We start from the raw sequence: 144,179 nt of genomic DNA on the forward strand, positions 1-144,179 counted from the left end.
ACTAACAGGCTAGTGACCAATTTTACCAATTTACATTGGCATACTGGAACACCCTTATAATTCCCTAGTATATGGTACTGAGGTACCCAGGGTATTGGGGTTCCAGGAGACCCCTATGGGCTGCAGCATTTCTTTTGCCACCCATAGGGAGCTCTGACAATTCTTACACAGGCCTGCCACTGCAGCCTGAGTGAAATAAACGTCCACGTTATTTCACAGCCATTTACCACTGCACTTAAGTAACTTATAAGTCACCTATATGTCTAACCTTTACCTGGTAAAGGTTGGGTGCGAAGTTACTTAGTGTGTGGGCACCCTGGCACTAGCCAAGGTGCCCCCACATTGTTCAGGGCAAATTCCCCGGACTTTGTGAGTGCGGGGACACCACTGCACGCGTGCACTACACAAAGGTCACTACCTATGTGTAGCTTCACAATGGTAACTCCGAACATGGCCATGTAACATGTCTAAGATCATGGAATTGCCCCCCCAATGCCATCCTGGTATTGGGGGGGACAATCCCATGATTCCCCGGGTGTCTAGCACAGACCCAGGTACTGCCAAACTGCCTTTCCTGGGGTTTCACTGCAGCAGCTGCTGCTGCCAACCCCTCAGACAGGTTTCTGCCCTCCTGGGGTCCAGCCAGGCTTGGCCCAGGAGGGCAGAACAAAGGACTTCCTCAGAGAGAGGGTGTTACACCCTCTCCCTTTGGAAAAAGGTGTTAAGGCAGGGGAGGAGTAGCCTCCCCCAGCCTCTGGAAATACTTTAATGGGCACAGATGGTGCCCATTTCTGCATAAGCCAGTCTACACCGGTTCAGGGATCCCTCAGCCCTGCTCTGGCGTGAAACTGGACAAAGGAAAGGGGAGTGACCACTCCCCTGACCTGCACCTCCCCCGGGAGGTGCCCAGAGCTCCTCCAGTGTGCTCCAGACCTCTGCCATCTTGGAAACAGAGGTGCTGCTGGCACACTGGACTGCTCTGAGTGGCCAGGGCCAGCAGGTGACATCAGGGACTCCTTCTGATAGGCTCCTCCAGGTGTTGCTTGCCTATCCTCTCTCCTAGGTAGCCAAACCTCCTTTTCTGGCTATTTAGGGCCTCTGCTTTGGGGAATTCTTTAGATAACGAATGCAAGAGCTCATCAGAGTTCCTCTGCATCTCTCTCTTCACCTTCTGCCAAGGAATCGACTGCTGACCGTGCTGGAAGCCTGCAAAACTGCAACAAAGTAGCAAAGACGACTACTGCAACCTTGTAACGCTGATCCTGCCGCCTTCTCGACTGTTTTCCTGGTGGTGCATGCTGTGGGGTAGTCTGCCTCCTCTCTGCACTAGAAGCTCAGAAGAAATCTCCTGTGGGTCGACGGAATCTTCCCCTGCAACCGCAGGCACCAAAGAACTGCTTCACCGGTCCTCTGGGTCTCCTCTCAGCACGACGAGCGAGGTCCCTTGAAATCAGCAACTCTGTCCAAGTGACTCCCACAGTCCAGTGACTCTTCAGTCCAAGTTTGATGGAGGTAAGTCCTTGCCTCCCCACGCTAGACTGCATTGCTGGGAACCGTGTGATTTGCAGCTGCTCCGGCTCCTGTGCACTCTTCCAGGATTTCCTTTGTGCACAGCCAAGCCTGGGTCCCCGGCACTCTATCCTGCAGTGCACGACCTCCTGAGTTGTCCTCCGGCGTCGTGGGACCCTCCTTTGTGACTTCGGGTGAGCTCCGGTTCACTCCACTTCGTAGTGCCTGTTCCGGCACTTCTGCGGGTGCTGCTTGCTTCTGAGTGGGCTCTTTCCCTTGCTGGACGCCCCCTCTGTCTCCTCACGCAATTGGCGACATCCTGGTCCCTCCTGGGCCACAGCAGCATTCAAAAACCCTAACCGTGACCCTTGCAGCTAGCAAGGCTTGTTTGCGGTCTTTCTGCACGAAAACACCTCTGCAAGCTTCTTCACGACGTGGGACATCCATCCTCCAAAGGGGAAGTTTCTAGCCCTCTTCGTTCTTGCAGAATCCTCAGCTTCTACCATCTGGTGGCAGCTTCTTTGCACCCCCATCTGGCATTTCCTGGGCATCTGCCCACTCCCGACTTGATCGTGACTCTTGGACTTGGTCCCCTTGTTCCACAGGTACTGTCGTCTGGAAATCCATCGTTGTTGCATTGCTGGTGTTGGTCTTTCTTGCAGAATTCCCCTATCACGACTTCTGTGCTTTCTGGGGAACTTAGGTGCACTTTGCACCCACTTTTCAGGGTCTTGGGGTGGGCTATTTTTCTAACCCTCACTGTTTTCTTACAGCCCCAGCGACCCTCTACAAGGTCACATAGGTTTGGGGTCCATTCATGGTTCGCATTCCACTTCTAGAGTATATGGTTTGTGTTGCCCCTATCCCTATGTGCTCCCATTTCATTCTATTGTGACTATACATTGTTTGCACTGTTTTCTATTGCTATTACTGCATATTTTGGTATTGTGTACATATATCTTGTGTACATTTGCTATCCTCATACTGAGGGTACTCACTGAGATACTTTGGCATATTGTCATAAAAATAAAGTACCTTTATTTTTAGTATATCTGTGTATTGTGTTTTCTTATGATATTGTGCATATGACACTAGTGGTACTGTAGGAGCTTCACTCGTCTCCTAGTTCAGCCTAAGCTGCTCTGCTAAGCTACCATTTTCTATCAGTCTAAGCTGCTAGACACCCCTCTACACTAATAAGGGCTACCTGGACCTGGTGCAAGGTGTAAGTACCCCTTGGTACTCACTACAAACCAGGCCAGCCTTCTACAAGGAGTCCCCCCCCACCCCCTCCCCCCCCTTGCCTGCATCGCTGAAGAGACCACTTGGTCTCCCATTGAAACCTATTGCGAACCCGATGCCTGTTTGTGCACAGCACCCGGCCGCCCCCGTGCCGCTGAGGGTGTACTTTTTGTGCTGACTTGTGTCCCCCCCCCGGTGCCCTACGTGTACTTACCTGTTGGCAGACTGGAACCGGGGCACCCCCTTCTCCATTGAAGCCTATGCGTTTTGGGCACCACTTTGACCTCTGCACCTGACCGGCCCTGAGCTGCTGGTGTGGTAACTTTGGGGTTGCCCTGAACCCCCAACGGTGGGCTACCTTGGACCCAACTTTGAACCCTGTAGGTGGTTTACTTACCTGCACATCTAACACTTATCGCCCCCAGGAACTGTTGAACATTGCACTAAGTGTCTAGTTTTAAAATAGCTATTTGCCATTTGTGTAAAAACTGTATATGCTATTTTGCTAATTCAAAGTTCCTAAGTGAAGTACCTTTCATTTAAAGTATTGTTTGTAAATCTTGAATCTGTGGTTCTTAAAATAAACTAAGAAAATATATTTTTCTATACAAAAACCTATTGGCCTGGAATTGTCTCTGAGTGTGTGTTCCTCATTTATTGCCTGTGTGTGTACAACAAATGCTTAACACTACCCTCTGATAAACCTACTGCTCGACCACACTACCACAAAATAGAGCATTAGAATTATCTCTTTTTGCCACTATCTTACCTCTAACGGGAACCCCTTGGACTGTGTGCACGCTATTTCTTACTTTGAAATAGTACATACAGAGCGAACTTCCTACATTGGTGGATCAGCGGTGGGGTACAAGACTTTGCATTTGCTGGACTACTCAGCCAATACCTGATCACACGACTAAATTCCAAAACATTTCATTAGAAACTGATTTTTGAAATTTGAGCTATTTTAAAAAAAAATTAAAAGTCCTGCTAGGGCCTTGTGTTAGTCCCTGTTAGCATTTCTTTTAGAGTTTAAAAGTTTTGTAAAGTTTGAATTAAGTTCTAGAGATAGTTTTAGATTCTTAAAAAGTATTCCAACTTTTAGAAACAATGTCTAATGCAGAAGAGAATGTGATGGAACTCGACGTCACCCCTTACCTGCATCTTAGGATGTCAGAGCTAAGGTCTCTCTGCAAAACAAAAAATATTAGAACTGGTTCAAACCCTACCAAAATACAGCTCCAGGAGCTTTTGGCAGAGTTTGCCAAGAACAACCCCTCTGAGGATCACCTCTCAGAGGGGGAAGCTAGTGAAGTGGAGGAATTCCCACCTCCAGTCCTAGTTAGGGAGAACAGGGTCTCTCAAGCCCGACTCCAAATGTGATAGTCAGAGATGCTGCTTTTCTCATAGGAGAGTCCAGCAACTCTGGAAGCATTGAGGACAGCCTCAGTGAAGATGACCTACTGTTAGCCAGGATGGTCAAAATATTGGCTTTAGAGAGACAGCTCCTAGCCATAGAAAGGGAAAGACAAGCAATGGGTTTTGGTCCCATCCATGGTGGCAGCAACATAAATAGGGTCAGAGATTCTCCTGACATGTTGAAAATCCCAAAAGGGATTGTAACTAAATATGAAGATGGTGGGGACATCACCAAATGGTTCACAGCTTTTGAGAGGGCTTGTGCAACCAGAAAAGTAAACAGATCTCACTGGGGTGCTCTCCTTTGGGAAATGTTCACTGGAAAGTGTAGGGATAGACTCCACACACTCTCTGGAAAAGATGCAGAATCCTATGACCTCATGAAGGCCACCCTGATTGAGGGCTTTGGATTATCCACTGAGGAGTATAGAATTAGGTTCAGGGGGGCTCAAAAATCCTCAAGCCAGACCTGGGTTGATTTTGTTGACTACTCAGTGAAAACACGGGATGGTTGGCGTTAAGGCAGTGGTGTAAATGATTATGATGGGCTGTACAATTTATTTGTGAAAGAATACCTGTTAAGTAATTGTTTCAGTGATAAACTGCATCAGCATCTGGTAGACCTAGGACCAATTTCTCCTCAAGAATTGGGAAAGAAGGTGGACAATTGGGTCAGGACTAGGGTTACCAAGACTACCACAGGGGGTGACCAAAAGAAAGGGGTCACAAAGACTCCCCAGGGGAAGAGTGTTGAGACATCCAAGGGAAAAAGTAAAGAGTGTTCTATAGGGCCCCAAAAACCTGCTCAGGAGGGAGGGCCCAGAGCCTCTTCACAATCCAATTTTGGGTACAAGGGAAAAAACTTTGATCCCAAAAAGGCCTGGTGTCGTAGCTATAATCAGCCAGGACAGCAAACTGGAGACAAGGCCTGTCCCAAGAAAGATTCCACTTCTAACTCTACTCCAGCTAACACTGGAATGGCCAGTCTACAAGTGGGATCAACAGTGTGCCCAGAGCAAATCAGGGTTCACACTGAAGCTACATTAGTCTCTGAGGGTGGGGTGGATTTAGCCACACTGGCTGCCTGGCCCCCTAATATGCAAAAATACAGGCAGCAGCTCTTAATTAATGGGACAAGTGTAGAAGGCCTGAGGGATACAGGTGCCAGTGTCACCATGGTGACAGAGAAACTGTTTTCCCCTGGTCAATACCTGGCTGGACAAACTTATCCAGTCACCAACGCTGACAATCAGACTAAAGGACATCCCATGGCTATGGTAACTTTAGAGTGGGGAGGGGTCAATGGCCTGAAACAGGTGGTGGTCTCCTCAAATATCCCTGTAGACTGTTTGCTTGGAAATGACCTGGAGTCCTCAGCATGGGCTGAGGTAGAACTAAAGACCCATGCAGCCATGCTGGGTATCCCTGAACTGGTGTGTGTCAAGACAAGGGCCCAGTGCAAGGCTCAGGGTGAAAAAGTGGCGTTGGAGCCTGGAAAAAGGGCCCAACCCTCCAAGAGGAAAGGAAAGAAAACTGGGGAACCAGTTTCAACACAACAAGAAAAAGAGAGCCTCTCTTCCCAGGAAGAGAGGTTCTGCCCTCTGAGGGAACTGAGCCCCTGGAGTTAGAACCTTATCAGGTTGAGCTCCTAGGCCCAGGGGGACCCTCAAGGGAACAGTTGTGTAAGGGGCAAGAAACCTGTCCCTCTCTTGAAGGCCTTAGGCAGCAAGCTGCTGAAGAGTCCAATGGCAAAATAACAGGAACACATAGAGTCTATTGGGAAGATGGACTCCTTTACACTGAGGCAAGAGGTCCCACACCTGGTGCCACTAGGAGAGTGGTAGTGCCTCAGGAGTTTAGGGAGTTAATTCTGACCTTAGCTCATGATATTTCTCTTGCTGGGCGTTTGGGACAGACCAAGACGTGGGAGAGATTAGTCAACCACTTCTATTGGCCCAACATGTCCCAGAAGGTCAAGGAGTTCTGTGTCTCCTGTCAAGCAAGTGGTCAGACGGTGGGCACCCAAAGGCCCCCCTCATTCCACTTCCAGTGGTGGGGGTCCCCTTTGAAAGAGTGGGTGTGGACATAGTGGGTCCACTTGAACCTCCCACAGCCTCAGGGAACCAATACATACTAGTAGTAGTGGCTCATGCTACTAGATACCCTGAAGCAATTCCCCTTAGGTCGACTACTGCCCCTGGAGTAGCCAAGGCACTCATTGGTATTTTTACCAGAGTGGGATTTCCTAAGGAGGTGGTGTCTGACAGAGGTACCAACTTTATGTCCGCATACCTCAAACACATGTGGAACAAGTGTGGGGAAACTTACAAATTCACCACACCATACCATCCACAAACCAATGGTCTTGTTGAAAGATTTAACAAGACATTGAAAGGCATGATCATGGGGCTCCCTGAAAAACTCAAAAGGAGATGGGATGTCCTCTTGCCATGTCTGCTTTTCGCCTACAGAGAGGTGCCCCAGAAGGGAGTAGGGTTTTACCCCTTTGAACTTCTGTTTGGCCATCCTGTGAGGGGACCACTAGCTCTTGTAAAAGAAGGCTGGGAGAGACCTCTTCATGAGCTTAACAAGATATAGTGGACTATGTACTAGGCCTACGTTCAAGGATGGCAAAGTATATGGAAAAGGCAAGCAAAAACCTCGAGGCCAGCCAACAACTCCAGAAGTTTTGGTATGACCAAAAGGCTGCTATGGTTGAGTTTCAGCCAGGGCAGAAAGTCTGGGTTCTGGAGCCTGTGGCTCCCAGGGCAGTCCAGGACAGATGGAGTGGCCCTTACCCAGTGCTAGAGAAGAAGAGTCAGGTCACCTACCTGGTAGACCTAGGCACTAGCAGGACCCCCAAAAGGGTGATCCATGTGAACCGCCTCAAACTCTTCCATGACAGGGCAGATGTGAATCTGTTGATGGTAACAGACGAGGACCAGGAAGCTGAGAGTGAACCTCCCTGATCTCCTCTCCACAGACCCAAAAGATGGTTCAGTAGATGGAGTGATCTATTCAGACAAACTCTCTGGCCAACAGCAATCTGACTGTAGGAAGGTCCTACAACAGTTTGCTGAGCTCTTTTCCCTAACCCCTGGTCAGACACACCTGTGTACCCATGATGTGGACACAGGAGACAGCATGCCTGTCAAAAACCAAATTTTCAGACAGTCTGACCAAGTTAAGGAAAGCATCAAAGTGGAAGTCCACAAGATGCTGGAATTGGGAGTCATTGAGCACTCTGACAGTCCCTGGGCTAGTCCAGTGGTCTTAGTCCCCAAACCTCACACAAAAGATGGTAAGAGAGAGATGAGGTTTTGTGTGGACTACAGAGGACTTAATTCTGTCACCAAGACAGATGCCCATCCCATTCCAAGGGCAGATGAATTGATAGACAAACTAGGTGCTGCCAAATACTTAAGTACCTTTGACTTGACAGCAGGGTACTGGCAAATCAAAATGGCACCAGAAGCAAAAGAAAAGACAGCATTCTCCACACCTGATGGGCATTATCAGTTTACTGTTATGCCCTTTGGTTTAAAGAATGCCCCTGCCACCTTCCAAAGGTTGGTGAATCAAGTCCTTGCTGGATTGGAGTCCTTTAGTGCAGCTTATCTTGACGATATTGCTGTCTTTAGCTCCAGCTGGCAGGATCACCTGGTCCACCTGAAGAAGGTTTTGAAGGCTCTGCAAGCAGCAGGCCTCTCTATCAAGACATCCAAATGTCAGATAGGGCAGGGAACTGTGGTTTACTTGGGACACCTTGTAGGTGGAGGCCAAGTTCAGCCACTCCAGCCTAAGATCCAGACTATTCTGGACTGGGCAGCTCCAAAAACCCAGACTCAAGTCAGGGCATTCCTTGGCTTGACTGGGTACTACAAGAGGGTTGTGAAGGGAAAAGGATCTATAGTGACACCCCTCACAGAACTTACCTCCAAGAAAATGCCCAAGAAGGTAAACTGGACTGTAGAATGCCAACAGTCCTTTAACACCCTGAAACAAGAAATATGCACAGCAGCAGTTCTCAAAGCTCCAGATTACTCCAAGCAGTTCATTGTGCAGACTGATGCCTCTGAACATGGGATAGGGGCAGTTTTGTCCCAAACAAATGATGATGGCCTTGACCAGCCTGTTGCTTTCATTAGCAGGAGGTTACTCCCCAGGGAGCAGCATTGGAGTGCCATTGAGAGGGAGGCCTTTGCTGTGGTTTGGTCCCTGAAGAAGCTGGGACCATACCTCTTTGGTACTCACTTTGTAGTTCAAACTGACCACAGACCTCTCAGATGGCTAATGCAAATGAAAGGTGAAAATCCAAAACTGTTGAGGTGGTCCATCTCCCTACAGGGAATGGACTTTATAGTGGAACACAGACCTGGGACTGCCCATGCCAATGCAGATGGGCTTTCCAGGTTCTTCCACTTAGAAAATGAAGACCCTTTTGGGAAAGGTTAGTCTCATCCTCTTTCGTTTGGGGGGGTTGTGTAAGGAAATGCCTCCTTGGCATGGTTACCCCCTGACTTTTTGCCTTTGCTGATGCCAAGTTATGATTTGAAAGTGTGCCGAGGCCTGCTAACCAGGCCCCAGCACCAGTGTTCTTTCCCTAACCTGTACTTTTGTTTCACAATTGGCACACCCTGGCATCCAGGTAAGTCCCTTGTAACTGGTACCCCTGGTACCAAGGGCCCTGATGCCAGGGAAGGTCTCGAAGGGCTGCAGCATGTCTTATGCCATCCTGGGGACCCCTCACTCAGCACAGACACACTGCTTGCCAGCTTGTGTGCGCTAGTGGGGATAAAACGACTAAGTCGACATGGCACTCCCCTCAGGGTGCCATGCCAACCTCACACTGCCTATAGGTATAGATAAGTCACCCCTCTAGCAGGCCTTACAGCCCAAAGGCAGGGTGCACCATACCATAGGTGAGGGCATAAGTGCATGAGCACTATGCCCCTACAGTGTCTAAGCAAAACCTTAGACATTGTAAGTGCAGGGTAGCCATAAGAGTATATGGTCTGGGAGTCTGTCATACACGAACTCCACAGCACCATAATGGCTACACTGAAAACCGTGAAGTTTGGTATCAAACTTCTCGGCACAATAAATGCACACTGTTACAATAAAATGTACACTGGCATCATACACCCCAGAGGGCACCTTAGAGGTGCCCCCTGAACCCTTAACCGACTACCAGTGTAGGCTAACTAGTTTTAGCAGCCTGCCACACACCAGACATGTTGCTGGCCACATGGGGAGAGTGCCTTTGGCACTCTGTGGCTAGTAACAAAGCCTGTACTGGGTGGAGGTGCTTCTCACCTCCCCCTGCAGGAACTGTAACACCTGGCGGTGAGCCTCAAAGGCTCACCCCCCCTTTGTTACAGCACCCCAGGGCACACTAGCTAGTGGAGTTGCCCGCCCCCTCAGGCCACGGCCCCACTTTTGGCGGCAAGGCCGGAGGAGATAATGGGAAAAACAAGGAGGATTCACTGGCCAGTCAGGACAGCCCCTAAGGTGTCATGAGCTGAGCTGACTGACTTTTAGAAATCCTCCATCTTGCAGATGGAGGATTCCCCCAATAGGATTAGGGATGTGCCCCCTCCCCTCAGGGAGGAGGCACAAAGAGGGTGTAGCCACCCTCAGGGCTAGTAGCCATTGGCTACTAAACCCCCCCAGACCTAAACACACCCCTAAATTGAGTATTTAGGGGCTTCCAGAAGACAGCAAGATAGATTCCTGCAACCTAAGACGAAGAAGGACTGCTGAGCTGAAAAACCTGCAGAGAAGACGGAGACACCAACTGCTTTGGCCCAAGCTCTACCGGCCTGTCTCCCCACTTCTAAAGACACTGCTCCAGTGACGCATTCCAAAGGGTCCAGCGACCTCTGAAGCCTCAGAGGACTACCCTGCATCTAGAAGGACCAAGAACTCCTGAGGACAGTGGCTCTGTTCCCCAAAGACTGCAACTTTGCAACAAAGAAGCAACTTTGAAACAACACACGTTTCCCACCGGAAGCGAGAGACTTTGCACTCTGCACCAGACGCCCCTGGCTCGACTTGTGGAGAACAAACACCACAGGGAGGACTCCCCGGCGACTGCGAGACCGTGAGTAGCCAGAGTTGACCCCCCTGAGCCCCCACAGCGACGCCTGCAGAGGGAATCCCGAGGCTCCCCCTGACCGCGACTGCCTGCTTCAAAGACCTGACGCCTGGTAAAGACACTGCACCGCAGCCCCCAGGACCTGAAGGATCCGACCTCCAGTGCAGGAGCGACCCCCAGGTGGCCCTCTCCCTTGCCCAGGTGGTGGCTACCCCGAGGAGCCCCCCCGCCCTTGCCTGCATCGCTGAAGAGACCCCTTGGCCTCCCATTGAAACCTATTGCGAACCAGACGCCTGTTTGTGCACTGCACCCGGCCGCCCCCGTGCCGCTGAGAGTGTACTTTTTGTGCTGACTTGTGTCCCCCCAGGTGCCCTACAAAACCCCCCTGGTCTGCCCTCCGAAGACGCGGGTACTTACCTGCTGGCAGACTGGAACCGGGGCACCCACTTCTCCATTGAACCCTATGCGTTTTGGGCACCACTTTGACCTCTGCACCTGACCGGCCCTGAGCTGCTGGTGTGGTAACTTTGGGGTTGCCCTTAACCCCCAACGGTGGGCTACCTTGGACCCAACTTTGAACCCTGTAGGTGGTTTACTTACCTGCAAATTTAACAAACACTTACCTCCCCCAGGAACTGTTGAAAATTGCACTGTGTCCAGTTTTAAAATAGCTTATTGCCATTTGTGTGAAAACTGTATATGCTATTTTGCTAATTCAAAGTTCCTAAAGTTCCTAAGTGAAGTACCTTTCATTTAAAGTATTGTTTGTAAATCTTGAATCTGTGGTTCTTAAAATAAACTAAGAAAATATATTTTTCTATACAAAAACCTATTGGCCTGGAATTGTCTGAGTGTGTGTTCCTCATTTAATGCCTGTGTGTGTACAACAAATGCTTAACACTACCCTCTGATAAGCCTACTGCTCGACCACACTACCACAAAATAGAGCATTAGAATAATCTCTTTTTGCCACTATCTCACCTCTAAGGGGAACCCTTGGACTCTGTGTATGCTATTTCTTACTTTGAAATAGTACATACAGAGCCAACTTCTTACAACGTGCATGTGATTTCTCCTTATATGAGCTGCTACTACAGCTAGGCATTTTGTAAATACCCTGGGGGCCGTTGTTATTCTGAATGGCAACACTTTGAATTGGTAATATTTGCCTTGTATTACAAACCTGAGGTATTTCCTGTGAGATGGATGGATGGGTATGTGAAAATACGCATCCTTTAGATCCAGTGTTTTCATGTACTCCCCTTGTTTTAGTAAAGGGACTACATCCGGTAGTGTTACCATGTGGAAATGATCTGATTTGATGAAGAGATTCAGTTTTCTGAGATCTAAAGTAGGCCTTAACGTTTTGTCTTTCTTTGGGATGAGGAAATACCTCTCTGGTGATAAGGTACCAGTTCTATGGCTTCTTTTGCTAGTAGTGCTTGGACTTCTATTTTTAATAGGTCTAAGTGTTGTATTGACATTCTGTGTGTTCTTGGGGGAACATCTGGAGGGAATCTTGTGAACTCTATGCAGTAACCATGCTGGATAATTGATAGAACCCACGTGTCTGTGGTAATGTGTTTCCAATTGTGGTGGTATTTTGTTAATCTCCCCCCACTGGTGACATGTGGTGGGGAAGTGTGACATTGAAGTCACTGCTTGCTACCAGGGACCTGCTTGGCAGGCTGGAATTTCCCTCTTCCTCTTGGGAACTGTCCCCTGTAGGAACCACAAAACCCCCCTCTCTGGTACTGAGATTGGTAAGTGGGTTTTGTTTGAGAGGTGGATGGTTCTGAGGGTTGCTGTCTAAACCCTCCCCTAAATTGTTGTTTCATAAATGTTCCCCGGTATTGAGAGGAGTAGAGCACGCCCATGGCTTTGGCCGTGTCCTTTTTCATTTTTTCTACTGCGGTATCCACTTCCGGACCGAATAGTTGATGTTGATTAAACGGCATATTCAATACCGCTTGCTGTATCTCTGGTTTACACCCAGAACTTCGCAGCATGCATGCCTTCTAATTGTTACTGCTGTATTTACAGTTCGTGCCGCTGTATCAGCAGAGTCTATTACAGAGCGGATCTGGTTGTTCGATATGGCCTGTCCCTCTTCAACCACTTGTTGGGCACGTTTTTGATGCTCTTTGGGGAGGTGCTGGATGATGTCTTGCATCTCGTCCCAGTGTGCTCGGTCGTAGCGGGCAAGGAGGGCTTGCGAGTTGGCAATTCACCACGGATTGGCTGCTTGCGATGCCACTATTTTCCCAGCCGCGTCGAATTTACGACTTTCCTTATCAGGGGGTGGCGCATCCCCTGATGACTGAATTAGCCCGTTTTCTTGCAGCCCCCACAACCACTGAGTCCGGAGGGAGCTGTTGTGTAAAACACACGGTCTGACGGGCGGTTTATATTTCTTCTCGATCCTTGGCGTGATTGCTCTCCCTTTCACTGGTTCTTGGAAAACCTGTTGTGCATGTTTAAGCATGCCCGGTAACATTGGCAGGCTTTGATACGATGCATGCATGGATGCCAGAGTGTTAAACAGGAAGCCGTCTTCCACTGGTTCTGAGTGCATTGTTACATTGTGAAATGTTGCTGCTCTGGTCAGTACCTGCATGTAGGACGTACTGTCCTCTGGCGGTGAAGGTTTTGTCGGATAACACTCTGGACTATTGTCCGAAACTGGTGGGTCTTATAGATCCCAGGGGTCCGCATCGTCTTGGATCATCCCAGTATGTGTGGGTGACAGTGCCATTGGTGTACCCACTGGTGACAACTGTGGTGATTGAAGTGGGGACGTTTGTGGTGAGAATTGTGGGGGTGGTGACCTTTCTCTAACCACTTTGGCTGCATCTCAGTCTCATGAAAAGTCAGTTTTCTTTTGGACTTGAGCGGAGGGATAGTTTGTATCTTCCCTGTATGTTTCTAGATGTCTAGCCTTTGCTGAGTTTGATCATACTCTTCTAAATCCAGTTCCTGCTCAAATCTGCTTTTCTTTGAGCTTTAGAGAGCCCCTGCTCTTCCATGTAGGATGCCTTTTTCGGCTCCGAAGCTGTTTTTTTCGGTATGGAAACCCCGATGGATATTGCCGGTTTCGGCTCTGAGTGGCTTTTTCGAGGTTTACTCGTCTCGATTATTCAATGGGGACTCTTTTCGGTGCCGGTTTCTTGACCGGAGTCGGAAGTTTTCGGCACTGATTTGGCCTTTTTTGGTGCCGATGTTACTTGGTCACCGTCTTTTCTGTGGGTTGAGCCATGGCCTTCCGGCAGTGGCGTCCCTGAGGCCTTTAGTTTCTTGACCTGACCTTGGGTGTGGGAAGGGGCAGGTGTACTCACTTTGTGCCGCAGTCGGTGGTCGATCCCCGTCGGATTCATCAGAGTTCGAACCCTGGATTGATATCCGCATCTCTTCTTCCTCGGCGTCGAGATGTTGTGACTGTTTCAACGCCATCTGTAACCGTCTTGCGTGTCGATCTCTTAAGGTCTTCTTGGATCGAAACGCTCTGCAGGCCTCACAAGTATCCTCTCTGTGTTCGGGCGATAAACACAGGTTACAGACCCGATGCTGGTCTGTGTAAGGATACTTGGTGTGGCACTTCGGACATAAACGGAAAGGGGTCCGGTCCATTAGTTCTTTGTCGATGGGTGTGGTCGGGCCGACCAGGCCTTGATTAAGTGCGGAAGCCCCGAAGGGCCGCCAAAGCAGTCTTGTTGTCGGTGATGATACTAAACCGGTCCCGAACGCAAACAATACCGACGAATTTCGATGATTTTCTAATTTTCCCCAATTCGAATTACGGAGCGAAGAGGAACACGTCCGAACCCGATGGCGGAAAGAAAACAATCTAAGATGGAGTCGACGCCCAAGCGCAATGGAGCCGAATGGGAGGAGTCACTCAGTCCCTTGACTCTAAAAGACTTCTTCGAAGAAAAACAACTTGTAACACTCCGAGCCCAACACTAGATGGCAGGATAATGCCCAGCATGTGTATCTGCAGCTACACATGCCATCGAACATATATTATATATATATATATATATATATATATATGGAAAATGTCACTTTCCCAGTGTACATCTGTTAGTGGCATGTTCCGCTGCAGATTCACATGCTATGCGCAGGTCTTGCCATTTAGTGTTGGTCTCGGAGTGTTACAAGTTGTTTTTCTTCGAAGTCTTTTCGAGTCACAGGACCGAGTAACTCCTCCTTTTCAGCTCCATTGCGCATGGGCATCGACTCCATCTTAGATTGTTTTCCTGCAGAGGAGTGATAGAGTGTAAATAGAGAGATGCCCACGCAATGGAATAGATATGCATCTACAAAGTTTAAATAAAGGAATGTTTATATACATATGTACAAATTTTAAATATGACTTAAACAGCTACAGGCTCCTGGGGAGGAGGGTGGGCGCATGTGAATATGCAGCGGAACATGCCATGAACAGATGTACACTGGGTAAGTGACATGTGTAGTTGCAGATACACATGCTATGCATAGACTACAAAGCAGTAATCCTCCCTTAAGCGGTGGTCAGCCTGTAGAGTTGAAGTCGTCTGAAATGTTCTTAGTACAGCCTGTCCTACTGTGGCTTGTTGTGTTGCTAACACATCTACACAGTAATGCTTGGTGAAAGTATGAGGTGTAGACCAAGTGGCTGCCTTACAAATTTCTGTCATTGGTATGTTTCCCCGAAAGGCCATTGTTGCTACCTTCTTCTTAGTGGTGTGTGCATTTGGCGTAATTATCAGCTGTCTTTTAGCTTTAATGTAACATGTTTGGATACATTTCACTATCCATCTGGCTATGCCTTGTTTGGAAAAAGGGTTACCAGTATGGGGTTTTTGTAATACAACGAACTGTTTAGTTTTACGAAATGATTTTGTTGTGTCGATGTAATACATTAGAGCTCTTTTAATATCTAAAGTATGCAGTGCTCTTTCTGCCACTGAGTCTGGCTGTGGGAAGAAGACTGGAAGTTCCACTGTTTGGTTTAAATGAAACGGTGAGATGACTTTTGGTAGAAATGTAGGGTTTGTGCGGAGTACAACTAGGTTTGTGTACTTGTATAAAGGGTTCTTCAATAGTGAATGCCTGTATTTCACTAACCCTTCGTAATGAAGTGATTGCCACTAGAAACGCTACTTTCCAAGTTAAGAATTGGATTTGACAAGAGTGCATGGGTTCAAATGGTGGAGCCATGAGTCGTGTAAGTACAATGTTAAAATTCCACAAGAGTACTGGTGGCGTTCTTGGTGGTATGATTTGTTTTAGGCCCTCCATGAAGGCTTTAATGACGGTTATCCTAAATAGGGATTTTTTCTGTTTATTTTGCAAATAAGCAGAAATTGCTGTGAGATGTATTTTGATGGATGTAAAAGCTAAATTTGCTTTTTGTAGGTGGAGTAAATAACCGACGATGTCTTGTATGGATGCATCTAAAAGGTGTTATATGTTTTGCTTGGCAATAGAAAACGAATCTTTTCCATTTGTTAGCATAACTCTGCCTGTTTAATGACTTCCATACACTCTGGTAGAAGATTCAGATAGCCATACTCTAAGATTTCAGGAGCCAGATTGCTAGATTGAGCATCGCTGGATTGGGGTGTCTGATCTGCTGTTTGTATTGCGTCAGCAGATCTGGCCTGTTTGGGAGTTTGACGTGTGGTACTATTGGCAGGTCCAACAGTGTGGTGTACCATGGTTGGCGTGCCCACGTTGGTGCTATAAGTATTAGTTTGAGTTTGTTTTGACATAGTTTGTTGACCAAAAACAGAATGAGTGGGAGAGGGGGAAAAGCGTAAGCAAATATCCCTGACCAGTTGATCCATGGAGCATTGCCCTTGGACTGAGGGTGTGGGTACCTGGATGTGAAGTTTTGGCATTTTGCGTTGTGGTTTGTGGCGAACAGATCTATGTCTGTCGTCCCCCGCTGACAAAAGTATTTGTGGAGTATCTGGGGGTGAATTTCCCACTCGTGAGTTTGCTGGTTATCTCAACTGAGGTTGTCTGCCACCTGATTGTGAATCCCTGGAATGTATTGAGCTATCAGTTGGATGTTGTTATGAATTGCCCAATGCCACATGTTTTGTGCTAGGAGGCAAAGTTGTGATGAGTGGGTTCCCCCCTGTTTAAGTAGTACACTGTTGTCATATTGTCTGTTCAGAAAAGAATGTGCTTGTGAGCCAGAACAGGTTGAAAGGCTCTTAGTGCTAGAGAGACTGCCAGCAGTTCTAAGTGATTTATGTATAGCTGTTTCTGCTTGCTGTCCCATTGTCCCTAAATATTGTGATTGTTGAGGTGAGCTCCCCACCCGATCATCGATGCATCTGTTGTGAGACTGGCGTGAGGCACAGGGTCTTGAAAAGGGCGCCCTTTGTCTAAATTTGTGGGATTCCACCACTGAAGCGAATAGTGTGTTTGGCGGTCTATCAACACTAAATCTTGGAGATGATGCTGTGCCTGCGACCATTGTTTTGCAAGGCACTGTTGTAAGGGCCGCATGTGTAACCGTGCGTTTGGGACGATCGCGATGCATGATGCCATCATGCCTAGGAGTTTCATGACAAAACGTACAGTATAGTGCTGATTTGGCTGTACTTTTGGCAACATGGTGTGGAACGATTGCACTCTTTGTGGGCTTGGACTTGCAAGCGCCTTTTGAGTGTTGAGCGTAGCTCCAAAGTATTGCTGAATTTGCAGTAGTTGCAGGTGTGATTTGTGATAATTTATCAAAAACCCTAGTGTGTGTAGGGTGTTTATTACATAACGTGTGTGATGTTGACACTGTTTTTGAGTGTTGGCTTTTATTAGCCAATCGTCGAGATATGTGAATACATGCATGTGTTGTCTCCTTATGTAAGCTGCTACTACGGCAAGGCATTTTGTAAAGACTCTGGGGGCTGCTGTTATCCCGAAGGGTAATACGTTGAACTGGTAATGTTTTCCTTGAATAACAAACCTGAGGTATTTTCTGTGAACTGGATGGATGGGTATGTGAAAATACGCGTCTTAAATCCAGTGTTGACATGTATTCCCCCTGTTGCAGCAATGGGACTACACCTTGTAGTGTCACCATGTGGAAGTGTTCTGATCGAATGTGGATGTTGAGTCGTGAGATCTAATACTGGCCTTAGTGTTTTGTCTTTCTTGGGAATAAGGAAGTTTAGGGAGTAAACCCCGGTTCCTTTTTGATGAGGCACTATTTCTATGGCTTGTTTGATCAATAGTGCCTGCACATCTGTTTGTAGCATTGCAAGATGTTGCAATGAAAGTTTATGCCCTTTTGGGGGAAGGTCTGGAGGAAATTGTGTGAATTCTATGCAGTAACCATGTTGGATAATGGATAGTACCCATGTGTCTGTTGTGATGTTTAACCATTGCTCGTGGAACATTTTCAGTCTTCCTCCCACAGGGGAAGAGTGTTGAGGGAAGGTGATGGCAAAGTCACTGTTTGTTGTTTGTGTCTTGCTTTGAGGATTGGGATTTCCCCCTAGATTTTGGAAATTGTCCTCTGTAGGATCCCCGAAATCCCCCTCTTTGATATGGTGTTTGGTAAGAGGGCTTGGATTGTGAGGTGGATGGCTCGGCGGGCTGTGGCCTGAAGCCTCCCCTATATTGAGGCTTCCGAAATGTGCCTCTGTATTGGGATGAATAAAGCGCTCCCATCGCTTTAGCAGTGTCGGCATCTTTTTTCATTTTATCTATGGCTGTGTCCACCTGTGTGCCAAATATTTGTTGTTCGTTAAAGGGCATGTTGAGGACAGCCTGTTGGATCTCAGGTTTAAAACCGGATGACCCGAGCCATGCATGCCGCCTAATGGGGACTGCTGTATTTATTGTCCTTCGGCTGTATCAGCTGAGTCTAACGCAGATCTTATCTGATTGTTTGTTATCGCCTGTCCCTCCTCTACTACCTGCTGAGCTCTCTTTTGGTGTTCCTTGGGGAGATGTTGGATAATGTCCTTCATCTCATCCCAATGAGCCCTATCATATCTAGTGAGGAGGGCCTGCGAGTTAGCTATGCGCCACTGATAAGGTGGCGTCACAAGCAGCCATTTTCCTGCTGAATCAACTTTACTTTCCTTATCTGGAGGGGGTGCATCTCCAGAGGACTGTGAGTTAGCTCTTTCTTGCTGCGCTGACCACTACTGAATCTGGGGGCAGTTGTTGCGTGATATACACCGGGTCGGAGGGTGGTGGTTTGTACTTTCTCTACCCTTGGGGTTATAGCTCTTCCCTTAACCGGCTCCTGGAATATCTGTTGGGCATGTTTGAGCATACCGGGGAGCATGGGTAGGCGTTGGTACGTGGCGTGTGTTGAGGACAAAGCATTGAATAGAAAGTCGACCTCTAGTGGTTCCGTGTGCATGCTAACATTGTGGAAAGCTGCTGCCCTAGCCAAAACTTGTTGGTAGGAAGTGCTATCTTCAGGTGGAGAGAGTTTAGATGGATAACACTCTGGGCTGTTGTCTGACACAGGGTCATCATAAAGATCCCATGGATCTGTGTCTTGTTGTGACTGCATAGTTTGTGTAGGAGACTGCAGTGGGTGTAGCAAGTGGAGAGACAGTTTGTTGAGGAGAGTGAGGAGGAGACTGGTGAGGAGAAAACTGGCGAGGCGGAGATTGACACTTTAGCCGTTGGCTGATCAGTGTCCAAACGTCCAAGGAAGGCCAGTTTCCTTTTAATTTTGAGAGGAGGTGCTGTGAGGATCTTGCCAGTGTCCTTGTGGATCTGTATCCTGGCTTGCCTGTCATCGAATTCCTCCATTTGCTGTAGCTCTTCCTCAAATCAATGGCTTTCTTTAAGCTGTTTCGAAAGTCCATGCACCTCTGTGTAGGACTGTCTTTTCGGCTCCGAAGCTGGTTTCTTCGGTACCGAAAGGCCCGGGGTGGTAGTTGGCCTTGGTTCCGAAAATTACTTTCGGGGTCTCGACTTGATTGGTCGGTGCCGTATGGTTTCGGAGCCTGTGTTTCGAGTCCGAAGACTTCGAAGCGGGTGTGGCCTTTTTCGGTGCCAAAGGTGTTACTTGGCCACTGGTTGATTTTTTATGGGTGGAGCCATGGCCTTCCAGCAGTGGTGTCCCCGAGGACTTTTGTTTGGTCTGGGTCGGGGCAAGCGTACTCACATGCTGGCCCGCTGTCTGTGGTCGCTCGACGTCGTATTCCTCCAAATCGGAACCTTGAACGGAGATGGCAGTGTGGATCATCTCCTTTTCTTCTGCGTCGAAGCGTTCGGTGCTCTTCGACGCCACCTGTAGCCTTCTCGCCCTTCGGTCTCGCAAGGTCTTTTTGGAATGGAAGGATCTGCAGGCCTCACAAGTATCCTCTCAGTGATCTGGAGAAAAACAGATTACAGACCCAATGTTGATCTGTGTACGGATGCTTGGCGTGGCACAGAGGGCAGAATCTGAACAGGGTCCGGTCCATGAGGCTTCAACGCTTCTTGTGGTCAGGCTGACCAGGCCCAAGTTGGGTGTGGGTGCCCCGAAGGGCAACCGAAGATGTGTGTCCGCCGGTACCGAGGTGTTGATGCAAGATGGTGCGCGATCGAGAAAAATAGTGACGAATTTCGATGAATTATACGATTTTCCGACTCGAACAACCGAAGTGAAGAGTAACACGTCTGAACCCGATGGCGGAAAGAAAACAACCTAAGATGGAGTCAATGCCCATGCGCAATGGAGCCGAAAAGGAGGAGTCACTCGGTCCAGTGACTCAACAAGACTTCTTTGAAGAAAAACAACTTGTAACACTCCGAGCCCAACACTAGATGGCAGGACCTGTTCATAGCATGTGTATCTGCAGCTACACATGCCACCGAACATATATATACATACACACATATACATACACAATAATGTGCTATACAAAAAAGAAATGGGCAACTGCAATTTTTTTTACTTTTCAAGGGAGGAGTTATCTTTCTCACCAATCAGCTTCTTGCCATAAAAATAAACGCCCTTTTTGACAGCCAGGACATCACCTAAAAACCTGTGCCACACATTCAGGTGTGCCGGTAGAAAGTGATCACTTAAACATGGATCAGGCCTTAACATCAGGTGACCCCAAGCTACATTCAAGGATCTGTTTGAAGACATCCACTCTGTCACTCACTAATTTCGAGAAATGTTCTTCAAGTGGTCAAGTAAGGCTCACTCCTGCCATGCTCATCAATTCCTATAAGCCGTGGACACACCTTTCCAGGCGACACATAGCGTAAGCAGTGTGCAGGCCTAAACTGCCCAGAGCAAATTCATTATGGCCTATGGAGTCAATTTGTTTAAGCTCATTGTCCAGAGAGGATAGCACTCTGGTTAAGCTTTGCAGATTATGTTTGAACCGTCAAGCTATCCTGAGAAGGACAAGTTAATACGCCTATTCACTATAGACTATGGCATCAAGCAAGAGGTCTGTGAAACATCACTCCCGAAAAGGCTTTCTCCACGGCAGCCAGTACAGACAAAGCCTCAGATAATGGCTTAAAAGGTTCCGAGGACACTAAAGTATCCAGCCTTCAAATGATCTGACTCTGTGCACTCAAAGTCCAGGTCAGCTATGTCTACAGCACAAAGGTTCAAAACAAAGTAGTTTAATTTACTAAAGTATCTGGGTTCTAAGGAGAGGATCTCAAGAAGCGTTTCCTCTAAGGAAGCAGTGACCTTTTCTATGGCAACCAAAACTATTTCTGCTGGTGCCTTCATATGCAAGTACTTACTATGTAACAATACTGAAGCCAAAGCCTATGGAAGCGCAGAGTCAGATGGCTCCGTGGCCAGGACTGTCAAGACCACAGATATGGGCATACCCTTGAGAAACGGCCCAGTCTGAGAAGGGAGCACAGCCCTGCTGAAAGGTCTGACCAGTAACTAGTAGGCAGATGGAGTGAGAAAGTTTGTTTGCATGGTTCAGAAGAAATTTTGGCAACAGGAACTTGTGCAGCTGAATATCAGAATGTTGATAGGGAAGAGGCAATTCCCTCAAGGCAGAAGAGGGCTTATTCTTAAGTGTTTAAGGAAGGAACATTTGGGGACTGCTCTCTTTCCAGTGACTTGCATGAAATAAGTCTAGTGTGGTTAGTTTTACGTATTCATTGCACTTTAGCTTCAGGCTTTAGGCCTTTGTGCACTTTGCCCTGAATATATTTTATTCATTTGCTGACAGCTTAGAGCCTCTGTGCACTTTGCTCTACATGCTTTTTATTAGGCTTCGTACTGTTATTTTTCAAATAGCCAGTTCTGCAGTGTTGTTTTTTATTCATAATTACACTGTTTTGCCTACTTCAGCACTGGAGTTCTCCATAACATATTTACTCTGTGCTTCAGTCAAGGATACAGTCTGGTACATTGCCGATAGACGTGGTAGGAGTTTAGACTTGGCACTCCTGCATAGGGACATTTTGTGATCCCGATGACATGTTAGTTATAAAATCACTTCCTTGTCCCAATACACGCAAGAGGGAGATTCCGACCAGGGAACCACAACTAGACGCTGACTGCCTCGTTGCAGATGCTGAACCAAGATCACAGGTCTTTGCTCAGGTATGAGGGCTGATGTCTCCACAGTGATTCTAATAGGCAAGCTAGAAGCTTAACATGCTGTGCTCTAAATAGAACAAGCAGAGGGAGAGTAGAAACTGTTAGACAATATGATAGCTTTGTTCTTATGTTTTACTCTCCTGGTGACTATTTCAATCCTACTGTGTTGTATCGTTCTGGTTATTGCGGCTCACGCCTTAATATCTAAAATACAGTTGTTTTATTAAAACATTATATAAAACTTATACTGTCTTTGTCATTTGTATATGAGATCATATTGGAAATAAGAGTTGGTTTGGATCTGAGTAACCACGACTTCCCTGAGAAGTTCCAAAGATGTCATGCGCTCGGCTGCCGAATCATTCCTTCCACATGGGAGAAATGAGGCACTGCTAGTTAGCCGGAGCAAAAACCGGATTTAGGGTGACAGAGTTCTTTACACGTGGGTCAGACTCAGTCCCCCACACCGTTATCGATCCTGCTGCCTAGAAATCCAGTAGTCTCATTTAGAATAATGAGAGCCCACGCGACATGGCGCCAACGTTTGGTCTGGCTCTAATGATTAGGTCCGACTGACTCTCTTGGTCTCATATATATTTTGACTCCTCGGTTCCGTATACGGAGACGTCCGTGGGGCTGAGGGTTTCCGCCGCCACGGGATAGGTGATTCCTATTGCTTAGTGGTTGGTTGTTCAAGCTTGAACTTTGAAAGGAAAACCCCGATATTGGTGTGCCTTCTCTGACCTGGAGCTATTTTTTTATAAATGGCGAATCCCAATGTAGTGAATATAGCAATCAATATGCGACACCCGCTCACAGGACATCTGTTGGCACATGGGCTGACGGTCCAGGGGGGTCCAGTCACTTTTGTGGTGGACGCCCATGCAGCCTATAGAACTGAACTTTTTTATTCTTGGGTCGGATTTCCAGAAGTGGATGGGGGTACAAATACTTTTCAAGAATACACTGTTGCGAATGTCCCTGGACAATAAAGGGCTTACGCTTACTTAGAAATACCTCTATCTTATCAAGAACACCATAATTGGCTTGATGGCGCCCTCCCACACACAGTTGCACAAGTTAGGTTAGGTCCGCTGAGTAATGATGGTCCTACCTGGCCTTTATTAGCTACATACACACCACATCCTGCGGTTGCTCAATTGACAGTGGTTGAAGTTCGTCGTTTATATACAGACTTAACGGCTACATATAGACGATTAGTTCAGTTTGTCATGCAGACACTAAATACTAACGCAGCGCGTGCTGCTCCGGCGCACCCACAGGCAGTGGTTCCGGGTATTAATCCGGCCACTGTACACTCAGTTATGGGTAAAGTACCGGCTAAACGAGAGGAGACTCCATTTTGGCTGGCGCAAAAAAATTAATACGCTGGAAGCAGTATTTCCCCATACGGGACCTCAGGATAAACATAGAATTTTGACGATGTGTTTGCCGTATGGGATGGTTCCTCCGGTGGACCTTTGTAATACCTGGGGCACGGTGTTTGCCGCGCTCTACACAACGGCACACCGACATTAGCTAATTTACCGGACGTGCTTAAACAAATTCAAGATGAATATGGGGCTGCCCCTGCCTTAGATTTGGGCATGCAGCTGCTGGGCAATTTTGCCACAGTTTCTTCTATTATTTTGAGTAATCTCAAAGGAGAGGCAGTAGCACTGGCAGTGCGAATGTGTCTTCGGGATGTTCCGCTGCTTAATCAGGAGCGGGAGCTTCCGAGAATAATAGCGGAAACATATTCTAGTATTGGTCGTGATAGCCTAGGGGCTAGACCACAAAACCCCAGTTACAGGGTAAAAATAATAAAGATAATACTGAACAGCAACAACCTGAGGGTTCGAAAAAGCGCTGGGAAAAGAAAGAAGCAAACACCTAAAAAAGATGGTGGGCAGTCTCCGCAACCGGAGACCCCACAGAATAAGTATAATCTCAGGAATAGGGATACTTTGAAGACGCCTGATAGATATCAATATACTGATACACGCCAATCTCGTTCCTTTCAGAACTCCTCGGAAAAGAGAAGTGAGAGAGGTGGGCGGTCAGAGCGGAGGACGGAGTACGTGAAACTGAGACAGGATTCACAACGCTCGGCGGAGGTTTCTATTAAAGAAGAGAAACCGCTGCAACAAAAACAGCAATTTAAAAAGAAGAAAGTGGCAGCAGTCTCAGTTAGACATGCCGCTCAAGAAGAGAGTTCTCTTGATGAACAAGACATTGGCGTTAGCACTGTTAGACAGCGCGGCCGAGGTCACAATAGTTCGCCGGAGTCTTCTAGAGCATCTGGAGGTGAAAGCAACTGATGACTTCATACAAGTCGAGACGGCGGATATGCGAGTCTCTGATCCTGATAGAGTATATCAAGTGACTCTGCGATTAGAAGGGGACATTGACCGTATTGTAAACGCCATTTTTTGGGACCATGTGGTAAAATCATATGATGTTCTGCTGGCCGAACAGGATTGGCCACCTGACTTTGTCCGCGACTGTCCGTTTGGGGAGGAGGTTATTACACCTTCCTTCTCACCACTTGTTCCGAGAGAACTAGCGGAGTCCTATAGTAAATCATGGGCTCTAGCACAGGCTCCTGCCCTGTATAGAAATAACGTGGGGTGGGATAGACAATCACCTTATCATGTAATTCCGATAAAGGGCGAACCTCAGCCACAACGCAGTATCCTATCAAATTTGAAGCAAGGGCATCGGTTAGGAAAATTCTTACACAATTGGAGTACCAGGGTGTAATTGAGCCCTGTGTCTCGCCGATGAATAATCCCTTATTTCCGGTTGCTAAACCGGACCATTCATATAGGATAGTGGTGGATTACAGACATTTGAATAGTCAATACAGAATTCACATAGCGCAGCGCTTATGAATAATATCGTACGTAAGAAGTACAAAACAACATTAGATATCTCGAATGGATTTTTCTGCCAAAATATAGCACCGGAAAGTAGGGACTATACCAGTTTCAGTGCGTTTGGCTCTCAGAAAAAGTTTTGTTGTTTGCCTCAGGGGTATAAGAATAGCCCAGGACTGTTTTCGGCTCGTGTAGCTGAAATGCTGCATGAGTTCGACCCTGAAGCGTTATCATATGTTGATGCCATATATCTGACAGATGTTGAGATTCTGCAACATCTAAGGCGTGTATCGTGCATTGTTGTGGGGTTTGCTGATATTGGCTATAAGTTTAATTTTAAGAAATCAAAGATTGCCTTCCTCAGCGTCATTTTCCTGGGATATGAGTTGTCGAGTGAGGGCAAGAGCTCAGCGCCACATTTTTTGGAGAAATGTGCTTTATTGCAGCCTCCTAATACGGTTCGGAAGCTCCAGTCATTGTTGGGGTTTCTGAATTTTGGCAGAACTTACATTCCTGATTATGCGACGCGTATAAAACCCTTATACGAGTTGATTTGCACGAATTTTTCGAGTAGATTTTGGACGATTGAACATACACACATACTACGAGAGTTACAGAGTGATCTCTTGGCAGTTAAAAACATGGGACAATAAGACACATTTAGTCATCAGGGTGATACCTGGGGCTGTTGGGTTTACTTATGTCACCTTTAATGAGGGGGAGACAGTCCCGATTGCATACAAGTCTCACTTGTATTCTGCTGCAGAACAACAATTTGCACAGACTGAGAAAATTCTCACTGCAGAACAGATGGCTGTTATTAAAGAAAGACCGCTAGCCCAGGGCCAATGCATCATTGTCGTTTCCCCAATTCCGGCCTTAGAGGCAGTTACAAAAGCGAGTGTTCCAAATTCTAAAGCTTTGCACCTGCGATGGATACAATGGGCTACGTCTTTGACAGCCACTGATGTAGATTAAGTATTTGACCCTAAACTGCAGACTCAAGAATTTCTTCAATATGAAATGGAATACCCTGTTCCTGCTGGTACGTTGCCTATTGACCAATATCAAGTGGTCATGTATACCGATGGCTCAGCGCAACCAGCGGTTGGGACTAAACAACAGTATTCTGCTGCATGTGCGGTGGTGAGCGGCACTATGGAGGGGGAAGTGTTCTGCCCCCGACATACTTATACTAAAACCTTGGGAGATTGCACGGCACAGCTGGCTGAGCTCAAAGCTCTATTGTTAGCATTGGAGCACGCGGATCCGGCGAATTTAACCTTGCTGGTCTGTGACTCCTACTACTGTGTTCAGTCTTTCAATGAATATCTACACTATTGGAAGATGAATGGGTTCAGAGATTCTAAAGGCAACACCATTAAACATAAAATGTTGTGGGGTAAGGTTGCGGATCTGAAGGAAACGCTTCCTAACGTCCATGTTGTGCATACACTTGGACACCAGCGCGTTGGAATACACGTTGCTGGGAATACTTTGGCTGATGAAGCCGCGAAATCGGCAGTGGCTGTCGCCACTGTGGCCGCAGTGACTCGTTCGAGTTCCAAACCAGACACAGAAATTTCAGCTGCCATAAGGGCTACGGTTGATGGCACGCCCTATCCTAAAGGATTTCCTTCTAAATATAGTTACTGCTTGAATAGTGCGCTGAATGCTGCTGTTACAATTCCAGGCATTGGTGTACGTGAAATTCCCAATAAAATTGAGAGACCTCGATTAATTTCGGCAGCACATGAGGGGGTGGCGTCTGCACATGCTGGTGTGGCTGCCACGATTTCACTTTTACAGGCTCGTTACTGGTGGCCTGGTCTCTATAAAGAGAGAAAGCAATATGTCCTTTGTTGTGACGTTTGTCAACAAATTAAAGCATCGTCGGCTAGACGCCCGCAGCAGACGCCCCTTCTGATTTCAAATAAACCATTACAGTGTGTGTACTTGGATCATTGTGGTCCGCTGACTCCAGATAGTGCATACAAATATATATTGGTTGCTGTAGATTCGTGCTCCAGATTTGTGTGGGTATGGCCACAACGCTCGGCTGACGCTCGAACTGTTATTAAAGATTTGCACATCTTTGTCGATACATTTGCAGTTGCGGCTTTTCATTCGGACCAGGGCCCTGCTTTTGCCTCCAAGGCATTCAGGGACACCATGGCTTCGTTGGGGGTCCAACTCCAATTCTCGTCTCCATTTCATCCTGAGGGAAATTCTGTCGTGGAGCGTTTAAATCGTGATTTAAAGCAATCCTTAACGGCCAGGGTTATAGGTAAGGGTCGTGGTTGGCTAGCCCACCTATATGGAGTACAGAGAGCACTTAATAACTTGCCTAGAAGGTCACTGGGGGGTCTTACTTCATAGGAGTGCCTGTTTGGAACACAAATGTATGTTCCTGATCTAGATGGTCCTGGTGTGGAGGCGGCAGATACGCCCTTTGACATAAATGATCGTGTCACTGTTTTGCAGGATTTACAACAATTCAGTGAAGATAACTCTTCTGCCAGTGCTGCCTCCTCAGGAATTAAGGATGAGCCAGTAACACCTACTGGTTGGATACCCAGGATTGGGGAGCTAGTGCGTGAAAAGGTCGCAGTTAAGAAAGAATTTGGTCCTTCTTATCGAGCACCTGTCCCTGTGTTGGGGGTGAGCGGCACGAGAACTGTGATTTTACCGCCGCTGCGAGGGGCCAAAGGAAATCGCTTTGTTTCCATTGATAATGTCAAGTTACAACATGTGGCCGATTCTGCACAGCAGACCAAGAGGGACACCCACTAAAGTATCTACCCTTCAAATGATCTGACTCTGTGCACTCAAAGTCCAGGTCAGCTATGTCTACAGCACAAAGGCTCAAAACAAAGTAGTTTCATTTACTAAAGTATCTGGGTTCTAAGGAGAGGATCTCAAGAAGCGTTTCCTCTAAGGAAGCAGTGACCTTTTCTATGGCAACCAAAACTATTTCTGCTGGTGCCTTCATATGCAAGTACTTACTATGTAACAATACTGAAGCCAAAGCCTATGGAAGCGCAGAGTCAGACGGCTCCGTGGCCAGGACTGTCAAGACCACAGATATGGGCATACCCTTGAGAAAAGGCCCAGTCTGAGAAGGGAGCACAGCCCTGCTGAAAGGCCTGACCAGTAACTAGTAGGCAAATGGAGTGAGAAAGTTTGTTTGCATGGTTCAGAAGAAATTCTGGCAACAGGAACTTGTGCAGCTGAATATCAGAATGTTGATAGGGAAGAGGCAATTCCCTCAAGGCAGAAGAGGGCTTATTCTTAAGTGTTTAAGGAAGGAACATTTGGGGACTGCTCTCTTTCCAGTGACTTACATGAAATAAGCCTTCCCACTCCTTCACTGCCAGAGTCCATGTATGACAGGAGTCACAGAGTGAAGGTTCAGGTTTTGACCTCAAACACCACAACTGGATGTTGTGCACATCCAACAAAGGCATCTTCTTTTCACCCCAAAAGAATATGAACTCTGAAACGTTAGGAGGTATCATCTGACCTAGTCACAGTCTAGGAATTTGCAAGGAATTGCAGTAAAAATAGAAAAGCTCTGGACTAGTATTGGTAAGGTGCAGAAAACAAGAACCAACAGCACTAGGTGGCACCCTATACAGGCCAATGTAATCACATACTGGGCAAAAGTAATAGTAATTGGAATCACAGGAGACCCTCTAGCAGCTCAGAAAAACATATTCTCTACAATACTCATTCATTAGCGTTGGGACGGTGTATAAACATTAAATAGCAGGCACTTTGTTTTGTTTTTAAAAATGTTTATTTAGAAATTCATTATGTAAACAAGTGTACCACTTTTCGAACTTATGCCCTACCCAACCCCAAAAAAATACAACTACAGAGGAAGTTGGCAAGCCATGTGCGTATCTTCTGAACACAAAGTCAATGCATAACACAAGAGCCCATCAACATTTTAACAGTGGTTTCAGGTCCTCTAACCCGGATCCTTTAAGACACTCCATGAATTAATCTGTTGTACACCTGCCCCATACAGTTATACCTGAAGCCTTCATCAGTAACTAAAAGATATACTGGAAATAGTACAAAAAAAAACAAGGACGGAGTCCTCGATGTGGCTAAATTAGAAGGCTATGGAGGGACATTAAACGGAAATACATAAGTAACTTTGGAAAACACTTATCACCGCTTTTAAGTGGAACTAGTTGGTTATGTTTCAACATATTCAAGCAGGCACAGATTATCAAGTAGTTTCAAAGTCCATGTTGCCAATAAACTAAAGTATCAGAAAATTAGCAAACATAAGAGCGGTGATAAATGGGATGCCTTTTACTTAAATATAGTCAACCAAAAAATCTAATTTATTCCCTTCAAACATATTTCAAATGTAATGGTCCCACCTAGCATGGCTGTGGACAGTATTTTGGAATGTTCATCATTTTAATATTCAAGCACTAGGAGAGCAACACTTACATAGCACAAATGAACAAAATGATGAACTAAAACTGGGTTTCTGAAGATCTCAGTTTTTACAAAGTATTTAAGATTCATGGGGGCTTAACAATTAAAGAATCTTGCAAGGCCCTATACCATAATTCAAACATGTTCATATTTAAGTCAATGAGATTTTGTGTGCAAAGTAATTAAAAAGAAAAATAATCTCAAGTTGTACCCCTGGTCACTAGCAACACCATCTGTAAAACCCCACATTTTGTTTTCACAACGTCCATTCTCTAACCGTTTCACATGATCAAGGAAAATATACAAAAGATTTGGTGGGACCAGGAGGATTCAGGGTTTTTTTCTCCATATTTTCTTTCTTTTTTTTTTTACAGCTCATCTCTGGCATGACGCATTATAAAGCTGTGTAACGTTTCCAAGTCTCTAGCACCGTTGTGCTCTTCCACTTTTTCTCCTGCACGGAATAGCAATAGTGACGGGTATCCACGGACCTAAAACGTAGAATGAAGAAAAGCAAGGTTTAGTAATGGTATCTGACAAACACCTCAGTAAATCAACAAAAAATATCTACTTCATCAATAGAGGCACATTTAATGCTCGGTGACTTGATGCAAATTAGTGTGCGGTGAAACCTACATGCATTCACTGATGCTCACATTAATTTCCATAGGCATCATTCTTTAAAAAAAGAAGCCCGTGGACGTTTTACAAAGATATACTTTTTAATTTCAGTAAATAAGGTAGTGAGTAGAAGAGCAATTTGGCAGTCTGAAGGAGTAGAACTGGCTGCCCGGATTTGAACATATTGCGTCAGCTCACACAAGATTTAAGGAGTGAGCACTCAAGTCACAGCCATCTTCTTGGCTTAGTTCTTTAAGATGCAAGAGGTAACCAGGTCTTCACAGCAGCACCATGAGTTGCTACAAACCATGGAAAAACCACAATATTACACCACTTGATTTTCTCTTTTTTGCTCCGTTTTAATCTTCCATCAACTGTCATTTAGAGAGCACATCAGGAACTAAATCACACTTCCATGTCCCTTAGACAATGGCTCCAATGCAACTGGTTAGCATGTCCGTTGGTGCCAGATACTAACAAGCACTAGAATAGTCAATATGTCTTTTATAATGAGTGTCAAGCTATTGGTTTTGTCAATGTTAGTTTGTAAAGCACCGTAATAAAAAAAAAAGTTATAAATGAAACAGTTCAATGAAAAGCAAACAAATTTTATCACATCTTGATACTGTACAATTGAACGCAATATATTCAATGTTTACAAACAGGGCAGTTTTATTTATTAAATACTTTTCAAGCAGAAAACTGACGAAAGTTTGCAAAGACTACAAAAGTGTCGAAATGTAAAGTAAAATGTTTTCCAAGTCCTAAATTAATTTCTTTAGGACTCAGAACTGAAACCGTGCTAGAGATATTTGGTGCTCACCAGCAGCCTGTGGAACAGATTTATGGCCCTCCAGGACAAAATACATCTTTCCAGTCACTTAGAGTACAACGTCTGCTTCAAATGCCAGCTAAATGCAAGGAGCAGCAGCCCACCAATCTCCTTAGTGGGCCAAGGCCTGGGCTTTAATGCCACATATGGATTTCAGGAGATAAAACAAAGCTAATTCAATAAAGACTGGTCTTCAGCCAAACCCTGGAAAAACTATACCTATTGCTTCCCTTTTACAGGAAAGTAGGGAGGTGTGTGGAGCTACACAGAGCACACAGGGGTGGGGGGAGAGGAATGTGATGTGGGATCCGCACGTGGAAAAAGAGTGAGAAAACAATGTACTTCCTTTGGAATGTTGAAAGGCAAGAGAATAAAGTAACTAATATATTCCAATGGAAGATATACCTCATCCACTCAAAAAGATCACAAAGAAGCTATGCTCCAAAGGAGGTTTTAAAGACAGGAAAGCTGTTGAATAAAAAAAAACAAGTAAATGTGACGGACAAGAATGACAACCAATAATAAGGATTGGACTGACCCAAAAAACAATGGCAGTATTGGTTACTGCACAAAACAAGCAAAACATAAAAATAGAGCATTATACGCAACACTATAGATCAATTCCCGGTGAATGAATCCACATTTCATGTGTCAACTGACTAGCAGCAGTTCCTCCATTTGGGCAGAGAAGCATCCAACCCTCATCCCCTTCCCGCACTCCCACAAAGGAGAAAAATAAAGTACTAATAAAATGAATTTATTACCATTTTATTTTTCCCTTCTCCCAGCCAGAGCTGTGAGAGTATGGGGTGGGGCCACTGCTGCTAAAAGGCAGCAGGGGCGGAGTGGTGCTCAGTTTAGAGGGTGCATGTCACTTTGGCTAGCTGTCTTGCGATGGCCAGCCTGACATTTTACACTTCTCAAACCCAAACATCTTCGACAATTAGGTGGCAATCAGGCACAGGCCCCAAGTGCCCGAGAAAGTGTTGAGCCAGCCCGCTCCAACCAATCCTGGCACTTCTCTCATGCTGCTTAACATTATCAGCAGCACCCAGATTGTTAGAGGGGAATTGGCTGAGGATCCAGGACTCTCATTCGAACTGCAGAAGAGAACACCAGGGACAAGGATGCATACGTAAGTAAACATTTTATCTATTTTATTTCCGTTTTGACCCACTGACAAGCACTGAGAGAAACTTCCATTGCCTTCAGCTTCAACTCGGGAGCACTCAATCATTGCCAGTTAAAAACAAAACACTGTTAACAAGCCATGATTGACAGCTTTTGCATCAAGCATAAGGGAATTGCTGGTTTATCCCAGTGCCTGTCACTCGGTTAAATTTCACTTTGCTCATCAACGCCCCTCCATTATTAAGTATCACCACCAGCTGCTGCAATTGGCTGTCCTAGTAAAATCATGGATGCGACACGGGGCACTAGTTTGGTCCCTTTAACTTTAATCACTACACAAACGACAGTAGGCAGTGGGGCATGTATTGAAAACTATGAGCGCAACAAGAAAAAAAAAAAATTATGACAAAAAGCAGACTGGAGGGGAGCCGCAGCGGTCTCTCTGCTGCACGTCAAACTAAGACCCAACCCATTCTTCACAATGAGGATCACTTTCCTCCTCACAATATGCATACAATTCCTTATTCTAATGGAAAAAACAGTGACAAGAGCATTTATCTTTTGAGAATTAAATCTCCTTTATAATGGGAAAACTGAAAGAGTACAGTCTCACATGAGAGCATTTTGACACCAAATATGGTGCAAAATAACATCTCCTGTCCCAGAAAGCAAACCAGTGTCAATACAGATGATTCCTCCACCCCGTTGCCCCCAAAGGTCAAAGTTATCCTAATTACTTATTTACACCAAAGCTGCTTTAAAAAAAATATATATATATATAACAGTTCCTTGGTTACATCTTCTTTACCATTCACAAATATTTGAATAGAGTAGTAAGTTTATCTCCACTATCAGGAGGGTAAACCAGAAATTCTGGTAAACAAGAAATCAGTTAAGTAAAGTTGCAAAGATAAGCTGACCTACCAGGGTTCCATTCTTGGAATCAGAAGCAATAATGCTAGGCAAATGTGTGAAATGATCTCCAAATTGCAGTTCTGAAAATCTAACTAATTTCAATAAACCCTTCATAAAAGCAGCAAATGGTGCACTATTTATGATTCTATGTTCTCCAGACTCAACAGTACATCTAGATTATATATATATATATATATATATATATATATATATATATATACACATATACAGAAAATGTCACTTACCCAGTGTACATCTGTTCGTGGCATGGGACGCTGCAGATTCACATGCTGTGCATTATCCTGCCATCTAGTGTTGGGCTCTGAGTGTTACAAGTTGTTTTTCTTCAAAGAAGTCTTTTCGAGTCACGAAACCGAGGGACTCCTCCCTTTCGGCTCCATTGTGCATGGGCGTCGACTCCATCTTAGATTGTTTTCCCCGCAGCGGGTCAGGTAGGAGTTGTGAATATAGTAAATGTGCCCATGCAATGGAGTTAGTATGTATGTACATAATGTGTATAAAAATAGTATTTTACAAATTTACAATTTTTATTCAACTAAAAACGGCTACAGGCTCCCGGGGAGGTGGGAGGGCGCATGTGAATCTGCAGCGTCCCATGCCACGAACAGATGTACACTGGGTAAGTGACATTTTCCGTTCGATGGCATGTGTAGCTGCAGATACACATGCTGTACATAGACTAGTAAGCAGTAATCTCCCCAAAAGCGGTGGCTTAGCCTGTAGGAGTTGAAGTTGTCTGAAATAATGTTTGTAATACAGCCTGTCCTACTGTGGCTTGTTGTGTTGTTAACACATCTACACAGTAATGTTTTGTGAATGTATGAGGCGTAGACCATGTGGCTGCCTTACAAATTTCTGTCATAGGTATATTCCCTAAAAAAAAGCCACTGTGGCGCCTTTTTTCCTAGTGGAATGCGCCTTTGGTGTAATAGGTAGATCCCTTTTTGCTTTAATATAGCAAGTTTGAATACATTTCACTATCCATCTGGCAATGCCTTGCTTGGATATAGGATTCCCTGCATGAGGCTTTTGGAAGGCTACAAATAATTGTTTTTTTTGGCGCAACTGTTTTGTTCTGTCAATGTAATACATTAGTGCTCTTTTGATGTCTAACGTATGTAAGGATCTTTCGGTTACTGAGTGTGGTTGTGGAAAAAAGACTGGGAGTTCCACTGTTTGGTTTAGGTGGAATGGTGATATAACTTTTGGTAAGAATTTGGGATTTGTACGGAGAACCACTTTATGTTTATGTATTTGTATAAAGGGTTCTTGTATAGTAAATGCTTGTATTTCACTTACATTAAGAGATGTGATAGCTATCAGGAAGGCTACCTTCCAAGTTAAGTATTGTATTTCACAAGAGTGCATGGGTTCAAATGGTGGTCCCATGAGTCGTGTTAATACAATATTGAGGTTCCACGAAGGGACTGGTGGTGTTCTCGGGGGTATGATTCTTTTTAATCCTTCCATAAATGCTTTGATGACTGGGATTCTAAAAAGCGATGTTGAATGTCTAATTTGCAGATAGGCAGATATTGCTGTGAGATGTATTTTAATAGAAGAGAATGCTGGTTTAGATTTTTGTAAGTATAATAAGTAACTCACAATGTTTTTTGCGGAAGCATGTAGTGGTTGAATTTGATTAATGTGGCAGTAGTAAACAAATCTTTTCCATTTGTTTGCATAACAATGTCTTGTAGTAGGTTTCCTAGCTTGTTTAATGACCTCCATACATTCTTGTGTACGGTCTAAGTGTCCAAATTCTAAGACTTCAGGAGCCAGATTGCTAGATTGAGCGATGCTGGATTCGGGTGTCTGATCTGTTGTTTGTGTTGAGTTAACAGATCTGGTCTGTTTGGTAATTTGACATGAGGTACCACTGATAGGTCCAGCAGTGTTGTGTACCACGGTTGGCAAGCCCAGGTTGGTGCTATGAGTATTAGTTTGAGTTTGTTCTGACTCAGTTTGTTTACCAGATAAGGAATGAGTGGGAGAGGGGGAAAAGCGTAAGCAAATATCCCTGACCAACTCACCCATAACGCATTGCCCTTGGACAGAGCGTGTGGGTACCTGGACGCGAAGTTTTGGCATTTTGCGTTTTTTTTGTTGCGAATAGGTCTATTTTTGGTGTTCCCCAGCGTAGAAAGTAATCTTGTAGGATCTGGGGATGAATTTCCCATTCGTGTGTTTGTTGGTGATCGACAGATTGTCGGCTAACTGGTTTTGAATCCCTGGGATGTATTGTGCAATTAGGCAAATGTGATTGTGAATTGCCCAATGCCAAATTTTCTGTGCTAAGAGACACAGTTGTGACGAGTGTGTCCCTCCTTGCTTCTTGAGGTAATACATTGTCGTCATGTTGTCTGTTTTGACAAGAATGTGTTTGTGGGCTATCAGTGGTTGAAATGCTTTCAATGCTAGGAACACTGCCAACAGTTCAAAATGATTTATGTGCAGTTGTTTTTGTTGAATGTTCCATTGTCCCTGTATACTGTGCTGGTTGAGGTGTGCTCCCCACCCCACCATGGAAGCATCTGTTGTGATCACGTATTGAGGCACTGGGTCTTGGAATGGCCGCCCCTTGGTTTAAATTTATAGGGTTCCACCATTGAAGCGAGAAGTGTGTCTGGCGGTCTAACACTAGATCTTGGAGTTGACCCTGTGCTTGTGTCCATTGTCTTGCTGGGCACTTTTGTAAGGGCCGCATGTGTAGTCTTGCGTTTGGGACAATGGCTATGCATGAAGACATCATGCCTAGAAGTTTCATTACAAACCTCATCTGGTAGTGTTGGTTTGGCTGCATGTTTAATAATATATTCTTGAACGCTTGTACCCTTTGTGGACTTGGAGTGGCAATCACTTTTTGTGTGTCGGGTGTTGCTCCCACGTATTGTTGTATTTGGGATGGATGTAGATGTAATTTTTGGTAATTTATAGAGAACCCTAGTTTGTGTAGAGTTTCTATAACGAATTGTGTGTGTTGAAGACACTGTTGCTGAGTGCTGGTTTTTATTAACCAATCGTCTAAGTATGGGAATACGTGCATGTGCTGCCTCCTTATATGAGCGGCTACTACTGCAAGGCATTTTGTGAATACCCTTGGGGCTGTTGTTATCCCGAATGGTAACACCTTGAATTTGTAATGCACGCCCTGAATTACAAACCTTAAGTATTTCCTGTGAGAAGGATGTATGGGTATGTGGAAATATACATCCTTCGGATCCAACGTTAACATGTAGTCCTGTTTTTTGAGCAAGGGAATCACGTCTTGAAGTGTTACCATGTGGAAGTGATCTGATTTGATGTAGAGATTCAGTGGTCTGAGGTCTAATATGGGCCTCAACGTTTTGTCTTTCTTTGGAATTAGGAAATACAGGGAGTAGACACCTGTTCCTTTTTGATGGTTGGGTACTAGTTCTATTGCTTGTTTTTGTAACAATGCTTGGACTTCTAGCTGTAACAGGTCTAAGTGTTGTTTGGACATATTGTGTGCTCTTGGGGGCACATCTGGTGGGAAATGTATGAATTCTATGCAATAACCATGTTGGATAATGGCTAGGACCCATGCGTCCGTAGTTATGTTTGTCAAGTTTTGGTAGTATGCGGTAAGTTCCACCCTGCCCCCCACTGGTGTTGGGGGTTTGTGACATTGAAGTCACTGTTTGGCTTGAGGTGCTTTAGGGCTTTGGAATTTTCCCCTTGTTTTGGGGAATTGTCCACCCATGTATGATCCTCGAAACCCTCCTCTCTGGTACTGCCCCGGATAGGTGGGTTTGGCTTGTGAGGTGGAAGGGTCTGCGGTTTGGGAACGAAACCCCCCTCTAAACTGTGGTCTTCTAAAAGTGCCTCTGCTTTGTGGGGAGTAGAGCGCGGCCATGGATTTGGCAGTGTGTGTCCTTTTTTAGTTTTTCGATTGCCGTGTCCACCTCCGGCCCAAACAATTGTTCCTGGTTAAACGGCATATTGAGCACAGCTTGCTGGATTTCCGGTTTAAAACCTGAGCTCCGTAAACATGCATGCCTGCGAATGGTTACCGCAGTGTTCACTGTCCGTGCTGCTGTGTCTGCTGAGTCCTGTGCAGACCTTATCTGGTTGTTGGAAATCGCTTGTCCTTCCTCAACAACCTGTTGGGCACGTTTCTGGTGTTCCTTGGGCAAGTGCTGCATTATATGTTGCATCTCGTCCCAGTGTGCCCTGTCGTAGCGAGCCAGTAGAGCCTGTGAATTGGCAATCTGTCATTGATTGGCTGCCTGTGCTGCCACCCGTTTGCCCGCAGCATCGAACTTCCGACTTTCCTTGTCAGGCGGTGGTGCGTCTCCTGAGGGATAGGGAGTTTGCCCTCTTTCTGGCCGCTCCCACGACTACCGAATCTGGTGTCAGTTGCTGTGTTATAAACACAGGGTCCGTTGGGGGAGGTTTATATTTCTTCTCCACACTAAGCGTGATAGCTCTGATATTTCACTGGGTCCTGAAACACCTGTTTGGCGTGCTTTAGCATGCCTGGGAGCATTGGCAAACTTTGAAAAGAGCCGAGTGGATGCTAAGGTGTTAAATAAGAAGTCATCTTCTATTGGCTCCGCATGCATTGCCACATTGTGGAAAGTAGCTGCCCTTGATAACACCTGCATATATGCAGTGCTGTCCTCTGGTGGTGACGGCCTTGCCGGGTAACAATCGGGACTGTTGTCGGAGACCGGTGCATCATATAAGCCCCATGCATCCGGGTCATCCTGTGTCATCCCCGTGTGTGTTGGTGACTGCATTGGGGGTGTTGCTACCGGGGACAGCAGTGGTGAGTGCAGTGGAGAAGGCTGTGGCGAAAACCTTGGTGGTGGTGTTTTGTCTCTTGCCACCTCTGCCTGTGGCTGCATTTCCGACTCCTGAAATGCTAGCTTTCTTTTTATTTTTATTGGAGGAAGTTTGAATTTTACCAGTCTCTTTCTGGATGTGCAGCCTCCTTTGAGTATGGTCTGGCTCTCCCATACTTAATTCCTGCTCAAATCTGTGCTCTTGCATTTGAGTGGAAAGTCCGTGCTCTTCTGTGTAGGAGCCTATTTTCGGCTCCAAGGCTGCCTTTTTCGACACAGAAGGTTTCGGAACAGTCTTTTTCGGCTCAGAGGAAACCTTTTTCACTTTGGGTGTGTCGAACTCTTGGTGCAGAGATGGTTCGGAGCCGGTATCTCGACCGGAGTCTGATGTCTTCGGCTGTTGGGAGGCCTTTTTCGGCACCGATGGTTGGTCACCGTGTTTTCAAGTTAAGCCATGGCCTGTTGGCGGGGGCATCCCCTTGGCCTTTATGATTTTGGAGTGAGTCTTGGCCGGGGCAGTTTTACTCACAGTTTTTTGCTGTGCCGTCGGTAGCTCACTTTCGGAGTCGTCCGAGTCCGATTCTTGTTTGGAGATTCTCTCCTCCTCCTCGACGTCGATCTGTTCAGTCGGTGTCTACGCCATCTGAAGTCTTCTAGCTCTTCAATCGTTTAGGGTCTTTTTCGATCAAAATGCCCGGCAGGCCTCGCAGGTATCCTCCCTGTGTTCCGGTGATAGACACAGGTTACAGACCAAGTGTTGGTCCGTATAAGGATACTTGGCGTGGCAATTCGGGCAGAACCGGAAGGGGGTCCGGTCCATGAGTTTCAACGGACGCGGTCCGGCCGACCAGGCCCCGCTGAAGAGTGGAAGCCCCGAAGGGCCGCCGGAGCGCTTCTTCTATCGGTGTCAATGTCCTAACACTAAACCGGTACCGAGCGCAAACAATACCGTCAATTTTTCGATGATTAGCTAACTTTCCCGATTCGAAATATGGAGCGAAGAGGAACACGTCCGAACCCGATGGCGGAAAGAAAACAATCTAAGATGGAGTCGACACCCATGCGCAATGGAGCCGAAAGGGAGGATATACAAGTAACTTATTTTGTGTATGTCTTCTGTTACCGAGCTAAAACCTAAGAGTACTCTATAGAACCAACCTATGGAGAGAGTTCCCCACTGACAAGAAAAGTTGGGTAGTAAGGGGGCAATAGTTTTATTTAGGTAAAAATCCGAAATGAAAGAAGAAACAGTGTACCTAAACTTCTGTGCAGCTGTATACTGAACAGCATTCATATGAGAAAAAAAAGGTTTGGATCAGAGTTCTTTATTGAAACGGCTTCCATGACATCCTTATTCCAAAGAGAACGGAATGTCAGACTTCAACTAGGTATCACATTTGTAGCCCTTTCATTTTGAAAGGAATAAGAAGATTTCTTTAGGAGAATTGTAGGCTCCAACTAAGGTTTGTGGTAGCCAAGGTTGACCCCAAGCTTTAATCTTTAGACCGTAACTACTCCTGTGCAATATTTACCACACAGTTGTCTTGGTTGGTGGAAAGAGATTCAAGATGTTTCCACTTTATCATTACCAGGTGGTGGGGAATAGGAAGGATTTCAGGGTTTCTTAGTTGGCTGTTTTTCAACTACTAAATGAAGATGTTATCACATCTGCCTGTAGTTGTTGCCTTTGTTAGTGTTGGTATTGACAGTTTGATAGCTGAACGCTGCTGCTGTTCGATGTACTCTTCCCCGAGCTGCTTCTGTACAACGGCTTGCAACTTCTTTCTTGGGTGCTACTGCCTGTGCTTTCATTCTGCAGACTTCATTCCTCTTTGTCAAGTCGTATCAAAGTGGTCTTTTTGCTTTCTAGCAGATTTCTATTTTATTTGCAACGTTTGCATTAAGAATGTTTGGCATATTCCTTTATTCCTTACAGGAGCATGGCAGGTTTTATTTCAAACTGAAGTGATGTGTTCCCATTCAAAATGCCTTAAAAGATAGCTGCTCCTGGTTGCAGCTACGCAAGTAACTCTTATGAGGACCCTGGAGGGACATTCGCTCCATCTCTGAACGGAGGGGATTTGACCAAAGGCCCATCAACCTCTTTGTGACATTTGGCATCAGAAGCCAATGCTACAAACTGTGGCTAAGAAGTTGGTTCTCTGGCACCTTTCTTAACAGATCCAGTGTAAAAGGTACAACTGGTACTGCACCACAAGAGACCAAGTTTAAGGAATTAATGCTTTCAATCTAAGGAACTAGCAAGGGTGTGCACCCGGGGGATGCTCTTCCTAAGCGGACGGTGGATCAATTCCTTCATAGAGACATGGGCAAAAAGACAAACTTCGGTCATGTAGCGATATGAATTGCTTTTTCAGTGACCTTGCCCAAAGTCTAATACTTTTACCTAAATGCACCAGGCATTCTTCTAGTACATGCCTCCTCTGAGATATTTAATTAAGACGGACACAAAAAGAGAAATTTCAGTAGATTAGTGGCAAAAATAAATAAATAAGCAACAGGCACGCCCCCAAGGGGGAAGGAACTCTGAATCTTCGTCCCTCGAAGACAGGCTTCTAGACAAACACATGCCCAAGAAGGCGATCTTCCTCACCTTTCGTAAGTTGATCAATAATTACACCTTCACACTCATTCACTTGAGGTAACAATTGGGGGGGGATGGTGGAGGGGATGATGATGTCGACAATGACTATGAATGACTACTGACAGGAGGCATGGATTCCCCCCTGGTAGTGGCTATTCATTCTCGGTTCCGTCTAACCCAAATGAAAATCCCACACAGGAGTTCTGCCTGTACAACCCAGGTCAGAAAGGGTAAAGCTGCCTCCCTGTTCTGTTGGAGAATAAGCGGCCTAGAAGGAACATTCTTTTCACACAATAGGTTTCTGCCCCATTATCTAGAAGTATTGGGAGGTGGTGGTCGCATGCATGAATGGGGTGTCTGGTGGCCTCAGCAAAGTGGTTTCTCCTAAATGTATGGGACACATCCGATCTTGCCAGGATGGACCAACTATGGGTGACCCGGAGGTTAATCATTGCTAAGCATATTATTGTACGGATGTTGAGGGCTGAAATGGCGCTCCACAAGAGTGGAAAAAGGATTTTGACTGGGCCGGCCTCACAAGTGGTCTAAGATTTGGGGGAAGTGGACCGAGAGGAGAGGCGTGCTTTGTGCTACCCTGCCCCGGTGGGGCAATATCGTCCCACTTGCAAAGTTGAGCAACTGCACTTTGGTACGCTTCCACCTGGAAAAACCTACCAGACCCAGACACTTCTGAAAACTAAACATCTGGTGGAGTCCAGGGTGGTGTGTTTCACATGCACCCAACATCATTTTCTTACCCATAATGCCCTGCAAGCCTTCAACTTTTCCTGAAATCACACATTTTCCCCACATTTCTGTGATGGAAACTTCTGAAATTTTCATGAATCCACAAACTTCCTACCACCTAGTATTCCCCCACCTGTACCAATAAAAATTCAGCTCCATTTGTGTGGGCGCCCAAAGCAGAGTCACCCTAAAAAGTATGAAAAAACCTGCCTTTTTGGACCCGCTTTGGTTACCCCTCAATTTCTACACATTCCCTATTTTAGGCACTTGGCCCAACTACATAAGTGAGTATATCTGAGTATATTTTATCAGGAGACCGTGGGAGGAACGCTGGGGGGTAGGACATTTATGCCAGCGCGATGATCCTACACTGAAATGTGTTTTTTTTTTTTTTTAGGTTTGCAGGGTATTCTGGGTAACAAAACTTTGGAGGATCCATGCAGACCACACCTCTGGACTCCCTCGGGTGTCTAGTTTTGAGAAATGTCTGAGGTTTTCCTAGATGGTTGCCAAGCCCGTACCAAAAACACAGGTGTCAGACTTGCAAAAAGGTCATTCTGTGAAGTATTGTGGAGACATAAAAAATATCTGTCGCAGGCAGAGAAATAATTATTTTTTAAAATTATTTTTATTAAAAAGAAAAAACAAAAAACAAAAAAAAAAACAAAAAAAAAAAAATCGGGAGACCTGGAGTAACACTGGGTGTTAGAAAATGTGTGGCTCCCCTCAGATTCCAGAACTTTCCATCAAGCATGTGAAGAAAATGTGTCTTTTTGGACATTTTGAGGTGTGCAATGGATTGTGGGTTACAGAACCAGTGAAAGCCACAAAAGTCACCTGTAAAGAAAAGGCTCCCTGTTGCAGTTACCCCCCACTTTTTGCCTGATACTGATGCTGACTTGACTGAGAAGTGTACTGGGACCCTGCTAACCAGGCCCCAGCACCAGTGTTCTTTCACCTAAAATGTACCATTGATTCCACAATTGGCACACCCTGGCATCCAGATAAGTCCCTTGTAACTGGTACTTCTAGTACCAAGGGCCCTGATGCCAAGGAAGGTCTCTAAGGGCTGCAGCATGTCTTATGCCACCCTGGAGACCTCTCACTCAGCACAGACACACTGCTTGCCAGCTTGTGTGTGCTAGTGAGAACAAAACGAGTAAGTCGACATGGCACTCCCCTCAGGGTGCCATGCCAGCCTCTCACTGCCTATGCAAGTATAGGTCAGCCACCCCTCTAGCAGGCCTTACAGCCCTAAGACAGGGTGCACTATACCATAGGTGAGGGTACCAGTGCATGAGCATGGTACCCATACAGTGTCTAAACAAAACCTTAGACATTGTAAGTGCAGGGTAGCCATAAGAGTATATGGTCTGGGAGTCTGTCAAACACGAACTCCACAGCACCATAATGGCTACACTGAAAACTGGGAAGTTTGGTATCAAACTTCTCAGCACAATAAATGCACACTGATGCCAGTGTACATTTTATTGTAAAATACACCACAGAGGGCACCTTAGAGGTGCCCCCTGAAACTTAACCGACTATCTGTGTAGGCTGACTGGTTCCAGCAGCCTGCCACACTAGAGACATGTTGCTGGCCCCATGGGGAGAGTGCCTTTGTCACTCTGAGGCCAGTAACAAAGCCTGCACTGGGTGGAGATGCCAACACCTCCCCCAGGCAGGAGCTGTAACACCTGGCGGTGAGCCTCAAAGGCTTACCCCTTTGTCACAGCCCAGCAGGGCACCCCAGCTTAGTGGAGTTGCCCGCCCCCTCCGGCCACGGCCCCCACTTTTGGCGGCAAGGCTGGAGGGAACAAAGAAAGCAACAAGGAGGAGTCACTGGCCAGTCAGGACAGCCCCTAAGGTGTCCTGAGCTGAGGTGACTAACTTTTAGAAATCCTCCATCTTGCAGATGGAGGATTCCCCCAATAGGGTTAGGATTGTGACCCCCTCCCCTGGGGAGGAGGCACAAAGAGGGTGTACCCACCCTCAGGGCTAGTAGCCATTGGCTACTAACCCCCCAGACCTAAACACGCCCTTAAATTTAGTATTTAAGGGCTACCCTGAACCCTAGAAAATTAGATTCCTGCAACAACAAGAAGAAGGACTGCCTAGCTGAAAACCCCTGCAGAGGAAGACCAGAAGACAACAACTGCCTTGGCTCCAGAAACTCACCGGCCTGTCTCCTGCCTTCCAAAGAACTCTGCTCCAGCGACGCCTTCCAAAGGGACCAGCGACCTCTGAATCCTCTGAGGACTGCCCTGCTTCGAAAAAGACAAGAAACTCCCGAGGACAGCGGACCTGCTCCAAAAAGACTGCAACTTTGTTTCAAGAAGCAGCTTTAAAGAACCCTGCAACTCCCCGCAAGAAGCGTGAGACTTGCAACACTGCACCCGGCGACCCCGACTCGGCTGGTGGAGAACCAACACCTCAGGGAGGACCCCCGGACTACTCTCCGACTGTGAGTACCAAAACCTGTCCCCCCTGAGCCCCCACAGCGCCGCCTGCAGAGGGAATCCCGAGGCTTCCCCTGACCGCGACTCTCTGAAACCTAAGTCCCGACGCCTGGAAAAGACCCTGCACCCGCAGCCCCCAGGACCTGAAGGACCGGACTTTCACTGCAGAAGTGACCCCCAGGAGTCCCTCTCCCTTGCCCAAGTGGAGGTTTCCCCGAGGAAGCCCCCCCTTGCCTGCCTGCAGCGCTGAAGAGATCCCTTGATCTCTCATTGACTAACATTGCGAACCCGACGCTTGTTCTAACACTGCACCCGGTCGCCCCCGCGCCGCTGAGGGTGAAATTTCTGTGTGGGCTTGTGTCCCCCCCGGTGCCCTACAAAACCCCCCTGGTCTGCCCTCCGAAGACGCGGGTACTTACCTGCTGGCAGACTGGAACCAGGGCACCCCCTTCTCTCCATTGCAGCCTATGCGTTTTGGGCACCACTTTGAACTCTGCACCTGACCGGCCCTGAGCTGCTGGTGTGGTGACTTTGGGGTTGCTCTGAACCCCCAACGGTGGGCTACCTTGGACCAAGAACTGAACTTGGTCCAAGGTAGTGTCGTACTTACCTGGTAAAACTAACAAAAACTTACCTCCCCCAGGAACTGTGAAAATTGCACTAAGTGTCCACTTTTGAAATAGCTATTTGTGAATAACTTGAAAAGTATACATGCAATTGAAATGATTCAAAGTTCCTAATGTACTTACCTGCAAGACCTTTCAAACAAGATATTACATGTTAAATTTGAACCTGTGGTTCTTAAAATAAACTAAGAAAAGGTATTTTTCTATAACAAAACCTATTGGCTGGATTTGTCTCTGAGTGTGTGTACCTCATTTATTGTCTATGTGTGTGTACAACAAATGCTTAACACTACTCCTTGGATAAGCCTACTGCTCGACCACACTACCACAAAATAGAGCATTAGTATTATCTATTTTTACCACTATTTTACCTCTAAGGGGAACCCTTGGACTCTGTGCATGCTATTCCTTACTTTGAAATAGCACATACAGAGCCAACTTCCTACATCACCCCACCCTGGATTACCCTAAGTGGCTAGTTTTCAAACAGGTACGGTAGGTTTCCCTAGGTGCCAACTGAGCTAGGCACACTGCAAAAAAGGGTCATTTTTGGGTAGAAAAATGTGATGTGTCCACACTGCACTTTTAGGCAGTTTCCTGTCACACGCACTAGGCCTACCGACACGAGTGAGGTATCATTTTTATCGGGAGACTTGAGGGAATGCTGGATGGAAAGAAGTTTGTGGCTCCTCTGAGATGCCAGAACTTTCCATCACAGAAATGTGGGGAAAATGTTTTGTTAGGCAAATTTTGAGGTTTGCAATGGATTTGGGGCAACAGAACCTAGTGAGAGCCATACAAGTAACCCTATTCCAGACTCCTATAAGTGTCTAGTTTAAGAAAAAAAGGTACATACAGGTTTACTAGGTTTCCCTAGGTGCCAGCTAAGCTAGGGTACAAACTTCACAGCTAGGCACATTGCAAATAAATGGTCAGTCCACAATGCATTTTGGGCTGTTTCCTGTCACGGGCACTAGGCCAACCCATGCAAGCGAGATCACATTTTTAATCAGGAGATTTAGGTGATCACAGAACAGTAGAACAAGTGTTATTACCAATTGCCTTTCTCTGCATTTGTATCTCCCAAATGCTAAGACAGTAATTTTGAGAAATGCCCTCTAATTCACAGTCTAGTATGGGTGCCCTCAGACTCAGCCTTGTACAAATAACCACTGCTTCTAAACTCCATATATTATGCCCATTTCGTAAATACCTAGGTCTCCTTGAAACCCATTTCTGACTCTTTGTATTTTACCAAATGAGTTACTGTCTACCCTGCACACAATCAAGAAAACATTGCAAAGTGCAGCTCAGTTATTGGCTTTGGGTACCTTGGGTTCTTGCTGAACCTTCAAGCTCTATATATCCTTATAACCAGAAGGGTCCAGCAGATGTAACAGTATATTGCTTTTGAAAATCTGCCACAGTTCGAAGAAATTACAGATGAAAACCTAGATACAAATGGCTGTTTTTTCTACTCAATTTCAATATTTTAGTTCAACTGTTACTTTCTATAGGAAGACCTTGAAGGATCTACACAAATAACCACTTGTTGAATTCAGAATTGTGTCCAGTTTTCAGAAATGTGTAGCTTTCCAGGCTCCACCTTGGGTTTCACACTCGTTTCCATCACAAACTGGAAGGACGTTGAAAGCACACAAAAAATAAAAGAAGTCAAAATTGTGTTAACACAAATGTGGTTTTCTTTATCAAGTTTGCCTGTTCCTCAAAGCTGGGAAGAGTGCAATTTTAGCACTGCAAATCTTTTGATGATGCCATATGCAGGAAAAAAAACGCTTTCTTCTGCAGCACTTTTTTCGCCATAAAAAACAAAATTTAGCTATATTTGGTTTCATTTCTTGGTCCCCTCCACGGGAATTCAAACACCCTGGGTACATTTAGAATCCCCAGGTATGTGGGAAAAAGGGCACAAATTTTGCTTGGATAGGTTATGTGGACAAACATTTATGGAGGCTGAACCAAAAACTACTGCAAATAGCCAAAAATAAGTATTGGTTTGGCGGTTAGGGTCAGGAAGGCCTAGCAACGAAGCAACAAAAGGGGTATGCGCTTTTGAGTCAGAAGGCATTTTGTTAAGATGAATGATGGAAGAGCAGGAACATGTTGCAAATGTTCCAGGGCAATGCCTGTGTCAGCTTGGGGTTAGTGGTGTCTTGTTATGGGTCTTATTTGATTTACAGGACCTTCAACATTTAGCTCCTTTCAATCATGTGCCTCGCCACTGAAGCCTGCCACTGGGCAAGATGTGTTAATAACTAGCATTACAATTATATGGCCCTCAGGAAGACAAAAACGCAATGGCACTGTTTCGCTCAAGAAGCCATGTGGTTGACGAAATAGGTAGCAGATCGACACAAGATAATAGAGAACATGACCTGATTGGGGCACTTTGCACTTAAGGGAATCAGGAATGCTTGATAAAAACACCTATTGTGCTGTGAATACATAATATAGTGTTAATGTTAAAGATCTCATGATAGAAAGTTTGGGCTCCGATGTATCAATTGCTCGAATCTAGGCTGCATGCAGCAGATTAATACCCTCATACTCCCTGTTACAGGACAAATGTGCCAAAGTGGTGTAATAGAAAGACTCTCCCCTGGAAAGAGGAGCCATGGTGGGTGAGGCGCGCACACACACACACTGGTCTATCATTCGAAAAACAAGCATCAATACATCTTTCAGTCCTCGAAGGATTGGGTTAAAAGTCAATAGCGATTTACACAAAGTTATATGCTCCTAATCCACACCGTGATGGGGATCACCCTGGAGGTTCCCTATTTCAAGGAAGAGGTTTATACAGGCACCAATACGTAGCACTAGGCAAACATGTCACAAAAAAGTTAAAGAAAGAATATAAATGCTCTGAGAAGATGTAACACAACAGGAGTTACCACCAGGCTTATTGTTATCAAAAGGTAATGTATGCATACATTTCTGTCCTCTTTAAACCCGATTTTCAAATAATATCTGAAAAAACCCATTGACATCAGTGCTCACTACGGACTTCTTCCATGTTCACATCTCTCTCTTTGGACTACAATTATAGCACTGAAACAGCTCCCCGGGCACAGGTCGCATGTTTAAGATGGAAATAGAAACAAAAGGCACATACCCAATCTAATCCAAAACAGATATGATTTTTTGACCGTTTCCACATTTTGAAAGTCCTGGAAGGACATGAGGGACGTCTACTCAATTAAGTCAAGGCAAGGCGTTCAGAACAAAATAGATAAACAAATATTAACAAATTATTTTGTCCAATAAACATTTGATGCCAATAAGCAAGGTACTTTGTTCCCTCGCTAGGAGAAATTAATTTACTATCATCTTTCTCCTTGAACAATGGATCTGAAATCCTCACAGTGTCGATGATTTCATTCTCAGGAAAATGTATGGTTCAACACAGCAAAAGATTTCCAAAATTCCAGCTGTCGACTTGGTCATGCATGCCATTTCCAAACATGTATAAAAAAAAAAAGAAAAAAAAAATTGCCAATTAAGCGAATGGGGTATCTTTCACTATCTATCAATGACAGACTTACAGAAAATTTGTTGCACAGATTGCGCTCTGCAGTGCAGTCCACTTTTCCAATCTTAACATCAGCTAAGCCAGGGAATGTTTTCTTGGAAAGATCCTCCCACGTAGGTGCTAGATGCTTGCAGTGACCACACCTGGGGACAAATAGAGAAAGGTTTGATTTTGCACAGGCATGTCCTCATTTCATATGATCATCTCAATTGCAGAACTGGCTAGTCTTCTAAAACATGCCTTCATTGTAGTTGGTACTCATCTAGGCGTGAACTAACATTTGAATATTTTACCTTGCACATTCTTTTAGGTTAATTGTATCTTGTTTAAAACCCCTAAGATCTTTGGGTTTATGAGTCAATGCCTTTTCACGTGGACCACTGTGCAATTGGTTCTTGTGTTGCACTATGAAGGGTGTCCATTGGGTTTAGAGAAGTGAATATGGTTGACCATTTGATAACGACAACGTTACCAAGGGTGGTTGTGAGAATGTGTGTTATAGATGCTTCCAAGACATGTTATGCTTGATGCCAACTTTACTGGAGCATTAATTAATGTTCGAGGATAAGTATGCGTATCGCCTACTTGCCAACAGACCTCTTCACGGTGCAAACCTAGCCAGCAGGCCCAGGTTGCACTGTACATAAACTGTTTGTAGATAAACCTTAAAAACTAAAACGAGTATGCTTACAAAAAAAAAAAACAAAAAAAAAAAAATGAAAATATTTCGATCAAAAAGAGGCTGAATGTATCAATTTGTATTGGAAACACCTAGTAGTACATTATCTGAGGAAACCCATAGACATGAAAGAGGTTGTCTGCACTACAGCTGCAGAAGAGAGCGCCACTGATACTAAAAAGACATATGCAACTTCCACAGGGATGCAAGCAGTAAAATAAAAATGACAACTTGACAAGCGGCACGCTTTGGTTACTTCAAACCCTTCTGGACAAAGGTCAATGAACAAACAAATTTGAAACATAATTTTACAGTGCCTGCAGTGGAGCATTATGGGTTATAAACCTAAGAGACTAAAAATGAATTTCCTACTCCTCGTCTAGATGATTGTAGTGTATATTCGTATCACTAATTGCACCTCAGGAGAGGCATTATTGGTGGTAGTACTAGAGCTGGAGGTCTGAAAATATTCCTTAGACATTCAATTGGCCAGCGAAGAAGTGGGTGACTTTATGAACTGAGAGAGCTTAATTATCATCAAGTTTATATGAGTGTGTGGCAATGCCCCGCAAACCACCTTAACAACCAATACCAGAGACCAGACCAACAAAGAAAATGCACATCGTCTAGCAACCACAGGACCAACTGTAACTAAATTTGGATTCATAAGTATTATGTCTGGAAACATTTCCCCAAGACCGACTCAGCCTTATGCTTTAAAGCAGAGGTAAAATCATCTCTCTGCTGAACTGGATGGAACTATGTCTGGTTTGACTAGCCTTTCTGTTACTGAATAAACAGCATGATAAACATGCAGCTTTGCCATGGAACCTCTGTTGCTACAGTAAGGTTTTCACAAACGGTGGTGCCAATGTTAGCTGCATTACATAGCCCTGTGAACAATATCACCTCAAACCAACATCTGCTGCAGGAAACACCAAAATGAACACCCAACTCTTATTGGACAGATGTTTAAGCCAATTGGGTGCAGACTGACTAAACAAAAGGTCCATTGTTTTAAGTACATGTACCGTGATCAATCTGATTATTAAAATAACTTTTTGAAAATGAATGGTACACAACCTAAACTGCCAGCTATCAAGGTAAAAGCAAATGCTTGTTTAAATGTTTGTGCATACTTGTTAAGCAAAATTCCGGAAATGCTCTTTGTAGAAACTTACCACGATTGCGGGAACAGAAAGCGGTCTGTGTTTCTATATAAAATGGCTTCTTTTAGCAAAAACTGATGTGAGGACACATTTTGTGCTAAAATATAGTATGTAATAAAGGATTTGCATTTCGAGTAACGTTGCCATAATTTCACATGATTGGGGGGAATCCCCCCCTCCCAGTGTTCTGTCCAAGGAGTTAATTTTTACCTCAGCTCTTTTTTCCAGCAGTCATTTATGCAGTCAAATTTGAATGAGGCATGTGGGTTATAAATAACAGGACACCCTCAATGGAACAGTAAGTGGGTCTGTTGTTCCACTTTTAGAGTCGAAGCAGACATGAAGCGTGTATTCCCGGTCTGCACTTTGAGAATCCATTTGGGATGGTTCTCCTTCAAAGTAACTTTTCCAGGCAGCTCTCCAGACAGAGCCTTTGATGCTCCTCACAGCGGGGTAGTCTCCAGCCAGGAGTACCCACAACAGAGGCGCAAATTGGTGTGGACTTTCTGCATGTGGCTATCATAAGCAACAGTGACCAGTGATAATAGTAAGTGCATAGGCTGGACACACCTAAAGGGTCCCTTCTCACCTTAAACAAGAGTTTGCAGTCTCCGAATTCACCCCCACCATCTACCAAATGGCAGTGCTTCAGAAAGACTAATTAGCAGATTCTCTTAGGAAAAGGCTTAATCAAATTATTCCATGACTCCCACTTCAGTGCCTAGATCTCCTCCCTCCAGCTTCAGAAATGCCAGCAGTGTTCCTCCCCTAAATACCCCCCCACCCACCCACGTCTGTAAAAAAAACAAAAACAATTCACCTCCATCTTGTGCACAGGACCAGACCAGGGGTATTCAAATAGATCTCCCGGGTCCCCATTACTTTGGCACACTCAGACACAATGCATATACCATACATGCCACAGACAATCAAGCACAACATACACCTGCAATGTTTACTTTAGGATCTGGGTTATGGCATAGAAGCAGAACTTTACATGAGGGGGGCCAGTAGGCCTCCACTCCACTGACAGATGGAAATGTCTGGCCAGAATTATTGATTTAAAAAAAAAAAAAAAAAAAAAAAAAAGTTTACATTCCCACTTTGCTTTACATGATAAACCCATGGCAGGAACAATAGTACAGAGTCAGCAAACAAACTGAAAGCAAACCTGGGTGCACCCCTCCAGTCAGGGCACATTTAGGGGCTAACTGATGTCAAGGGACATGACTAAGATTCTGACCACACACAAGATTAGGGAGTCTAGGGCCAAAATCAAAAGCCATGCACCCAGGGCAGGGGAAAATAACTGTACACCCTGCAAGAGACATTACAATCTCAACAGGAAGTGTTTTGGAGAGTGTTAGAAATTGTTCTATGTTTAGAACTGGGGAGGGATCACTTGCTAAAGAAACCATTTCCATGGATTCACCCATTTTGACAAGAAAAGGTTTACTTATCAAGTCAAATTGAAGATGTAGCTAGCTCTAGCTGTTATTCTCTGTTCTCATTTTGGCTTTCCCAGGCCTACTGCAATTTGTTATGTCACACGGAAGAGACTGTAATTTTCCCTTTACACCTCTGTCTGCTGCTGTTTTACTTCCTGCCTTTTTCTGAAAAGACAAAACTCCCCTAAACCATAACCAGTCTGCATTGTGCCCTGCTAGCATCTACCCCCTTAATTACTTCTCAATGGGTACATTCTCGGACCAACGAAGAGTGCCTTATATGTCTTTTCCACATTGAGTTCGCCTACCAGCTGTCTGTCTATCATTTGTCCAAGCCATTAAGCAATATCCAAAAGTTACCTTTGGCCAACTCCCTTCACACAATAGTGTTAAAATAAATATTTATGGATGGATTTAAGGCTGCTAAACCTGTGGCAAAAGAGCCTTCTATACCAGTTGAATTCACATATATAAATTTGTCTTTCCACCACAATACTCCAGGGCTCTTAGTACCTATGGAATGGAACAAAAGAAAAAGTGTAGCTCTTAATGACACTTTAGAGCAGGGATACTCAAAGTACGGCCCGCAGGCCTCATGCGGCCCCTCTGACCTTTACATGTGGCCCCTGGGGCAACAGGAGCACTGGGCAGCTGTTTGCTCGACTCCGCACTAACGAAAATATTAAATACCCACACAATCATTTATTTCAAACTTAATTGGTTTTAAAGAAAGAAAGTAACTAGGGACTCCTGCACTTAACTTTAGAAACGCCTTCATTTTTAAAGACATCTTGCAGCATAAGTGTAAACTAAAACAGGCTCTTCAAAATTAATTAAGTGTATTTAGTTAACATGCAGAACCTTTTCGCCTTAGTACAATTTATTTTATCAGTGCATTGGGATGTATTCATTTTAAAGTGATAGTTTTCAAACAAATTTGGAAACATTAATTATTTCCCTTACCCTGAGAACACCACCAATAGTAAATTAAAGAGGCAAAGTCACTTGGTATGTGCACTTTATGGGTGGCCTGGGTTCCTATCATACATAAACAACATTATAGTTTATTAATGCAAACATAAAAGCAGGTTTTGTGCAGCACACACCATGAATCATGTATTTTGAGGTCATCTTAAATGTGATAATGCAGAAAAAGGCAGGAAAGTGACACTAAACAATTGCCTAGGATCAGAAAATTTGGAAAAGTGGGTAAGCCGGGATTAATTCCAGGTTTTCTGGTTTCCCATTGTTTATTTCACCCACTAGATGTATATCCTTTGCTTCCCCTACACCTACCTTGCCACCAATCCCTCTAGTCACCCCACTCGACCCCCACCGCCCTGGCATCAATGCGGCCCCCAGGCAAGTCACAGACCAAACTTTTTGGCCCCTGGGAAAATGTTTGCGAGTACCCATGCTTTAGAGGAACATTGTGTACAGCTCATGGGAAACATCTATTTTGAATCACACTCACCTACAGAATACTGTAGCCACTCCAAAATCTGTTACAAATTTGACATGTGCTTCCGATTTATGCATGTACGTACCTCTTTGGTATTTCCACTGCACAAACCTGGATGAGGGGTGCCAGTGTGGAGTCTGGGAGGCCATGGAGTAGAACATTACTTCCATTCCGGTGCAAGAGTACAAGGACTTATACAGCAGTTCTCAAGTACCTTTTTGGAAGAAAGGTTTTGACTTTATTTAGGAGACAGCGCTGGTACCAGGCCCTCTGTTTTTCTTTTTTGCAATGTGTTCCTTGAGGAAGAGGTTGGTGTCCAGAGTGAATCCAAGTGATTGTCAGTTGGGGAAGGTTGGGGCTAAAAAAACTGTCAAGATTCATGTCCTTGAACCAGGTCTGTATTGTACCTTATGCACTGGTTTGCCTGATGGGGCTTCAAACATTCTAACACAACAATATTTAATATTAGGCTTCCAGACGGGATTGAAGATTTTCCTAAGGCCCGGGAAGAAATGTAAATCAATGGGACGTAAAATAAAGATGCCAGAAAGACATTTGAAATAAACAGTATTAAGAGACAAAAATGCACTTGTATAGCTAGATGTTACCAAATTTAACTTTTACCTTCTTGACATGTCCTTAGATCAATCTGCTTTTCTAGAAAAAGAAAGCAGAATTGCTTTTAATTGAGAGCGCAGAATGCTTTCAAGGAACGACACTCTGCATCCTTCAGTATTTTTCTGAAGCCAGAAGGGAGATTTAAATATCCGCTCAGGGACAGAAGGCTCTGGGGAAGGACCTTGCCTGACACAGGATAGAAGATGGAAAAAGAAGAATGCTGGAATACCATCACAGACATGGCCAATTACGAGCACTGAAGATCATCCGTAATGTGCCTTTCTTTAACCTGATTACTACAGATGTACACCTTGCAGAAAAGCATACAGATATAAGTCCCTGACCACAGAGACCTAGAAGCACAATCATAGCATTAATTTGTTAGTGTTCCTCACTAGAAATTAATGGCTAATTAATCTGTATTTCACCACATACTCATGAGGTCTGGAGAGGTGCCTGCTTCGCATGTGTGGTTTGATGCTTTACAGCCCTTGTAGGCAAACTGCCCTTATCTGGAGATTTTCCAGCACTACCCACTGCCAAATGTCAATAGTCCTGGATTTTCTTCCCTCTAAGTTTAATACATTTCAGTAGTTTTGTAGGTCTGTACCAAAATGGTGCCCAGTCTTAGAGGGCAGGGTGGCATGTAAGCTAGATGGACCACTCTAAGTTCCAGCATATTTCCATAGTACAACTGATCCATGGTGGACCATTTTCCTTGCACTGTACATTGTCTCATGTGAAAATCCTAACCAGCATCAAAGCTTCCATCAGAACCCGTTGCGGACAGCAGGACTCCGACAATGGAATGTTACTCTTGATCAAAAGTACCACATTCCCTTATTCCTGGACATTTGAGCACATTTGCTCTATCAAAAGCTTAACTTCTCTACAACTTGAGTCATTCTGCACATTATCACCCATTTACCTTTTGTTATGCTGAGCTGAAAGATTAATGGAATGCAATTCTTTCCATTGGGTGCTGAGCAGTCAAGTCAAAGCGGCTGTTGGCTCCTTTCTCACCGATGGTTTCAGATATCCTTAGCTCTTAGTAGACTGTTTCTGCTTTTGGTGAAAGAAGGCCAGCAATAAGTGCTGCTGATGAAATTGTTGGTGGAAGACACTCCTCCTGTAGGTCTTATGCAGGACTGTTGGAAACTTTCTCCTGCTCTGCAACCCAAACCACTTTAGTTGGTCTGGTTTCCTTTTTATCTTCTCATTTACGTGAGCGCCATAGAATGTGCTTCTTGAGGCATGGACATTGTTTTTTTCCTGCCGTGCTTTAGGAATATATTAAGTGAGAGACAACCCACCATGAAGGTGAAAAGATCACACTATGGAAACAAGAGAGTGCAGCAACCCTGTCTAGTCTTTAGCAAGAACAGATCACTTCAGGTTACCATCCCTTATTAAAGATTTCTTGCAAACCCTCTTAGCAAGCATTACTATTAATAAGGTCCATAAACAGCGCCATAGAATTTCAGAAGGCATCACGATGGTCGCTAAAAAGGGCATGCTACCCGCGTCTTATGTTACATCACTGCCATTTGGTGCACGTTATTGCTTGAAGAGTCCGTATGGCTGCTTTCTTAGGCAGGAGATGCCAGTGTTCAGGAGGGGAAAAAAGACATTTTAACAACAGAAACAAATGGGGTACCCATATGGACATTTTCATTTAACAGGAGATGTTGGTCTGGGGATTTGAATTTTTCAACACACCTATTCTTCACAGTTCACCAAGAAATATTTCATGGGTGAAATCTTGTGTAATACCTTTGTAAGGTTCGCTTAATTACTGATGTCCATATTTGCAGGACATTTCAATATTTAGTTTTCTCATCACTCCATGCTGAGATCTCACTAACTGCAGAACATAATCAATTGGAGAGATTCTTGACAAGTCAGACTCTTGAACCTAAAAAACTTTGCTGTCTGTACTAATACCCAAGTAGCATTATCATGGCGCCATACAGGATGCCTGACTCAATGGAACAAGCTATATCTATAGAAGCCAATGCCTCCATTGTCTTTTGTCCTTGTGAGGTTCAGCCTCTGCATAAGAAGGAATTGATTGTAGAGGCAATCAACTGATGGTCACTGCACCACATTCGTCTAAGACTGTGGCTGCTCAGAACACAAGACTGTTCTCTTCAAAGAAGAGGCCAATCAACTGCAGTCTCTGTAGTAGGTTTCACATGCCCAGATAATGGAGATACCATCTTCTTCACACACTCTGAATTCAAGACATTGTTGTACTAGATGCCTAGGCTGTTCTCAAACTTGAGTGATGGCTTGATGGCAAAGGGCTCATCAATGTGAATAATTCTATGGCACAGTCCAAGTTGACAAAATCTCAAGTTTGAGAGAGGCCTTGAAGGCACAAGGTATCTTGACATGCAGTAGGGCAACGTTACTCAAAGTACGGCCCGCGGGACGCCAGCGGCCCCACGGACCTAGCTTGGCGGCCCGCGAGACGCACAACAAACGCCATATGATAATGGCCGCAGTATGTAAACATAGAAGAGGGCCGCATGCTCCCGCGGCCCTCCTCTATGTTTACGTACGGCGGCCATTGTTTATGGCGTTACCCTGACTTGTCCCCACTGAAAACCTAGAATCTGCAGCGCTTCTCTGGGCGGTGGCATAGAGTATTGTAACCCACTGTCTACACTGCCATAACAGTACCTAGATCTAGGAGGATCAAGGTACAGACGTGGTCGTGGAATTAGGAGTTAGAACTTGGTCTGTAGAATGGTGGTTTTGGTGTCACACAATGGAGAAAAAAAATGATCAGGAAATATCCATAAAATGGCAGAAATCACTAACATCGACACTGTGTATGAGGTACATTGTGGGCTGTCACCAAAGCTGTTAGCCTCTCTACAGCAATAGAGACACCCATGAAATTATGTGCTAGGAACCCACATATTTCATTTGATATCTTTACCACTGGTGTAATGATGGCTTGCTTTAGATCCCTGACAAGCTGTCAGGACAAGAGAAATCCTGTGATTGGAGTAGCTAAGAGCTCGAGCTATGCCCTTGCAGTTTTCAATAATTGCAGTGAACAGCGTGATACCTTCATGATTTTTTTTTTTTACCAGGGTACGGGGACAATGCACTTAGGTGATGCTACCTAGCATAGTAGGAATTTGACCAGGATATGGTCCATAAATGCGTTGCAGAGGAAGGTGTGCTTAAAGCAGCCAAAAGTTCCTGATAAATTGAGAATAATATTTGGGAATAATTGGCTGAATTTCACGATAAACCCTCAAACATTTCTTTTGGTATTAGAGTGCTTGTCTTTTTTCACAATCATAGACAAGGCAGACTATTCAATTCTCTATGAAGGTCGCAGTTTCTTTCACATATAAATGGCCCTGCTCCTATATTTAGAAAGCCTGAGCTCATCATCAGCCCTCTATAAAGCATTGTACTTGTATATTTGGCTTTTGTGTGCAATCAAATTGCTACAATTATGTGTAGAGTAAACGAGATGTACTTTCCCAGGACTCAAGCAACAGAGACACTGACTGAAGAGGAAGATGCAACATTTTCGATACCTGATGAGCCGGATGATGAGGACATCGTACAGTGAACCAATCAATGAACTGAGAACGGCGAAATACTAGAATTCATAGATTTGTAGAATTGAATGTATTGGGTAGCGTTTCATATGGTGATTAATTAACCAATTAGGAATTAGGGGGATGGATTGAAAAACTCTAATAAAAAGTCATGACAAGGGGCTAAAACTTCAGAATTGGGGGAGATGCGAGATGTGAGGGGTGAGAAGCTGATGATGTCAGGAGACGCGATTCGAGATTCTGTCATTGGGCTCATGCGCTGGGAGCCTGATTCGTTGCTGATCAATTGATGACCTGAAGACGAAGACTGACTTTGTTGCTGATCCAGTCCGTGGATAGGTAGCTATGACAATGTGACTGATTAACTTTGTGCCTTTTCTTCTAGGTACCAACTGCACTGTTTTTATAGTTTTTCTTCTATAGCAGATGGCGCTGTGTGTGTGTTTTACTGGGGTAGGGGTGAGAGCAGATGGCGCTGTGTGCAGATGGCGCAGTGTGCGTTACTGGGGTAGGGGTGAGAGCAGATGGCGCTGTGTGCAGATGGCGATAGGGGTGAGAGCAGATGGCGCTGTGTGTGATAGACCGGACCCTGCAAGGGTAAGAACTGTGCTGCTGTATCTTTGTCTTGTAATGCTTAGGCACCAAGTTAGACCTTTGTTTGTGCAACCTCCAAACAATAATGCTTACTTTTATAACCCATACCCACCAACCCAGTACAGCCAGAGAGAAACCACCCACCCATGAAAACTACCAAAAATCAGATGACAATCCCAATATAAATCAAACCATTTGTGAAGTGTCCAGTGGGGTACACTTTGTGTGATGGGCAAACACCTTCAGCTTACTCCTCCTCCCAGGGGTGCAGATGATAAATGGCTTGTAGTTATACCTGGATTCAAAATACAGCATTGTTTAGAAAAAGGGGGCGGGGTGGTTGTTCCCCCTCTAAGCCCTGCCCCCTCTAAGCCCTGCCCCCTCTAAGCCCTGCCCCCTCTAAGCCCCGCCCCCGCTGTCACTTCAGTGTGGCCCTCGGCCGCAAACCATACTGCAATTTTGGCCCCCGAGAAAAAGTTTGTGAGTACCCATGCAGTAGGGGAACTTTTAGGTCTCTCCAAGGGAGCTCCATCTCGGCTCTTCAGCCTTCTTATAAGCACCTCTCTGATATGGCTGACTTCTAAAGGATACATGTACCTGAAATGCAACTTCACAATCCCAGGTTTTTCCCAGCACAGAAGGGACTTATTGACAAAAGCAAGCAATCAGTGAATTGAGAGAAAAAGGAAATACATTCTTTGATTAAAAAAAAAAAAAAAAAAAAAAGGAAAATAAATAAGCTTTCTAACCCAGATGAGAGTTTAGAGCTGGGTTAGGGCATCCTTTCCTCAAGAAGCAAAAAAATAACCTGCTGACACTGCTGTGCATACTGGGATAGCCCAGCACTTAGATGCGAAAGAGAAAGCACTGTCAAAAATCCTACTACGTACACAATGTATTTGGACCTATTTCTGATTGGTTTCATTTTTCTGGGACGAGGAAGGAATTAAATTGGGCTTTTCAGTCAAATCTTTCTTATGTTTAGCCTGACAGACAGCATAGATGTGTCTGCAAAATAACTTGTCAGCTTACCAGATCTTACAGTAGGTATAAAGCCTGCCCCTTGCTTACCCGTGGGTGGCATTATTATCACTCATAGTTGCTTCTTATTCAATGGCTTACCTTGTCAGTCTTGGTTCTGCTTCGTCCCTGGAGCATGGCCTCTTTACTTGTCAGTTTCCACTGCTCACTTTTAGGGGAGCACTTTTTTATTTTTGCATTTGCATTCTGACTGTGCATGTATTTTCCAGCTGCCACCATCTTATGTTTCTCCCCATCTGTGCTAGTGTTTCTTTCGCTCACTAGTTTGAGTCTTCCCCTGCCTTCTGTATTGCTTTCACCACATGCGTCCTCTGCATAGCTCCCCTCTCCCCAAATGCCATGCATGTAGTTTCCTTCCCACAATATACAAAACAGCGGAATATATTAGCACGCTTTAAAGATGCGCCACTTCCAGCTACATCCCAAATCTGTAAAAATAAAGACAAACACTTACCATGGGGCATAAAACTTTATAAAAGTAAGACCTGTAGCAACTGTCTTGTCAAAATCAGCCTCAGAGAGAGTCAGCACATTAGACTGTTGAGAAAAACAAAAAAATAACTGTTGATAACAAGACTCATGAAAATGCAACTTTTTCAGATGGAAAGGAGCAGGGTACTTGGGGCTCTTCAACTATATTAAATTATTTCATTTATAAAATAAATTGAGCCACTTTACTGAACTCTAGGCACAGCAGTTGTCACTGAACTTATGCAACGTAAATTATTTAACAAATTCCTTTGTTGATCAGCCAAGATTACTTTGGGCATCATCCAAATTTCGTAGTTGGTTTGCTATTCTTTTCAAATGGCAGCAGTAAACTACTGAACCTTTCTTCTATTTTCAAGCATTATAGCGACATACAGCTAAATATGTGCACCTATGGTGCTCCATTTTCTTTAAAGTATGGTTAATATATCCTTACAACTTCAGAGATACTCCCATTGTTGTAAAGAAAAAGTGAATACATGATTGATCAGAAATTAACATAAAACATTACACTGTATTTTCAACACATCAATGCTTAATAACAGCAGTTCTCTTTGAAGGGCTTCAGTATGTTCCCTTCGCCATTACTTAATGTTCAGTACGTTCTGGGAGGAGCAGTTTTACAATGGGTTGCAGAGCAGGACTGCAATTTGATACCTATATCACAAAACCTTCCTTTTACGAGAAAGAAGGGTTTTGAAAAGAGCAGTGATGCTTAGCAGGCTTGGGTTTTTGGTTAAGAAAAAAACTAATGTCCCAATAGCACTTAAAATTACACATTGGATTATCATCAACAGGGTTCAAGAGCACAAGTGGCAGAGTTATTGCTTTACATGTTATTCTTAGACTGCCCAGCCAAAGTTCAATTTGATAGACAGTCACTGCACACACCTCATCTTTAACAGGTTCTGCCTCCTGTTTTGGCTCATCAGCAGGCTCATCAACAAGTTCCACAACCTCTTCAGAAACCTTTGTCTGGGAATCAATGTATTCTTTAAGAGAATCTAAATCCCGCTTCCCTTTGTACTGATCCACCTGTAAAACATTACAATTATAGAAAACATACGCAACCCTGAAAATCCAATTTCAAAATACATGTTGAGTTACAATTAGCAGGTTCCAATACTTATGCAGAACAAAAAGCAAAGAAGCGGAGAAATGTGGTTGATGACATAAATGAACACAGAGCCAAGAGGTCTGTAGAAGGTGTCTGTGAAATTTGTGCAATATGCTTTTGCATGAATATGAAAAAATGTGGAAAATGTATGCGAACCGCAACAGGGTATTTAGCGCCATTTTCTTGTGCACAATGCATGCTCACATCCATGATGTGCCGCCTCCCCCCAAAAAGTGGAAAACTATGCTATGTGCTATAATGGTTTAACTTAGGGCATTTTGCGCAATGCAAAATGCCTGACATTACAAGATATTATAGCAGTCCACAAAAAAATTAAGCATCTAAATTACAATGAGCCATGAACAAAAACACTCAACCTGTGTACAAAGCAAAATAGTTTATCAAATGTTAAACATGTATTTTTCCTGCTATGAAGTACAAATAGGAAACCCAGTTTACAGATCTGCCCTAAAGATTTTCTATTGATCAGTTTTTTAATACAAGACTTGTTCATAAGTCAATAGAGAAATGATGGAATATTGAAGTTCAGATAAAGAGGACTCAGTCTTTTCTTTCAAGTAACTACACATGTCGGCAAGGCAAAGTGAATGACTTCAACATTGCCACAAATGCGCCAAACAGGCGTATATGCAATCATATTTATTAATATTTCTTCATGTCAACCTAGGGGCCTTAGAAGGACTCAAATGAAAGCTAGAATAATTTTTTTATTTTTATATAGAGGTATATACCACATTTCAGTTACTCCCAACAACAGTAAATAACCAGCCCTACTATTAACCAAGTTAAGTGTACTTAATTTAACAACATTGAAGCAGTGAGTGTTCAACTCACTGTGTGATCATGTTACCATAATGCCATTACACTCTGGTAGTTCAATATGTAATTGATATTCTGACACAGTTAGCTACTCTGAAGAGGTCACAAGAATGTTTCATGGTTTAGTGTGAAGCAATTGTTATGGTGTACAAAGGCAGACTATGAAGACAAACTGGAGCAATGGTAGGCAATCTTTTGTGAAAGAAGCTTTGATTTCCTTTACAGCGTTAGTGGTGAGATTTTGTAAAAATTGCAGTCCAAGCAAGTCCACGTTCGGTTGCAGAGTAAGAAAATAATTTCATTGTGGTGTTAGGGGAGAGGTTACAAAGGCGAGTTGTGACTGAGAATAAGATGTAGCTAATAATCGGAGTTACAAATGCGATCAGTATTTTGAGATAGGAGTAATCTCAAAATAAAATCTATGAAATAAAATTACACCCATGGGATAATTGATAATGGAATTAGCAGGCTAACGGTCCTACCGTTCATAAAAAGTATTACAAATGAGTTTTCCAGTACAACTTGGAGAGACAATATGGAGAAGAGTAAACCTTTTTGTGTATATTGTGATTTCTGACCAGGATTACCAATCGTAATTCTAACCATTGATCAAACATTATAAGTTTGTACTGGAGGCTTAAGGGCTAAAACAAAAAGCCTATTTTAGATATTGCAGCCTTGGAAAATGTTTGGGAGGGTAAAAGATTTGAGGAGATTAATAATTTAGAAAATATGCATGGCTGCTATAAACCCCACATTTTAATCATGTCTGTTGAAGAATATATATATATATATATATATATATATATATATATATATATATATATATATATATATATGTCCACATGCATGTACCTATAGATATGATGCTTTAGTTCCAATTCTTTCCTCCATTATCTGCATACTAGTAAGCTATTGATGCTTTTCTCTTACCAAGATGGTTGCTCCTCTCATTCACAGAATGGTTCCACTCATCCACATTACTATTTTAGCACTGCCACAAGACTTCCCTACTGACCTCTCACACACCTATGCCAGCTGTGCAAACAAACCTCTCCAAGCCACTAGGTTTAGCTCGGTCTCACACTAAATTCAGTTAGTCAGCAACCCAGCCCCCCTTTTCTTTGGGTCCACCTGTTGTCTGTTCATTCTCACACTGCATTATGTATATTTTTACTCCGTGGACTTGAAGTTTGTATATGCAGCATTTCTTTTTGTATATGTGTGCCCATGTATGGGCTATGAGCCAGATGTAGCAAAGGGTTTTTCCCATTTGTGTCAATGGGAAAATGTGTTCGTACATATGGCCCTATGTCTCCTTTTGGGGTTTTGCTGTGACAGCACTTATTAACATATATAACTGCCTGACTTATATGCTTCAGGACAGACGTTGCTTGCTTGTAAGATGCAACACTGGAATGTGCGTCTGCCTTCTGCCTTGGTCTGCCAATAAACCTTGGTACCTCAAACATTTCATCTGTTCCGGAGCCTTGCCTGGTGTTTGTGTTTTCTTTGCGTCACTCTGAGGAGGGTTGGGAAAGTATTTTCCCTAACAATGTCAAAGGACGGTTTCATGATGTAGGACATTACTATGTAATATACACTCCGTAACAGCAACTTTAGCAAATTAAAAATATTAATCCTTACAAAAAACTGTGCATCTACCCACAGAACGAGAGTGGTGCCTTGAACATTTAAATGAATGCATACAATTTTATTGCCATCTACCTATTTAAGTCTTTACCTTTTCTCCATTTTTAAAAAAGAGGAGTGTTGGGTAGCCACGGACCTGGTTCCCAGTGCAGAGTTCGTAGTGTTGTGTACAGTCCACCTAGGAATAATCATGAAAAGAATACATCAAGAATGACATGTTATGTACTGCTTGTGCCAAAAGAATAATTTAAAAAAAAAAAAAAAAAAGAAGGATGCAATATGTATCAATTAATAGATTTGGAAAAAAGTAAATATGAATTTTAGTTCCTATCAATAAAGTTATATACCACTCAATCACCTGGATGGATTCTTGTTGCTGTAAGATGTCAAGTTCAGCATGTGAATTATTTTGGGGGAAGGGAAGTTCATGGAAGTACTTAGGCGAGTAGTTCAATTTATAACTAGACCCAATATGAAAGCAAGAAGTATTCTTTTTGTGCAACGAGGGTGGTGAAGACCAACCACACCTTTAGCTTTACATACCTTAATATTGTTCTTTACTGCACGCACAAGGGGTCTTTTTTTTTTTTTTTTTAAAAAGGCAGAGACATGCCATGATCATGTTGCAGTAATGTTGATGTTTTACCTTAAGATACAAGTAACTGGTAGGGGTTGCAGTAAAACAGAGGGGCACATATCCAGCACTGTTTGAAGACACATGCATGCTTGCAGGTGCCCTATATGGGAGAACAGTCATACATGGAAGTAAAAACTGTGCTTCAATTGTGCTGTAACAAACCTGTTCCTGCAGTGTTGCAACTAGAGTCACCAAAATATGCATTAGAACGTGAAAGTGGTCTACATTCCTACAAAGTTCGGCCAATGTAGGAAACCAGGCTTTTTGCAGGTTGTTTTTGCCGCCATTTTGACTACTAGCTGCTGGTTTGCGACTGACCGTGCACTCGGTCCCTGCTAACCAGGCCACAGTGTCCGTGTTCTTTACTCTAAAGTGTCAAATGTCTAACTAGCAATTGGCAAGGACTTTAGCTCCCCCTGTAAGTCCCTAACAAATGTTACTCCTGGTACTTAGGACATGAGTACTAAAGAAGGTCGCTATGGACTGCGGCATGTATTATGCCACCCTAATGGACCTACACTCAAACAAATGCAGAATACCACAGCAAAAAGCATGAAGTGATGCAAACCATTTTGAAAACAGGACATTGCACACACTCCATGTGCAATGCCCATACCCACTGCATGTAACAGATGTAAATGACCCCTAAAGCAGGCCTCAAAGCACTAAGTCAGGGTACATCATATTACATGAGAGGGCATATCTGCATGAACAGATGTACCGCTGTCATGTCTAGTTCAATTGTAAGGGGCACTCGTGATTATAAGTTACCCAGCTACATGATGACTGCACTGAACCTAATAGTGTTTGGTATCAAACACCTCGTCTTAATAAATCTGCACTAATGCCAGTATCAGATGTATTACGACATGCACCCAGAGGACACCTTAGAGGTGCACCTGTAAGCCTACTAGTCTTACTGTGCTGACTGGTATTGCTCAGCCTGCCACCACAGATGAGTTTCTGACAACCCCTCCAGGTGAGCGCCCATGCGCTTAAAGGCCAGAATAGAAATCCCTTCTCTGGAAGAAGGTGATCATACCTCTTCCAACAGGACGGCTAGCAATTTAGCATATCAGAGCCAGGGGCTTCAAAGCCCTTTGATATGCAATCCTGGCTTCCTCCAGACCTGGGGAATGACACCCCCTATCCTGGGGGGGCGTTTGGCACCAGAGCGGGGGGGGGGGGGGGGGGGGGACACTTCTAGACTATTCTCACCCCTAAGGTGGGCTACCTGAAGTGGACACTCAAGGAAAGGTTCCACCATCTTGTTTTTGGTGAAACTAGAAACTCTGGGTCAGGAATATGCCCCCCACTCAGCACAGGAAGTGGTCATAAAGGAGATGTAGTTACACCAGGGGTAAGTAACCCATTGGTATCCTACACTCCACTAAATTCAGTATTTAGGGGACCCCTGACAACTGGGTTTCAGAATAGTTTACTGGGAACTAAAAGGAAAGAGAAAGAAGAGGCAAGTCATGAAAAGAAAAAAAAAAAAAAAAAAAAAAAAAAAAAAAAAAGAAGAGGTCCTGACCAAAATTGGTACCAAACCCTACCTGGCTGCTTGCACCGTGACAATCACGAATATCTAATCGTCCAGAAGCCAAGCAGTCAAGTCGAAACCCTTGGAGAACTGGTCTCACCTTCAACAACCATGCAACATTTCCCTTGGAGGAGCCATCCCCCCTGCATCTGCAAGCACTACGTCACTGACCCCCTTAATCTCGTCTTGTTGGCCATCGGGCCCATCAAGGGAGCAACTCGCCAGGAGGAGGTTGTCTTGAGTCCAAGAGGTCAGCCCAGTCACTTTCAGGAAGACTTGAGAAACTAACCCTTCCAGGAGTGTCTCAGTACCAATACCATGGGTACTGGAGCACTTGCAAACACCTAGACTTGTCCGGACGTCACCAACACAGACTTGTCATCAAGGGAAGTCAAGATCCACAAGGCCTTCAAAGAGTGGCCCTGCTGTCCTGTTTTCTCTCCCTCTACAGGTTGCCAAAACTAAGTAAGATGCTCTAACTTCAGCGACCCCGTGGACAAAACACCTCTACACTTGAGCCCCCCCAGCCGGGGTTTACAGATATAGACTGTGTCCCTGTGCTCCAGAAACCCTCAAAAGCCGAGCCTCCCTTTGCGTTCTGCCAGACTTGTTCCAAAGTCCCCCCCTTGCAAACTTTCTTTTCGGGGCATCCCGCCATTGACTTGGATATGTAGTACTGAAGGATAACAATGCAACTAGCACCTCTGCATGCTGACTCACTGTGGCAGGCAAATCAGAACTGCTGGTGGTTTTTGGGACCTGGACCCATGAAGCACCTTAAGGCAACAATGGCACCCTTGAGAACTGTTTGAAAATATACCTATGAAGGGCTGGCTTTAACACTGGTGGCGCCTTGTGCGACAATCTTTTTTGGCTCCCCCCTCATGACCTCCTTCTCAGATTCCCACACTGTAATCCGGCAAAAGTGCCCCTTATCTCTCCATAGCTCCTCCCTCACATAAGCGCTGGTAAAGGCCATCTTTATTAATCCACTCCGCTATCCACATAAAATAAACAGGCATATTAATGCTCTGTGCTACTTTATGGAAAGTCAAAACTGCCACGGACCAAAACTCCAATCTCTCTATCTATCAGGAACAATAATCACAAGCGTTATATCAACATTTTTATTGTTGCCTGACAACTGGAGCACATGGAACTCTGCTTGAGATGCTTTTAAATTTTAAGTTATTGCTAAACAAAGTGCCCCTCTCCTCCAGATCAACACCCAGTGTGATTGCACCACTGAGTGTTTCTCCCATAGGATAGGACAATTTACTGCATTCGAGGCTCATGCCTCAAATCTAACAGCTTCCTATTTGCACTGTTTTCCTATGAAAATCAATAATGTCTAAAGCACTTGCCAAATATCGTTGATCTTGGTGTCATTTTTTCCTAATTGGTCTCTGTTTTCTTTCGGAGTGTCATTTATTGACTCCGTGTGTACAATAAATGCTCAACACTCCCTCCTGATAAGCCTAAATTGCTCCTGATAAGCCTAAATTGCTCATCCACACTACCACAAACAGTGCACTTGGGATTATTAAAGTAAGCCCCCATAAACCAATAAGGTTCGCCTTTGGTACACTAAATAAAAAGCCAGCTTCTTACAGCCATCTACTAAGGATAAACATGGGTAGGTCACCAAGAAACACTGTCCATCATAAGTAGAATAGGAGGGAAAAAGCTCAGCGATCGAGATGACAGGCACGTTTGCAGCTCAATATTTTTTCAAATTACGAGAGGAAACAGCCATGTCTTAAGAGCTCTCTAGAACAAGATGAGCCATCTCCTTTTAAGATTCAGTGACTGGCATCAAAAACCAGATGCTTAGCTGTTTGAATGGAAAATAACAAGGCCTGGTCTAGGCCCTTAACAGTGCAGCTTTTACTGACGGAAACATGCTTGTATTCAGAGAAGAGCTCAGTGTGCAATGCCGACAGCCCAGAATAAGACCCTGCCAACAAATGGATCTCAGACAAGAATATGATTCTAAGTGTGCATATGTAGGAAAAAATGTAATTCTTTGTATTCTTGTTATAAGTACACTGGTGTGCCAAGGTAGAGTACATTTGGATACTAAAGAATGTAAAGCAGGAGACCTATGGTGGCCTGAATCAGATGCAAGACGTTGAGGGAAAGGTTTTATCAATCTGTGACACGTGGAAGAAAGATTTGACAACTTGACCTGTGGTGTTAAGACAAAGTCAGTATACAGGATTACTCTAAAGCACCCGATAAAGCGGTGGATAGTGCAGTTTAGACACCATGACAGGTAGGCCAAAAGGGAAAAAAAAAAAAAACAGGCTAGCGGTTTTGCTGAAATTCTTTTTTAAGGTGTTCCTTGGCAGACATTCCTTGACTGCATGAATGTAAGGTCTATGTATAGGTCTGTAGTAGGTTAAGCTAAAAGACTGCATCAAAAGGAGAATAGAGACTTCAATAGTAATTGAACAATAAGAGGGAAATAATGGGTAACTCGTACGCACCAGAATGAACACAAAGACAACAATTGGGAGAAGAATAAAACATTTAAACATGGTTTTAAAAGTACAAAGACTTGCCATCCAAAGCCTTAGTGTGGGTGCACATTTTCGAGACAATGGAGATGGGTACAATGATGTGTCAAATCAAATGAAGTAGACAGATTCAGCAGATTAAAAATACTAGCTTCATGAACATTAGACTGCAAATTAAGCTTATCCAGTGTAACAATGAGACACAAATCAATCCTGTAACCAGGGCTAAATCCAGCTTTGAATTGGCCAGAAAATAAAAGACTCAATGTATAGAAATTGATATAGAAGCACAGACTTTTTGCAACACAAAACTCCTGTGTATAAGATTGGGATAGCCAGTACGTGGGCGATCACAACAAGGCTCGCAGGATTTCATCAGATCGTGAACTTCTTGGTCAGCTGTTGAAGGATACTACTGCTTTCAGCAAACATTAAGCACAGATTTCTCTACATGCTCTCTAAAGGTTCTTTCTTTTAAGTAGTCCTGTATTAGTCTGATGAACAGCAGGACTTGTTTCATGATCTCCACTTCAAAGACTGATAACACTGAAACTCAACCTTCTCTGGCTATACTTCCCTCTTGATTTGTTTCCTAACTGGTCACTCATCCTTCAAAGGAACAAATAAGATAGATATTCAACTCAGTGTTTGTATTATTAATGAATGTCTCATGATGGAAAAGAAAAGTTACTCATATAGAACAAAAAATCCTCCTCACTGTAGGAAGCTTGCTTTTGGTGTACTGTACAAATGTAGGGGACACTGCAGATAGTTCAGGGCGACCCTTTTCGGCTCAGCGGGATTAAAATAATAACTCTAAAAGTTATTTTGTGGTAGTGTGGGCAAGCAGATAGGCTTATCAGAGGATAGTGTTAAAAATGTATTGCTCACAGTCAGTAAGCGAGACACTCAAAGAAATACGACACCAATTTAAGAAAATAACACTGATTATTATATTAAGACATCAAGATCACCCTAAACAGGCAAGTACCTCTCGAGTTATCAATTTTTAAGTCACAGTAAAATACACTTATACTGTGGCTTCAAGCTGTAATGTTATCCAACGGGGGATAAACATACTGCATTCAGGCACTTAGCAATGACTTACCGGCCCGTTTCCAGGAGTTAAGGTGAGTATGAGGCAAGGTACGAGGCAGCACCAAGAGTTCACTTCAGGAGGCACTAGGGTGTCCGGGTGAAGAAGTGGGTTAAAGCGTCTGGTGTCCCATTCACTTTAATGGGAAATGGTCCTGGGGTAAAGAGACTGCAAGTGGGGACTGGGTGACCAGTTCTGCTGAACCCAAAGGGAGGCTCAGATCTTGAGCACACAGAGACACTGTCGGTCAATTCAAACTCAGGCTGTGGGGCTCATGTGCAGTGGTGCTTTGAGGCGTTGGGTTGTGTTGCTTAAGATCCTCACAGTTCTTGGTTCCTGCAGACAGAGGCTGAAGGCAGCAAGTGGGGGACCAGTCTGCCCAAACAAGGGTGGATTCAGTCGCCTCCATGGGACTAGGTCTGTGGGGCTCAGGTGCAGTGGTGCTTTCAGGCGTCAGGTCACGGTGGTCAGAGACTTACCTTGGGTCTTGGTTCAGCAGAAGAGGGTCAAACATGAAAGGTGGGCCACGCTCTATGTGGATTTCACAGTCCCTGAAGCCCAGAAGAGCTAGTCAGTTTTCCTCTGCACTGGTGTTTGGACTGGACACAACAAGCCTTGGCTGTTGCAACTGCTCGGGTACCCAGGGTATTGGTGATGTGGGGCTCCTGATGGGGTCACTGTATCTAAACTCGCTGGGGAGATGATCTAGAGGCTTGGTGACCTCTTCGTGGTGGACCGGATGGTCAGCAACGCAGTGGACTGGACAGCTCCTTTTGGTGCCTGCAGATCCAGCGGAGTAGCTCCTCCACTCCAAGGGAGATCTTTCCTGGTTGCTGAGGTGCTGGGAAGTCCCAAGGGTTTTGGGGAGGGTGTCCAACCCTTATGAAACCCATTCCAGCGATTGTGGAAGTGCAAGAGGCCTGGGGGTGTGTGCCAAGCTTTGGTGCAGGTCTTCAGTTCTCGCTCTCTTGGTCCCCCTCCTTTCTTCCTTGGTTCGCAGTAGTCAAAGTCTTGACTTGGTCCGCTTTCATGGTGTCCGGGATTTCCCCTAAATTTAGAGGCGTAAAGGGGAGTGAAAGTAGTAGACAATGGGCTACTTACCCTTGGGGTCACTACACCCCCAGATGACTACTTCCTGTGGTGAGTGGGCCCTTACCTTGTCCCGGAGTTCCTAATCCACCACATTCAAGATGGTAAAATTCTACTTTTTGGTTTCAATTCAAGCAGCCTCCTCCCCCTCTAGGAGAGCCCTCAGCCTGTAAGTGTGACACACCTCACAACTATCTAATTTACCACCTGTCCTGGTGCCAAATGGGCACCAGGGCAGGGGGCTCTTTCTCCCGGGTCTGGGGGAAGCTGGGGCTGCATTTCAAAGGCTGCAGGGACTATGAAGTCCCTGACCTTGGTATGCAGATTCACTAGCCATCCTATTGGCAAATAATACCTATTGCCAGAGCAGGCATAATTTCTGAACTCCGAGCAGAAGCTCACCTCCAGGAGGTCAGAAAATCATCTGTGGTGGCAGGCTGGTCGATACCAGTCAGGTAGCACACTAGAGGACCAGTAGGTTTCAGGGGGCACCTCTAAGATGCTTACTGGGTGCATGTCATAATAAATTCAATACTGGCATCAATATTGATTTATTAAGACTAGGTGTTTGATGCCAAATACCATTATTTTCTGTGCAGCCATCGTGTAGCTGGGTCACTCATGATGACCAGTGTATGCTCGGAGGAGGCTGCCCTGTCAATTGTAATATCTAGTAATAGAATTAGTCATCACTGGGGCATATCTGTTCATGCAGACATGCCCTCACATGTATTATAATCCCCTAGGACTCAAGGCCTGTTGTAGGGGTGACTTACATATAATACATGAAGTGACCTTGGCATGGCACACAATGAGTGTGCCATGTCGTGTTTTCACTCAGGGCTTGCACTCTGACACGCAGTCTCAATGGTAGGCTGTGTGAAATTTGTGGGTAGGTCCCTTAGAGTGGCATAAGATATGCTGCAGCCCTTAAGGATCCTCTTTAATAGCCATGCCCTAGCAAACATCTACTAGAGACATACCGTGTTCTTAAAGGAAGGAGCACTGACACGAAGGTCTGATTGTCAGGTCACAGTGCAATGTCAGTCGAAAACCAGCATCTAGTATTTCGATAGAGGCAAAAGGTGGAGGACATCTGCAAAGAAGTCCAGTTTCCTACACTCACTAAACAAATCTCACTCCCTAGATTATACATTATGACAACCTTCTGAATGATGTACAGAGGGACTGGCTACAGCTTTGCTGCATGCCGGGTTCAATAACATGATTGTGATGCCTTCAATGGACACTGCAGCTGTTCTTCTATGTAAGCAACTTGTATCTATATGCACCTTCATTTTGATTGAATGGATTTCAAAAATTTACTCTGTAGGTTGTTCTAAAATTATTTAAAAAAAAAAAAAAGAAAAGGCATCCATTTTGTCAATTTAATATTTTCCCCCCTTCATTGTTCAATCAAGTCAGGCATCCTGTGTTTCAGTGGAGGTATTCAATGTTTAGAAATATGAAGATGCAGTGATGGAGAACTGTACATATTGTCCTCTCCTATCTCAATCAAATAATTCATTTGGCTCATCATGTAGCCAGTATGTCTGGAAGCAACTAACCGATCGACCTCCACAGTAACAACGAGCAGAGGCCACATGGAAAATCTCAATTGGTATCACTTTCTTGAAATATATAAAATTCAAGGAAAGCACAACAGATGATTAACAGACCTTCCCCTTCATAAGAAATGCTTATAAGTGCTGAATTATAGCTTAGGGAGGCTGTGGCAGCAAGGAAACTGAACCACTCACCCAGGACTGATACTGTGTGATGTATTTAAAGATTTTGGTGTGATGGTTTACACAGGATCTAGTATTGAAAGGGGAATATTGTGCAAGAGATTTTTACTACTTCAGGTGCATTGTGTACATCCTTTTGGGGTGATTAGAGGTACCTTTACTGAGTAACTGCCAATATTATCCAGAGAAAGGACAAAATTCAAATTACTGTTTCCAGTCAGCTGGGATAGATTGGCTAATGTTTGTGAATGCAAAGTTCACAAAGCACTGAGCTTGTTCAATTTATGGGGCACATTTAAGATCTCACCATTTATTTAACTGAAAGGTCTAACATGTACTGTATCAAGTAGTGGCATGAGTGGAACAGAGACCTGGCCTCTAGCATGCCTTTATGCTGACCACCATTTTAGAAGAGCAGTCGACAACCAATAAGAAGGTTGTGTGGTCTTAAGTCAACTCACAAAGCTAAAATGGATGTCTGCACAGATAGAGTAAATTTTGTACTTTGACAAGTGATTGGTTGTGAATAGGATTCAGATTGTACGTATTTCAAGCACTGCATCATTTGTACACTATTAGGGGAGAATATAAAAACTACAGACCATATGCCATGCCACCCAAATGATGCCGATGGAGGAGAGAAACAATTCCGACATCGCTACTGTGTATTTGCACCTGAATTTTGTTAGACTAGATTGAGATATAGTTTTGATATCTTAGGAACTACTAAGGTCGAGTACCCTTTGCAGAGGCAAAGTGAAGCAGTATACACCTTATAAATGGCTGCTCCAGACCCATCCTTTATTACTTCATTCAACTGTAATGAAAAAGTGACAACTGCAAATTGCTTATCATTTTTTTTTTGTTGAATATATTTTTATTGTTTTAACATGTAACAAATAATCATAGAAAAAAGAGATAGATACAGGTGATCAAGTTACATGGCAAACAACAACATGTTCTGCATAGCCCTCAGCTATCAAATCAGGAACCTCCTGGGAAAGATGCCCAGTGGTGCTGGTGCGCGCGCGATCATGGAGTGGCGCGCGCTGGTTTGGTGGGGCAGGGCACAGGGAGAACGTTTATCTGATCGATCTTAAGAGATTAGGAGTCACTGAGCAGCTTTTTTTGTTGTTGTGCATTCTTATTGTGTGTACTTCTGCCAGAAGTATGTTTAGCTTTCCGTGTGCCCGTGTAGTTCTGTGTGCTCTGAGCCGCAACCTTGTTATGTTTATGTTGATATGAGGTAATGTTAATGGGATTGTGATGTAAAGTCTCGGGGAATACCGTTTTGTAGGATATTCATGGTGGGCGTACGTCGTCTTTGTTTTCTATGGTTGTTACAAAGGAGTTCCAGGTGGTTAAGCCTTTAACTGGAATCCCCCTGGCCAATAGGAGCTGAAGCATGTCCGCTTCGGCCCATCGCAGCAGCTCAGAACGCCACAGATCCATCCCTGGGGCGGCCGGGGCCTTCCAATGCATGGCTATGAGGCGCCTGTACATCACCAGTGCCAGAGCTAAACATCTCAGTGACTGTTTCCGCTTTTTAAGTCTTGGAGCTATCCCCAGTAGACACAGTTCGGGTGTGGGGGAGAACGTAATGGCCGTCCACTCCGACAGCAAAGTAATTATATCACTCCATGTTGTTTGAACCGGGGGGCAGTCCCAGGTCATGTGATAGAAGTTGGCGTCAGGAACAGAACATCTGGGGCACACCTAGGTTGACTGAGGGAACATGCGCGTAATACGATGAGGGGATAGGTATGTTTGGTATATATAATTAAAGTGGGTATAGCGAAAACGTGGATTGCGTGATACCTCTTTTATCATGTTCATAGCTTGGTTCCATGCGTGTTGTGAGAGTGGTGCAGCCAGCACGTTGTCCCATCTGTTTTTTGCTTGTTCGTGTCTGTGTTCTTGGTGGGCTGGTAGGATCGTGTATGTTCTGGATACATTTAGTGAGTGTCTATGCTGCTCAGTATGTCGTGGAACGTGGGAGCAATGTTAGGTTCTAAATTGCAGCAGTTCCACCAGGAGCGTATTATCTGTCTTACTGCTCCAAATGTTATGAAACCACCCTGTCCCAAGTCATACTTTTCGGCAAGAGCATTGAATGTTGGGAGGTGCCCTTCACTATATATATCGCCGATTGTGCGTATGCCTTTATCGATCCATCCATCTAGCCCCACTCTTGCAGCTATATTGGCGAGTTTCGGATTAGCTAGTAGCGGAATTTTGGGGGAGTACGGCGGTGTTTGGGCGCCGGCTAGGACGTAGCAGCCCCATATCCAGTGCGCGGTTTTCAATAATATATTGCGTGGGTGTTTGGGGTGCTCACGAATCATCAGGTATTGTAGTAGTCCTGTGTTACCCATTGTGGAGAGAATCGATTGTGATTCCGCGCTATCAGGGCACCCGAACCAGGAGGATGTCCACTGTATTTGGGCAGCTGCGTAGTATAGTTCAAGTCTGGGTGCTCCCAGTCCACCCACGTTCAATGGTTGGTATATTTTAGTAAGTGCTACTCGGCGCCGGCCGGTGCCCCAAATTAAGGCGGTTAATAGGCTATTCAGTGGTTTGAAGAAGGATGTTGGTAAGATCAGTGGGAGAGCCATAAAGTAGTATAATAGCCGGGGAAGGATTATCATTTTTGCTATGGCCACTCTGCCCAGGAGCGGGAGCGAGCACCAGAAGGGCAGGGAGCCTCTGATGGATCTGATTGCTTGACCTAGGTTGCCCTCCATAAGGTCGCGTGTGTCATGGTATATTATTTATGCCAAAGTATTTGAAAGTATTGCTGCACCACTTCAGATCGCCCGAGCTGGGAGGCGTCCCGAGTGCTTCAGGGACTGAGCGCATAGGGAATATACACGACTTTGTCCAGTTCACCTTTAAACCGGCCAGAGCGCCGAATTCACACAGTAGTTTCAATAGGTCCGGGAGAGAGTTTCATTGCGATTACGAAGGAAAATAAGGGCATCGTCAGCGTATAAAGATACTATGGAGGTATGTGTGATCGTCGCGGATGCCCCATAAAGGGGCAACCGCTCGTAATCGGGCTGCTAGTGGTTCGATAGCAAGTGCTAACAAGAGTGGTGACAGTGGACATCCCTGTCTGGTTCCCCTTTCTATGTTGAATGGTTGGGAGATAGTGTCGCCAGTTTTGACTCGTGCGATGGGGTTAGCGTAGAGCACCCCCACCCAATCCATGTATGTCCGTCCAAATCCCATGCGTCGAAGTGTATCCATCAGGAAGGGCCATCCCAACGTATCGAAAGCTTTTTCTAGGTCTAATGACACGGCAACATGGTGGTAGTCACCCTCTGGGGAGTTTGCCATTAGGCGCAGTAAGTTCCGGATGTTGCAGAAGGTGCTGCGACCTAGTATGAAGCCGGATTGGTCTTGGTGGACCAGATATGTCATATATGGGAGTAATCGATTGGCTAACAGTTTACCTAATAATTTACAGTCTGTGTTAAGTAACGAAAGTGGTCTGTATGAGCGTACATCTAGTGGGTCACAGCCCGTTTTGGGGGAGTACCGCTATTAGAGCCTCCTGGCAAGTGTCAGGGAGTTGGCCGCGCTTCAGGGCTTCAGATAGCATAGCGAGATATGGAGTTAATGTTTGAGTCGGGAACGTGCTGTAATATTCTAGGGGTAACCCATCGCTGCCGGGAGCCTTGCCTTGTGATAGTTGTTGTAAAGCCTGTTGTATTTCCATAATGTCTATTGGCCTATCTAGGTCTGCTGTTTGTGAGGCGGACAGGCAGGTCAGCGTGATATCTTTAAAAAACTCATTCAGTGATTCTGTGGGAGGTGGTGGGCGAGCTTTGTATAGTTTGCTGTAATACTCTCTGAAGGCGCAGTTTCTCTCAACTTGCGTGTTTACTATTAGTCCTGTGTCGAGGCGGATGACCCCTATAGGAGAATTCTTTAGTTCGGAGCGCGTGAGCCATGATAGGAGTTTGCCTGACCTATCTCCCTCCGCGTGCGCACGTGCCGTGTGGTGTTTGAAATCGAAGAGCCTTAGTCACCTATCCGTTTCATGCCATTGTGTACGCGTTCCGGTGAGCTCAGCTTGGGTAATTGTGCCACAGGCAAATTTACATTCCGAGGAATGGACTTCATCCTCGAGCATGCGGAGCTCGCGTACCAATGTTTGGCATACCCCTACAGTTGTTGATATGCAAGCACATCTTATGACTGCTTTGTGGGCGTCCCATTCACTTGCTCTTGTGCTCGTTGATCCGTCATTGTGAGTGAAATAGGAGGAGATGTGTGGCTAGTTCTTTTCTGAATGGCGGGTCCTGTATTAGCTGTGTGTTGCAGGCGCCAAGTTGGGATACAAACGCGTGGCTTGCCCCACTTGATATGTGCGATAAGTGGGGAATTATCTGAAATTACTCTGGCAGTGTATTCGGCGCTTGTGATTCTGTGTATCAAGACTTGTGTAGTGAGAATGAGATCTATGCGAGTGTGTAGAAGATGTACTGGGGAGTAATAGGAGTACGTCCTGTCTTGAGGATGTAAATGTCTCCAAGAGTCTATCAGGCGGTGATCCGACATTCAGAGTCGCAGAATTTGAGAGTTTTTAGCTACCGGGGTGGCCGCTATGGGGGGGGGTGTGATCTATCCATTTCTATATGTGGGATGCAGTTCATATCCCCACCCCAGATGCATGCTGAGAGTGAGTCGTTTGATATATGTGATATCGTTCTTTGTAGGAAGTCGCCCTGACCAGCGTTCAGGACATATAGTCCATTTATCCTCAGTATCTCTCCGTCGAGATCGCCTACTAGTTGTATGTACCTGCCATCGCTGTCTGTTACGCTGCGTAGTACTACATAGGGAACCCCTGGAGCTATCCAGATCAGAACCCCCCTAGCGAAGGATGAGTTGCCAGAGCCGTAAACTTGTCCCGCCCAAGATTTCACCAACCGCGGGATCTCCTCTGAGGGGATATGTGTTTCTTGAAGAATAGCTATGTGGATGGGATGTCTTTTTAGATGTGCATGAATTCTGTTGCGCTTGTTTATTCCCGCCATGCCTTTTACATTCCAAGTCATTATATTGTATATTGGTACCTTATTCGTCATGTTGATTAGAGGTTTAACGTGTCAGCGGGGTGATGCCGGGATCCCATCCCCAGTGTCTTCTATGTAACACTGTCCGATCGGCATGCGCATCCCCAGCCAGAGCCCCCCTCCCGTCCCGCACCGGCACGGAGGCCACCCCAGCCACGTAAAGGGGAGATAGTGTAGAGGTAAAGTGGGAAAAATAGAGAGGGAAAACAAAATACAAACGCTAAAGGATATTTCGGGTAAGGCCCGATTTGAATCAAAGTGGCACAACCGGTGCCTAAACAGCAGTCCAGGAGGTTAAGTTCCATACGGGTTTGAGGTGGATGGGGAGCGTGGGGTAATTGAGGTTGGACCTCCAGTGGCCCACCTCAAGGATAGTTCTTTCCCTGTGTGCGTTAAGTTGTAGACTCGTCTCGCGGCGGCAGTTCAGCGAGGAGCCAGAGGGGCGGAAGCAGCTCCGGCCCCAGTCCAGGGCGGCAGCGCGGCTCCATTTGTGGCTACATGGGGAGGGGGGACCAGCCCCCCCTTGCATGGCATCTGGAGAGAGCGCGGTTCCGGCTCATGTGGAAACATTAGAGTTTGTCAGCCGAGCGTGGGGTGAAGACGGGACCGGCCGGGAGAGGGATGGACTGGACCCCCCCCCCCTCCTGGGGGAGCCACCGTCGGTGTTGTCCGCCTCGCTTCTGGTGTCGGTTTGGGATCGGGTGAATGTGCTTGTTTCCTTTAAGCTTTGTGCTTGGTCGGCTTCCATCTGTGATTTTGTTGGTCGAGATGTTGTTTTGGGTTTCTTTTTCCTTCTGGATTTGGGGGTGACCCATTCTTCAGTTGATTCTTTTCCTTTGGGCGAGTCGACCAGGCCTTTTGCGTGTATCCATGTCCATGCGTCCTCCGGGGTGGGGAACTCACTTTTTTTAAAAAATTTTTTTTATTTTTTTTGTCCTTTTATGCTTTTCTTTGTTTTTTGGGTTTCTCCAAAGTAGTTATTGTGATCAGTCCTGGTGCACCCACGGACTCCGCCTTAGGACAATGCCCGCTCGTTCCTTGTTGCCATCCCAGGCCGTGGACAGGCCCTCGTCTTCCTAGGTGTGGGGGGAGGGGCAGGCAACTCAGGCAGGCCACACTTCTTGGCCTAGTCGCAGCAGGCCCAGAAAACAGAGATCAGGCTGCCCCGGCCTGCTCGGGGCACGCCGCAAATCCCCCGGGGGTCCGGGCCCCCCGTAGACGGCCCTCCAGGGCTCAGCGTCACTCCAGGGGCGAGCAGCCCCGACCGGACAGAACCGGGCACGCGCGGCCCCAGCCCGATCTCCCGGAGGCACCAGGGCCAGCGCGCCGCCCTCGCACGAAGACAATGAGGCCGGCGAGTCGCAGCACCTCGTCCGGGGGTCGGCCCGTCCGCCCCTCGCGCTCCGGGTCGAGACCGCCCCAGTCGACCGTGACCGGAGCAAAGGGTGTCGAAAGCGATCAGTGCGTTCCGGGAGGTAGCGCGTGGGCCCCACGGGCCCCACCAGGCATCAGGGCTGCAGCGGCAGCAGCGTGCGTCACACGGGCCGCGCTCTCCTCCCCTCCCCTCACCTCCTCCGGTGCGGCCGCACCTCGGCGCCGGAAGCCTCGCGCCCGTTCCACTCCTCTCCCCGCATCAGAGGCACCGCCGGTCCAGGGTGTTCGCGTGCTGGGCTTCCCCTATGAAACAGGGGGGAGCCTCTTTGCGGTGTTGCGCGTCAGGGAACAGGATATTTTAATAATCGGTGGGCCGAGAGCCGAGCTCCTGAATCAGGCGTCCGCTCCGGCCGCCATCTTGGCCACGCCCCCAAATTGCTTATCATCATGTTCTTTCAAATTAGGTACGTTACTTAAACATGCCATGTAATCTTACTGAGAAGACATGGGCTAAACTACTCAGAAAAAAAAAACTAACCCAGATTCGAAGGTCACAATTGATCTGCAAAGACGGTTGGTCACCATACAATGAGAAGCTGCAAAGGGGCAGAGATAATATAGTGGCACTATTTATTTCAGGTCCACATCAAGGAAATGTACAGAAAACAAGGCAAGCCTTGTAACAAGTGGTGTCTGTTGCCAATGTAACATCAGTACCCAGATGCTAGAGTAAGATTATTGAATCACCAAGTATCCCCCTTTTAGGTTCTAAAATGACAAAGTCAGACCACAAGGATGAAGACCGTCTAAAGATAACTGCTTAACACTGGTGGTGAGTCACACCTGGAGACTCTAGGGTACACCTACTTTGTGATGCTTCAGGGGGGTGGGAGGATAAGGTGAAACTGGCACTGGGCAGTGGTGACAGCACTCCTCATTTCAGATCGGTACCACCATCCTCAGCCAGGTCCTACTGGAAGCACTCAACAGCTTGGCTTTAGCAGTTATGTGCAATAGTTTGGGAAGGGTCTGAGAACACAAAGCAGCCTACCTTTTTCTCTTCGGGTCTATGCAGCAGTGCATATCTCTTCCCCAGGCCTAGAATCTGGCCCTGCCTGACTTTTAAAGCCAGGCTATAACAGAATTTAGCCTGTGCCCCATGCTTTTTCCCCATGCTAATGCAGAGCTTCTCTGAAGTAAAGTTGTGTACTGAATGTGTGGCAGCAGCATGGAGCATTTGAAGGGGACCAATCAAACCCAAGGTTGCCATTCCAAGTGTAGAGTCCACTAGCCTGCTGAATGGAATCATTCAATGTTTGTGCGTTTGACTCCGCTATCATTACAAACATTTCATAATGCTACGAATGAAAGTTTATCTCATCCAGGTAGTCCTTCAACTGATACTGGGCTTTGAAGTTCTTGCTTGAGAAGGAAACAAAATGGGGGCATGGACTCCACTACAGCGTGGGAACGCAGAGAGCCCTCATCTGCACAGAAGCACTTGTTGATCTGAATCAGACAGACAATATCCTGAATTACAATGACATGTGTGGTGAGATAGAAGGGTGAGTATCAGTCGGAGGGCAAAAAAATGGATATCGGCAAGGTCTACAGACCTCTATGCCATCACAAACTATTGGGGAGAAGCTAGGGACCTCTGTGCTGTCAGAGGAACTTGGCCACATGGTCACTGTCAAACTTATCACATAGGCCAGCGGAGAAAAGATACCAGTTTAGAGGAAAACAACTTTTTACTTACCTTGCCAATCTTTACAGTCTCAGACTTTTCATACAAAACTGCAAGCTGTTCCCAGGTTGGAGCCAAAGCCTTGCAGTGGCCACACCATGGAGCAAAGAATTTGATTAGATGACTACCTGGAAAAAAAATACAATGGTTTCATAAAGGCTCAGCCTGAGCTTCAGGCAAAATCAATACATTTTTAAAAATGCAGAATCACACAAACAACGCCCTGCGTTTACACACCACTCAAGAGACAATAAGGCTACTTCCCACCAACAATACAAAATGGCATCCCAAACTTTCACCATCATTCTACTGCAAACCCATTTATAGTCACTCTGAAATTATGTGGATTGTAAAACTGGGTTTGCTTGGGAAATGGAAAATGCCCAATTTTATTTTTCACTAGCATAGGCAAACTCTGTTGTAGAATTTAATTCCTCATGTGAGCTGCACTTCACATAGAATTTACTTATCAGTTTTAAAGGATCCAAGCTTACATGTAAAATGTGATCATCTCAAGTAAAGAATGCATCAAGCAATGAGTTAGTAGATGCATCCGATCACAGTTCAACCCCAGTCTCTCACACAATACTTTTTAAGCAACTCCCATAAAACTCGTACGAAAAACCACACCTGGACATGACAGGATCTCAACCTGAAATGAGCTATCTAAATCACCTCTGACGGACTACTACCATACATAACACAATATCAGACACTTACATAACTAAACCAAGACAGAAACTCAGGCTAAAGTTAAAAAAAGAACATAACAAAAATACCCAAATAATCTCAAAATTAACTGCATTAAAAGATTAAGCTTCAGGGACTAACACCTTGGAGAATCCAGTCTGCAACTAATGATGTGCAAAGGTTACCAATCGATTTACAAAATGACATTATAGTAGTTAAGATTCTTAGTATGCAAGATTGTAGTTTGGGAGGGTCCATTTTCTAAGTTACCTGGCAATTGTTTTATTTTTGCAATTTCATATAGCACAGACATGGCCCGAAGGCATCAAAGCACCTTACAACACAGAATACAGGGTTACAGTGGGTTTCATTAATGGTAGTTGAACTCTGACGTTTACATCTGTGTACATATACAGGAGTTACCACAAGAGACAGTTACAACACTATGGCAAAGGAGATGACAGTTAAAGCAGATCACTGGAGAAAATAAACAAGTCTGGTCGAGAGTGAATTACCAAGATGTCTGTCAAACAGGAGGTCCTTTATGAAGTTTGCTAGGCTGGTGGTTAGAGTGAGGGAGGCAGAGAGGTCCAGATTCTAATGGCATTGTCAGAGAAGTACTGATTCATGTATGGTTTTCACCTGAAGGTGGGGGGCTCCAGGAGCAGGGATTGGGCATTTGTGGAATGATTATTTGCTCTGGAGATTTTCAGTTTCTCGTTTAGATGGGAGGGTGGGGAGAAGTGCAGCACTTTGTGAGTGATGCAAGCGATTTCTAATTGGGCCCACACTTCAAAGGGGGGACACTGGTGGGTTGGCAAGGGAAATGTGGTCAAATTTCTTGAGACCTAAGACGAAGTGTGCTGCAGCATGTAGTGTTGCTCTCAGTGGGCCTAGGTGAACTTTGGGAATGCCTGAGAGAAGGGCAATTCCATATAGTCTATGCTACAGACTACACCACTGTTTTGAGGTCTTGTTCCGGAATCATTTATCTGATGCCCCAAAGCTGCCCAAGTTGGTGTTGTGAGCTGTTGGCCATGGCTGCTACGTGGCCAGAATACAAAGGTGGGAAAAGTTGGCCATCCATTCTTGTACAGGCATTTTTGCTTTCAGAGGCAAGATCAAAAGACATTCTGTTTTAGTTGAGTTTTAAATGGTTGTTGGACATCCAGTTCTGAATCTTTAAGAGTATCTAAAAGCATGGCGACATCCTTCGGGGATGAGATTTTCAACTCTATTTGATATCATCGGAGTAGAGGAGGAAGAGAATCCCAGAGTTTGTGAATCGCCGAGAGGTTCTAGGTAGAGGTTAAAAAAGGTTGGGGAATGGATCGAACCTTGGGGGACACCTTGGTGAACGCTGACTGATCTCAAGAACGAGCTGTCCATTTTGGGAACGGTTGGATAGGCAAGAGGAAAGCCAGCTGAGGACCGTTCCTACACATCCCATGCAAAGTTCAAGAATATGAAGAAGGTCATGATGGTTGACAGTGTTGAATGCAGCGGGTAGGTTCAGGAGAGCCAGGAGTCAAGGATTCTAAGGGATTCATTGACTATTTGGACAATCAGTTTTTGTACTGTGACCCTGGTGGAAACCTGATTGAAGTGTGTCTAGGAGGTTGTTTGTTTGGATGTGTAAGGCTAGTTAAGACGCTGTGCAGCTTTCAATGACTTTGCCTAAAAATGGGTTTGCAGAGACTGGGCGGTAATTGTTCAGGTCCACTGGATGAAGAGGTTGTGTATTTTTTAAGAGCTGCGTGATTTGGCCCATTTGTAGTCGTTCAGGGAAGAGGCCCTGATAAGAGGGGAATTAACCAATATGGCCAATTTTGGTAATAGCTGTGTGGCATGAGATTTTCTGATAAATCTTGTAATAGCTTTCGGATGATGGTTTGTATTTTTTTTTTTTTTTTTTTTTTTTTTTTTTAGAGATAGTTTGTAGTAGGCCCTGCTTGGAGAATGGGGAGAAAGAGGACCATGAATTGTATTGCTTTTTACAGTAGAGATTCAACTGTTTCAAGGAAGTCGTTGATGGAAAGCAAAATATCATAATTTAACTACCGCAGCGAAAGTGGCATGATTTAGCTACTGTCAAAAGGGTACATTACTAGTTGCATTTTGCAAGAGAACTGAAATCAAGTAGAAAGCGTGGTCAATGGAATAGACCCAACCCACTCTCTGAATCCTAATAAAAACCTGCACACACCCAATTGTCTCCCTCCCTTACCACAAAGCGCTGAGATCTCACTCAACATTAAAAAGTACAAAAGACTAAGCAGACATACAGTCAGACAAAAATCTATTTTTTCCCCCTAATGTTCTATGCAAAAAGGTTTAGAAACCCACCATAATCACAATGATCACCCATTAAAAACATTGCTAAACAATTTTCAGCAAACATGGAAAAAGCCTGTTCAAACCGTTGGTGATTTTGGGCAATGTTCATTTGTTTTAAGTGTACTGTTAAAAATAAACAATTGTAACTGAAGAGTACACACCAGCCAGAGAAACAACGGAATGATGGGCGGACAAGTGCATGAGGCCTAGCCCGCACATGTCCCAGTCACTTATTGGTGGGACTAATTTTTTTTTAATGTTCTTAAAGTGGTTCAATACAAACTGTGTGAACTAGGTTAATACAGGCATGTCATGCACAGCAAGCCACCTTCCCAGACCTTATCTGCATCCTCATCAGTCACCATGCATTTCCGATTAATGGCGGGAGGATCAGCGGCAGGGCATAATGTTGATCGCCAGGAGTGAGGCAGAATACTCTGTGTTCATATATCTGACTAAGTGGGAACCATCCTCCCGACAGTCGCATGCATAATGTAATAGCTATATGAAAGTGTGGGGCAGAGGAGAAATCATATGGGGCAGAGAGTGAGACAGAGTGGTTCAGAGTCCAGCTTGGCTCCTCTGGTCAATGTCTCAAGCAGGTAGAGACCTGGGTCCCCAGGTCCACATCTAGAAGGGGTGGAGGACACTGCTCCTTGTTTCAATTAATCTACAGCACTGCTCCCACAAGGAGAGACTGGCCTAATCCCTCGGTATACCAGTAGCCTGGAGCCCCAATTCGTAGATGATGGCTGGGCGCAATGCAAGGTATCAGAAGTAGGACGCACACGGAGCAGGAAAATTGTCACAGGGTAGTGGAAGGGGGAGAACAGCACAAAAAGGCGGCTCCAATTTACACTGCTTGGTGGGAAAAAAAAGGAAGTACTTAAGGTAATCATAATAGCAGGGATGGGAAAGGGCCACCTACGACCCATGCATGCTTATGCTGTACCAGTGTCAAAGCTCTGTAGGTAGCATAAACCACAACAGATCGAAAAATGGACATAAAAAGCCAAATCGCCAAGTGCAATCTATATTAAAAAGCAATAAAGTACTGTTTATCCTTGAGACTGTATGAGAAACAAACATTATGTAGCTGAAAACAAGACACAGATAACCAAGCAAATTCAAAAACTGCAGGAGATCCTTTCTACAAGAAACTGATACAAACCGGGAGACACTGGTATAAACAAACTATATTTGGACTTGAATGCTCAAGATCACTGCAGAGGTTTAGAAAACGGAAGACTGCCGGAGAATTTTTTGGACTTCCGACACAAGGAAAATCCCAACCTTGCATTATCAAACGTTGGCAGTACTGCCAGAACAGAGAAGCAGCATAGAAAATGTTCCTTATTTGCCAGAATATTGGGTTTGAAAGCAGAGAAAAGTGCAATGTAGAACATGACATTTGGGGTTAATTCTGGATATGCTGTTCTTAAACCACCGCTAGTGCACTGTAGGATACTGAGAAGCTATGGCCATCTAACTTTTTTAGTATTTTAGTTACTCATTCAGAGGCATCCTTTTCTTTTTTACAGGACACTAACTTCCAATTCAAAAGTAACTAAAGGAACATTTGTGACGCTTAGGGGACTCTGAACATATCCCCTGGAACTTTGAGGAAATTGACATCCACTATAAATTTCGCTGAAATATTCACATGCACGACGTTTGGATATGGATTATTTACAGCATGTGGAAATGTCTGGATGCAGAAATGTGATGTAAATGAGCATTGTCTATTATTAATACTTACTGTCTTTATGCAGGAACCCCTTCCACCATACCAAATTAAATACTGGGGGCACTCTTCCCATAACCACCTGGAAAGCACTTGTTAGACCTGGCAGCTTTTTGGCGTGTCTCCCCTGGTTTTTTTGCCTTCTGACCTCCTGGTTTTGGACTCAAATCCCTAGTAAAGTGCACTGGAGGTGCCAAGGGGCTGTAAATCAAATGCTACTAGTGGGCCTGCAGCATTGGTTGCGACACCCACATTAGAAGCCCTGTAAACATGGCTCAGACCTGCCACTGCATTGTCTGTGTGTGCAGTTTTAAACAGCCAATTCGACTTGGCAAGTGTACCCACTTGCCAGGCCTAAACCTTCCCGTTTACTACATGCCTGGAACCCCTAAGGTAGGCCCAGGGGGAGGGTGCAGTGTATGTTTAAGGTAGGACATATACTAGTGTGTTTTATATGGCCTAACAGCGAAATACTGCCAAAATTCGGTTTTCACTCTGCAAGGCCTATCTCTCTCATAGGTGAACATGGAGGCTGCCTTTAAATATCCTTAAAGAGCAGGTTCCCTTTGAGAGCAGATAAAAATGTGGAGTTTAGGGTCTCTAAACTCACAATTTAAAAATACATATTTTAGTGCAATTTGTTTTTACATTTTCTGTATAAAAATGCCACTTTACGGAAGTAGGCATTTTCTTGCCTAAACCATTCTGTGTGTCTGCCTGTTTGTGGATTGTCTGTCTGTGTAAGTTGGGCTGTTTTGCACTTCTCTAGACAGTGACACAAAAGTGGGTGGGGGGTTTAGCCTGCATATCCTGATGAACCATCTGAGCTAGAGGGGATGAAGGAGTGGTCTTTCACATCTGAAAGGACTGTGCCTGCCCTCACACAATGCAGTCTCCGACCCCCCGGTGTGCGTCTGGGACCTGGCCTGGCTAAGAAAGGATCTTGCAAACACTTGAAACTTTGCTTTGAAGTTTGCCAATTTCAAAGGCAGAACAGGGTATAAGACGATGACCCAAAACCCCAGCCTTTTAGAATCTTTCTGGAATCAAGAAGAACCTCTGCCCAGGAGAAGATTTGAAAAGCTGGAATCAAGAAGAACCTCTGCCCAGGAGAAGATTTGAAAAGCTGAAGGAGTACTGTCCCTTTGCTGTGTTGCTTTGCTGGATTGGCCTGCAGTTGCTGCCTTTGCCTGAAAAGAGTGCACAGGGTGAACTTTGCTGTGTGTCTCGCTTGAGAAAGTTCTCCAAGGGCTTGGAGTAGACCTTGCCTCCTGTTGGAAGTCTCAGGGACACCAAAAACTTCAGTTTCCTCGACCGAAGCCGTTGGCCTGTACTGTGACCGGCCGACGTCGCATAGAGTTGCATTGCCCCACTTCACATTGCGGCCCTGGTCTTCCCGACGCCGTCAAACAACTTCATCAAGCTGCTGCTGGCACTGCGACCAGTGGGTCCCGCACTCCAGCACTGCCTGCTGACCCAGCAGACTGGGCCTCCCAGATGCCGCCACTCCTCCTGACGCCGGCGCCGCTGCCTGCACTGTGACCTGTGGACACCACTCGTGAGGTACACAAAGCACCATCCCGTCCTGCACTGCAGCCCCGGTCCACCAACGCCAGCATTCTCAACTCCAGTGACGTCACCAGGCATCCTGCCGCATCGTGGCCTGTGGACACAGCTCGTGAGGGTCACGAAGCACCGTCCCGCACCATTGGTTTGGGCCTACTGACAACAGCACTTGAGCAATGACGACACTGCCTGCACCGTGACCTGGTGACACCACACGTCGCACCGCCCCGCTTCACACCACAGCCCTTGTCTCACCGACACCACTGGACAAAGTCACTGACCCTCTGCCTGCACCGTGACTGTGGGCAACGCACATTGCAACGTCCCACTTCACAACTCGGCACCGATGCCGTCCACAGCAGCGCTCCTGACCTCATCAGCGCGTAGTTAGATCCGCAAGGCGTCTGACTTCAAGGGCCAGACGACTCCCGCACTGACTCCAGAACCGACACCGCAACGCCACTCTCCGGAGCGCACCGCCCTGCAATTTCAAAGGTACTGTTTGTGGGTCTTCCCGACACCGTAGCTGGCCCCCCGATGCTGCAGCTGGCCTGAACTGTTGGTTTTGTTGATCACAAGACCGTAATAGCCCCAGGTGGAGTTATCGACTTCAAGAAACTGTATTTTTGAGTACATCTTGCAAAATTCATCTCTAACACTGTATGTTGTATTTTTATCATTGTGGTCTTCTTTTACACAGATAAATATTGGTTATTTTTCTAAAACTGGTGTGGTGTCCTTTCGTAGCGTTTTCATTTATTACTGTGTGTTATGTGCAAATGCTTTACACATTGCTTCGGAGATAAGCCTGACTGCTGGTGCAAAGCTACCAAGGGGGTGAGCAGGGGTTATATGAGCAGGTACCTCCCTTATCCTGACTAGAGTGAGGGTCCCTACTTGGACAGGGTGCAAACCGATTGCCAACTAGAAACCCCATTTCTAACAGCACTTACTATTGCCCTTGACAGGGGAGCATTTTTGAGCTTTGCTAAGTTGCAACATAACCCGCTAGGTGTACTTAATACCCTCCAACTTGTGTGACTGCTCAGCTACATTTAACTGTTGGTCTATCCAGTAAAATATACAAACACACTGAATATACACTTTCAGACACTCTTACACTAGTAGAAAGTTCACATCTGCAAATACTCTTTGAAAGGATTAAATTTCACTACGTCCAAGCATCTATCTACGCAATAAGGTAAATCATGACAATGCGTCCTAATAGACCTTTACGTTTTACTTTTTTCGCCCCTCCCTGTCATACCACTTCGTTTATCACTTCAAATAAGGACAGTTTTACTAAATGGGCATGCCCCCACCTTTTCTTATGAAGTATTACTATATACACTGACGCAGGGTAAGAAACAAGTGGATTACCTATAATCCATAGATGGCTGTTTTGTTCTTACATATTTACATGTATATAGATGTCTTTAGAATGCATGCGTGTTTCACAGTGTCTTGGACATGGATATGCATTGTGTGTATGCCAGTGTGAGGTGCTGTGTATGTTCTCACTCAGCAACAAGAGATATCTATTATGTGTGCTGAGGAAAATAACAAAACCCCATGATATATGAACATTCATCTTTTTCAAGAAATACCAGGTGCTCTAAAAACATGGGTAATCAAGCATAATATAAGGCTTAGTATGTCTGGATTAATAGTGACAAGGCAGCCTTTCGAAATTACCCTTTGAGACCGGGACAGTAACTGACTTCTGACGAAAGCCTTGCACCCACAGGAGCCAGTCTGAGATGGCTTAAATATATCGATCTCAGGGTGGAGGGGCACTAGGAAACCTACTTTTAATGGGACACTGGGGTGTCACATGTTTTTTTTATTCATATAGACCCCCATGAAAAAAGTGTTACCTGGAATACGGTTGAGATCATTCTAGTTTATAGGGATCAGGATAACACCCGGTGATGAAGAATGCCACTAATAAAGTGTGGGTGGATTGGGGGGGGCGTGGGGGAAGGGGGGAAAAGAGTTCTCTTGGGTTCATTTTGACTCGTGGGCAATAATAAAGAGAACAAACAGGGTTATAGGATACCCAGGCATGTTATAAATATCAGAGCCACATTTTATGAAATTTTGCCCTTATGCAAAGGGTTCTGCAGTGCATCCAATGTGAACTTGGGTGTACACAAAGGTTGCAGGATGGACCCTCTCCATTTCTACAGATGAAACAACTGAAGAAAGGGAGCAAAATGCCTAATCTTCATCTACTGTGATTGAAAAGACTGCGATTCACAAAGAATATGTTACAAGGCAAATGATAAGCACAAGAAGCAGGATTATCTGTTTCCATTTTAATCAAAGCACATGCAAACAAAAAATAGAGATCAATAAAGTTACCTTCTGCAATGTGCATCTTGAAGTTGGCTGCAGTAAGATCATACAAGCCTTGTTTTGCTTCAGGAGCCTTGGGTTGCTCCAATTCAGGCTCTGGCTGCTGTAGTGAGAAAAATAATGGTTTTACTGCACAGAGCAGATAACGAATGTAAACTGAAATCAGAAACATAGGAAATTCACAAATTCATGTGTGTAGGAAGTTGGCTCTGTATGCACTATTTCAAAGTAAGGAATAGTATGCACAGAGTCCAAGGGTTCCCCTTAGAGGTAAGATAGTGGCAAAAAGAGATGATACTAATGCTCTATTTTATGGTAGTGTGGTCGAGCAGTAGGCATATCAAAGGAGTAGTGTTAAGCATTTGTTGTACACACACAGGCAATAAATGAGGAACACACTCAAGACAATTCCAGGCCAATAGGTTTTTATATTGAAAAATATATTTTCTTAGTTTATTTTAAGAACCACAGGTTCAAGATTTACATCAAACACTTTACAAGTAAGGTACTTCACTTAGATACTTTAGGAACTTTGAAAGAAAACAATATCATGTACAGTCTTTGTGAAAATGGCAATAAGTTATTTTCAAAGTGGACACAGTGCAAAAATCAACAGTTCCTGGGGGAAGGCGAGTAAAAGGTTAGATTAGCAGGTAAGTAAAACACTTACAAGTCTCAGTTCTGGGGCATAGGCAGCCCACCGTTGGGGGTTCAAGGCACCCCCAAAGTTACCACACCAGCAGCTCAGGGCCGGTCAGGTGCAAAGGTGAAAGAGGTGCCCAAAACACATAGGCGCCTATGGAGAACAGGGGTGCTCCGGTTCCAGTCTGCCAGCAGGTAAGTACCTGCGTCCTCAGGGGCAGACCAGGGGGGTTTTGTAGAGCACTGGGGGGAGGGGGGAGGGAAAACGACACAAGTAGGCACACAAAACACACCCTCAGAAGCACAGGGGGAGCCGGGTGCAGTGTGTAAAGCAGGCGTCTGGTTTTTATAGGTTTCAATGGAGGAACCCGGGGGTCACGCTAGCTGTGCAGGCAGGCACGGGGGTGGGGGGCTTCTCGGGACAGCCACCTCCTGGGCAAGGCAGAGGGTCACTCCAGCATCGAAGTTCGGTTCCTTCAGGTCCTGGGGGCTGCGGGTGCGGTGTTGGTTTCAGGCACCGGGTCCCTTGTTACAGGCAGTCGCGGTCAGGGGGGAGCCTCTGGATTCTCTCTGCAGGCGTCACTGTGGGGGCATCTCTGGTTTCTCACGGGCTCGCAGTCGCCGGGGAGTCCTCCCTGAGGTGTTAGTTTTCTGCAGGTCGAGCCGGGGGTGTCCGGTGGAGAGTGGAGAGTCTCACGCTTCCGGCGGGAAACGTGAAGTCTTTAGAAGTTGCTTCTTTGTTGCAAAGAAGTAGCTGGTTTTCAACAGGGCCGCTGTTCACGGGAGTTTCCTGGTCCTGTAATCCAGGGCAGTCCTCTGAGGCTTCAGAGGTCGCTGGTCCCTGTCGGATGCGTCGCTGGAGCCGGTTTTCGAAGTTGGAGACAGGCCAGTAGGGCTGGGGACAAATCAGTTGTCGTCTTCCTCCTGCTCTGCAGGCTTGCAGGTCAGCAGTCCTTTCTTCAGGTTGCAGGAATCTGATTTCCTGAGATCTGGGGAGGCCCTAAATACTGATTTTAGGGGTGTGTTTAGGTCTGGGAGGGCATTAGCCAATGGCTACTGTCCTTGAGGATGGCTACACCCTCTTTGTGCCTCCTCCCTGTGGGGAGGGGGGCACATCCCTAAAACTATTGGGGGAATCCTCCAAATTCAAGATGGAGGATTTCTCAAGGCAGGGGTCACCTCAGCCAGGACACCTTAGGGGCTGTCCTGACTGGTGGGTGACTCCTCCTTATTTTTCTCATTATCTCCTCTAGCCTTGCCGCCAAAAGTGGGGGCAGTGGCCGGAGGGGCGGGCATTTCCACTAGCTGGGATGCCCTGGGGCGCTGTAACGAAGAGGGTGAGCCTTTGAGGCTCACCGCCAGGTGTTACAGTTCCTGCAGGGAGAGGTGAGAAGCACCTCCACCCAGTACAGGCTTTGTTCCTGGCCACAGAGTGACAAAGGCACTCTCCCCATGTGGCCAGCAACATGTTTGGTGTGTGGCAGGCTGGTAGGAACTGGTCAGCCTACACTAGAAGTCGGGTATGTATTAAGGGGGCATCTCTAAGATGCCCTCTCTGGGTGTATTTTACAATACATTGCACACTGGCATCAGTGTGCATTTATTGTGCTGAGAAATTTGATACCAAACCTCCCAGTTTTCAGTGTAGCCATTATGGAACAGTGGAGTTTGTGTTAGACAAACTCCCAGACCATATAATCTTATGGCGACCCTGCACTTACAATATCTAAGGTTTTGCTTAGACACTGTAGGGGCATAGTGCTCATGCACATATGCCCTCACCTGTGGTATAGTGCACCCTGCCTTAGGGCTGTAAGGGCTGCTAGAGGGGTGACTTACCTATGCCACAGGCAGTGTGAGGTTGGCATGGCATTCTGAGGGGAGTGCCATGTCGACTTAGTCATTTTCTCCCCACCAGCACACACAAGCTGTGAGGCAGTGTGCATCTGCTGAATGAGGGGTCCCCAGGGTGGCATAAGACATGCTGCAGCCCTTGGAGACCTTCCCCGGCATCAGGGCCCTTGGTACCAGGGGTACCAGTTGCAAGGGACTTACCTGAGTGCCAGGGTTGTGCCAATAATGGAGACAAAGGTACAGTTTAGGGAAAGAACACTGGTGCTGGGGCCTGGTTAGCAGGGTCCCAAGCACACTTTCAAATCATAACTTAGCATCAGCAAAGGCAAAAAGTTAGGGGGTAACCATGCCAAGGAGGCATTTCCTCACACTGCCCTAGTTAGATGATTTTTCCAAATTATTTTAGTTTTTCGTTATTGCTTTTGCCCACGTATTAGCTTGTTCCCACACATACAGGTCTCAATTTGTGTTAGAGATAAGGATGGCTGAGCTCTGAAATTGATTGTTAAAATTGTAGTTTGAAGATTTACTGATGTCACAGTCATCTGCTTTGGAATATGAAATGGATGTGCATATTGTAGTTCTGCTGAACCAAGTTATTCTTTTGAAGTGTTTAACAGTATTGATGTTTAATAGGCTAAATGTTAGTTAAAGTTTTTTGGTCAGCCAATGATTTTCATTGCTGTTTTAACTATGTTTTGTGCACCATATATGTGACATTAATTTTGAGATTGTAATAAAGCTTTGAAACATATTCAGTTTGGAGTCTGATCTAGTGCCGAGTCATTCATGGTGTTCAGAATTGTTTATGGGTTTTTGCCATTGATTTGTGATAGTGAAGAGTGCAGTAGTAAGATTTATTCTAAGTCCAAAGATCTAGTCAACCTCCATAGGTGAGAATAGTGATGGTGTCTCACTAGAGCGGTTGTGGTTTCTGAACCCAAGGTGGGAAGAAGACCTCCCCAGGCATGCCAACAGTGCCAATCAAGAATTAGTACACAAGTCGTTTTTTTTTTGTTTTGATTTAAATTAACCGCTCGGGTACATCCAAGTAGGGGCCTTCTGGGGCCTCGCACCCCCTCCCCCCCCCCCCTGCCCTGGGCAGGGATGGAAGGGGAATCACTTTCCCTACCACCCCCATCCCTCCTAACCCCCCCGTGGCATCTGATGTCAGTGTGCGATCATGCGCTGACCTCATCAGAGGTCTACCCATCCACGCTGGAAGCCCAGCATTTCTCCTCCTCTCCTTTCATGCCTCTCGGCATTTTGGCTGCAGCAGAAATGGCACTAGACACCAGGGATTTTTTTTTTTTTTTTTTGTATTTACACATAAGGGGAGCGCCCCCTTGGACAAGGGTCGCTCCCCTGGGGGCAAAATTAATTTTAGGTCTTTTCTGCCCCTCCCCCCCCTTGGGGGCAGAGCAGCCTATTTTTATTAGGCCGATCTGCCCCCAAGATGGGCAGAAACCACTAGGCCCCAGAGATTCTTTTTTTGCGCCAATTTCAAGCAAGGGGAGCGACCCCTTAGCTAAATTTAATTGAGGCCATTTCTGCCCGGGGGGTGGGCAGAAACCACTTACCCACTTAGGCACCAGGGATTGGTGTGTGTTTTGTTTGGAGGGGCAGCCTCTTGGGCAAGGGTTGCTCCCCATGTGTTTGGCTCTTCCCTGTCACAAGCACTTGGATCACCTACACAACCAAGGTATCAGTTGTACCGGGAGACTGAGGGGAACGTTGGGTGATAGGAAATTTGTCCCGGTGCGGTGAAACCACACAGAAATGTGGGAAAAATGTGATTTTTTTTGTTGCTAAATTTGAGGCTTGCTGAGGATTCTGGGTAAGAAAACACTGGGAGATCCAGGCAAGTCACACCTCCCTGGACTCCCTCGGGTGTCTAGTTTTCAGAAATGCCTGGATTTGGTAGGTTTCCCTGTATGGCTGCTGAGCCCAGGACCAAAAGCACAGGTGGTGCCAGCTGATCTAGAGATCAAAATCCACAGCTAGGCACTTTCCAAAAAACACCTGAGTTTTCAATGTAAAAATGTGATGTGTCCATGTTTTGTTTCCTTTTCTGGGCATTAGGCCTACCCACGCAAGTGAGGTACCATTTTTAATCAGGATACTTGGGGGAACACAGAATAGCAAAACAAGTGTTCTTGCCCCTTGTCTTTCTCCACATTTTTCCTTCCAAATGTAAAACAGAGTCTAAAAAAATGCGTCTGTTTGAGAAATGCCCTATAATTCACACGCTAGTATGGGAACCCCAGAAATCAGAGATGTGCAAATAACTACTGCTTCTCAACACCTTATCTTGTGCCCATTTTGGAAATACAAAAGGTTTTCTGGATACCTAATTTTCACTTTATATTTCACCAAATGAATTGCTGTATACCTGGTATAGAATGAAAACCCATTGCAAGGTGCAGTTCATTTATTGCCTCTGTGTACCTATGGTTCTTAATAAACCTACAAGCCCTATATATCCCCGCAAGCACAAAAGAGTCCAGCAGACGTAACGGTATATTGCTTTCACAAATCTGACATCGCAGAAAAGAGTTACAGAGTAAAACGTGGAGAAAAATTACTTTTTTTTTTTTAGCTCAATTTCAATATTTTTTTAATTTCAGCGGTTATTTTCAGTAGGAAAACCTGGTAGTATCTACACAAATAACCCCTTGCTGAATGCAGAATTTTGTCTACTTTTAGAAATGTTTAGCTCTCTGGGATCCAGCATTGGTTTCATACCCATTTCTGTCACTAACTGGAAGGAGGCTAAAAGCACAAAGATAATAGTAAAAATGGGGTATGTGCCAGTAAAATGGCAAAAATGTGGTTTTCCGATTCAAGTCTGCCTGTTCCTCAAAGCAGGAAGATGGTGATTTTAGCACCGCAAACCCTTTGTTGATGCCATTTTCAGGGGAGAGAAAAAAAAAAAAAAAAAAAAATCACAAGCCTTCTTGTGCAGCCCTTTCCCACCCACCCCCATTACAATAAAAATTTTAAAAAGACAAAAAAATCAAAACATGAAATTATCGCTGTATTTTGGCTAATTTCTTGGTCTCCTTCAGGGAAACCCACAAACTCTGGGTACCTCTAGAATCCCTAGGATGTTGGAAAAAAGGATGTAAATTTGGCGTCGGTAGCTTATGTGGACAAAAAGGGATGAGGGCCTAAGCGCGAACTGCCCCGAATAGCCAAAAAAAAAAAAAAAAAAAAAAAACTGCCACCTGTACTATATATTTCAAACCACATTTCCTTTGCTTTACAAAGTGACTGGGTGGAAAGAAAGCAGTATGAAAAACAAGAAAAGAAACCTAAATAAAATCACTTACAGCAGGTTCTTCATTCAACATCTGCAACATCCAATGTTCCAGTGCCTGGTAATCCCTAGAGCCCTGATACTTCACAGCTTCTTGGCCAGGTTTGAAGAACTTCAATCTGAAAGTGTGTATTAACAAGATATTGACCATTTGCGAGCACTAAAATGCATAGCAATTCACACGCATAATAAAACACCATATTTCTTCGGCGCTGAGGAAAGGGTAAGTAGAGCAAGTAACATTTGGGCATCACAATAATGGACATATTGGTACTGCTCAGGTTATTCATTTCTGTTTTGAAACATTTTGGAAGGCTCCATAGAATATTTACAGGGACACAAAACAGTAACTGTCCATAAAAAGAATAACATCTTAAAATATGTATTAATAAAATCCAACATACACATTTAAAATCAAATGAGGGTAAATAAACCAATTGCCCGTAGCACTGCTTACAATTTAATATTCCATCTGCAATAAAGCATCCAATCGTGGATAAAAAAAAACAAACCCTCTACTACACGGTTCTGCATCTATAGGAACTTCACAATAAATATATAATAATGCATACTACAGTTTTAACTCGATTGATTTTTGCTAATCTTGACTGCTTCTTTGTAGACTAGCTGTACTATCCTTCAAAGTAGGTCTCTACCAACTACTGCAAGAACTGGCAACAAGACAAATAAGTGGCTTTTACAGTGGCATATACACTGAAAGGAAAGAACAGTCCCACATTTGGCAATAAAAAACGTAAGGGGTAAAATCCTCAACCTAAACCTTATGAAAAGTGACTAATTTGAGTAATCAGACAAGCCAGAGTGGTCTTGGAAATATTTATGAAAAGGTCTATTTTGAAGAAAAAAATAAATAAAAAAAATCTACTATGCATTAAACTTACAAATATATTCGTTTGTTGAAACCCAAAACATTTCAATCAGAAATGCTTCACGTATGACATGGAAGGCACAGAGAGCAAAGGCAGACTGGTTTACAAAGGCTTAACATTAATCTGGCTTGATGAGGATCAAAATGCTGTTTTAGATAACAGTGAAGTTGGGCAACCGACAAACACGCGAGATTCTGAATTATACGCATAGACAGATATACATTTACTGAGACAGAGGGCATCATCGAGTCGTAAACATTCCTTGCTTTCTAGTAGCAGTAAATGGCTCTTTAGGCTTGCTTCGAGGTCAGCAGGAACTGAATTTCACTGGATGGTTCGTTGTAGGTATAATAAATGAAACCGAGAAGCAGCACAGGGGGCTGCGGTTGACAATATAAGCTTTTGATGACTAGACCACCAAGATATGAGCCAGTGAGGCATAAAAGTAATGAAGGAAGAGGATAAAGTGAGGGAAGGGCAAAGGTGCAATCAAAGAAGCAAAATATATAACTGCAATTTTGGAAGAGTTTAATGCCATGGATTTTAGGAGCCACCCAGGAGCAAAAATAAATAAAAAATAAAAAAATAAATTAAAAAAAATAAAAAATAAAGATGCTTGGATATGTGCAACTGGACGAGAGAGGGACTGAGAAGGGATTTCGACATCATGTGCATACAGGCTGTAAAAAAAGGGAAAACAATTAGAGAAAAAATATATATTAAAAAAAAAAAAAAAAAAATATGAAGATTAGCCACTCCGGTGTACAGGGGGGGAGGGGGGGGGGGGGTGGGAACCGCACACACAGAGCGGGCAGAGGACTGATCTACACTGATCTATGAGGCACAGGCACAGATAAAGTAATGGGTGCGGATAATCTGGAGTTTCGCACAGAGAAAAAGTGGTCAAGAGATCGGAGGAAAAGTAAAGGCTGAGCAAGTGAAGCCCACAGTGTAGATGGTCACTCAATCTGGCTTCTTTTAACAGTATTGAAAGTAACACACAGTGTGAGGATAGTATAGAAGTGAATATGCTACGCATATGTGGTAAAGTTTTCAAAAAGTTTGAAGGCAATTGTGGGTGACTGAAGAGCACAGAACCCATAGTGGACATGAAAAGGGTGTTAGCTGAAAGGTATCTGGCAAGTTTATAGCTGGATCAACTCCCCAAAACAGCACTTCACCAAATACCATCCCAATTTAACAAGTTTGCTCTGATTTCGATCCAAATGAACAGTGTCTGAGGCCCAACATGACATTTTTTACATGCATTGGCCAAGGAAAATATTTGTGGTTTAAGAGATTGCAAAATCGTTCTTTTAAACCATGGAGGCAGACCCTAGTCTCGGCCAGAGCTGCCAGGATATAATAGAAAAAGAACAGATGATGGACGGAATGTGGAACAAATCAAACATTCACACCGAGTCACAGATCTGAGTTTAATCAATCAGTTCTTTTGCTTGCTATGCCATTCCAGTTTGGGCCCAGCTGTATGCAAATCAATCTTGACCCTGTTCCCCAAGGGAACAGTCCAGCTCAAACTGCCAGGCCAGGTCCTCCCAGAACATGATGTAATACAGCACTATCCACTACATTGTTTAACCAAAGTCTCTCAACAGCATAATAGAAGCAGATTTAGGTAGGCTTCTCAATTTCGTGAGAAATTCGTTTCTTGGTGTCAACAATGGTTTGAGTTTAGAGCCTCCACAGTTCTGTGCCATACACATGGATAAGTGTCTAATTTTGCTTGTGTTGCTAATGAAACCGTTGAAAGTGGGCCATAACTGAGATGCATTGGCTAAAGAAAAGGAACCCTTTGCTAAGAGGGTTACTCAGTTTCAATTATCCCTAAAACTACAGCACAGTAATCCAACTGGGAAACAACTAGCATTGTCAATGTACTCATTTTGAGTGATTTCTAAGAAATCAGTTCCTTGGGGATTATAAATTTGCTACTGTTGGTACTCATGGCAGAGCAGCCTACACAAAGCCTAAAGCCTGCTTGAGTAACCTTAACTGACTAGCTTTCTTTTAGGAAGCTATTAAATTTGTTACCATGTACCTTTCCTCCCACACAGTTTTCCTGGTGCTATACAGCAAAGATATTGGGTTGTAATTTAATGATAACATTCTACCTCCGTTGCCTAGCAATAGGATTTCTGACTTGTAGACAACTACTAATTCAGGATAATGTGAAATCATGCCCAGGTGCCTTCATTTTTACCCTCACAGCGCAAAGCGTCTGACAACTCATTGAACGTGAAAAGGCTCAGAAGTCATGAGGAAAAACCTGTTCTTAAGCACATGTATCACAGCAATTAGGGAACCGGGTATTCAAGTAAAACTTGGATAGCAGCTAACAAAGCATTCATCTACAATGGGTCTGCAACACCTTCTCAGGGGATTCACAACGGTTTAGAACATTATTGGCAGATTACTAAAGTACCCATACATGAAAAAAGCAAAATGTAATAGTGGAAATTTGAACATGCTTTCTAAACGTGAAGGAATCTAAAAATGGATGCCCAAAATTAAGGTGTTACCTTAAGCTTGATTCGTGGGAATAGCCAGAGTCGTGCAAAACTAAGTACAGCACACATAATCTAGCATGGATAATATATGGCCTTAAATTAGGAACTGGGAGAGGGCGTGGCCAAGATGGCGGCGTGAGCGGATGCGTTTCCGCGAGCTCCGCCGCCCGGGCCTCATCAAAAGCATTGCGACCCCTCTGCGCTGTCTCCTGCGCGCCCCTGCTCGCTGGGGGGGGGGTGAGTGGAGACGGCGGGTGTGCCGGAGAGGGGGCCCGGAGTTCACCCGCGGATCCGGTGGCAGCAGGCCTTTTGGCCCAGGCTCGCGTGTGCGGCGAGGAACGCGGTGAGGCCCAGCGAACGAGAGAGCCTGTGGCAGCCCGGAGGTGCCAGGAGTGACCCGGCTGACCGGGTAAGAGAGCCGAGCAGCGCTGAGGCCTGGGGCCACGAATCAGGATGCCCCTGGCGGGTTTTGCCTCTGGAGCCCGGGTGGCCATTGCTGGGCCTGGGGCTGGTGGTGGACAGGCCCACGACGGGGCGGTTGAGGCCGGAAGCTGGTACAGGAGTGGCAGTATCATGACGTCCTCTAAATCCAAGCGGGATCAGTCAGTGAGGGACATAGTGACCAGATCCCAGCCGGCGAAGAGCGGATCGGTTGAAGGGTCTGCTGCAACGAGGGGCTGTGACGATGGAGGAGAGATGGACGACGATGGTGAGGCCCCAGTCACTAAAGGCTTTCTCTCCTCCCTGTTTGATTCACTTAGGAGCAATCTGCAAGATCTCCGGAGGGAACATTTCCCAGGAGATGAAGGAACTGCGTACAGAGGTCACTTCCCTAGGGGATCGAGTGGCGAATGTAGAGGATGGTGAGATCTCTCGAGGGGAGGAGGTTGAACATATGCAACAGGAGATAATACATCTTCGCGAGCAGCAGGACCTTCTTCAGATTACGGTGGAGGACTTCGAGAACCGGTCACAACAGCATAATATACGGGGGGCCCGATGGGAGCGGAGAAGGAAGACATTGGGGAAGTTTGTTGCAGCGTTGTTCCACTCTATCTTGGGTCCTGATGACTTAAGGGAGATTACGCTGGACTGCGTTCATCGTGTGGGCCGCCCCGGGGAGCCTGGGGGTCGTCAGCCTGATATTTTGACGTGTGTCCACAACTATGGACTTAAAGAAAACATTCTACAGAGAACCCAAAACTTGTCACAAGTACAGTTCTGTGAGCATAAGCTGCAGCTGTTTCAGGACCTCTCGCTGCGGACATTGCAAAGGCGGAGAGACTTTAAACCTATTACAGAACATTTACGGGCCCACTCTACGTCCTATTCCTGGGGTCACCCCTTCCACCTTATGTTCCGATGGGAGGACCAGTGGCATCAGGTGATATCAGTGTTGGTGGTGAGAAGGATCCTGCAGCTGGAGGAGAATGAACGAGAGCCCGGGGCAACTGTGGAGGAGGATGCCTGCGGTGGCGGCGGCAGGAGAGGAAGAGAAAGCAACGGCAGCGTTCCACGACGGAGCAGGCGCTGGAATGACAATCAGTACTGAGTAGCTTGGCTGCGGGGACTAACGCCTAGCCAATGAGCAACTGGGTGCTGCCGCTGTGATTTGGGGTCGTGTGAGTTTCCACTTGGGTCTTATGGCCATATTAGAGAGGCCCGGGTGGGGGAGCCGCTGGATCCCATGTGACTAATCCTGATGGATCTACTGGCCCGACGAGACGTTACCTCTCTAGAGCTGTGTGTCAGAGGACTTATGTGTTTTAAGCACCTGTTGTGCGTTATGGTTGTGTGTAGGAGTGCTTCCTCTGGAATTTACATAGCTTTTTATTTTGCTTGCTATCCCTATCTAGGGGACCGCCCCAATGATGGTTCTGGTCCGTGCCCCTTGGTAGTTGTGCCTGCTGTAGAGTGTAACTGGTCTAGTGCCATATGTCCTTTAAGTGTCTAAGCTTGAATGTTCGTGGACTTAATAGCCCAGCAAAGAGATTGGCGATCTTGTCTGGTCTTGAGCAGTCCGGGAGTCATGTTTGTCTCCTGCAGGAAACGCACCTGGTGGCCAAGGATACGTATAGAATGAGTTCAAAGTGGTTTTCTAGGCAATTATGGTCCTCAGCCCCTGCAAAACATGCTGGGGTGGCGATACTTTTGTCGTAGTCCTTCCCTGGAGAGGTGATAGCCAAGCTTCATGAGGTACAGGGTAGGTTCCCGGCGCTCAGGGTACGGGTGGGGGCTTTCCTCTTCACTACTGCTACAATATATGCACCTAACGTACAACAGGAAACCTTTATGAGGCAGGCCATTTGCCCGGTGCTCAATACCCCTGACAGAGCTATTTTAGTAGGGGGAAACTTTAACCTGGTAATGGACAATGAGCTGTACAGGTCTGGGCATCGTTATGGGCAGACTGGTGCGCCGACTGCAGAAGGGAGGCAGTGGCTGGTTGATTGTGGTCTGGAGGATGTTTGGAGGGAGCACCCAACGCTTCGGGACTATTCCTTCTACTCTGCGGCCTCAAAGACATACACACGTATCGATTTGTTTCTGGCCTCTGCGGCGTTCATCTCTCGGATTAGAGAGACCTCAAATCGAGCCACGGGCCTTAACAGATCATGCACCTATCACTATGGAGGCCAGTCTCGATATGGGGCGTGTGGGGAGTCCGAGCTGGCGCTTTAGAGACACTATACTTCAGAGTAGAGCAGCTGAGGAGACGCTGAGACGGGTGATAGTGGATAACCTTAGCTTTAACGATGATGGAAGAGTCAGTATGGAGACCTTATGGGAGGCTCTAAAGGCGGTAGTGCGAGGGGAAGTGATGTCGCTGGCGGCTAAAGATAATAAAGCAAGGAAGGAACAGAGCGGTGCTTGAGCAAAAAGTGGCGCCCTTAGTACGCTCTCATAAATATACTGGAGCACCTAGAGTGTGGAGGGAGCTAGAGAGGGCGTGCCAGCAGCTGAAAAGGCTGGACTGGGATAGGGCAGGATATGCGATAGTGAGGATTAAACACAAATGCTACATTGGGAGTAACAGATGTGGGAAGCTCCTTGCGCACCGGCTGAGGGTGCAGCCTTCTGCTGCTACCATAAAGATGGTACGCTCCCCCTCTAAAGGGGAAGTGCGTACAGATGACCAAATGGCAGAGGTGTTTGCTGAGTACTATAGGGAGATATATTCAGCGGATGCGAGGTGCGACCCGGATCCTGCTACCTTTCTCACGGATAGCACAATTACTCTGCTTGTAGAGCATGAAGCGTCCTCGCTGGACCAGCCTATAAGGGTGGACGAGGTTATTTCGGGGATATCCCGTATAAAGAATGGGAAGTCTCCAGGCCCTGATGGCTTCACGGCGCTCTTTTATAAAACGTTCTGTCGCTCTTCAACTCCTTTCGGGTGTCCGGGGCCCTCGCACCTAGTATGCTGGAGGCTACCATTACGGTTATTCACAAACCCAGGAAGGATCCAGAAGATTGCGCCTCATATAGGCCTATCTCACTTCTGAATATAGACGCCAAGTTGTTTACTGGTATTTTGGCTCACCGCCTCAATCCCTAAATGCCTAAATGCCGGGCCTTATAGATCTGGATCAGGCGGGCTTTATACCTCACTGGCAGTGTGGAGATAATACAAAGCGCCTTCTGCACTTAATAGATAAAACTGGCAGAGCGCGCAGGGAGGCGCTCCTCCTTTCTATCGATGCAGAGAAGGCGTTTGATAGAGTCCATTGGCCTGATCTCTTTCAGGTGTTGGAGCGCTATGGACTGGGGCATGGGTTCAGGACCTGGATTCAATGCATTTATCGCTCGCCCAAGGCTGCGGTGTGAGTTAATGGAACTCTGTCCTTGCCGTTCTCAATTGGTCGTGGAACACGACAGGGATGCCCGCTCTCCCCGCTGCTATTTACGCTGTATATGGAACCCTTTGCTCAGCGCCTCCGTGATAACCCCCTAGTTACTGGCGTCAAATTTGGGGGGCGAACATCACCTTATTAGTCTCTATGCGGATGATGTGATTCTTACCTTTGCGGAGCCCATGGTTTCGCTTCCAGCCCTTTTGGTGGCCCTGGAGGAGTTTGGTCAGGCCTCTGGATTCTGTATGAATATGCAGAAGTCGCAGGACCTTGGCTTATCCATTTCTCCTGACCATACGGAGGTTTTGAGGGCCCGATATCCCTTTATATGGTCGACATCGCAGGTACCCTATTTGGGTATTGAATTGGGGACCTCTGCAGTGAAGACAGCAAGCTTAAATTATACCACGCTAACTCTGGAGGTACAGCAAGACCTTGGGATCTGGGGGAAGCATAAACTCTTGGCTGGGCAGGGTGGCGGCGGTGAAAATGACTGTGCTGCCGCGCATACTCTGTCTTTCAGGCACTTACCCTGACTCCTCTGTCTCGAACGATAGCAACCCTACAGTCCGTGATCTTGAAATTCATCTGGGATGGACGGCCGGCGCAGCTCCTGCGGAATGCTCTATACCGCCTTAGAGGGGGGGTCTTTGGAGGGGGGGGGGGCAGGGGGGGCGGCTGTTCCCTGTCTTCTGCGGTATTTCCAGGCAGCCCAGTTGCGCTTTCTTTTGGAGTGGAGTAGGCCGCTTTCTGAGAAACACTGGTGTTTTATGGATCAGGCGGTGGCGGGGTCTCATATTTGGAAGGAGCCCTGGCTCTGACCTCGACACAGGGCACGTGGACTATATTCCTCCCCGATCACGGGAGCGATGCTCCGTGTATGGGACGCAGTGGTGCGACGGCAGGGGCTCACAACGTTTCCATCCCCTATGTCACCAATTGGTGCGAACCCTGACTTTCCACCCGGCCTACAGGTAGAGAGTTTGCCGGTGGTATGATGGGGGCTGTAAGAGGGTGGGGAGTCTTTTTGATGAGAATGGGGTGATCCCTTTTGATCAGATGCGGGAGACGTATCGATTGACCGAAGAGGATCGGCTATTGTATTATCAAGTATGTCATTGGGCCCTTATGCCAGCGAATAGGGCTTTGATAGATAGGCCACTAACTCCGTTTGAGAGGTGGATGCTCACAAAGAAGGATGATAAGCAGGTGAAATCGGATCTTTATCGATTCCTGCAGGGTGGGGAGCGCCTGCCTAAATCTAAGGGTCAGCAGAGATGGGAGAAGGAGCTGGGGAGGGAGCTCACTGAGGAGGAGTGGGACAATATTTATTATAGAACTCATCATACGGCCCATAGCGCTGCGGGGACAGAGACGGCATATAAGATAACTTCCTATTGGTACTTTACTCCAGCAAGGATAAATGCACGGGACCCCGCTAAGTCCGGCCTTTGTTGGAGGGGGTGCGGTAGCACGGGCACGCTGGTACATCTCCTTTGGCATTGCCCCAAACTACAGCGATATTGGACTAGCATATTAGATGACATCGACAAGGTGTTTCAGACAGAGATTCCTAGATTCCCATCATATGTATTGCTGGGCCTACCCAATCCTCTCACGTTTCCCCTTCGTTCGTTGAAGGGGTGACAGATGGCACTGGCTCTCAATGCTGCACTGCAGACGATCCTTGCCCTATGGGTCTTGGCTCCAGAAGTTGTGGTTCATTCTGGCGATGGAAAAGCTTACTTTGGCTTCCAAACAGAGAGTGGGTGACATTTGTACGTTGTGGAGGCCTTTCTTCCAGATCTTATCTACAGAGTTTACCGAGCTGACGTGCCCAACATACCTAAGAGTCCTGGGGCTGACCCGAGAGGCCTAGTAGGATGATATGAGCTATGGTCTATGAGGAGGGCGGGGACAACAATGTGAATGGAGCGGTGAAGGGTTGGGGCAAGAGGGAGGCGAAGCATGCAGGCGAGGAAGCACCACTGTTTTTTCCTTTTTGTTATTTTGGGTGTTAGCTCGGTGAGATCCAGTTTGTGGTGCCCTTCCGGTCCTGAAGTCAATATGAGTCATAGTGGGCGGGGGTGATGTTCCCCCCTCAGAAGGTGTGAGGATACGGTTGTATAATGTAGGAAGTTGCTCTGTATGCACTATTTCAAAGTAAGGAATAGTATGCACAGAGTCCAAGGGTTCCCCTTAGAGGTAAGATAGTGGCAAAAGAGATAATACTAATGCTCTATTTTGTGGTAGTGTGGTCGAGCAGTAGGCTTATCAAAGGAGTAGTGTTAAGTATTTGTTGAACATACACACAGGCAATAAATGAGGAACACACACTCAGAGACAATTCCAGGCCAATAGGTTTTTGTACAGAAAAGTATCTTTTCTTAGTTTATTTTAAGAACCACAGGTTCAAATTCTACATGTAATATCTCATTTGAAAGGTATTGCAGGTAAGTACTTTAGGAACTTTGAATAATCACAATAGCATATATACTTTTTACATAAAACACATATAGCTATTTTAAAAGTGGACACTGCAATTTTCAACAGTTCCTGGGGGAGGTAAGTTATTGTTAGTTTTTGCAGGTAAGTAAACCACCTACGGGGTTCAAATTGGGGTCCAAGGTAGCCCACCGTTGGGGGTTCAGAGCAACCCCAAAGTCACCACACCAGCAGCTCAGGTGCAGAGTTCAAAGTGGTGCCCAAAACACATAGGCTTCAATGGAGAAGGGGGTGCCCCGGTTCCAGTCTGCCAGCAGATAGGTACCCGCGTCTTCGGAGGGCAGACCAGGGGGGTTTGGTAGGGCACGGGGGGGGGGGACACAAGTCAGCACAGAAAGTACACCCTCAGCGGCACTGGGGCGGCCGGGTGCAGTGTGCAAACACTCGTCGGGTTTTCAATAGGTTTCAATGGGAGACCAAGGGGTCTCTCTAGCGATGCAGGCAGGCAAGGGGGGGGGGGGCTCCTCGGGGTAGCCACCACCTGGGCAAGGGAGAGGGCCTCCTGGGGGTCACTCCTGCACTGGAGTTCCGATCCTTCAGGTCCTGGGGGCTGCGGGTGCAGAGTCTTTACCAGGCGTCGGGATCTGGGAAGCAGGCAGTCGCGGTCAGGGGGAGCCTCGGGATTCCCTCTGCAGGTGTCGCTGTGGGGGCTCAGGGGGGACAACTTTGGTTACTCACAGTCTCGGAGTCGCCGGGGGGTCCTACCTGTAGCGTTGTTTCTCCACCAGTCGAGTCGGGGTCGCCGGGTGCAGTGTTGCAAGTCTCACGCTTCTTGCGGGGATTGCAGGGGTCTTTAAATCTGCTCCTCTGGAAACGAAGTTGCAGTCTTGGGTGAACAGGGCCGTTGTCTTCGGGAGTTTCTTGGTCCTTCTAGAGCAGGGCAGTCCTCTGAGGATTCAGAGGTCACTGGTCCCTGGGGAAAGCATCGCTGGAGCAGTGTCTTTAGAAGGGGGGAGACAGGCCGGTAGAGCTGGGGCCAAAGCAGTTGGTGTCTCCGTCTTCTCTGCAGGGTTTTTCAGCTTAACAATCCTCTTCTTCTTAGGTTGCAGGAATCTAGTTTCCTAGGTTCTGGGGAGCCCCTAAATACTAAATGTAGGGGTGTGTTTAGGTCTGGGAGGGCAGTAGCCAATGGCTACTGTCCTTGAGTGTGGCTACACCCTCTTTGTGCCTCCTCCCTGAGGGGAGGGGGGGCACATACCTATTCCTATTGGGGGAATCCTCCATCTGCAAGATGGAGGGTTTCTAAAAGTCAGAGTCACCTCAGGACACCTTAGGGGCTGTCCTGACTGGCCAGTGACTCCTCCTTGTTTTTCTCATTATCTCTCCTGGACTTGCCGCCAAAAGTGGGGGGTGTGTCCAGGGGGCGGGCATCTCCACTAGCTGGAGTGCCCTGGGGCATTGTAACACGAAGCTTGAGCCTTTGAAGCTCACTGCTAGGTGTTACAGTTCCTGCAGGGGGGAGGTCTGAAGCACCTCCACCCAGAGCAGGCTTTGTTTCTGTCCTCAGAGAGCACAAAGGCTCTCACCACATGGGGTCAGAAACTCGTCTCTCAGCAGCAGGCTGGCACAGACCAGTCAGTCCTGCACTGAACAATTGGGTAAAATACAGGGGGTATCTCTAAGATGCCCTCTGTGTGCATTTTTTAATAAATCCAACACTGGCATCAGTGTGGGTTTATTATTCTGAGGAGTTTGATATCAAACTTCCCAGTATTCAGTGTAGCCATTATGGAGCTGTGGAGTTCGTTTTTGACAGACTCCCAGACCATATATTCTTATGGCTACCCTGCACTTACAATGTCTAAAGTTTTGTTTAGACACTGTAGGGGCATAGTGCTCATGCACCTATGCCCTCACCTGTGGTATAGTGCACCCTGCCTTAGGGCTGTAAGGCCTGCTAGAGGGGTGACTTACCTATGCCACAGGTAGTGTGAGCTTGGCATGGCACCCTGAGGGGAGTGCCATGTCGACTTAGTCATTTTCTCCCCACCAGCACAAACAAGCTGGCAAGCAGTGTGTCTGTGCTGGGTGAGGGGTCCCTAGGGTGGCACAAGACATGCTGCAGCCCTTAGAGACCTTCCCTGGCATCAGGGCCCTTGGTACCAGGGGTACCAGTTACAAGGGACTTACCTTGGTGCCAGGGTTGTGCCAATTGTGGAGACAATGGTACATTTTAGGTGAAAGAACACGGTTAGCAGTGTCCCAGCACACTTCTCAGTCAAGTCAGTATCAGGCAAAAAGTGGGGGGGTAACTGCAACATGGAGCCATTTCCTTACAATCGTAAAGTTAATGTCTTTCACTTTCCTGAATACGGAGAGGACAATGGCCAAAACTAGATGCAGGAAAGCTGCGTACTAATGGGCAACCAAATGGCCCTTAACTACAGGCTCTGTCTTTTCAGTGTTATTAATAAGTAAATTGTGTGCCACTGAGGTGATGTTTGACCATCAATAGCGCCCATTACATCTCTTCTGAAGAGTAGAAATAAGTTAGACCCGACTTCTCTCTTCTCTCCACTCTATGCCATGATGCTCATTTACATTGTGAGACAAGTCATGATTCTGAACCAGACTGTGTGGTACTATGAAATGTATGCAGAGTAGGACTGTCATTCATCATCAAAAAGAACATCTATGGGCCCGGTTACTACATTGGTGGATGGGATACTCAGTCACAAACATCACATCCTGGCCACTGTATTACAAGTTCCATTAGATCCTAGGGAACTACTACAACGGCGGACAGGAAGCCATCATATTTGTGACAGAGTATCCAATCCGCCTAGGTCGTATTCAAGCCCTACGTTTGAACGTAGCTCATTAAGTCATACAGAAAAACCAATTAAGAAACAAAGTCTAAAAAAATATATATATATTGACGGCACATTATAGGCTTGCTAAACCAACCAAATAATACATAAAGACATGCAAATTAAACTCCTTTGATACTGCCAGCTACAATTAGACTAAATGTAAGCGATTCATTGTAAATTTTGAAAAAACAATTGAAATAAACAAAATGACCAACTCCAAAGAATTTATCAAGTTACTATACTTGCACACAATTGTTTACATTTCAGTGCCCAAGCTTACCACAGACAGTTGGCCACTGCAAACAGGTTTGCTCTGTTTAATACATCTTGCAGGACTAGGTACGCCACATTAATCACCCCAACCCCTTATTTCCAACACAGTGGGATAAGCCTTTCCAGCACAGTGAGATAAGCCACTTGCTATGAAGTGCTTTGTAATGAGGTGAGAATAAAAAGATGCCAATTTAATCATTTTGGGATAACCCAAACATGCCTATACAAAGGCAATCTTTTTTTTAGTAGATGCCAAGCTTAGCACTCTGTTCAACAACGGAAAAATTCCTTCAGTGTTAACATGCTATAGTAGTCTTCCATCTGGCAGTGACATTGCAACAGGTAGAATTTAAATATCCACTAAGACAGCCATGAGATATATTAGATAGTCTTGATAAACTGCTTTTACTATGATTGTCTCAAGACAACAAGTATTCAGGAAATTCCGACATACAATTAGTCTTTGTTTCTTGGCAGTTCCTTCACATAAGCAAGCCCGACCAATGTCCCAGCTTGCATGTATATGTTGGCGATAAATCGGGGCTGTGGGATTCATTAACAACAAAAAGGGTCTTAAGGTAACAATAACCTGAACCAGCTGAATGTTCAGTTCCATTTAAAGGTGAGTCACTGGTGTTTTGGGACCCCAAGAGTAAATAATCTATTCTGCGTAATCTATTCAACAGATTTGTGGCCAATACATGCCTGAACCACGGGTTTACAGTAAAACACTCAAATGGAAACTGAAAAGTTTGCAAGCTTTTTTAAGACATTAACCATAGCTGCTGATGTTTCGGCTACAATTTCAGTTTTTTTATTTTTATTTTATTAATACCCGCACTTAGAGCTCGAAGAAGAAAACCTCACACCTATCTAACTTTACGACATCACTATTCCCAATACAGTTTAGCACACAGATACATGCTAATACCCTAGGACATTTATACTACTTCTTGCTACAATAATTTATAAGTGATCCAAATAATCCAATGTAATTTTTCTTCTGCACACACAAAATAATATTACCTGAAGAAGAAAAGAAAAAAAAAAAAAAAAAAAAAACACCTCAAACATCGCAGTAGCGTGTGGATCAACTCCCAACAATCATTATTACTCATGAATTAATGTATTGGTATTTATAAAGTGAAATGGTAGAAGTAAAGCAATGGAGCACTATATATTGCATGAAGGGCTAGGAGATTTGCCCAGTATCACACCATACTTGGTCTAGTGTTGTGGCCAGGATTCAAACCAGTTTCCCCAGGTTCCAAAGGTGGCAGCTCGAGTTGCTAGGCCACCTCTCCTCCTCACTACACTAGGGAAATCATTCAGAAAAAAAATAAAAACAGGACTGGGAATTCAAAACACAATTCTGACTCACAGGGAGATATACTAAACGTGTCAGCTGCATCCCGTTGATAGTCATTGCGAACATGAGCCTAAATTTCACACTGAACTTTTCCAATGACTGGAGCCATGTTATTATTAGCAAAGTACAAAATGAATTTCCAATAAATAAATAAAAAATAATATCAAAAGGCTGAACGTAATACAAAAAAAAAAAGGCCAAAAGCATTGCTCAGTCATACCCACCTATGCTCTGAGCCTAGGAAATCCGCATTTTCAATTTCTGGCCACGGTTGGGTGCAATTATACAACATTTTGTCAAATGTCTGAGATGAGTGGATAAGTAATATTAGACAATCCGTTAATAACGATTACCACTATTTAATCAAGAAAGATTAAGGGAGCCAAAGTTGATGAAAACTTCCTGCTCCAACGACTGCATTAGGAACCATCAAGAATAATGAAACTAAGTCTTAGGCTCAATATTGTACAGATTGTTAGGTACAGAATCTAGTCTGTGGCTTTCATCTAATTTGTGGGTGGATATCACTTACTCCAGAGTAATCGGAGCGAGCCATTAAGTAAAAACACGTTAAAAAAAAAAAAAAAAAAAATCCTTTGTGAGCCAGTTCATAAGCCCTATCAAACAGAAGAGGAGGCGAAAGAAGTAGAACGTGTGACAAAAGACCATAAAAATAGAGAAATAAAACAAATAACCTCTCCTGAAGACATATTATGCGAATCTTTGACAACCTATCAGTTAAAGAAAATCAGGTTTCACATACCACACCTCTGCCTACATCCATCCAAGCCCAAACCCATCACTCTTATTTGTGAGAAGATATCTGAAAACTGTTCAGAAGGAAGAAGTCTTTGCCATTAATTTTACTAGATTAGTTTGGGAGTAACCTAAGCCTCATTCAGCTTCTTTTTTGACACAAGGCATTCGTAACCAAAACATGCATATTTTTTTATTGTGGTATAACGGTGGATCCCAAAGTGCAGACCAAGTGAAGTTGTTTTATACTCAGTTTAAGAATCAAGCAGTTCCAAGGCTACAGAAAGCTTGACGGAGGATGAAATAAATAGGCTCACTGAGAGAGTGAAGTGTGACTGAGGTATTCCTCAGCAAGTAGCTATGTGGGCCCAGATTAGATTCCTAAAAAGACACAGACACTGGCTCTTAACCCCGTTATGGGTTTAGTATTTGGGATGAAATTCCAAAAACACCAAGTGTCTGCTCTGGTGTGAAGTAGGAATTAACAAGCATTTGCTAAGCCAATAGTTTGGGCACTGTTGATCTATTAGCTTTGCCAAAGATTTCTGCAGATGCTGCTACTTGGGAGGGGGCCATGCCTACAGACTGAGGTGGGTGGCATTTTTTTTATTTTTTATTTATTTATTGTAACAAGAAGGTGAAACCACTTATAGTTGTTAAAAAAGGGGAAATGATTTAACTGCACAAAGAGTAATTTAAAAACAAAAAGATCTAGCAGCCAATGCCGTTAACTCCAAAAGGGATAAAAATATTTGAAGGATGGCATGGGGGAGCGATAGTGGCATGAGTAGTAGGAGGATCAGGCGGGACGAGAGCAAAAGTGAGTTCGCAGGGAAGCTAGGAGCAAGACTGAGGCTCAGATGGGGGTGAATGGGAAACAATGAACACGGTGAGGGGAATTAAGGGACAGTGTTTGGCAGGAGGGAGCAACACAACACATGGGTGGGATGGATACTGAAGGGGGCTATTCAACACCAAAAGAAAAAGGCATGGCACAGAGGTAAACAAAGCAGTTGCAAGCATTGCAGATTTCAAAGGGGGAGGGAAGGGGGACGGTTTCTGAATGTGAGAAATGGAACAACGGAAGGATACATGTCATCCAATCAAGTAAGGATGGTAAAGAAGTTATGCTCCAGGGGAGAGACAAAAAAAAGAGAGGAAGGAAAGCCATCGAAAAAGGGGAAGGAAAGACATCAGCACCGGTGGTGACCTCTGCCAGCATATAAATCAGTGTAATAAAAAAAAATAAAAAATCCAACCAATCATAATTAATGGGCTAGCAAAGAACCCACTAAGTTTTTGGTATGATTCACATTAGGTCCTTCGCAAAAAGGCAGGTAAAAGCTGTTTGTAGAAGAGGCCTAAAAATGCTCCGACGTGTTGAAAAGTGTGAAGAGGGGTGGAAAATACACCAACAACAATTCCCTCCTCAGTGGTTAGTGGGAGGATGAAACTGCTCTTTGCTTTCCTGAGTTACCTTAGCTGTCTAGAAGGTTTGGAGCTGCACACTGTTTAACAGGTACTCCCATTTTCTTCCTGTAATGAAGTCTAAAGTTTGAGAATAAAAGCAAAAAATGTAAACCATGCTTCAAGTCGAAACCTGTGTGGATTGTGTTGGTAATATGAAGGAACATTTAAAAAAAAAACAAAAAAAACAACAAAAAAAATCGTAAAAACATTGCTCCCTATCCTTCTGTACTTACGTAGGGTACCCTCGAACACCTTGCTCTGTGCACACTGCACCATCTTGAGTACAATCCACTTTTGCAACGTAAACCCGGGCTTCTGGCATGCTGTTGTACTTGTCCCCCATTTCGTTCCATGTTGGCTGCAGACGCTGACAATGTCCACACCTTTGGGAACGAGACAACAGAATTAGGGATGCAAATAACTTTAACGTACACAATCTCTTAAATGAAACATATTACTAGTATGAACTAGCGAAGGAAGCACGGATAAGAAGATTCTAAGCATTTACTTTGGAGCACCGAGTAGATGCAGTTCATTTTTGAGGTCGAGAGGGCAAGCACTCTGGCCCCGGTTATCTCTCTGTGGGCTTTTAACCACGCCCATCAGTTTTGTTGGTCCGTGGGCATGTCTTTTAAAATTTGCTGGATTTCATTTGTGAACCGCATGCATACCCCATGCCTTTTCCAATGTTTAGCCGTCCTTGACAGCACCAGCAAACTACTGAAAACATATTAGGCTCTATGTTTTCTGCATGGCTTCTGGACTACTTTTCTTTTTATTTCTTACGCAGCACGATAACGCTGGGCAGTAGTCTATCGTTTATCAAAGTAGCAGGACTGATGTCATGCAAATCGCATAACTGCTGATGCGTTTGACTGCGAGCGAACTTCTGTTTCCTTCTGTGTCCTCCTTGACACTCATGCTTATGGTGTGGTGCTTTAAATCGGCTCGCTAATGTAACAATGTATTACTTTTCATTTTCAATTTATGTGGCAAGAAAAGTCCGGTTAAGACTTTACAACGCTAATAGCTGTAAGTTTAACAAATGCGGGAGCAACTGCATTGTAACTGCTTGTTATTCAATACTGTCCCAAATCGTCGTGAAACAAAAGAATCCCAACTGAAGATTTACCAGCAGTTTGGAGCTGCGTGTTGTTATGGTGTCCGACTGTCCAAAACTTTGTTTGGATCTACACTGTTGAGGGTGGGATATTATGGAAGATGGCACCTAGAACTGGTGATTTTTTAGGATTAGGTTGGGAAATCTCAAACATACCAATAGAACTACAACAAGAAACAAGCATTTGCAATGCACTATGGTCTCGCATTTGTCCGAGTTACAGCTATTACCAGTTGTAAACTCCCAACCGGATTTTTCTTGCGTAAAAGGGAGGAAAAAAAATAAAAAAGCAAGATCGCGCTGCTACAGTTCACTTGTAATAATACCTAGCGGCAAAAGTGCAATTATGGACGTAACCGGCAAAAGTGCAATTAACTGTGTAAGAGGGTTGATGTTATCCAAAGCGCTCGACTTCTGCCAAGCGAGATCGCGCTGTGAAAATAGAGAAAATGTAGTCCACAAACCTGACGGGAAACAGCGAGCCTCGTATGTTTTCTGTACTTAGTCGCTGCGCTCTAGGGGCGCTAACCACCGGAAAAAGGCATGACGTATGCGTGCCTTCCACTAATCAAAGCAAGCAGATTCTAACAGGCAAGCCAACAAACCAATGAGACACTGACGTGACGTCGACGGGGCTCCGTACCCTTTTCTAATTCCTAAAGCGTCTCGCTAGTGATACGCATGAGCAAGCGCATGTGACGCAGACTCGACCCTAAAAACAAAAAAAACAAAAAAATACACTGGATGACGAACATTGTAGTTGTGAGAGCCATACAGAAAAGTGTAAGAAAAATATATCTTTTACTGAAATCTTAATTTAAAACACACTGGAGTAAGTACAACAATATTATACAATATTGTTCTGCCCAGAGACATAGCGTGGCTTACTTTCAGGTACAGTGGACGTCACAAAAAGGTTTAAAGGCTGTGGCACAAGATACATCAGCAGCGGTGGAGACCTCTGCCGTTTAGGAATGGTTATTTCAGACTAGTGTTAATTCTTAACTATCACCGCCACCACCAAAGCACACGCAAAAAAGGTTTCAATGTTAAACGCTAGGTAATTTTGTGGCCAACTGGCATTTTACCTTCCACTCATTTACTTGCTTATACCATCCAACCACTACTGCAGGGTCTGATAGGAGTAAGATTATGATGTATAACACATTAATGAGGAGCCTTCATTCTTTCTGCTGAGAACTCTACTACAACAGCACATATTGGCCTATTACTCCCTGGTATTAAGGGAACTACCTTGTGTGTTGAAGTGATCCTTGTGAAAAGGCAGAATGCTGTGTCACACAGTGAATGGTTGAAGCAGGCTGACCTCATGCTGTAGCAGGACGAAAATGAATAACAAACAACCAATGGATTATGAGGGCTGGCTAAGAGCACTTGCAAGTAAGTATACTTACAGCAAAACTAACAAGCATTCGCAATGAAATGGGTCTCGAGTTAGAGCCATTAGCGTTGTGAATAATTCATAACTGGGCTTTTCTTGCCACATGAATTGAAAATGAAAAGTAAAACAGAAGACATAAGTGAGCCGATGCAAAGCGCCACAGCTGCCATGAGAGTGAAGGAGAGCCACAAAAGAAGAAGTTCGCTCGCAGTCAAACGTATTGGCAAACGTGCAATTATCCATGAAACGGGGTAGCTGGCCAAGGCAGTAACAAAACTGCCCCAAGGAGGGACAAACGTAAAGCATTTACCAATCATAACAAAGAATTTTTTAAAGGAAAACCCATGACCGAATTATAGTGATGGGCGCGCAGTGGGTGTGATGAAAAGCCCACAGATAGATTACATGTCAGAGCGCTTGTGCTCTCGACCTAAAAAGGTGCTGGCTAACGCAAGACCTAGAGTTTAAGTGTAAAATACTGTGTTGGAAGTGATACAGGTGAATCTGGTAGGAAAGAAGCTTCGCAGAAGCAGAATACAGTTTGAAAATCCCCAAGTTCCTTTTAAGCATACTCTAAAAAGTTAGCTTCTAGAACAATTAAGTACAATTACAAGATTTAAGAAGATATGTTTTAGTTGCCAAAAAGAAAAAGAAAACGGAGGTATTAAACAGCAGCAGATTCATAAACCAGTAGAAATATACTTATTAGAACGCTGTTCAAATATTTACCGCTCATTTTGACCTCCGGGAACTTCCAAAGCGAAATTTAGCTGTAGTAACGCTGGGGTGTTTATTTCCCAGTTAGATCAGATAAGCAACTGGCAAAGCTATACAACTTCCTTATTCTGGAGGGCTAATCTAATAAGTATATAGACAGACTGGCATAAAGCCACTTCAAGTTTGCATTTTCTGATACATGAGATATCTTATATCCAGTCTAAGTGAAGTCATTTGTGGAGCTTTTAACTACAAACTGATCCTATGCAATCATAATGCGGTCACTCAACAGCGAGGGATGTTGGACTTGAAGAAACCCTTTCCTGCAAAAGTAGGTACTATGACGAACAATTAGGGATACTAGTATGAGAAAACTTTCCTCTAATGTAGATGTTATCGGACTAATAGTGACATTTTCACACAAGGCACTGCTTGAAGATGCTTACATATTATTATGCCTTTTACAAGCAGCAACTACAATATTTCCGAGTCCAAAATTCAAAACAGTACTCTGCTGAAAAGCTGAGAAGTGCTTTTATTTCCTTCCTAATGGTGCACCAAACACAGGAAGCTGCAACCTGACCAGAGTTGAAGCCACGAGGGAAAGATGCATATTGAGATTAGTGCCTAGGTTAGGGCAACTAGAACATCCTGGTGAAAAGTGACAACTAAGGCATTGATTATGAATGCCCCAGAGGGGTAGGTGTTATTTATCATGCCTGGTAAAAGCTGGCTCTCTGAGGTTCAGACATTTTTAGTTGCGATATATTGGAATTATTCTGAGTTTGGGGGGGGCGGAATATGAGTTTTGGTGCTTACCCTACCAAAACCTGCATTTCACCAATACTGTACTGTTTTCCCCCCCGTTAACTTTTGCAGATGTGACCAGCTGAAAAGTAACAAAGGGTGCACATTTTATGGATAAGCTCCACACAACTAAAAATTCTAACCCCTGCGCAGGTGTCAGAAAACTCAAGCCCACTCCTAATCAGGATCTTGGTCACTATTCCGAAGTTGCCTGCACAAAGATTACATGTTGTCTGAAGACACAAATGTAACCAGTAAAATATTTGCCTTTAAAAAAAAAAAAAAAAAGCCTCTGAACTCAGCAAATCCTCCTCCTTACTCCTGTTCTTGGTGGACCCTACTTCATGGGCCGCTCCTCCACAATTACAGAGGAGCATCGCCTTACTGGCTAAAAGCCAGCAACAAACAAAATAAAAAGATACTTCAATATAGTTTTCTGCTGCTGGCTCAATCAGCATGTGAAGCGAGGGGTAGGGCTGGGCCAAGGGAGGTAGGATGAGGGTTTTGAGTGCACCTAAGTGCGCATGTGTGTTTGGACGGCCGTCTCAGGCCGGCCAAACACACATGCATACTTAGGTTTCTCCAGCCCTGCTGTGTACACTGCCAGGACAGGAAAACTGCACAGGCCCCAGGGTTGTGTCTAAGTGGCAATCAGAGCAGCTCAGACCAATGCTGATGCTGCTTTCAAGCTAGCTTTAGCATGAAAGCAGCACCAGGATTGCTGGGAAACATGTTCTGGTGTTCCAGTGAATACTGGGACACCAGAACAGGAAAGGAGGACAAGCAAGGAGTCAACAGCAGCGAACAGTAAGTCTATTTTTGGTTTCAATTTATTTGTTCCCACCCCACTGTCCCCCCTGCCCCTCCCCTTGATGCTTGCAGCAGCTGCCACTGCCCTACTTATATGGTCTGAGGACCTAGGAAGTTCCCAAGCTATCCCATAAAGGCAAACTCCAGCTCCCTGAGCCACCCTGCACCTTAAAATCCCTTGTGTTTAGCCTCATATGCTTCCTAAATTAATAATATTCTGATTCTAGTAATCCATCTGATCCCTAGAGCATGTGTACCCCCTCTCCTTGGTTCTTGAATCCACTTTTAAAACAACATGAGACTGGTTTAATCATTACGCACAGCACTAAAACATTACCTGCAGTTCACACTGCAAATCCACACCAAGTCAACCAAGCACATCCTATAGAATATCACACTAACCATTTATAAAGCACGTTAGCAGCTTATGAGAAGTACGAATAACTCATTTATACGAGTTCTTGATACTTCGCACACACATTCTTTCTCTCTATATATAAAAAAAAAAAAAAAAAAAAAAGAGAGGGAGAGAGAGAGAGAGAGAGAGAGAGATGCACATACACTTACAATACTCCTGTCATGGGTGCCTCTATGCCTCATAAATTATGAGACTTATGCCAGGAGGAAAAAAATTATCTAACTAGCTTACAACTTTAAGGTCTTTAAATAAAAGTCAATACAACTTAGTAGGAAAAAATAAACGTTTACGGAGGGAAAGGCCATTTCTGTTGAGGCTAGGTGAGCGCCCCTGAGACGGATGTAAGGACAGGAAAAAGAAATAGACCTAGTTCTCTCGGGAACATGATGAGAATGCTTCAAAGCCGGTAAGCATTCTTAAGTGCGTCGGTATTCCAAATCCAGACACCTCCTTTTGTAAACAACTGCTAATAGAAGGCGGTACATCCTGCTGTTTTATGCCAACAGCCCGGTGATACACAGTTTACCAACTCTAAACAACTAGAAGACTTCCTCCTCTCTAGATCCCGTATCAAGATGTTTCCTCTGTTTGCACATTTCATGACCCAACCTATGCTGTCATTACAGTTTCTCAACAGATGAGCGGCTTTTCATTTGTTTCATAGCACGCAATTTCAGAATGAACGCTTTCTTTTAGTAAAATGTGGATAGATAAAACAAACAAAAAAACAAAAAACTATTTCTGATACATGTTTGATAAAGGAGGTAATCCACATTGGTAGGGTTTTTTTTAGAACAAAATTTAGCAACAAGACCCAATGACTAAGCCACCCGTGGGAAGGCTAATGCTAAGGGTGGACGAAATTTGTAACGTACATGAACTAAGGGTAATTTTCACAAAACTCCACAAAATACATTTCGCGGATGCCGAGTACATTTTTCGTCCATGTTCTGGGTTCGATGCTTCTATCGTCATTAAGTTCCGGGCACGGAGGGACCTCTCTCTTGGGAAGATGTGGTTCACACATGCATGTACTACATCTCTGCATCCGGCTGGCTAAACGCTCCCCACCCAAAGACTTCGCCCTCTGGAGAATTTAGGAAATATGAGTGTCCTGGGCCAGCACGTCCACGCTACATCTACAAGGGTTTATGGAAATTATCATGAGTCCTGGTAGGTCTCTACAACACAGAGAGGATACCTATGAGGAGGAAAGCAGAACTGATAAAGGGGGCGCAAAATATGTTGGAACCACGCTACAGAACACATGTACATATCTATTGTTACTTTAGGTTCAGTCATGGAACAGTACTGATGTGCCAGGCAAACAATATAGCAGCCTTTTGTATAATTTCTTCTGGAAAGAAGAAATCTGAGATTTTGGCGACTTCACAAAAACACAGGCCAGTGGACTGGTTATGACACGTGCAACACGTTTCTGTTATATTTTGTACTTTGCTTCAAGCTAACAACAAACGCCGTTTACCAATGGCCTCCCATACGTTTCTAATATAGTCCCAGCTAAAAAGTAAGAAACAAATTTTATTCCGGTCTTTCTCTCCTATATATTAAGTGTGCTTTTATGGGAGCTTAAGGGATGAACCCACACGTGCTTGCAGCACATGTCTGTGTGAACCCATTCATATTAACAAGCACTGGCAAAGACAAGTCGCGCAAATGCAAATCCTATTGGCTTTTCCAATGTATTTTAGCCATGTTGTACCACAGCGTAGCATGACCAAAAGTAAAAGTAGGGAAAATAAACAGAAAAAAAAAAAGTATTGTGGTCCATTATAGTATTTTGGTTTTTAGGGTCGAGCATGCGTCTCGCTTGCGAAACGCTGTAGTAGTTAGAAAAGGGCTCGGAGCCCCACCTATGTCATTGTCACTGTCTTTCATTGGTTCGCGGGCTTGCCGTTTAAAATTTGCTTGCTTTCATTAGTGGAAGGCATGCATACGTCATGCCTTTTCCAGTGGTTAGCCCTCCTCGAGCGCAGCGACCAAGTACTGAAGCGTACGAGGCTCGCTGTTTTCCGTCCGGTTTATGAACTACTTTTTCTCTTTTTTCGCAGCGCGATCTCGCTCGTTTTTTTCCCCACTTAATGAGGCAAGAAAAGTCCGGTTGCGAGTTTACAACTGCTAATAGCTCTAACTCTGAGAAATGCGAGACCTGTTGCATTGCAAATGCTTGTTTGTTATGGCAGTGGAATGGTCAACACAGCTAGCACGAGGGAGGGTGGTAGCTGGATGGAAAAAATAAAAGTGCTATGACAACACTGTCTGCATCACAGTGCTTTTTTTTTTTCCTAATGGCAGGGAGCAACAAAGAAAAAGGGAGGGTAGAAACAACATAGACAACTGGGTGCGAGTGGGAGAAAAGTAGCAAAAAAAAAAAAAAAACAAGAGTGGCGGTGGGAGGGTAGGAAGCAACATGGGAAAAGGGTGGGGTGGAAGGGGAAATAAGGAGAAGTAAGGGGGAAATCAGAGGGGAAGAAGCAACATGGACATGAATAAAATCACAGCAAGCAGTGGATGGACGCAGAAAGACACTAATCATAAACCAAAGTCAATCAGTACTTAGTCCATATTCCAAATGAGAACAGAAAGTGACATTGGCAAGTACTGGCCAATTAAGAGGCAGCAGATAACAGTGACAATGGAGCTAATGAATGGTAAGCTACGGGGGTCCCAAAAGACATAGTAAACAATACGCCCCACACAGACGAGACCTAAAAAGAGGAAAGCCTGCTTTTTCAGGCACTTGTAACAGTCCCCAAAATGTGTCAGTCATTCTGCAGTTTAGTCACCTCCCACCCAACCCATTCAATGCAATAACTAAAATGTCTGAAATTAACAATGTCGTGTAATAGTTAATCCAGTCTTTCATTTTTTTGCTATTGTAACAATATGCCACAAAAAATAAAAAATAAATGCCACCAACTAAACATGATGGCCACATGCTAACACTAAACAAAAAGTAAAATATATATATTAAAAAATAATAATATAACATAACATTATGGGGGTTTCCTAACAGCGGATGTATTTAAAACAGGGTTAGATACCTTTTTTAGTTTTAAAGCAATCACAAGATCATGCAAACAAAAAAAGCACTGCTGGTTTTTAAACACTGTACCCTGAATACTGGCTACTTTATACAGGTTTAACTTTAAACAGACAATGACGGTTAAAATAAATCTAAAGGAGATAACAATGTTAAAATAAATAAATAAATAAAACACAAGAGCAAAGTACAATATTGGCCCACTAGCCACAGCACGGAAGCACACTTTTAGGTTGATGTGCATATGTGATCAGGAACACTACAGGAGCCAATGGTGATATGTGCTGGACAACTGTTCCATGCTGTATGCAGAGGTGGGCAGAGGCAAAATGTGAATAACAGATGAACAAACAGACGGGTGGAGGGGGCTAAATTATTAACTGAGGCAGCCACAGCAACTAAATCTATCGCTAAGCAATATCTAAAAACTACGTCCTGAGATGCCCCTGGAAAACTGACCAGATATATATTACGTAGCCCTATTAAGACCTACTTAATAATTTATACGACACTTAACTAGAGTTTACCAGAAACACCAGGTCAACACATCTGCATAGCCTATAGGTGCAGATGCTGACCTTTCAAAGTTTTAATTGGTGGCAATTTCATAGTAAAAAAAACAAAAACAAAACAAACAAAAAAACACCACACTTGTGCGCTAGTTTAATAAACAGAAGAGGTAGCACATGGGTAGAATTAAGAAATCCTCTTTTACCAAAGACAGGAAATATTGGCCTGGACCTGCAGATGTAACTGTTCTGCATGAGGAAGTATATACTCCGTCACCTGTCCTATCACCGTTTCCTCTGGTAAGAAGTTTAAGCTTTGAGAACATATTTTCACTAATCAAAAGTCAAAACGATTTGAAACATCAGTTGCAGTACTTAATTGGAGCTTGTAATTGGAAAAGGGGCCCATAGGCCCCCATTTTAGGGGATTCGGTTCTTGCTTTTCCTCATCAGATTATGACCCAAACGAAGAGAGAAAACACAAAATGGGGAAATTAGGAGGAAGATAAAGAAAATCAATGACAATGGGAGAAAACAGGGATGAAATAAAGGGGCAGGGATAGTGATTAGGTGGAAGAAAGATGCATGAGGGTGAATCAAGATTAAGGATCATTGGTATTCGGCGATCCTCACATTCATCAGCACTGGACGCAGGCATCTGAGAAAACTTCAGGCAGGGGTACTCTTACAAATTAAGCACTGATCAGAGACATCTCCCACTGCACAACTTTAACAGTGCATTCAACAGCAAATGCATGCCCCCTACACGTAAAACAGCTAAATTACTTCTCATCTCACACACATGCCAAATGGACATCAGTACAGAAAGTTTCCGTTCAGCACAGAACCTGTAGCACAAGTTTAAAATGTTACAAGCTACCTTCACACAAAATGAGCAGCTCGTCAGAGTAGAGCACGGCAATCACGCTCACTACACTTGAAGCAGCCCCAATCAGATGGGCGAATGCGAAGGGGTAATCTAACAGTAGGAGAGGAAAGATTCTGATGGAAGCCACAAAGACAGGCCTGAAATAGTCTGGCTTAAAATTACACAACAGGATGTACTTCGAATGCATGATCAAAACATAAATCGTCCAGTGCATTCCCCTACCTTGGTTCCTGTAAAACCACTCCAGCCACAACGGGCAAATTCATCATAACCTTTTACTTCTCTCAAACCATCTCGCATCTTAGATCGGTCTCGTAGGAAGAAAGGACAACTTTTTAGATCAATGTCCCATTTTACAAATCTAGACAGCCGACAACGGGCAGTTTAATTTACTATTTTTGCTTCAGGCCCTGATTTATTGCTCCTACGGGATCTTTGCACATGGGAATTTTGCCACATTGCTAGCTTGAATTTTTACTATTCAATGATAATTCAGAAATGTACATGTCATGTTTTGACTAAACTACTAGGCCCTTGAAGTGAACCCCTGGGCAAAACCTCTTAAATCTCACTACTTAACACGTGGACCTTGAGTTCTCTAAAGGGTGGATGTGGGCGGTATTTAGAGTACTGAAAATGTGATGGCTATTTGGCTTGCGTTGTGTCGAGGTCTACTGTAAAAGAGAAAGGTGATAAAAGGTTGCGAAATATCAAAGTCAGGCGAAAAATGAAGACTTTTCCGGCTCAACAGGAAACACTTTAACGTGGAAGTGTGTGCGTGGAGTTGGACTGAGGTATTCATAGTGCTGTTCCACTCGTATTGGATGTCCTAGGAGCCTTTCCGACCATCACTCAACGCCCCGGTCCCCATTTGGCCTGAAGAGGAAGTGACTGGGCTTTCGCCACGTCAGCAGTCAATGCCAAGCAGAGGCCGGAGCGGCGTAGGTAGCTCCTGCGCTACTGACTGACACCACACCTGGGTCGCCTATGAACCCTCCAATCAGAGTCATATGCTTTACGATTAAACTTCTGGCACACTAAGTACTTAAAGACAACTAGAAATGTTTGCAACAATGTTATTCTCACATGTACACGACAACTGAAAATCTACTTCACATATTCCAGTTCGGCTAAAACACTATGAGCGGCTTTATAGTGCGACACGTTAGTTAATGGAGTCCGTCTACTTTGAGGTCAGCAGCTTTTTAAGTGCTGAGTGAGAGATTATTATTTTTTGTTGAAGGGGGTGGGTCGTATTAAAGTATTATCTGTTCATATTTACCAGGGCGCGAAGAACATGATGAAATGCGGCGCCTCGGTAATTGCGTGAGTGAACATCTCGGCGCTGTAGAGGTGCTTTGCGTGGGGGTCCTCCTCCTCCTGAACCAGCTCGGAGGCATCGGGCTCCCCGCGGGTGGGCAGGAGCGCCGAGCAGAGACAGAGCAGGAGCAGCAGGCATCCACGGGGGGAAGACATGGCAGCCGGTGGAGAGGGCCGCGGCGACAGTGGCCGGCAGAGGAGGAGAGCGGCAGGGAGGCAGTCAGCTGAGCGAGCACGGGGGCGGCTGACGGCGGGCCTGTCTGCTCTCTCTCCTGGCCGGCAGATGTGCTCCTCGTGCAGTCAGCGGCGCTTCATTTTACTGCAGCTGCCGCAAAGCGCCGTTCTGGGTGGGAGCCAGGGGGAGGCGGAGCCCGCGCTGACGTGTGTCAAGACTAAGCACACACCTCGGCTTCCAGCCCCTCTAACCCAATGTTACCTCGCCCACATTTGTGCAACTCATTTATACAACTGAGAACGGCGCATTTGGAGACATTTCGTTGAAATTTAATTGTAAGGCATGGTAGTTGTTGCGCACACGTACCCTGGAAAAATAAGGCATGCTAGTAGTTGCGCACACGTGTCTTGAAAAACATATCCTTAAAAAGGCTAACATTAATTTTTTAAAAATAGTTTTTTTTTTAATGTGGCTAGCAATTCAGAGACCATACAGCTACGGTGTGCTTGGTCCCATATACTTTATACGTGCCTTTGACAGGGGAAATTCACAATCAAGCAATCAATCAAATAATTTCTTAAGCACACTACTCACCCAGTAGGGTCTCAAGGCGTTGCAAGGGGGAGGGGGTGCCAGTTACTGCTCAAAAAAACATATTTTAAGGTGCTTTCTGAAGGTTAGGAGGTCCTGGGTCTTGCGTAGGTGGGTGGGGACGGAGTTCCAGATCTTGGCGGTGAGGTGGGAAAAGGATCTGCCGCAGGAGTTGGTGCGTTGGATACGGGGGACTGTAGCGAGGGCGAGGTCGGCAGAGCGGAGCTGTCAAGTTGGTATGTGGAAGTTTACTCGTTCGTTGAGGTTCCAGTGTCGTGGAGGGCTTTGTGAGTGTGGACGAGGACTTTGAAAATGATCCTTTTGTTGATGGGCAACCAGTGTAGGGATCTGAGGTGGGTGGATATGTGTTTGTGGTGAGGGAGGTTGAGGATGAGACGTGCGGCTGTGTTCTGGATTCGCTGGAGTTTTCTTTGAAGCTTGGCTGTGGTCCCTGCGTAGAGGGCGTTGCCGTAGTCCAGTCTGCTGCTAATGAGGGCGTGGGTGCCTGTTCTTCTTGTTTCTAATGGAATCCATTTGAAAGTCTTGGGTAGCATGCGAAGGGTGTTAAAGCAGGAGGATGATATGGCATTGATTTGCTGGGTCATGGAGAGAGATGAGTCCAGAACGATGCCAAGGTTGCGTGCGTGGGTGGTGGGTGTTGGGCCACCAGGAGTCCTTCCATGCTGTCTTGTTGGGGCCGAAGATGATGATCTCTGTTTTGTTTGAGTTTAATTTGAGGTGACTTGCTGTCATTCATTTGCCGATGTCAAGGAGTCCGGCGTGCAGGTTAATCTTTGCAGTGGCTGGGTTCCTGGTGAGGGAGATGATGAGCTGGGTGTCGTCGGCGTATGAAATTATGGTGATGCCGTGGGGGTGGAGGATGTTGGCGAGAGGAGCCATGTAGATGTTGAAGAGGGTGGGGCTGAGGGAGGATCCTTGGGGGACCCCACAGATGATCTTGGTGGCTGTAGACCAGAAAGGAGGAAGGCAAACTCTTTGAGTTCTTTTGGAGAGGAAGGAGATGAGCCAGTCCAGGCGCTTGTGGCGAGCTCGGGCATCAAAAAGCCGTGCGCAGAGGGTTTGGTGGCATACAGTGTCAAAGGCTGCAGAGAGGTCTAGGAGGATGAGGGCGACGGTCTCGCCCTTGTGCACTCTGGTCCTGATGTCGTCTGTGCAGGCGATGAGGGTGGTCTCAGTGCTGTGGTTCTTGTGGAATCCAGACTGGGAGGCGTCGAGTATATTGTTGTCTTCTAAGAAGCGAGACAGTTGTGCGTTTACTATCTTCTCAGCGACCTTTGCGGGGAAGGGGAGAAGAGAGATGGGTCGGTAGTTTGTGAGGTCTTGCAGGTCTGCTTTGGGTTTTTTGAGAAGAGCGTTGACTTTGGCGTGCTTCCAAACATCTGGGAAGGTTGTGGTGTGGAAAGAACTGTTGATGACGGCACAGAGCTGGGGAGCGATGATTTGGCTGGCCTTGTTGAAAATGTGGTGGGGGAAAGGGTCTGTTGGGGAGCCTGAGTGGATGGAGTTCATGGTTTTGCCGATTTCTTCGTCGTTGGTGGAGGTCCAGGTGTTAAGTTGGTTGGTGTGGCAGGGTGTTGTGGTGTTGGTTGTGTCAGTGGTGGTGATGGTGGGTGCTGATGATGTGAATCTGTTGTGTATGTCTGCGATTTTGCAGTGGAAGTAGTTGGAGAGGGAGTTGAAGAGGTCTTGGGAGTGTGGAGGGTCGATGGTGCTGGATTTGGGCTTGGTGAATTCTTTGACGATGGCAAAGAGTTCCTTGCTGTTGTGTGTGTTGTTGTCTATGCGTTCTTTGTAAAAAGGACCGTTTGGTGGTCCTAATGAGTTGGTGGTGTTTGCGCATGGCTGTTTTGAGGGCAGCAAAGTTGCACATTGAGGGTTCTTGGCATCAGGCTTTCTCAATTTTTGGCATTCTGGTGTCGTTGGTGATGGGAGGTGGAGCTTGTGTGAGGTTGGAGACCAGGTGTTCTTTGGAGATCGTGTTCCACTTGCAGTAGGGTGTAGTGTGTTGTTGGTGGTGGGTTTCATGAAGCAGAAATGGACGCAGTGGTGGTCAGTCCAGTGGAGTTCGGTGGTGTGAGTGAAGGTGATGTGGCTGCTGTAGGTGAAAATGGCATCTAGCGTGTGTCCCGCTGAGTGGGTGGGTGAGGTGACCAGTTGTTTGAGGCTGAGGTTCGTGAGGTTGTCCAGCAGGGCTGTGGAGTTGCAGTCGTGGGTGCTTTCCAGGTGAAAGTTAGGGTCACCAAGGAGTATGTAGTCTGTGGAGGTGAGAGCGTGGGAGCTGATGGTATCTGCGATGGAGTCACAGAATGGGGGGCATGGTCCTGGTGGTCTGTAGATGAGGGTTCCTCTAAAGGATGGTGTTGGCTTTGATGTGTATTTGAAAGTGTAAGTGTTCTGCGTTGTCTAGGGTGTCGTTGGTGTTGGTGGAAATTTTGATGGTGTTTTTGTGTGGGAGGGGAGAGTCCAATGGGGGCGCGTGGGGGCCGGGGCCGCAGGGGACGCAGCAGCAGGGATTGAGGAACCGGCGAGAGCCGGGAAGAAAAATCGGGCACTATTGAGGCGCAAAATACGAAGTGGAGCACAGAATGGGCACAGTTACGGTCAAATACAGATCTAAAAACGAAAAACGAAATACAGTAAACAAAATACAAGCTATGGAAACTAAATACAGAAAAACGAAATACAATCTATGGAACGAAAATACAAGATAAGACACACCTACCCCTAGGCACCAGGGATGAGGCGCCGGCGGGTGCCTGCGGGTGGTGGAGGGCCTCGAACTTCTTTGCAGCGGCAAACGGCGGGGTCAGGTGCACGGAGGCAGGCTGGTGGAGCCAAAGTGTACTCCTGGCCTAAAGCAGGTCAGGGGGTCACATTTAAGCATCCCAAATGACAGTTTACAGCTACATTTCTTTTTCAAAAGTATATTTAAACCATCAGACCGTCCAGCAGCCCACAATTTGTGACCACAAAAGCTTAAAAATTTAGGACCTCAAAACTCTAATTAGCGCACTCATGCAATTGCAATGACATCATATGACCTCTGGAAATGACTGTATGGCGCCTCACCTGTGTGACCTAACATAATGAGATTTATCTGAAATAAAACAGAGTAAGCTGTTATCTCTGTGGCTATTTCTCATCCTCGCTAAGACAGTGTCATAAGACAACAAGTAGTACCACTTGAATAGATGCAACAAGTAGTTCAGACAGGTTGAACATCCTTCTTTAAATGAGTCGTCTGTAAAATAAACAGTGGCTGGCCTAAGACCAGGGGATTGAAGAACTTTTCCCAGTAATCTGGGATGCATTTTTTGATATACCACTCGGAGTTAGCAGCCAATGCGAAAGAGGCCTGGGATATTGTGTAGTGAAGTGGCTTTATTGAAAGGGCACATTTAGTATTAACACAGTGTGATTAACATAAAATTAACAAGAAATATTATTTTGAGAAATTGTGTTTATTTTAACATGGGTAATACAGCCAACATGGTTGTTGCAGTCTGCTGCCATCTCCCCTTACACATAGGGGGTCATTATGACCCCGGCGGTCGGCGTTAATATGGAGGAAAGTACTGCCAACAGGCTGGCGGTACTCTCCTCCATATTATGACATTGGCGGTTTGGCTGGAGCCAAACCGCCAATGTACCACACTGACCACCACGGCGGTAACGACCGCCGGGCTGGAGATGTCAGTCTCCTGCCCGGCGGGCATCACTTGCACGTCTGCGGGATTATGACCCCACCTACCGCCATGGTTTTCGTGGCATCCTTACTGGCACAAAACCCATAGTGGTAGGCACTATCAGTGAAAGGGAATCCCTTCCCTGTCACTGATAGGGGTCTTCCCTGCCTCCCCTCCCCAGGTTCCCGCCACACCCCTCTTCCTCTCCAAACGCCCCCCTTCATACACTCCCCACCCTTCACACACGCACGCACACAACCGTTCCAACATTCATCCACACATGCATACATCCATTCACACACACATCCGTACACACATACATACACGCATTCACACAACTCAACATACACGTACTCACACCCCCAAACATGCACACACATACAAAACGCAACACACACCCGCATTCACGCACGCGCAGTCATACACACACACCCGCAAACACACACACAACACTCCCTACTCCCCTCCCCTGTCGGAACACCTGACTTACCTGTAATCAGGGGGTCCTCCGGCAGGAGATGGGGCACTGCCGCCAGAAGCAGAACACCGCCAGGCTGTATTATTCTCATAATATGGCCGACGGCGGTCTACTAGCGTGGCGCTGCTGCTGGCAGCAGCAGGACCTTACCGCCATCCGCCGGCATGGCCACAGCCAGATTTCTGCCATCCTTCTGGCGGAAATCCGGCTGTGGTCATAATCCGGCAGACAGCTAGTAGCTGCGGCGATGGTCTTTTGGCAGCTGTCGCCACAGCGGTAGGTGGTTTTTACCACTGGGATCATAATGACCCCCATAGTCATCTCCTATCCTTTCCCCCACCAATGCACTTAGCACTTAATTGTTACTTTGTAAATAATGTTTGAAACATAATGTTATTCTCGCATGTACATGATGCTTCATTCTCAAGCTTCGTTTTTTATGCTGTGTTTGCAAAGTGAATGTTTCTGAGGGCCTCACCCATTGGTACCACAATGTGATTTTCAAGAGAACTTAACCTTCACAGAATCAACATTTTCACTATTAGGAGCACGGGGATGGACACTACATTACACAAATCTATGGCACATTATTGACAAATGTGATTTTAAACTGTAACTTTCTTTCTTTAACATGACTGGGCAGAAGATGTAGGCCTTTGCACGTTTACAGAAAATGTATAATGTCATTGTTTTTTACCCTATGAAATTAGCCTTACACAAGGGGTGATGGGCTCCTTCTTCCCCTGATCTTTAGGAGGCAATACTCTATCGGTCAGACCTCCGATTTATAACTTTAATTCATTTTTGCTAGAACTGCACACTGCTAGATTCTATTCATATACTGTCTGCAATTTATGCCATATTATTGACTTAAATGACTTACTGATTGATTTTAACAGTTGATTTCTTGTCTTCTGTAAGGATTTAAGCTTTTAATAAACCTTTGTGGTTTTGAAATTAATATATTTCAATTTTTTATGAAGCTGCACATTTGAGGCCCATAATGTGCTCTCCAATGAATCTTAGTTTGCAATGAAAGCTAGTCATCACAATCAAAACAGTTCAATAACATGAAGCACTCAAGGCTGGTAAGTCCCTTAAATAGTGCACCAGGTGTGTCCAGGGCCTGCAAATCAAATTCTGCTAGTGGGCCTGCAGCACTGATTGTGTCACTCACTTCAGTAGCCCTGCAAATGTCTCAGGCCTGCCATTACAGTGCCTGTGTGTGCAGTTTTACACTGCCATGTCGGCCCAAACCTCCCCTTTTAATACATGTAAGTCACCCTAAAAATTGGCCCAAAGCAGCCCCATGGGCAGGATGCAGTGTATTTACAAGGTAGGACATGTACTGGTGTGTTTTACATGTCCTGATAGTGAAATACTGCTAAATTTGTTTTGCACTATTGCAAGGCCTATCTCTCTCTTATAGTAACATGAGGGTTGACTTCAAATATCTTCTAAGTGTAATGTCTCATCAGGAGCAGATGGAGATATGGAGTTTGGGACTCTAAACTAACACTTTAAAAATACACATTTTGGTGAAGTTGGTTTTTGAATTGTAAGTTTGAAAATTCCACTTTTAGGAAGTGGACATTTTCTTGCGTAACCATTCTGTGCCTCTGCCTGTCTGCTGAATGCACATCTGGGTCATGATGACAGTTGGGCTGTTTGTGCATTCACTCTAAACAGTCACACAAAGGGAGCTGAGGTGTGCCCTGCATCTCCTGAGGGCCCATCACCTGATGAGGCTGATGGGTCTTCCTGAGCTAGAGTGGTGGGAGGAGCTGACACCTGCACATGAATAGGGCTGTACATGTCCTCACTAAAAAGCACTCTCCAACCACCTGGAGTGTATCTGGGGTCAGGGCAGGAAAAGGCAGAGTCTTGTGCACTACAAAGACTTCACTTTGAAGTCTGCCTACTTCAGAAATGGGTATAAGTACTGAACCTCTGACACCACATAGAACATCTGGACTGTGGACATTCAGCCAGGAAGAAGAGTTGGATGCTATAGGAGGGACTGCCACTCTGCCTGTTGCTTTGTTGTGCAGGCCTGTGTTGTGGATCCCATTTAGTTTTATTGGGAATCAGGAGTTCGCCTAGCCTTCTGTCTTCCAGACCTGTGCCCACTTCATCTAGTGACTTTTAACCTGCTTAGCATGCTCTGTTTTAGCACATTTATATAATTTTTTCCTCCAAGATGGCTGCTATGTTTATAGTTAGGAAGAAGTTTTGATTTCACGTTATCAGTGCCACTCTGTGAATGCATCACTATCAGCATCAAAGACAAGTGATATACGTAGGTATTCGCATCATGTCCCTTTCCCACTTACGTGTGACAGGAACATAATGTACTTTTGGGGAATTGTTTGTATAATTGCCGCCACAAGCATGCCTTCTTATCTATTGTTTGGGCACATACTTGCGCCAGGGGTCCTACAAGATCTGTATAAATACATCTCACGCTGACAAGGTTATCAGAGGGATTCCTACCAGATGCCATCAATGCTAACCTATGCTACACATCGCCTTGATGCAGACCCAGCCTTCGTGTCCCCACAGAGTCTGATGTAGGGTACTCATTCCAAGGTAACAAGGGTTAGGGGGCTCTTCTCATGGACATGGTGCTGGCAGATTAGGTTTATCACACCTAGCTCTCTTAAGGTTAGAGATTAGGTTTTCCATGCTAGGGGCTTAGGGATATTTTTCATCTTATGTTTATTGCAAAATGGTGGGAGTCTTTGTATTCTTGGCTCTCATCTTTACAATTCTGCTTCTTGCTTTGTTTATTATCCTAATCATTGCAGCTCATGCATTTTACAGTAGATTGCAGTCTTGTTAATAAAAACTAATGAAAACTGCACTGCATCTCCTTCATTGCCTGTGTATGACTGAGACTTGTTGCTCATGTGTGAAAAGGGTAATCTCTGTTTAACCACAACTCCCCTAAGATGTTACACTCTTGAGTCCGTGCTTAAAGGCTGCAAGAAATCACCATTTACTGTTTAGGTTTTTGTGAAGTACTGCTTGTGAGCCGGGAGGGTTGGGCCAACAGTTGCAACTCGTTGTAGGTTTGGGCTAGTCGCCTACAAACAAAAGTGCTGTCATCCCTAAACTAGCAGTCTTGCTTAGAGCAAGAGTCAAACTACATCACCTGCTGCTTCTGTCCTGGGAGTGAAAGTCCTGGACTTTGCTTTTTAGATCCTGCTTTCCAAGGTTCTCCATGAGCTTGAGTTGAGCTTGCCTCCTGTTAAGAAGTCTCAGGGACATCAAAGACTTTGTCTGCCAGCACCTGGGTTCCTCTGCTGAGAGCCCTGTCCTGTCAAGTGGTGCCAAATCCAGTTCCGGGCCCTTGAAGGAGGTTTTTGGTGTTACAAGACAAAAATCTAAGCATCGACTCACTGCGTCATTCTGAAGCAACGCATCAATGTGAAGATTTGACGCATCACCGCTGCCCGCATTGGACCGTGATCCCCGATTGATGCGTCAACCATGGTTTTCAGCACAGTGCCGAGCTTCTCATAACAGTGCATCAGGAGAACACCTGCTGCATGCGTCTCGAGCACTGAAGCACTGAGTTCTGTGATACACCGCCCTGACTCTGACACATCGCTTGCTTCCTCACTGTGAGATCGACGCATCGTGGCTTGCCTTTCGACACATCACCGCTGTGTCATCCCTGGATGCCATTTTCTTCATCAACACTTCACTGCAGGAAGGACCAACACTTTGTGCCACAAACGATGCATCACCTCCCCCGTGGCATTAAAGGACCGACAAATCACCTCCCCTGCCTAGCTGTAAGGAACCGACGCATCACCTCTCCAGAAACAGTATGGAACCAACACATCTCCAGCTCTTTTGATGCAACACCTCCCCTGCGGCCCGCATCGTCTTTGTTTTTGACTCATCTCAGGTACTTTGCCTCAGTCAGGCACTTCATGGATTTCAGGGAACTACAATTACATTTAATCTTTTAAAAGTTATATCTTTACTTGTATATGTTGGATTTTTGTTGTTTACTCATATAAATATTGGCTATTTTTCTAAAAACGTGTGGAGTACTTTTGTGGTGTTTTCACTGTGTTATTGTGTGTGCATACAAATACTTTACACATTGCCTCTTAGATAAGCTTGATTGCTTGAGCCATGATACCAAGGGGGTGAGCAGAGGTTATCTTAGCTGTGTGGCTCCCTCACACTGACTAGAGTGAAGGTCCCTACTGGACAGGGTACAAACCACTGCCAACTAGAGACCCCATTTCTAACAGAGCATAAGTAGGGTAATGCTTCATGACTGAATGAGCCATGGCAAGCTTTCATGTCATGCTTTGCACAGCACATTGTAAGATTATTAGTTTGGGTTTCAATGCCAATGAGAAATACATGCAAGTTTTGAGCACAATGGTTATTTAGCTTTGATTTGATTAATTGTAGAGTCTTTGATTACTGTGATTTTGATGCTTTTGTTTTACTTTTGAATTCTGTGTTGTGTCTAGATCATGCTTAAGAGAGCTATGTGTGTGATAACATTTTACATGCTCATTCATGTTTATTGAATACGTTTATTGAGATTAGTGTGTTAATTGCTTAAAAAGTGTGAATTTGATGCTTTTTGTCTGATTCTTTAGTTGACCTACACAATGTCTACTTTGTGTCAAAAAGGGTTTCCGGCCCATTTAGAAATGTTGGGTGTTCATTCATGTCTGTTGGTTACATTTATTGTAATTCATGTACTAATTGCTAAAATGTAAGGATTAGTTATCAGATTTCTTTGAAAATCTAAGATCTTGAGATATAAGCTTGTTATTGGTAATGTCTGCTAGGGTAAGGTGTGTTGTGTGAGATGCCACATTCGCACCATGATAGGAATTTCCTAATGGTCTAGTTGTGGATACCTGTTACTTCAGGTTGGTGATTTGTCGCATTAACCAAGCATAGGTTAATACTGGCCATTAACCTGCTCATCTCTGGTCATGCAACTTCTTTATAAGAGATTGAATTTTTCTTTCCCAATTTAGGTAAATGAGACATGGGTTATTGTTATTTTTCATTTATTCGGTCATTTGTAAGGTCGCAAAATAAGCTGTGCCATGAGTCATGCTGTGGCTGATTGCATCATTGGTTGTCCATATGAGACTGGTTGGTTACTTCCAGAGCTGTGCTGTGATTGGCTTTCCTTTGAACTAGAGGTGCTGCAATAGCTTGATTGTGTACTCATTGGTGCTGTGACTGGTTGGTTGCGTCACCAGGTTCCATGCTAGGATTGGCTAACTAAAATTGAGTACTGCATTGAGATTCGTGTATTAGCGCTTTTCATATGATGTGGTGTGAAATGGTAAGCATCAGGAACCAAAATGGTAATTCTGTACACTAAGGCCCTCATTACAACATTGGCGGTAAATCCCGCTTACCGCTGTGCAGAAGACCGCCAACACACCGCTGCGCCGGTGGAATTCTGCTACAGCTATTACGACCCACAGACCGTAATCCGCCAAAATCCAGACACCCACACAAATCCGCCACACTAAAGGTCAGTGATAAACTGGCGATAACAAGACCTCTACCATCACGCCAACAGGAATACGCCCACACTATCATGACCCACAAATCCATGAGGCGGTCTTTCAACCGCGGTATTCCATTGGCGGTACACACCGCTGCGCTCAAAATACACACACACATATACAAAACACAACCACATTGGACAATTCGAAATACACACACCTGATACACATACACACACCACTCCCACACACCCAATCCAATATAAAACACACACCCACATCACCCACAAACCCTTACTACCAAAAATTCAGAAAGAAGCACACAGAGAGACACCACCAGAAACAACACTAGCATCTACAGGCACACAACACCATCACTCACACAACATCGACGCACCTCAGAAAACACACACAAACACACCCCCTCACACATCACAACACCCCCCACCCCCCACATCACCCACACCACACCATGGCCCCGCAAAGACACCCGAGGTTCTCTGTTGAGGAGCTCAGGCTCATGGTGGAGGAAATCATCCGGGTAGAGCCACAGCTTTTCGGATCACACCTCCATAGCTAGGAAGATGGGGCTATGGCGCAGAATCGTAGACAGGGTCAACGCAGTGGGACAGCATCCAAGAACACGGGATGACATCAGGAAGAGGTGGAACGACCTACGGGGGAAGGTGCGTTCCGTGGACTCAAGACACCAGATTGCAGTTCAGAGGACTGGCGGCAGACCCCCACCTCCTCCCCCACAACTAACAACATGGGAGGAGCAGGTCTTGGCTATACTGCATCCTGAGGGCCTCGCAGGAGTAGCAGGAGGAATGGACTCTGGTAAGTCAAATCTTAACTATTACATCCCCCACCCTACCTGCATTCTATCACATACCCCACCCTCACCCCCATCACTCCAACACCTCACATATGCCCCACTATCACAAACCACACATCCCAATATCAAGCCCTGCATGCAACAACAAAGCATGGACACCCATCACCAAAGCATGTCCACTACAGATACCCACACAGACCCCAAACCAATTATCACACAAGGTCCTACACAAGAATGCAAGCACTGGAGTACAGGGTCACCCACCCATTGCACACAATGGCACACACAGATGCAATAATCATGCCTTTACACCCCTGCAGGACCCCTACCCAACATCACCGGACAGGAGGTTCCAGACATGTCCACTCCCCCCACAGAAGAGGCCCACAGTGATGACAGCAGCTCTGTCCAACTGGATCAAGATGACCAGCCCGGCCCATCTGGGACCTCGGGACAGTTGGTTCCCCTGACACTGGCACATGCCACCACAGAGCTTCCCCCCTCTGGAAACACCAGCACAGCACCCACCCAGCGGGCCCATCCCTCTCTCCCCAGGACACATCAAGCAGCAGTGTGTCCACCACTACAGGGAACCCAGGCAAACCCACCACCCCAAGTACATCAGGGACCTGGGGGCAGTTGGCACACGGTTCAGAGGACAGAGGAACTGGAAAACAGGGGAACTGGGAGGACTGCTGTGCAATGGGGAGGACAGGCCCAGGGAACCCACTCTCCACGAGGCCCTCTCCAACATCATGGGAGCGTACCATCATTCCCAGGAGACGATCCCAACGGTACTGGCCAAATTTCAGGAGACCCAGCGGCTGCAGGAGGAACACTATCTGGGGATCAGGGAGGAACTCAAGTCCATCAACACCACCCTGGTCACCATTGCAGGGGTGCTGAAGGACCTTGTGAACACCAGGAGGGACACTGTGGCACAACATGGGGCCCCTGACACTAGCCTGGATGATGAACAGCCCACCACCTCCGCCAGCGCTAGTGGACAGGAGGCACCGCCACAGGACCATGACACCAGCACCCCACCCCCTGAAGATGGAGAACCACCCGCAAACAGTCCCTGAGATCCAGGACAAAGACAGAGAACAATGCCAAGACCCCCGCCAGGAAATGAGACCACCCTGAATGTCATCTTTCTGTCCCACTTCGTCACCCCATCCATCCATCAACTGCCCTAGCTCCACTTCCTATGCCCCTTTGGACAATGCACCTATGAAACAAATAGACTGGACTCTGCCATGGACAATCCTCCACCATCACCCCTTCCCATTTTACAACCCCATCCACTATTTTGCACTGAAATAAACACCCTTGAATCACAAAACAATCTGGAGTCAGTCTGTGCTTTCACAAATGTGTATTTGCAATAACTAAGGAAAATAGCAATGTCGATTGTATTGTCAACATACCTATATCACACAGCTCTAGTCCATGAGATAATATAGCAGCGGTCACACAGTGGGACCCACATCTGTGAAATGGAAAGGCAAAGTGACAAGTCAGGGTACATACACTGGGTGAAAGTGACAGACTTATGATAGGTCTAACAATTGTATGAGATGTGTGAGCCAGTGACATCTACTTACATGTGTCTCACTGGAAGTATTGCTGGATAACGTTGCTTCTGTTGTCGATATCCTCTTCTTCTGCCTCCTCTTCTTCACTGTCCACAGGCTCCACAGCTGCCACAAGACCTCCTTCTGGACCATCCTCCTGCAGAAAAGGCACCTGTCGTCGCAAAGCCAGGTTGTGCAGCATACAGCAGGCCACGATTATCTGGCACACCTTCTTTGGTGAGTAGTAGAGAGAACCACCTGTCATATGGAGGCACCGGAACCTGGCCTTCAGGAGGCCGAAAGTCCTTTCGATCACTCTCCTAGTTCGCCCATGTGCCTCATTGTAGAGTTCCTCTGCCCTTCTCCTGGGATTTCTCACTGGGGTCAGTAGCCATGACAGGTTGGGGTACCCAGAGTCACCTGCAAATGTCGAGGGACAACTGTTAGACACACACTAATCCTTAGGGACAGACCCAGACCCAGACAACTATTCACACGATATAGGGTCCTTGTCCTCACCTATTAGCCACACCCGGTGCCTCTGGAGTTGCCCCATCACATAAGGGATGCTGCTATTCCTCAAAATGTAAGCGTCATGCACTGAAGCTGGAAACTTGGCATTCACATGGGAGATGTACTGGTCGGCCAAACACACCATCTGCACATTCATTGACTAGTAGCTCTTCCGGTTTCTGTACACCTGTTCACTCCTGCGGGGGGGGGCACCAAGGCCACAAGTGTCCCATCAATGGCACCTATGATGTTGGGGATATGTCCCAGGGCATAGAAGTCACCTTTCACTGTGGGCAAATCCTCCACCTGAGGGAAAACGATGTAGCTGCGCATGTGTTACAGCAGGGCAGACAACACTCTAGACAACACGTTTGAGAACATAGGCTGATGCAATGGCCACTGTTGTTTGAAAAGAACCACTTGCCAGGAAATGGAGTACTGACAGGACCTGCACTAGAGAGGGATTCCTGTGGGATGGCGGATTGCTGACATCAGGTCTGGCTCCAACTGGGCACACAGTTCATGGATTGTTGCACGATCAAGTCTGTAGGTGATTATTACGTGTCTCTCTTCCATTGTCGACAGGTCCACCAGCGGTCTGTACACCGGAGGATGCTGCCATCTCCTCACCTGCCCCAGCGGATGTGCCCTATGGACGAGAACAGCGAGCAGAGAGTCAGCCAACACTGAGGTATTAAAAAAAATATTTATTGCACACATTTGTCAATCCGCAATGTGCCTGTCACTGTGTGCATGCAAGGCCTAGATAGGTGTGACGCATTTAAAATTTATGCCATGTGGCCCCCTGAAATAGCGGCTGCCTGACCTGTAAGGTTGGACAAGGGGATATGAGGTAACTGCGCTGGCGTTGTACACCGTTGTGGTAGGCGGTCAAAGACCGCGGCGCAATCCTGCATTGGTTAACATTGGACCCTATGGGTCCCAGGAGCCAATGACGATGTACGCTGGCGGTGACAGTACGCACCGCCGCGGACATGACCACCATTTTCTGTCTGTTCACTCACTTGATACCTGACCTTCAACAGGAGAGGACCTACACTGCAAGTGCTGCTGTGACCTCAGTCTGGAAGCAACAATGGCTCATGTGTCTGGGGAAAGAGCCCCTGCCTTCACTTCGGAGGAGTTGGAGAAGTCAGTGGATGGGGTCCTCCCCCAGTACACGCTACTCTGTGGTCCTCCAGACAAACAGGTGAGTACACTGTGAGCATGCTGTATGGGCAATGCCTGTTTGGAGTGGTGTGGATGGAAGATACAGGGGGGGTACTGAGGCCTGCATGAGCGGACGGAGAGTGTATGTGCGTCAGGGCAAGGGTGAGAACGTGGGTCAATGACTGTGATGGTCCGGACGGTTAAAGATTATCCTTTTGCCCTGTACTATTCCTCTAGGTCAGCGCCCACCAGAAGAAGAATATTTAACGTGCCATCGCCAAGGACGTCCAGACCCTGGGGGTCCACCACAGACGGAGCACCCACTGCCGTAAAAGATGGGAGGACATTCACCGCTGGAGCAAGAAGACGGCGGAGGCCCAGCTGGGGATGGCCTCCCAACGTGGGAGGGGTGCCCGTCGCACCATGACCCCCCTGATGTTCCGGATCCTGGCCGTGGCCTATCCGGAGTTGGATGGGCGCTTGAGGGCATCACAGAAGCCACAAGGGGGTGAGTACAGCCACATCCATCTGACTCTGCGCGCATTACGAGATGTCTGGGTGGGGGAGGTGGACTGTGGGTTCCCCTAGGCCAGGGTGAATTTTGTAGGCAAGGTCCATTCGTGAGGCAGGCTATGTGGCACGCCAACCCCACCAGTGGTAAGAGCAAACTACACCTAATCAGGCTCCTGTGACTTCCATGTGTGCAGCAATCTGGCATAGGCCTTGTACCCCATGTCACTGTGATTAATTAGGGAACTCTAAGTGCATGGCGTAGTGCAGAGGGCTGCTGTGTCTGTAGTGTCCACCAACGGTAGTGGTATTGCATGCACTGAACATGTCTTTCTTCTGTCTTCGCCCCCCCCCCCCCTTTTTGTGGTCTCCCTGTTCTTGTGTGCATTAGCATCATCAGTCGGAGGAGCAGTGGCACTGGAGCAGGAGGGAGCTGGATCCCACATGGCCCTGAAGGCGAGACAACGGAGTCTGAAGCCACCAGTGGGACGGAGGGGGAGGGGAGCTCCACGGCAGGGACAGGAGGTGACATCAGCGACAGCGACTCTTCCTCTGATGGGAGATTGGCATTCACTACCTCAGTCCTTGGCAGGATGACGCACTCTGGGCACCAAGCCCCCTCCAGAACCAGTGGAGAAAGACATCCACTACCTCAGTCCTTGGCAGGATGAAGCACTCTGGTCACCAAGCCCCCTCCAGAACCAGTGGAGAAAGACATCTACTACCGCAGTCCTTGGCAGGATGAAGCACTCTGGGCACCAAGCCCCCTCCAGAACCAGTGGAGAAAGACATCCACTACCTCAGTCCTTGGCAGGATGAAGCACTCTGGGCACAAAGCCCCCTCCAGAACCAGTGGAGACTGGTATCCACTTGAGAGACTGTGGCTTTGCACTCCCAGGATAGAGCAGTGGGCAAACCACCCACTGGAGAGACTTGAGAGACTGTGGCTTTGCACTCCCAAGGATAAAGCAGTGGGCAAACCACCCACTGGAGAGACTTGAGAGACTGTGGCTTTGCACTCCCCAGCATAAAGCAGTGGGCAACCCACCCACTGGAGAGACTTGAGAGACTGTGGCTTTGCACTCCCCAGGATAAAGCAGTGGGCAACCTACCCACTGGAGAGACTTGAGAGACTGTGGCTTTGCACTCCCCAGGATAGAGCAGTGGGTAAACCACCCACTGGAGAGACTTGAGAGACTGTGGCTTTGCACTCCCCAGGATAGAGCAGTGGGCAACCCACCCACTTGAGAGACTTGAGAGACTGTGGCTTTGCACTCCCCAGGATAGAGCAGTGGACAAACAACCCACTGGAGAGACTTGAGAGACTGTGGCTTTGCACTCCCTAGGATACATCAATGGGCATGGAGCCCCCTCGTGGAGCTGGCGTCGTGCACTCATCCGGCTGAGGTTCCCCTGCTTCCCTTCCCCCTGAGGTGCCTGTTTCATTTCGATCTGATGCCCCTGCAGTGTTCTCTCCGTTTGGAGTCTGGTGTCGAGTGTGGGCTTCGCCCATGCATTTTGGGCCCAGTGGTCCACGGACTATGAATGGTGCACTATCCGGACTTGTGTAGTTGGTGTACTTAATTGTTTATACTGTATTTCAAGTTTTAACTAATGGATTTTTATTTATTACAATCGTTCAACTCATTTCCTTTTGTCCTTGCTTCTTCCAAGGGGAGTGGGGGGGTGTAAATGTAAGGTTGCAGCATGTATTTGTGTGTATGTTGTTGTGGGTGAGGGTGGGGGTGGGGGTTTTGCGTGTTGCCTGTGTGTGTCACTCTCTTTTCCCTCCCCTGTGTTGTAGGTGCAGTGCTCACCGTGGTCGTCGCCGCCGTCTTTCGTGCTCCTGGTAGAGGAGCAGGAATACTATTGCAGGGAGTATTTGGAGTTCTGGCTCCATGGCGTCCTGGTTCCTCGTGGAATGTGTAGAGGTGAGTGTTTTCCCTTCCAAGTCCTGTTTCTGCCGTGTTCTTATTCGCGTTGGTTCCGCCCCGGAAAAGGTGGCGGATTGGCCTCTCATAATAGTGTGGCAGTACATTGTCTTCCGCCTGTCTGTTGGCGGTGACCGCCAAGCTGTTTGTTTGTACCGCCATGGCGGTCGGAGTGTTAAAGTGGCTGTCTATGTTGGCGGTTTCCGCCATGGTCATGATTCAATTTTTTTTTACCGCCGGCCTGTTGGCGGTCTTACCTCCGCTTTAACACCGACCGCCAGGGTTGTAATGAGGGCCTAAATCTTCTCACCCGGTTTGCAAAGGAGAGAAAACACCATCCAATTGCATGGCAGCCTATGACTTGGCACTCAGTAAAGGGTTACATAATTGCCTGTGGACTGAAGAATGGAATAAGATCACTTCTGATGACAAGAACATGCAATTTACCCTGAATGGTACATTTTAAGTGAGAATGCTTGAGCATTTGAGGCGAGTAATGTATGACATGAACTGAAACCCAGACCTGCCCAGTTTGAGGAATTGAATGCATGGTAGGTGCCGCTCACAAAAAGGAGTGCAATAGATTGAATACTCAGTTCAGGCACTTTGTTAGTAATTGGCTGAATGCAGCATGGAATTTGAGACAGCAAGCATGGTGTGACAGTATGATCGATGGTGTAGTTGTTTATCCTGTCATCGTGAGAGAGAACAAGATGGAGGTGCCTGACTAGAAAGAGAGCCAGAGTAAAGATCAGCAGAAGGAATGAGAACTGGAATCAGATGATGATGAGGGAGAGAGATTTTAGAGGATTTGTTGAGTTGAAGACCACCTCCATATCAAGTGGAGCCTCCCCTACTGGGACAGCACCTAAGGGAATGGGGCAGAGACAACAAGAGCCAGTGCAGTTGTTTCAACTGCCCCAAGAGCCAACCCCTTCCCCGAAAGAATATCTCCTGTTATATTAGGTGAATCCACAGGTAGAACTGTTGTGTCTACAGTTACCAGTGTTGCAGGCACAGAATCACAGTTTCCCCTCAAAGATCCAGTGTCCCAAAAAACTGATGCATTAAAATAATGGGCTGAACTCGAAGAGATTTTTTAAGGGTGCAATCAAACCAAAAAGATTAAGGGCCAGATGTAGTAACCGTTTTGCATGGCGCAAACTGCGAAAATCGCAGTTTGCACCATGCAAAACGGCCATCGCGATGCACATTCCCATTTTGCAAGTCAGTACCGACTCGCAAAATGGGAATGCGACTCGCAAATAGGAAGGGGTGTTCCCTTCCTATTTGCGACTCATACCGCCATGCAGAATTGCTTTGTGACCGCAAAACGGTCGCAAAGCAATTCGCATCCACTTGAAGTGGGTGCTAACTCATTTGCAAAAGGGAAGGGGTCCCCATGGGACCCCTTCCCCTTTGTGAATGTCGCTATAAATGTTTTTTCAGAGCAGGCAGTGGTACAATGGACCACTGCCTACTCTGAAAAAATCGAAACCAAGTGGTTTCATTTTTATTTTGTATTGCAACTCGTTTTCCTTTAAGGAAAACGGGCTGCAATACAAAAAAAAAACAGCTTTATTGAAAAAGCAGTCACAGACATGGTGGTCTGCTGTCTCCAGCAGGCCACCATCCCTGTGAGTGCAGGGAATCTCAAGGGGGTCGCAAATTGCGACCCACCTCATTAATACTAATGAGGTGGGTCTTTACGACCCCCTTGAGATTCGCAGAAGGTGTCTGAGACGCGATTCTGCATACGATTTTGCGAATCGGAAATTGTGAGTCGCACCGACTCGCAATTTCCGATTCGCAAAATCGCTTTTTGCTACATCTGGCCCTAAATACCTATGATGAGGTTCAGTTGAGATCCCTGACAAGAAGCAGCTAGCAGGCCCAGGAGGCACATGAGAAATTGGAGAGGTTGTGCGAGGACTATAGGATTGACGTACATTTTAAAACATAATTGTGCGTAAATTTTAAAAATGGTCCAGAGTGCCAGAGAGATAAAGGAGATGGAAGTATGAAGTTTGAGGGTGCACATTAAAGAGTTAATGAAATCCACACAGGAATGGGGGGATTAAGGATGTTGAAAGATAAATGGGAAAAGAAGGAAGGAGTCAAGGTGAGAAAGAAAAGGGCAGTGTGTAGAGCTGAAGGGGGTGTGAGTCTAAGTGACTGCAAGGCAGGTGTGCCTGCTGAGTACCCCTTGATAGACGTGCATGCAGGAGTATATCTGCATGTATTTTGGAGTCAATCTGATCTACTTTCATTTACTAAGACCTTCCTCAAGGTGAGGGAGGAGCATGGTACAAAGAGGTAGAGTGGATTGTGAAAATGTGAAGGGTGCTTTGGGAATACGTTGTTTGAGGTTGTTGTTCCCAGGGATTTGTGGACGGAGTGCAAGGAATTAATGAATTGGCCTACCAAAGAGCCCATGATAACAGCCCAAGGAAGTTCATCTTCTTATGCTATGACGCAATATAAAGAGGTGATTGATTACTTAAAACTGAAAGTTCTACAGAAAGAGGTTAACTTGTCCAAGATTATGAGACCAACCAAAGAACCCAAGAAATAGGCTCATTCATACCCTTGTGGGCATTCTTGTTATAATGATTCCCCCTCTTGCCGACTGCTTGTCCTGGCCTGAAAGTATCAATCCTTGACATATTTTAGGCAGTCATGAAACATGGCACCAATTCTTTGTGCAATAATGTTGTTAATACTTTACACACTGATTGGCTCATTGTCAAGCCAGAACAAAAAAGCTTTTCAATCTTTAAACACCCACTATGGAATATACATAGAGAAACAAGGGAGATCAACGATTTAGATACTTTTAAGCTGTCTACAAACTTTATAAGTCATCATTACACGTGCAGCGTTGTTTCCATTTTGGTCGGTAACATGAATAATCGGCTGAATATGTTGGGAAACTGGGAGTTCAGACAAGAGGAGGATATAGGTTTGAGATAGAACCCCTCTCTGTGACATCGCGAAATACCTGTTGTAGCTGTTCAGTATTCAGTCTGTACAGCCTTTGAAATGGTGTTCCAGCCATCAATGGTAGATATTGCCCTTAATTTGATTAAAATGGCAACAATATCAAAACGTTTTGGTCATCTCTACTTTTGCCTATCGTCTATTATCCCCAAAACAGTTGATGTAACATTCATCTGAAATACCAATCCAGAGAATGATGCAACAATTATCTTTGTGTTTCATTAACTATTTGACTGCCCAGCATGATGCTAAAATGTCTAGACCTTTTGTATGAGGTCTCCTGTATCTCCCTCAAGTAGAAATGTTATTACATCTGCAGATGTGTCATCTGCATGTGAGATACACATGTAGAGTTTGCATTACATCAGCCTCTGTAAGTCTCTCATGAATGAAGGGATATGTCAAGGAAGAGACAGGGCAAATGCAATAGAAATGAGGAGAACACCCAGAAAGTATTCCTTTTCTGAATACTCATAATCAATCATAATTCATTTTCATCACCTATCCGAAAATGTCCTCATGTATCTGAACATCTAAAGTGAAACCCACAAGATATTGCTCTCAGGTGGTGAAAGAATGGGAAAATGCTGCACCATCGGCCACTTTCAGAGGGCGTGGAAAAGAATTCTTCATGAAGCTATAAAAGAAAAGTGCAATTTTTGGAACTTTTCAACTACATTCCAAAGAACGTAAAACCGATTGCTAGAAACAACTAAAATTGGGTAGTGATAAACTTCTTTCATGCATGCCTGGAACATTGTAGTAAACTTCCATGATAAATAGGTGTTGAAATATGCAGGAAAAATAGACTTAATGCGATTATTTTTATTCTTTTATTTTGTCATTTATTTATAATCAACATCATTATTTGTGTTCCTTCATATCCTTATGTTTTCCTTTCTTCTCTTCTCTGTTAGGACTCGTCACGGGGGTGGATCACCGCTCAGGGAATTGCCCTCGAAGAAGAAGAAAATAAGTGGTCAGGTGACTGTTCTTCAAAGGTAAGTTTTGGTGTTAGTGTTGTGTGCCACCTTCATCATAAGTCTAGTGTTCTGGGTTAGTTATAAGGGGAGTGATTAGGGCTGAGTAGGGAATATCTGTTGAGGTGTCGAGGTTGTCTCTCTATATAACGGAAAATATACCCAAAAAAAGAAACAAAGGGCCTGATTACAACTTTGGAGGAGGTGTTAATCTGTCCCAAAAGTGACGGTAAAGTGACGGATATACAACCAGCCGTATTACGAGTCCATTATATCCTATGGAACTCGTAATATGGCTGGTGGTATATCCGTCACATTTGGGACGGATTAACACCTCCTCCAAAGTTGTAATCAGGCCCAAAATCTGTTTACTTCAAACCTATCAAAACAGAGGTAGATATTTGATAGGTTTATAAGTCATAACTTCGACCCCTTGTACTTAGGCGATTGATATGTTCACTTAAAATAAGGATTTCCCCCTTTCCCCACCCTCGGTCTTCCTTTATTTTGGTTCTCTTGGTTCTGTTAGGTTATGAACACCTTTCTGACCCTTCAGTATTTCCCAACTATTCAGCAGTTGGTTACGCATCTGACTAAGCCACGTCTCTCCAGAGACGTGCGGGCTGTTACAGCTATAAGGTGTCCGCCAGTTGGAAATCACTTCTTCTAGTTTCCGTCTCCCAGGAGGACTCCGGTGAGTTCGGCATCTTCCCTCGGGAAATAATTCAGTGACAGCTGTTTAGTGTAAAAGGTCATTTATTAGGACAGGATTGCAATAAGCAACATAACCTTAACTTTTAAACGAAAACCGCAACTTTAATAACGCCCTCCCTTTAACATCTCCTCGCTCATCCTTCCCCTCCAAACCCTTATTCCGTTTCCATTCCCCTACGCACTCCCCTTTTCCTTTCATGCCCCATTTGGTTTGTGCGTACCCCCACTCACAGCCTTCACCTGCTTGTTTATTCCCTGGAAGTGTGGCCAAGCCCGCATCTGACTCACCACCCTCCCCCATCTACTGCCCACTCATTCCTGCAACCTGCCCTAACTGACGATTCCCCCCCTTTGATGTTCAACTCTAACTTCCATCCTTTCCCATCTCTCTTCTTTTTGCCAGGTGGGTGGGAGGCCAAACAAACCATGCGATGGGCTGCGCGGAAAGAGGCCGGTCCCTCCGTCCCACACCCCTTTTATCCCCTCCTCTAAACCCACCCCCACTTACCTGAGGACCATTCCTGTCCACGCGCCATCACTTCCTTCCCCGAAAGAGCCCGCGGGGAGACTAGAGCGGTGCTCTTACTCCCCGCGGGCCCCTCCATCAGGAAATAATTCAGTGACAGCTGTTTAGTGTAAAAGGTCATTTATTAGGACAGGATTGCAATAAGCAACATAACCTTAACTTTTAAACGAAAACCGCAACTTTAATAACGCCCTCCCTTTAACATCTCCTCGCTCATCCTTCCCCTCCAAACCCTTATTTCGTTTCCATTCCTCTACGCACTCCCCTTTTCCTTTCATGCCCCATTTGGTTCGTGCGTACCCCCACTCACAGCCTTCACCTGCTTGTTTATTCCCTGGAAGGGTGGCCAAGCCCGCATCTGACTCACCACCCTCCCCCATCTACTGCCAACCAGCACAAACCCATTTGGCGTTTTGCTGCCGCACCCCCCCAAAGCCACGCTACTGCAACCTGAACTCCTCACTCCTTATCCCTGATCCACATGTTCTCCCCCCACAAATCCTCAACCAACAGTCTCAAATCCATCAGATAGTATGCGTTCCCTCGCGTGGACAGATGAACGCCATCATCTCTGAATAATGCTACATCCTGCTCTGTAATGTCTTCGTGTTTCAGGATTTTTATCCCCTGTGCCCAGCAAAAAACTCTCATCGCTCTGTTAAGCTTCCTGAGAGCCCGCTCCATGGCTCCATATTTGACTGCCCCTCTCCACACTCTACGAGGAACAAATTCTGTCCACACCAAGCATGTGCCATGCAGTTTTTGTTTGATAATCTCCAAGTCTCTCTGCATGTGTTGCAGTAGCGTGAGTCCTGATAATTTCACAAGATCATTCTCACCCAAGTGGATGATTAACAAGTCTGGACATCCCCAGTTCAATAAGTTAGATGTGATGAAAGGAAGCAGGTTACCCCACCGCATGCTGCTCTTTCCCCACCATAACACC

At 45.4% G+C, this 144,179-nt stretch overlaps 1 protein-coding gene across 1 annotated transcript; it reads right to left on the reverse strand.

Annotated features, from left to right (window-relative positions):
- Positions 1–28,458: 28,458 nt before the first annotated feature.
- On the reverse strand, positions 28,459–121,339 carry TXNDC5 (thioredoxin domain containing 5). The gene is made up of 10 exons (XM_069217135.1): positions 120,979–121,339; positions 110,194–110,343; positions 93,516–93,621; positions 87,694–87,790; positions 79,005–79,120; positions 62,247–62,333; positions 59,437–59,580; positions 58,511–58,593; positions 47,472–47,601; positions 28,459–29,631 (listed from the first exon to the last, which is right to left on the reverse strand). The coding sequence occupies exons 1-10, from the start codon at positions 121,170–121,172 to the stop codon at positions 29,509–29,511; spliced, it is 1,230 nt and encodes a 409-aa protein (XP_069073236.1). The 5' UTR covers positions 121,173–121,339; the 3' UTR covers positions 28,459–29,508.
- Between the last annotated feature and the right edge of the window lie 22,840 nt (positions 121,340–144,179).

This window comes from Pleurodeles waltl, chromosome 2_1 (assembly GCF_031143425.1).
Source record: "Pleurodeles waltl isolate 20211129_DDA chromosome 2_1, aPleWal1.hap1.20221129, whole genome shotgun sequence".
Classification (NCBI taxonomy): domain Eukaryota; kingdom Metazoa; phylum Chordata; class Amphibia; order Caudata; family Salamandridae; genus Pleurodeles; species Pleurodeles waltl.

What these genes read in the sequence shown, in the direction of transcription:
- TXNDC5 (XM_069217135.1), bottom strand. Translation starts at nt 121,172, where the DNA reads ATGTCTTCCCCCCGTGGATGCCTGCTGCTCCTGCTCTGTCTCTGCTCG. An exon ending in ATCATGTTCTTCGCGCCCTG is followed by an intron (nt 110,344 to 120,978) that starts GTAAATATGAAC and finishes TCGTTCCCAAAG; the next exon opens with GTGTGGACATTGTCAGCGTC. An exon ending in ATCTGTGCAACAAATTTTCT is followed by an intron (nt 29,632 to 47,471) that starts GTAAGTCTGTCA and finishes TCTACGTTTTAG; the next exon opens with GTCCGTGGATACCCGTCACT.